The sequence below is a fragment of the Pezoporus flaviventris genome, unplaced genomic scaffold (genome assembly GCF_033815535.1).
Source record: "Pezoporus flaviventris isolate CSIRO_AGI_PZ_B2104156 unplaced genomic scaffold, CSIRO_AGI_Pfla_v1 ptg000001l, whole genome shotgun sequence".
Classification (NCBI taxonomy): domain Eukaryota; kingdom Metazoa; phylum Chordata; class Aves; order Psittaciformes; family Psittacidae; genus Pezoporus; species Pezoporus flaviventris.
Genome location: NW_026892549.1, coordinates 756055 through 896763, shown reverse-complemented (window position 1 = coordinate 896763; position 140709 = coordinate 756055). Strand labels below are relative to the sequence as shown.

The window sequence follows — 140709 nt, the reverse complement described above, 5'->3', positions numbered from 1 at the left end:
CACTGACCTTGGTGTCTACAGAGCTGTTTGTATCACATACTATCACTCCTCTCTGGCTGTAGTTGCTGTTGTGCAGTTCGGAGGGGGTTTTGCCTCTTCATGTCACAGAGGTGTTACCCCCCCCCCACTGCTGATGGGCTTGGCCTTGGCCAACAGTGGCTCCATCTTGGAGCCGGCTGGCATTGGCTTTATCAGACACTGGAAGCTTTTAGCAACTTGTCCTACAAGCCACTCTTGTATCCCCCCTGCTACCAAAACTTTGCTACACAAATCCAATGCATATATACTATATTTATATAACTATGGCAACATTAGTAGTGTTATCCATCAGAGTGACTCTTGTTACTGGTGAAGCCATTAGAAACCGCTTTTCCTTTCCAGGTAATTGCATGCTTTGTTGCTTGAATGCACTGCGGTGAGTCTGAGGAAAGCTTAAATAGCTTGAAGAAGCCTGGCTCATCTTGATCTGTCCTTTGTGTCTGTGCTTGAGGAATGGTGTAACGTTCCATGAGTGGAGGAATGCACAGATATAAGGGCAGGGGAGAGACAGCATAAAATACTCCTCTGTCTCTTCCCATTTGCCTTTGAAAAGAGATTAGGGGAGTAGGGCATGTGCTGCAAGATGGAGAGAAATGGAGCATCATGGCTGGCTTGGAGATAGAGGTTGGAATGGTCAGAGAGCTATTATCATCTATTGCTGGCCAGTGCCACTAATTTTCCAGCACCAGCTAGAGATGATTGCTTACTACAACCCCATAGCATGTCTGTTGCCTGCAGATCTCGACGTTATTCCACCTGCATGCTCTCTGAGGCTTGTTCTTTCTAAGTGTAATAGTAGGCTTCCAGGGCTGCATGTTCAAGTTGTCTAATCCATGCTAAGTTGCAACAGTAAATCTTAATGTTGAGCCAACTCCTGGGACATCCAGTCTTGGAGAAAAACCTGCTGTTTGAGTTAATAATTGTCTCCAGACCATCTCTTTAGACTGTCAAGCTCAAGATGCTGGAACACTTTTTATGGTCTGATAGTCAGGTGAGTTCTGATTTGGTTTGAGTTTTTGTCTGAGTTCTTGTCTGAGTTTTTGGTGACTACAGCATCTCTTCTGTCCTTAATACAGATCAGAAAACATGAGTCTTCCTCCAGCTGCTGGAGGAAGAATAGTAAGCAGGAATCATAGTGGTTGCTTACTCTTGCGGCAGCTTAAGCTTTAAATGGAATTGGGTGATCATGAGCTATGGCAATAATGTCATTAATGAACCTGATCTATTTGAAAAATAAATTCAGAATTGGACCAAAATAGGAACCTTTTCCCAAGCTGCAAAACTTGTGTAGCTTGGGAATTTGTCTGCAGCATCCCTGAACTTGTCTAGGCTTTTTTTTTTTTTTTTTAATTTAGTTTTCTAAACTTCCTAAAAGTTTAGTCAAAATTTGTGTGTTCAGGTATCCAGTGTCATCCATAGCAACCTGCATATCCTTCATGTCACCTCCCAGCAGTGATGAGAGTCATTCCCTGGGACTCTGGGAATGACTTTCTGGGAGAATGACAAACTGCCATCTGGGGGATAGATCACTGCACATTTCTCCATTTACATACCTTGTTCTAGCTGTAGTGCAAGGTGGAGAATTGTGTGACAGGGTTAAAGTGGAGATGGCAGTGGGTCACTCTCCTTAGCAATGTTAATGTTAACAATGTTAATGTTAACAAACAATGCTCATTTTTGTATATGTAGATGAACACTATCATGGCCTGCTATGCGAGTCTTCTGTTATAGCAGGGGTACAGAGGAAACTTGTGAGTTCAAGAAACTCTCAGCTCAACTCTCTCGTTTTTCCTGTTGCTTTTCTTGTATGAGAGCAGCTTTTTTGTCAGCCCTCCCAGCTTATCCCTGGACACTGCTGTTGCTGGTCTTGGTTCATGCTAACCAGCTTTCTTGGAATGCCATCTCCAAGCTGCCTTGTACTTTCTTTTCAGTTAAGATGTTTCTGCTCCCTTGGGGATGCCTTGCATACTGTTGCATGGATAGCTGGAACATTCCAGTGAGCCAGCTTTTCTCCCAGTGGCTGCTCCTCCCACTGAAGATAGGGTGAATGGTGCATGAGGATGGCTTATTGCTACTGTGAGGACATCTCTGCTGCCTGAAAACCAGCTGCTGACCTGCCTCTGAGTTTGTTAAGGAGCAGTGCCCCTTACTTTGGCTTTCCTTCCTGCATAGGTTTATGAAGTGCCGTGGTCCAGGGGCTGCTTTGCAAGTAGCTGAGCCATCCTTTAGGGAAACCTCAAGGAGAAGGAAGGGTTGGGGAACTGGTATAGACTGAATGTGCAGAAACAGCCCTGTGTCCTTGCTTGGACCTCCAGGAAAACAGGTGATGTGGACGTGGGGGAGCCACTGTAGTCACCAGCTCACATGGACGTGAGTGAGCTCAGGACATATCTGCCACACATCTGTGCATCACCTCATCACTTTCTAGAAGATTTCTGAGCAATGATAACTTAAAAAAACCTGCAAAACTGCATCAAAATAAAGACAACATACATTATACTAAAGGTGTCTTTATGTGAGCCCTTTTTTGGGGAAATTGTGAAACCACATGAGCACTGATTACTTTGCTTGCTACTTCATTGTGAGAAAGGCTCTGTTGATAAAACACTTTGAATCATCCTTTGGTGATATGGCTGTACAGCTCTGCCTCTAAAAGGGGCTCTGCGAAGTTTGGGTTTCCCTGTGGAAGTCCTCGTTTCTGCAAGGAGACACTGTGCAGCAGTTGAAGCAGGGGAGGGCTGACAGCCTGGAAACAGCAGCCCAGCTTCCTGGGTGGTGGGCTTGAGGATGGGAGGGGGAAATGCTGTTTCCAGTGAAGTTGCAGAAGAGGTCTGAAACTCAGGCACCACCTGCATGAGGTGTTCCTGCTCACCTACTCACTGTGAACATGAGGTGTTCATAGGGATCTGCAGTGATACAGGGGTAATGGATGTGGCTCATCTGCCACCAAACAGTCGCTGCTATGCCTTCCTTGGTGATCACCAGAGAAAAGTACTGCTCAGTGCTTGGAACAGCTGCAGGTGTCCCCTGGTTAAACACATCCTTCTCTCTTCTGGAGTTCTTGAGCCACTAAATCCAGATGTAAGTGGCAAGCTAGTAAGCTTGCTCCTGGGAAATTTGGATTTACCTACTGTCTCAAAGACTTGTAGCTGGCTGTGACAGCTGTGGTGTGGATGTGTATTACCAGCTCTCCCTGCCTTTTACAAATAGGATGGTGATGTTCTGCATCTTGTCTTTTATTCTTGACTCAGTGTGCTTGGGTCACATTTCCATGTCTCTCTCCCCTCCCACTCCTGGGAGCTGAGATACAACTCTGCATAACTCTCTGCTTTTTCGTTAATGCAGAGGTCATAATTAAAGCACAGGTTTCTGATTAAAGCCCACTCAACTGCTATGAAGTAGCTATTAACAGATGCAGAGGATATGCTTCATTATGTTGATATCCCAAGGTGATTTGCACAGGTATCTTATCTAAGGTGACTTCTATTCCTGCTGAGGAAGTAATTAATTACCTTTGGGATTAATATTTGCAGAGGGTGGAAGCTGGGCAGAGTGAGAAGATAAATTTGTGAGATGATATTTTATCTGGACTCTGTGGTCCTGCCTGCATCCCTGCATGGGCTGTGCCCGCAGATCTCCTGGGCTGTTTGTGTTCTCCCAGAAGAGCTGTGCTACCTTGACCTGCTTCTGAGCACAGGCGTTTTGTGCTGGTGAACCTTCAGGCCTGCCAGTCCTGCACGTTTTCCCAAAGCGCGAGCAGGGAGGAAGGTGAAGAGGTCGAGAAAGAGGAAGGATGCCGTGGTCAGAGCGCTGTGAGCTGGCAATGCTGCGAGTGGCCAGCGGGCGACACTGCCGCTCTGTGCTCAGCGCTGCAAGGCGGCTGCTTGGCTGCATCTTCCCAGCTTCTCTTTCCATCCAGAAGGAAGGCTCTCTGCTCACCTGTGTGGCTAACCGTAGCTTCTTAGCTCAGCGTTTCATGCTTCCTCCCCCCAGATACACCGTGACGGTAATTTTAGACTGAAACAGGAATCTGTGCCAAGAGATAAGGAGGTAGAAATAGGAATGGGGAGGGTGGAGACATGAGGAGGTAGAAATAGGAATGGGGAGGATGGAGACAGAAATCTTATGGTGGCTTGTCACCTATAACAGAACTGAATTTGTGTTGTTGCTCTTTCCAAACCCTGTATATATCCTGGGAGAATTTGTTGTATCAGCAGCTAGGTGATTTGGCCAGGTGATCCTGGGAATCTAGGGTGAAAACAGGAATTCTTAGCAATTTTACTTGCTGCTTTCAGTTGTTGAGCTTTAAGTCAGGAACTTGGATGGAGTTGCCTCAGATGCAGTAGAAGCAGAAAGCAAAGTGCTGGCAGCATCTTGGAGGGTGTGAGCTTATGGCACTGTCTGACCCATCTGGATTGCTACAGCTATGGAAATTGGAGGAGGATTTGATGGAAACAGAGACTGAGTCTGACAGAATGTTCTGTAGATGTGGCTGAGCAGGTTGGTCAATCTTGATTGCTTTTGAAGAGCAGGTGAGAAGGGGACCTCTTTTTTTCAGAGCAATCTGTCAGTCCCATGGGATTTTTTTGAGGATCAAGGATATAATCCAAAGGCATGGTGGCTGTAATCAAGGTGGCATTTCTGGTGCCCAAAGGTGTTTCAGGAGCCCAAAGGAACTTGGAAACAAAAGCCTGAAGGAGCTCAGGGCAACCATCCTCATTCTGATTTCTCTGTTAAGTATCTACCTGTTTCCAAAAGAAAATTATTCCTTTGGTTTTACTCCGTTTTCACTTCTTTTGCCGTCTTGCTCACTGACAGCCTGTTTGGCCTATGGTGGATCACAGACAATGATATTAAGACTTGGGGATACCATTTGTGTTTGTGTTATGCTACATATTGAAGACTCTTGGGGCTTAGGGCCCACAGGGATGAGAAACCTCAGCCACAGACATTGGCTGTTGCTTCTCTGTGTCCTGACTTAAAAGCAGTGTGAATTCAGCCCATAGGCAGGTACTCTTTCCTGGCTTTGTTTCTTTCCTAGGCATTTGACTGTAATATAGCCTGACAGTTATAAGCAATGGGTACCATGTTTTAAGGAACATATCCCAGTGTGATTTCCAGCTTCTGTGAAAAGCAAATGTCTTGGCCTTGATGTACTGTATGGTCAGCTGCCTTCATCCTTATGCACAATAAAGGGCACAAGAGGCCATTGCCTTCCTGAGCTTCTTCATGCCTCCATGCTGCATCCTATGGAGATTCCCAACAGCACTTCAGAAACAAGAGCGAGTGATGCAGGTGAGTCACCTTCATGGGGCAGATACACCTGTCCTGGGACAATTTTCTAGGTGTTTCCCTAGAAAGAAAGGAGCTTTAGTGATGAGGTTTATTGCTAGCTTTGCAGCTCAGAGCACTGGACAATGAGAGAATCAGCCAGAGCTGCGGTATGATGTCAGCACCACTTCAAGCTACAAGTCACCATGTGTTTAACATATTGTCCTAGCTTCCACCTGCTGCTCATCTCACCTTGATGCTCAGCAGCTTCACTTGGGCTCACAGAGCATTGCGGAGCTCTTCCAGCTGCCATGAAAGAAGTGAGCAGGCAACACCTCTCCATTTCCCAGCTATAGAGAAATGATTCCTTAAAGGATGCTACGAAATTATACGCAGTAGCATGAGACTGCATTTACAGTAGCTCAGGGGCAGAGAGACCAGCCAGCTTGAAACCAGCCCCAGTGTTCTGGAAACGGGCAGTTGCCATCGGTAACATATCCCTCCTCAGAGAATTTGGTCCTTAGCGGATGTCTTTGTAGGCATGGAGTGTGGTGGAGTTGTGGATATGCCTCAGGTGCCCTTGTTAGATGCCTGGATGCATTTTGAAAATGGCTGCTTAGAAAATGTCTAATTGCTATTCCACATATTCCAAACTTTTTTTTTTCCTCTCTTGACAAGGCTTTGGCATGCCTTGGATTGCTAAATATACTTTCCTCTTGCAAATTCTTGGCAGGAATCTGTGTAAGGAATCACGCCAAGCAGTCTCTTCAAATGTTAACAAGCTCATCGGTGTGGCTTTCCCAGTGCACGGTTTGTGCTCTCTCTTTTTTTTTTCCATCTCCCTTCCCAAAAACCTGAACCTTTCTCCTTTTTGCACACTGTTGCTCTGAGCATATGAACTATGGAAGCTCTGCAAGAAACGTTTTTTCTAACCAGAGCTGAAAAAAGTGCCTCTTTGGTGTTCATCAGTTTGGTGTCACTGCCCTGCTCAGCCTCCTGGGGCTCCTGTTGAGTTGGAAGCATGGATTTTGGGGTGCTTCTGGAAAACCTAATTTATTTCTTCTTCTCCCTTGCCCTGCCTTGCTTTTTTCCTCTGTTTTTAGCAAGTTCGACTACATCCTTTCACTGCATTAGTAGATTTGATGTCTCTCTTTCAGTAGTCTATTAGCTAGTGAATGAGGCTGTTGTGCTCCCCTTTTGTTTCTCCCCAGTGCTTGTACCAGTGTAGAACCGGTCCTGGGGCTGGTTCCTACAGCCAGGCAGGGAAAAGCAGAGCTGCAGATTAGAAATTTAGGCCTTGGCTGCTTCTCTCCCTTTGCCCCAGGCAAAGGGCAGTGCTACTCTAGCATCTGAAACTGCCAAGGCAAAGTAAGCCAGGAGAAGCCAGCGCAGCATGGCTGAAACCCCAGTGTCTCCCTAAAGGAAACATTCTCCCAGGACTCTGGCATCCATTGATATGTCAGGCTACAAACCACCCTTGAGCTTCACTAGAGACAATCTTGCATAAGCATTTGGAGAGCCAGCTTTCCCAACCTTCCCTTGACCTTTACTCACCTCTTGTTTCTTCTCTTGTCCTTTCACTCACCTCCTGGCCCAGAGGGTGAGCAGTCACTATGGGAAAGTGCCCAAGTATCCTGGAACATAGCCAGGGGAAGAGCCCCTTGCCCCTGTGGCAGCAGAGGAAGAGCTTGCCTGGGTTTCTTGTTTCTGTGCAATTCCTCACCCAATATTGCTAGATTACACCACCTGAGGCTTTGGCCTGCCCTTTTCAACTGTGAATTCTGTAAAAGGTTTCCTGGGCTTTGCCTCCAACATGCTCTCCTGGCCTCCCATCATGTGATGGACACACTTTGGGAGTAAGTGTTTGTCTTTCAGTTGGGATATAGTTTCCCTCCCTGTGCTCAGTCCTATTTGCTTTTCATGGAAAGAGCTCAGCAGGAGATGTAGGGAAGCTGTTGCAGAGAAAGTTAAGCTGTGGGGCCACAGAGCCGAGCCTGCATTTATCACATTAAAGGGATAAGCAAGAGGGCTGGAAAGCCGAGAGCAGGCCTTGGCACAGAAGAGGCCATAGTTGAGACAACTGGAAGGGTAGTCCAGGCCAAGTGATGACTCCCCACTTTTCCACTAAGGTGCTTCTTGTTCACACTCTCTCTGCTCAGACTTGTGACTTTGGCCCACTCCTATCAAATGGGCCCAGTAACCTGGAAAGCAGAGAACTGCTTCTGCTGGACCTGGTAGCTCTCATGTTAATAATAACTTCTTTGTGCCATTTTATTCACCAAACCGGAGCGTTTTCAGCCGTGAATCAGTGGGCTTTTCCTAAGGGACTTCCATCCACACCAGGGAAGATTTATTTATAACTTGTGACTTTGATTTCAGGAATTTGCTCTGTGACCCCTCTCCATTTCTTTGATTAAATCTCATATTGCAAGAGGAACATTTTATCCTGAAGCCCTTGCCCACCCTGAGACAAATGTCCTGCAAGTTGATGCTTTGCTCTTCCCTTCAGGCAATTCTGGAACTGCACCAGTTCTTAAAGTGTAGAGAGACGACCCAATTCCTCCAAATAAATATGATCTCCCACCTGTGAGTCCAAATTGATTGCTTGAAGATATGATGTTGGTCTCTATTAGTCATGTCTGTTTCCATTTAAGCTGTTGAGTTTGAAACTTTGTACTGTAATAGATTGAATTTCAGATTAAAAGGCAAATATGTAAAGAGAACATTTAAAAAAAACCTTAAATGCAGAGTAAACCGAAGTCATGCAAGGTAAGAAGGGGAACAGATAAATTATCTAGGCATTAGCCAACTTATTTTTAACCTAAGTCAGCTGAAGGCGTATTCTTTGTGCATGAAGAATAAGAAAGAAATACATGCAACTTCCTCTAGCAAGCAGAGGTGTTTATGCTGAAGTAGGTCCATCTCTGACAAAAATGTGAAAGTCCTTATGGTTCGGTCCTCAGTTGTAGGCTATGCTGGTAGCTATCAAAATGAAGAGGGAAACAGTCAAAGGAAAAGATAGATGATGATAAACAATCAAACAGCTACAGAAGCCTGAAGAAACTTGTTTATGATCTGAGTCCATCAGCAGCCTGGCAGTTGCCAAGAGCTTCGGTTTGGGTTATTACTGAATCAGTGCATAGCAGCTTAAGACAGTGATGGGTTTTTGCAACATGGATCTTAAACACTGATAAGTCATTTCTCATTGCTGACCTGGAGAATCCAAGGCATTAGACACAGTGGTAGAGCTGCCAGTTACGTTACTTCTTTTGTTTCCAAAGGGTGGAGGTCAGTGATCAGAGTGGTTGATGTGGGGATCAGGCTACTTCATCTGGCTGATGTACCGTCTTCCCCTTTCCCAATATTTCCCTTTTTTTTTGGTGTGTTCTCACCTTACAGGCACCCTCCTGGATGGTGTGAGGTCCCTGAGGCATGGAGTATCTCATGTTTTGCCCATCTGTGGAGATCTAAGCACAGAGAACCATGCACGCTGGCTTTTACCTCTGTTGTTCATCTCTAGGATGGAGATCACCCAAGCCTTTGAGAATATATTCCCTGCCATCACTGCAGGAAGATGGTACTTTTGTCAAAGGGAGAACTTGCCATCACTTGCAGAAAAAAGGGTTGCATGGAAATGAGAGAGACTCTGGCTTGTAGTCTTGCTCTAAATCAGCTGCATTTTTAACATTCAGAAGCCAACAAAAGATGAAAGACTCCTGGTCAACCTCTCTAGTCCCCTGGAAAAAAAGTACAAAGACTTGATAAATATTTTGCATTAATAAATTCCATTTGTCTTATAAAATAAAGTTTGCCAACTACCAAGGCAGGGAAAATATTTTACATAACTTTGAGTGCGACGTCTAAAAGGTTGCTATGAGCCTGGTTTGAACAACTCTTTCCGCAACCCAGAATGTGAAGGAATGCTAAGCTTCACTCAGGCTAGAACCAAGCTTACTGTATGTGTCTGTGTGGTGGAATGACACTGGCTGGACATCAGGTGCCCACCGAAGCTGCTCTATCACTCCCCTCCTTAACTGGAGAGGCAGAGAGAAAACAAAATGAAAAGCTCATGGGTTTAGATAAGGACAGGGAGAGATCACTCAGCAATTAACCGTCACAGGCAAAACAGACTCAACTTGGGGAAATTAGTTTAATTTATTACCAATCCAATCAGAGTAGGTTAATGAGAAATAAAACTAAACCTTGAAGACATCTTCCCTCCACCCCTCCCTCCTTCCCAGGCTTGTTTTTATTCCCAAATTCTCTACTGTGGCACAGGAGGATGGGGAATGCGGGTTGTGGTCAGTTCGTCACAGACATTTCTGCTGCTCCTTCCTCCTCAGGGGATGACTCCTCACACTCTTCCCCTGCGCCAGTGAGGGGTCTCTTCCATGGGAGACAGTTTTCCACAGACTTCTCCAGCATGAGTCCTTCCCACAGGCTGCAGTTCTTCATGAAGTGCTCCATTATGGATCCCCCATGGGGTCACAGCTCCTACCAGGAGCCTGATCCACGGGGTCACAGCCTCCTTTGGGCATCCCCCTCTTCCAGTGTGAGGTTTTCCATGGGCTTGCAAGGGCACAGCCTGCCTCACCATGGTTGACATGGGCTGCAGGAGAATCTGATCTGGCACCTGGAGCTCCTCCTGCCCTCCTTCTTCATTCACCTCATATATATAGAGCTGTTTCTATCACATATTATCACTCCTCTCGCTGGCTGCGATTGCTGTTGCATGGAGTTCCCTCTTCCCTCCCATTTCTTAACTATATTATCCCAGAGGCGCTAACCCCATGGGTTCAGCCTGGACCAGTAGTGAGTCCCTCTTGGAGCTGGCTGGCACTGGCTGTCAGACATGGGGGAAGCTTCTGGCAGCTTCTCACGGAAGCCACTCCTGTAGCCCCCTCCTACCAAAACTTTGCCACACAAACCCAATGCAGTCCACGTGCTTTTCTGCTGGCTGGTTTGTTTTATGGCAGTGGAACTGCCAGGCTGGCTGCTGTCTGGTGAATGGAGTCCAAGCAGGTGAGAGGTAGGCTATGGAAAAGAGATGAAGACACAAAAGTGTCCTGAAGCTGGTTTTAAACCCAAAACAATGTCCCTCACTGTGCTGTGGGAACATTGCTATATAAGGCAGGAAAAGTACAGCTGTCTACTATTATTGTTTTGTTATTAATTTTTAAGGGTGATGGTGATTAACCACTGGAGTAGATTCCCTAGGGATGTTTCTTGGTCTGGACTACTGACACTTTCTGATTCTCATGGCAGGAACTCAGCACTGTCTGTTCCTGCTAACCCTGACAGGGTCTATGTGATGGTTTGCAACATTCTGCTCTGTTTTCATGTCACACTGCGGAGCGGCTGTGATCAGCAGCAGTGCCTAGGGGAGCTGCGGAAGGGTTTTCTTGCCACTTGCAACCCTCACCCCAATCTTGGTTAGCACTTCCCAGCATACAGAAATATGAATTGTTATGGGTGGTGAAGGGGGAGACACCCAAGCCTGAAATGAGCAGGGTGCAGCTGAGGTCTGCCTTCAAATGACAGTGCCATGACCACTCAGGATTTGGCACTTGGAGCACTCCAAGCCAAGCATGCTCTTTTGGCTACAAGGATGCACATCATTACAGCTGACCACCCTCCCTCTACCCTTCCTGTCAGACCTCTGCCAGTCTTCAAGGTTATCAGGTTGGCTTGCAGGATCTGGGGTTATTTCATCAGTTTAAGCCCATCTCCTGGTCACCTCTTGAAGATGAGCTGGCTACAGCTTTCTATACGCACACACTTCTCCTTGAGCCTCCTTTGCCCTGGGCCATCCGCTACCAGCAAACGTTTTGGAGAGTGCTCTCTGTCAGTGCCAAGGCCAGGCAATGCTGTGAGTAAAAACACACAGAAAATGAGGGATACAGCAACTCTGGTGCATAAGCACGTTCTGGAGCTTGGCTCCTACAAGCACTGAAGTCCCTCAGCCCTGCTGCCCAGGATATGCATGTCAGGAAGAGTAACATGGGAAATGGCTGTTCCCTCTTGGGAAAGCATCTGAAACAGTTGGCTAAGGATTTATCCTGAATTGGGGTGAAAAATTATTTGTGAATCCCAAACAGTGTCTCTCGCAGAGCTGTGGGAATGTTGCTATAAAAGGCACTAAAGGCTCAGCTGTCTATGATTATTGTTTTGTTGTTAATTTTTAACAATGAGGGTAATTACCCATTGGAACAGATCTCACCCCTTCCCCTCCCCCCCCGGGTTGTTTCTTGGTCTCCAGTATTTAAACTATGAGGTTCTCTGGGCAGAGACGTGTCTAGGGCAAAGTGTACGTACAGCACCGAGAACCGCAGCGCCTTCAGCCATGGCTTGTGCAAACCTCCTTTCAGTTGCGCTGCAGCAGCCTGGGAGGAGGCATGTGGGCAGACGCGCTGTCTCAGCAGAGGGGTGTCAGCTCCCGCTGCGGTGGCAATCAGTCTTAGGAAAACTCAGAGACCTGGGTAGCCCTAAGTACCTGAAGTCTTTCTCAATGTCACCAGATTGGTGTTTTACAGCACAATGTCTTCAGTCAGGCTATTTATAGCCAGCCCCTAGCTCAGAACAATTAGTATTTGTTTTAACAGGGATTGAGACTCTTAGGAAAGAGTTTCAACAGCTAAAGGATCAGCCCTTGGTCACCAAGGGTGGGTTTTTTGTTGGTTTTGTTGTGATTTTTATTCCCTCCCCCTCTCCTTCTCAATAGACTGTGCAAGTGCCTTCTCTTTTAGGAATTGGCTCTGGAGCAAATGGAGACCAGCCACTAAATTATATCTCTGGGCAGAAAAGCAATGCCAAGCCAGCCTGTTGATTTTGTAATGTAGGACACAGCCCCCCTTGCCCTGCGTGCAGTCATGCACAGATTCCTTGGCATCTAATTAATAATTTGCAGTTAAGCAGCGGCTACTTCCTTGCATCATTTCAACACGGTTGCCAAGTGGAAAATTGAAAAGCAAGAGAGAGCCAAAGAAACGACGACAACAACAAAAACAACAACAAAGGTTTAAAGTTCTAGGAAATTTCACTATGTGAGGTCAAAATTCCTTGCACATTCAGAGGCTAGGCTGTTGGCTGGCAGGTGCTTGTAGTTAACATGGCAAAGCCCTTTCTTTATAAAGCTCTGTTCTCCCAAAGCACCTACTGTTTGACTGGAGATTCTCAGCCCTAAAAGTGCATGTGTGTTTGGGGAGGGGGAGGACATGGGGAGAATGCAGGGCTAGGGCAGGTTGAAGAGAAATCAAATGACAGCTTTTCTGGTGTTTGTGAAGGTGACAAATGGTTTGGGGCATGGGGACAGGCAACGAAGGATGTTGAAGCTGAGCTCCCAGGACAGTACCAGGAGGACAGGTTGATTCAGAGAGGGGATTTGCGAAGTAGAGGATACTCAAGAGTGAATTTACAGCCAAGGGAGACCTGGTCCTAACTTTTCTGGATCTTAAGGAACATATCTCACAGTAAGCCTCTCCTCCCAGTCTGCTGGTCAGCAGTTGGACTGTGTTTGGTCTGTCCATGGCACAAAACACCTTTCTTCTGGGTGGAGGGGTTTTTTTAGGAGGACCCTGTAAGAAAACAGTAACAGTAATAACAGTAATGTCTCATGAGTTAGGTTTTCCACTTTTCCATGCTGCTAGCCCTGGGGAAGAACTGGGGCATGCAATAGTATCCTGAATAGTCCTAGTGCTAGGTTTCAGGACTGCAAGAGCAGGCACAGCAAGAAGTACAACAGCTATCAACAATTGGAGTGAGCACTTGGGGATTTTATGCATCTTCATGCTAGAGGTTGTCAGAGACATGAGGAAAAGTGGCCCAAGGGAAGGCTGGTATTCAGAGCATCTGAGGAGCTGGTTTTGCTTTGCCTGCTTTTCTCTGTCTTCTCTCTCTGCGCGGGAAGGCACATGTTTCTAACTCTTCCCATTTACAGTCACAGTAGTCTTCATGAGTTTGGCAGCTTCAGGATCTGCGTGGCTGGAGACTAGCCAGCCTGTCTGTGGGAGGAGGCATAAAAGATCAGTGGTCTCAAGATCTATGAGGAAAGGGTGAAGGATCGGAAGAAAGAAAGGATTTTTGAAAGCATTTTTTTTAAATACACAGATGTTGCTGTAAGGTGAAAGGGTCTCATCAGACCTCTGTATCCATTGCGGATCTCGCAAGTAATGGTTAAAACTGCAGCAGGAGAGATACAGGTTAGGTGTTGGTTGGACAACATCTAGTCAAGTAGATCTGGTTGGGCTTACTTTGAGTTGGGGTTGGAGCAGAGACCTCTGGAGCTCCTTTCCAGGTGAAAATTTACACAATTCTGCAATAGGAACAACTTCCCTTCTGTAAGGATGGCCACAGTGATGAAGTGAGGTGGTAGTAACGTCATCTCTGGAAGTTACAATTTGGAGATTAGGCAAACACTTGTCAGAAGTGTCTCAGGAAGAGCTGATACTGGAGGAGTGAAAGCAAACTGTCCTCCTCATGTCCCCTCTGACTTTGGCTTTATAAAACAGCAGGTCCTACTTTTCAAGCACTGACATCCAAGGGCATTGGGCTATTCATCCTCTGTTCCTGCTTGGAGGAGCTTGAGGTTTACAGATGAGAAAAGATGGGGGAACCCATCAGGCTGAACAGTTTCATCAAGAAAAATGCTGTTCCCCCATGTTTGCCCTCCTGGACTGAGGGGTTTCTAGAGAGGGAAGGAACTAATGGTGTTGATGACTCGTGGCCTGTTTCTAAAAGACCCAATAACACCAGGTTGAATCACTGAGCAAACATGGGCAGAGCTGCAAACAATACCCAGAAGTCTTGGCCTCTTTCCTCTGCTCCCATTTCATGATTTTATTATTAAATCTAAACATGGAGCTTGCAGTTCTTTCCAGGGAGGTATGTTTAACAGCACAAATGTATCATCAGCCAGATCTCTTCCTCTTTGCCCTGAGCCTTTGTACATGAAGTGATGATGGGGTGCGCTTGTAACTTCTTGCAGCTTCTTGCTTCTGTGGGATTCCCGTGGGCTGAGTGTGACTGAATGGCTGCAGTCCTGTGGATGAGAAATGCCTCACACCCTGCTGGCACTGAAAAAGGATTACTGCTCTCCTGCTTAATGCGTTTGTTTAATGCCCGTTCCACGATGCTGTTTCTCAGGCTGTTTTCCTTGCAGGATATGTCTCTGTGTGTGCAAGTGGCTGAGAGACATTAGCTTAATGACTTGTTCGTGTTTGAGTTAGGCCTGGCCCCATCTCAGATTGCTGCCTTTTCCCTCACCTTTCTCTCGTATGGAGACTTTTAATTCTCTGCAGCACAAACTGCACTGTCATGCACATCCCAGGGGTTGGATGCAGACAGTGTCTCTTACTAGTCCCCAGCCAAAGAAACCCTGCTATCACACATAATTACCTCCTTGACTCATCACGACTTTTATTGCCCCCCCCCCTTTTTTTTGTTTTGTTTTATAAGTTTGATTTGTTTTTCCAAAGCTATTGTTTCCAGCCCTGTATTCCCAGTGGCTCAGGAGGACTGCAGTGTATTCATGCAGGAATTACTGGGGCAGGCTCTGTGGTCTGTTTTGTGCAAGACTTCAGACTGAGTGATGGTTTTGGTGTCTTCTGGCTGGTTTCTGAGCTGATGGATTAGGCAGAGGGAGAGAAATATCTGGCCAGCAAGCTGCATTGTTCAGGACCCAAGTGCTGAAGCAGAGTTCTCTCCCAGTAGAGGTCATCAGTTCATTCTGAAGAACTGATTGCCTTGGTCATCTCAACTAGTCCACAGCAGTTGGCTGAACAGTGGCTCAGGTAAGATGAAGGGAATGCTGATCATCCAGTATCCTGAACAGTCCTAGTGCTAGTTTTCAGGACTGCAAGAGCAGGTCTCTTAAGGAAGTATTCACCCACTGTTCTTAATTGGCAGTGATGGGGAAGCCATCACAGCTGGTGCATGGCGCCAATGGGCAATTTCTTCTACCAAGTTTATTTCTCTGCTGAATTTGGCCAATTCTGCTGCTATACCGTGACTGCATTATGCTGCAGTCTGTCAGGCTGAAAAGTCCCCATCTATCTGTTTTCTTCTCCATGTGCATACTCATTGCCTCAACCAAGTCACCCCCGAGTTGTGTCATTGATGGGCTGAATGGCTCATGTCACACTTTCAGATTTGAAGATACGTCTCTGAATTTGTTGTCCCCATCCATCTTTTGTTCTCAGTCATTTTCATTCCCATATGCTTCAGCCACAGCTCCAAAACTCAGCTCAACAAACTTGTCTGCAGAGGGCACTGGTAAAAGACAGGCTTCTCTTTCTCCATTCCTGTTTGATCTGAAGCTTCGGGCAGGAAGCTCAGTTGGCCAACTTCTCCTCTAGGCAAAATGAAGGAAGTTTCCAGAGCCACCGGTGTGGAACTGTCTGCACTGATCAGACCTGCACAACAACATTCATGGGAAGAAATACAGGCAGATCTGGGTATCTTGTGAGCTTGCTGATAGGCACAATCATAGTCGACTACTTCTTTTGTAGGGGTGCTGTGCATTTTGGATAGCAAGAAGCCAGTTTATCTTCATCTTCATATCTGCCTGCAGAAGTGACAATATCCTTTCCAGCTCCTCCTTCCTCACTCTCCTGCCCATAGTTAAGGTCCTTGAGGTCACCACCTGCAGTTCACAGTCGGGAGAGACCTGTACTTGCTGCTTTGAAGGGTGAAGGGAACTGAGGGAAAAAGGGATGTTTGGGTGAATCATGGTGGAAGACTTTCTTCAAGGATTTCTGTTTGGGTAGTATGTGTGTGCCATGAATCCATCTGTTTCAGACAAGATGGTTTGAGATCCTGTCTGGAGCAACAGGAAAGTAAGTGACAAGTTCATATCTTTCATTGCTTCTCCTTCACCAATTTGCACTTCTATAGTAGATTTGGCAAGGCATCAGCTTCAGACTTGGGGCAAGAAAGAACAATTTGAATTAATTTACCTTATCCCTGTTTTAAAAATTCCAAGACCTATCAGTTAATTGTCATGCTAGAAAGCACTGTGACATTTCTCTTCTTGCTGAATACATTGTTCCGATTAAAAAGTGTCACTCACGATGTTTTTTTGATGTAGATAGATATGACTCAAATACATTCCTTTCATTGATGCAATTAATGAGCAGAAGGGGTGGGGAAATTGTTAAGCTGTTGAATACTACAAATTAAGGCCTTCAAGAACAACAAATCCCTGTCTATAATGAAAAGAGCAAAGATGTGTCAATCTCATTTAGTTACCTGGTTATAGGGTGCAGGTTCCTTTACTGGCAGTTTCCGAAAGAGTGTGACAGTGTAAGAATATAAGAATACCACATCCAGTCGCTCCTATTGAACCAAACGTGTATGAACTATCTCATTGGATGTGCTTCTAATTTTCTTACAGAAGTTGTTTTTCTACTATGAAAACCAGTCCTTTTTGTGAAATGGAGCATTTCAACAGGGCATGTCTCGCTGAGGAATTTTTCCCTACGTTTTTCATGGGAAACTGACCAAATAACCCCAACTCTGAGGTTATTTTCTTTTAAAACAAATTTATGGGCCTTTGCTGGAAGCCTTGGAGGTTTTATTTCTTCATCCTAAACCTGAGAAACATGTGAAAAAGAGGTCGAGGATAATGACATTTTTTAGTAGGGAAAAGGAACAACATTTTAACAACCTTTCTTTTTGACCAGCTTGTTCATTAAACCACTGTTAGAAGCCTTAAAGAGGAAGAAAGCCTCCATGCTTAGGTGGCACCAGAGCCAGCTGCCTGGAATGTGCTTCTCAAACAGCCTGGTGGCAGCGCCACAACCTTGCCAGTCCAAGCTGGCCAGCCCAAGTCATTTAGTTGCCAGATCCTGTGACCCAAGCCTTGGAGTTTGGGCCCTCACAGAGGTGAGAAACTCCCAGTTGCACATGAGCTCCATTTTTTCTTCACCTCCAAGGGAAAGAGAGTGAGGATGGCCATCCTGGGAGATGGGCAGGAAAGCCATCAGGAATGCATGGAGCAGGGACTGGGCTATGGTCCTCATCTGCTCTGTGCGTCTTCCTCCTAGAGAAGGCATTGGAGATTGTCGCCATGCCCACTTCTTAAGGCTTGTTTTTTGTTAAGAATATGGACCTGTGTTTGCTCTCTCTGGCTTTGCTTGCAAGCTCTCCCTGACCCCTGGACCAAATACTTCTGCAAGGAAAAATCCAGAAAAATCCCATGACAAAGTACTCTTAAGTCTTTCCCATTTTAGATCTTGAGGACAAAACTCCATTTGCGACTGTGGCCATCTTTAAATAATTAGAATTGTGTCCAAAGGTGGATTTATCCCTTCATTTATTGGACAAAACAGCCTGATCTGCCTTTCAGGATTTCAAGTAAAGCTTCACCAGTGTTGGATGTGGCTGTCTGAGTCAGCACCATGCTTGGTCTCACTGCTGCCATGACATTTTGGGGTTATCAGCAAAGAAGTGAGAACATTGCGCTGTACAGTGGTAATTCCTGCTCTCACAAACACCGCAGGACAGGTCACCCTGCTGCTGCTGGTTTTCTCCACCAGGCTCAGAGGGATGGAAAGGGTAAATGGGGTGCCCCGGCTGCAGTGAGCCAGGGATGGAGGCCAGCTGTCCCATGCTCAGGCCTCCAGGGCTTTAACCTCCAGACCACAGTGCTCAGCTCCTTCTGAAAAAGGACAAAGCTGTTCAACAAAACTGTGGTACTGAGAGGCTTGCGGGCTGAAATGAGTCCAAAAGACATATTAACAGGCATGAGAGGCCTGTGATGAAATAGCTAAGGTATTAATGCAGCCAGAGGCTGGTAATGAATACAAGAAATGCCCACGTTTACCCAAGACGTCCCAAAGGTCTCTTGGCCAGAACATTGTGATCCTTAAAGGAATCTTAAGAAAGTTAAACCACAGGGTTAGGGCTTCAGGAACAAAATCTGGGCTAGGGTGGTCTCTCAGCTGTTCTGACCTCTTGGCTGATGGGACGCTATATGGGAGCTTTGTGCTTTTAAAGAGCATGGATATTGTGTTATCCTCTGGGGCTTGTCACCCAGAGCCCTGTAGGATGAGGGTGCCCTCCTGCCCTTATGGATGGCATGAGTCTCCCACTGTGCCCTGTAGCTGTGATGTGATTAATCAAGCTTAATTCTCATTTTTCAGATGAGGCTCTGTCACCTGGTAGCAGGGGAAATCTTGAATACTCAGGTATTAATTGGTGAGGTACAAAATGCTTTTCTGGTACTTTGCTGTCTCTCTCCATCTCTCAGCTGCTGGAGGAATCCTATGAGGTGCAGAGCATGGGCCAGTGCAGGCTAACCTGCTGTCATTACAATTTGACTTTTGCTTCTCCTTATTGGCTTGTCCCATTACTTCTTTAATGCATGGAGGGCCCAGAAATGGTCCATTGGTGCTGAGCAGAGCTGGGCTGCAAGGAGAACATGGGAGCTGGAGGCAGATGAGATCAGACAGTTGGGCAGCTGAGCATTCCTGGTGCTGGATATGATGCGAACACCAGGATGACAAGGAAACCAAAGCAGGTTTGATGGATCTTCCTCTAAAGTTAATTCCAGACCAGTGCCCACCTGACCTGGTTTTTGAAGGGGCTGAACTCATCTTTTAGCAGTCATTAACTGCAATCAGGCACCTTTTTGTCCCATACAAGGGAGACCGTCCCACCACTGGTGTGGGCAGGTCCTCCCTGTCCCCAAGGCTGTACCCACACTGCTTAACCCATGTCTGGGTTTCCTTTAGCCTCTGTTCCTGAGATTTTTTTCTTCTTTTGTGTGTACTTTTTCCCATTCAGGATGCCCCAATTAGGAAGGGCTGGTGCATGGAGGTCATGTTGTAGGATACTTGGCCCCTTGGTGGGAAAACACCACAGTGCTGTCGTTATTTGTGCACCTGATGTGACAGCCCTTACAGCCATTCTTTGCTTTGACCATTTACAAGGCCTGATTTTACTCCAAAACAAGCTTCCTTGAAATAAAATAGTCATTTTCCAGTCTTCCTGTAGAAGCCAAAAGTATTTCAAGTTGGACTGGACCAGCCTAAACACAGGGTGGGGAGGGAGTCGGTTGGTTGGGGACATTTTAATAATGAAAAGAAGAATGTGAAAGGAAGGATTAAGCATGGTGTTTTATGTGTATTTATTGAGTCAATTTATAAGGTGCCTTTTGCAAAATATCTTGAGCACTGCATGAAAAACCACAAAGCAAAATATTTGAAAAATTTGGACATGAAGCCAGTTGTCCCAGCATACAGCCAGGCAGCGGAGGAGAACCTGGCACCAGGAGCAGCTCTCTCCTCACCAGCCACCAGCAAAAGGAGGTCTATGCTATGCCTGTAGAGCAAGGTGAGCTGTCAAGGGGAGAATCTATTCCTTGTGGACCAGCCAGCCACTCACTGGTGGGTTTCTATGGGCAGCCTGGAGGATGGACCGGCACATCAGATCTCCTTCAAGTGGAGAGTCCTGGAATGAAGGGCCTCATCAGAGATAGGGTGACTCTGGCTGATCTGAGAAGCCCGAAGGTGACCCACTGAAAGCCCAGGTGGGGGCTGCCCAGATGGGGAGCATACTGGAGGGTACAACCACCATTTCTCTTGTACTGCACAGTCCCCAGCACTGCTGCCCCTGGACTGGTTTCAGGGGTAGGCTAACCAGCAGCCCATTACAGTAATACCACCTGGCCGTGGCAAGAGCACAGATGTTCGTGGCACAGTGTCTGTTATGGGATTTTCTTGCTTGCAGTTGAAGGTCAGCACGAGTGTTGACTCTGGCATGCTGCCATGCTGACGGCCTGTTCCCATGAGATGTCCAGAGCTTCCCCCTCCTGCTGCAGGGCTCTGCCCAGCTCTGCCCAGAGCCTGCCAAGTGCCACCCCAGGGTGACTGCCTCCCCAAAGCCTTTGGGAAGTACCAGGGACACCTATGCAGTGAGAGGCACTATAAAAAAGCAGTTAATGGGTGCTTTGAAGTCACAGATGAGCTCTTGAATGGTGGACTGCTTTTGGATAGGCACATGAAAAATATTCTGCTGAGGATTCAGATGAATTAAAAGGAAGGTAAAGACCTCAGGAGAAAATTGTAGCACCTCTACTATGCACCCTCCTCAATCGTTTTTAGGGGTGGCAGGGAACTGAAAATGGGTACAGCAGAAAAATGACCATGCTGATTGCTTTGAGCCATACAAGATACATTTTTTAGCATCTGCAGAGCAGTTAATTTCCTGATGCAGTATTTTTCCTGAAAATACTATAATAAAAATGAAAGAACACTGTGCCCAGGGGACAGTGATTAATCTGCTGTACACAAGGACATTTCTTCAAGGGAGGAAGCATACCTACAACAGGTGGTTTCATTGCAGGAAATACTGCTCACCAAAATCCCCAACTAAGCATGTTTTAAGAGATAACTTTGTCTTACAAATCTAACTTGTGCAGTATCTGCTGTGGCTCAGGCTGGGGAAGATAAGTGAGATCAGCAAAACATAGTGAGTGGGGTGGGCTTCATCACTTCCTTCCCTACGCTCAACCACTTGCTTCTCTTTCAGTGAGAGGGAGAGTAAAATACTTAAAAAAATCCCAAGAAAACCAGCTCATAAAACTATATCTGTTGGCAGTGAGGCCCAAGGTAGAACTTCAGCCTGGTATTAGCTCTTGCTTTTGTCAACTGGCTGGAGCTCAATCCACAAAATAGCCCTTTGGCTAGTTGGGACAACTACTACAAATACTGAGGCTTTAGGCACTCTGTTTGGAAAGGGGTTTTGGATAGGTGTCTCTTGAGAGTGGGCCAGGGTCTTTCAGGTTGGCTTCTTAGTGGGATGAAGCCGTGGTGAAGAATCAGAGGTGCTTTAAATGTGATCCATTTTACTGATGTATGATCTGCTTGTCTACCTGTCCCAGTCTTGCAAAAGGTGATAAGAGTTATGAAGCCCAAACCTTCCACTAGGATCCTGAATGAGAAGCATATTCCAGTGCACCCACGTCTTGGTGTGAGAAAGGCAGCATCACCCGGCTGTCTGTCATGTGGTTTTCAGGTATTATTTGGATCCTGTCCTTACCTTAAGGACTTTACCAGGTAGGAGCAGAACTGATTTACACCCCAGTATTTTTCAGAAGTATGTGTGTGCCCCAAGCAGAGAGGTACTTATGTGGAAGATGTTAGAATGAGGACTGATGCTTGGCACTGCTGCAAAGCATTGCCAGAGGAGCTGGTTTGCATGCAGGAGCATTTGACCTTGAACTTTCTCCTGCAGTTCAAGCCAACAGCCTCTACCCCCTAGGCCTGAAAAATGTTCCTCCCCTTTGTTTTAAAAATACATTTGTTATGTCTAATGTTTCTGGCCAGAGCAATGGTACAGACTTTACCCGCAGAGCTATGCGGGTCAGGGGTGGTGGGTGATATGATTTGTGAGTGGCTTTAGCTAGCCTTAGTCCCCAGTCCCGTTACACCAGCAAAGCGGTTCTTTTCTGGGGACAGTTCATTGCTGTCCCAGAGGATGTTGGCTTTATTGTCCCAGTGTGAAGCACAGTCCTGTTAAACTTTCTGGGCTCACACTAGATTGTGGCAGCCACAATTTAGCTGTGACATCCATGCTGCCAGATCAAGAGTGGGTTTGAAAGCAGATACCCAAAGCTCTGACCTGCTCATGTTTGAAGGACCTGCCAAAGGGCTCAGGCGCTAGGGGTCTGCTCAGGACTGGAACAGTGTTTCTGATCACCCAGAACACACGAACTAAGTCTTGGATCTCAGCTACAGAGCTCTGGGCCTTACATGAGGCATGTGTTCGTGTGCGACTAATGTGGCTATCAAATGAGTCCCATTCTGGGGAGTAGATTCAGGTAGAGTAGTCGTGTCTCCTCTGATCCATGCATTATGTACAGAATGGGGCATGGACAGAGCAATGATGGAGCAGGTTTGTCTGCCTGTGCTCTCAGAGGTGGGCACAGAGGTTACAGCCAGACTGCCTGATCCTCAGCCAGAGCATCTCAGCACCCAGGCCCAGCTGCAGACTGGCTTTCCTCAGGATCATGCACACAGCCTCCTCCACCCTGGCTGCTGGGTTTTGCAGGGGACGGCAGAGGCCACTGCCATGCTGCCAGGTGCCTGGGGAGAGCCATGGAATGCAACAATGCCCCCCAAATCAGACACAGGGGAAGTCCAGCTGCCTGTAAACACCCCATCCCATCAGCTTACCAGCCAAGCTGCACTATCCTGCCTGCCTTGGGTAATTGGAACGACTCCAGTGGAGGGTTTGGCAGGCTGATGTCTCACAGCTCTTCCCAGTCAGCCCAATGTGGTGAACTGGTGTACTGAGCTCCGCATACTGCTCAGTGTGCTTTTGCCCTTCTTTGAGTAATGTCTGTGTTTATTGGCAAAATGGCAATGTGCATGTGGTGACACCCTTTGTCCTCATGTGAGAGGTTACTGTCATGCTGGAGTGGAAGCATCTACTTGCTTTTGAGGGGGAAAAGTGAGTGTAGAGGGCAATGGTGGTGATTTGCAAGCAGCAGTGTTGGGTATAGGAAGCCACATTGTTGGGTCCTGTCTCTGCTACACCAGGGTGGGTTTTCCAGTGCATTACTACCAGTGGGGGATCTGTGCAGTGCCATAAGAAAGACTCTACCTCTTTGGAAGGATATCACAATGTCATGTGGATCACGCTGAGTTTGCTGTCAAACCTCTCCAGGTGCTTGTCGTTACCGCTGGTTTTTTTGATGTGAATAGTTTGTCTAGAGAAGCTGATGTTTTCTCACAGACCATGATTTAAGCCTCGTGGGAGCTCATGTGCAGGCTGTTGGTGGTGTGTGTATACAGGAATCCTGGCTGGCTCTCATGCAGCTCCCTGCCCTGACCTGTCCCATGAAATTAAGAGAAGCAGAAACTATTTCCTAGGAGATCTTTTGTGTTTATGCTGTGCTTGGTTGAGCTGGCCCACAAAAGCCACTGGGCTCAGGGTTGTTTCTGCAAGTGGCTAAGTGTCTGGATGTTGTGGTTTAACTCTAGCCAACAAGTAAGTACCATGCAGCCGCTTGCTCACTCCCTTCCCACTCGGTGGGACAGGGAGGAGAATCGGAAAGAATGTAAAACCCGTGGGCTGAGATAAGAATAGTTTAACACTTTTAATTAAGTAATAATAATAAAAATAATAACAGCAACACTAATGAAAAGGGACAAAACAGAGAGAGAAATAAGCCCCCAAAAAACAAGTGATGCACAATTCCTCACCACCTGCTGACTAATGCCCAGCCTGACCCCAAGCAGAGACCTGTGCCTCCTGGCCAGCTGCCCCCCAGTTTATATACTGAACATGAAATTCTTTGGTAGGTAGGGCATATCCCTTTGGCTAGTTTGGGTTAGATGTCCTGTCTCTATTCCCTCCCAGCTTCTTGTGCCCCTCCTCACTGGCAGAGCATGGGAAACTGAAAAGTCCTTGACTTTGGATAAGTGCTACTTAGCAACAACTAAAACATCGGTGAGTTATTATTCTCATACTAAATCCCAAACCACAGCACGGTACCAGCTACTAAGAAGAAAATGAACTCTATGCCAGATGAAACCAGGACACTGGAGGAATTTGAAAGCTGGACGTTTTCTCATAGCACCAGCTGTGCCCCCATCTCCTCTCCATGGGACAGAGCAGTTCTGCTTGGACAGAAGGATGGCAGTAACCTCTGGACATCCACCTCTTTTTCTTCCAGGCATGTTAATACAGTGCTAGAAAGCAGTGTTAATCTCCTTCAGGAAGACAGACACTCAAATCTTGATAATCTGAGCTAGAAAAAGCTTGTTTCATTGAGGCATTGGGCAATTCAGAGAGGCACATGTAACCAGAGGAAGATGTTTTTTCCTTTTTTTTTAACTCCCACTCCATCCCTTCCTGTACGCATTGCAATTTCTAGCTGTGCCATGCCTTAAGTTCAGCTTTTCCTACTCCTTCCCCTTGCATTTCCCAGCGCATGAGCTCTGCAGAAAAGAAGCAGTGGACTGGAGAAGAACTGACTTCAGCCCTGGTGCTCCGAGTATGCGGCTGTGCTCGCCGAGCTTCTGGCACCCGGCAGAGGGCAAGCAAGAGAGCTGCGAGAGCCGCCCTGTCCTGCCACCCCTCCTATGCTCCTCAGCTCAGCCCAGCGAGGCAAACCCAGCAGACTGCTCAGGAAAGATAGTTAGGACTGCTCTGGGCTCCCAGCAGACAGGGTTACATTATCCAGCCCCTTTTTCCCCTCTTCACCTGGCTGCATCTTGCCATTTCTCCTGGCCAGTAGCACCATATTTTATCTTTTGCTACAGTGGTACCCGAATTGGTACTGGCATGATCTTATATTCAAAGTTTTTAACAATTTTTCAGCCTCACTAAAGTGGCTAGATACTTTTTGTATGTTTTTTTGTTTTCTGTGTCTGTCTCCTGCTGTTTTGGAAGACATCTTCCTCTTCTTTTGATCCACTTTGGATCACAAGCCCTGGGGTCTTGAAAGCTGATTACCTGAAAAAGTAACCAGCTGTTTCCCCAGCCTGACAGCTACAAGCAAGGAGCAGTTCTCCCAGGGTGTGCACAGGCATTGCTCAAAGTGTGCCTGTTTCTCCTTTACAGCTGTAGTGCATCCATACATTCACACTGTTACTTGTTACTGTTTTAGCTGGCAGTCCCATGTGCTGCAGGACAAAACTGACCGGATCAAAACTGACATTTTTTTCTCTGGGGATGTGCACTGTTCACCCTTAGACCTGGATGAGGTTTAACAAGCAAATTAAAATTAAAAACCCCAAAACAAACAAGTTTGAAACAAAGCAGATATTTCTTCTTTTTTTTGGGGGGGAGTGCTCTCTCTTTGTTCTCAGGACAAATTAGTGTGTGCTCATCATCAAAATGCCTTAAAGTGTGGTTCACCTCTCAAAAGGCACTGTGGAAAACAAGCACCAGTTATTGTGTATTTGCTTCCTTCAAAGGGTCAGGATTGGGCTGTTCCTCGTTGCAGGCCGGGAGGGTTAAAAATGCTGTAGGACATCAAGTACTCATTTGCCTTTGAATGCCTGTAGTGCACAGAGCTGGTTCTCTGAGGCTTTTCTGGAAAATCCCAGCAATGAAGGTAAGTAGGCTTTACTCCAGCTCACAGGTAAAAAAGTGAGTAGCTGGTTTATTGCTCAAGATAAGGCTTGTGTTTGCTCCCTATACTCCCCTGCAGCCACAGCAGCAGTGCCTGCGGGACAGAGTGATTGATCCATGGGAAAGGTAGATGCTGAAGGAGAAGTATGGATCCAGTATGGGGCAAGAAAGTGGATTAGCAGGTTCTGGCTACGGGGATATCCCAAAAGCCAGGGTGTTGCATAAGGTTTGGGGATGTAGAGTTGGACTCTTTGTTTTAGAGCTGGTGGATGAGGGAGGAGAACCTGCATTCAAGTAAACAGCTTTTTTTGGTGGGATGGATTTCATCTGGAATCTAAGAGAGACAATAAACAGGAAGTCCCACAGTGACATTTTTATAGAACTGCTTTGCAGAGTGGGGCTGCACTTAATATACAAATTTAGTTTATTTGAGAGGGAGCGTCCTTGTCTTTAATGTCTGCTTGCTTTCAAAGCAACATGATAAGAGCTTGGCTCCTATAGCTCTGACATCCAGGCAAACCCATGATCTGGATCCCTCCTGTTATCTCCCTAAAGGCCCTCTGCTCTTTCACTGGGCTATGCTGCTGCTCATGCTGTGAAGGGTTAATTAGCAAGCTGTATTCTGCAGCAGAGATGACTTCATTTTAACGTTGAAGTAGCTTTGTACATTAGGCCAGTAAAATATTCTTGGAAATAGACAAAGAGCTATAAACCTAAAATCATGCTGTACTGCTGAGTGAGACACCAGAATCTTTAATAAAAGGTCTGGTTAATAACTAGCATGTGATTGCAAGTGATGAGGAGGGGCTGCGGGCTGGAGAGGGCAATAGTTTATTGCGGTATTTGACTTTCAGAAGTGAGGGTCCATAAGGAATGGAACAGGTCTCTTCTTGAGGGGCACCATGGAAGGGGAAGGACCAACAAGGACTAGTTGATGGGAGAGATAAAAAGAAAGTAAGTTCACAGGGAGAGTGATTTAGCCCAGAGAGGCTGTGGGATCTCCATCCTTGGAGTTATTAAAAACTAGACCAGAACAGACCCTGAGAAACCCCTTCCAGCTCTGAAGGGGACCTCTGGAAGCCTCTAGACAAACCCTCTGCTTTGCACAGCATTTGTTTGCTTGTGGGGGGGGGGCTCCAGAAGGTACAGTTTTGTGAAGTCATCAGGGGACCTTTTATTGAGGTGGAAGGAATAAACAGCCTTGGGCAGTGGTGGCCCATCTCTGTTACTGTTGTCATGCATTTTCTTTGGCAGGGTGTCCATGCCAGCAAGGAAGGGGAGAGCTTGTTAGTCTAGCTCCTTCTGTGTAACAAGAATCAGTTGAGGATCCAGAGGGGGGACAGTGATTCTTGGGCAGAAGGTCGCGGAAGAGGTCCTGCTTGTGGGCTGTGTGTCACTGCTTGTGTTCACAGGCTGGTAGGGATAAACATACTGAAGAAATGGAAAGACTGGCTTAGCTGCTGTGGAAGTGTCCTCAAGAGGAACCCACCTGCCTGGCTGTCTCAGCAGGGCTGCAACACAGCAGGAGGGCTCATTGTGTTGCCATGGAGTGAGATCAGCCAGATCACCCCCTCCCACACCTGCCTTGACAGGTAGCATGCATTAAAGCATATGATTAAATACTCTGAATTGAGGCCCTGTGGTTTTCTGCTCGTTTCTTAGTTAAGTACCATTATCAGTTGAATGGCTGTGATGTTTACCAGAGATGTTCATCTGTAACTGCTAGCAGAAAAAGACACTTACATGGGGTTGATTCCTCAGTCCTTCTCCTGTGCTGTTGCTGAGGAAGACAAGGGGTTTTGGCTGGAGGCAGAAAGGCAGAATCGATGTTGCCCCAAGATGCCCTAAGAGTAGTCTCTGCCTTTACTACTGAGCAGGGACAGAGCTTGCCAGGGGAGCTGTGGGATGAGGACCTGTATCTGCAAGATGCTCTGTCCCCCCAGCTCTTGGATCTGCCTCTGCCTTAGCCACATCTCCAGACATGAGTCAGAGCCAAGAGAGGTGCAGACACAGGACCAGGGAAACAAGACTGGGGAAATTCTTGTTTTAGGAGTTGGTAGGAGGTCAATGGCAGCACAGCCTGCATGCTCACTAGTCCTGGGGTAGCTCTTGTTCCTCAGCAGCCAGGAGATTGCAGGGGCATGGGGTTTCCTTTGTGTTAAAGGTTAAATATCAGCACACCTTCAAATACTTCTTTTTCCCTAGGATAACTCTGTGCTTTGGGTTAAAATCTGAATGGTTTGCCTCTTCTGTAGCCAACACAAGACTGTTGCCTGTATTTTTTTCCAGTACTTGTTTTATTTGTCCCAGGAGACGAATAAAGTTACTTCCCTGAGGAGGCTTTGACACAGGCAGCTAGAAACCAGCAGCTGGAGTCTTTTTTTTGTATGTAGTCACACCACACTTTCCTTTCCTTCGTCCTGTTCCATTGAAGCATTTTCTGTGGGCTCGTGTAAGCAATCCCTGCTCCTCCTGGGGCTGCAGCCCCTTTTCACTCCATCTCTGCATGCAATGTTGTTACTCAAAGCAGCATCCCAGCGTGGTGCCTAGGAAAGAGCTGTTTTCTCTCCTGAGTAGGTTCTCTAAAGCTGTTATTACATTTCCAACAGCAAATACAAAGCAAGTGGAAATGTTGGCTGATGCTGCTAATAAAATTCTTCAGCATCTGTGTGAGCTTTGAAATGCTTTCATCCCACTGCCCTGCTCAAGGGGTACCAGGCACTGAGGGAAAACCTGTCAGTGTGAATGTCAGAGGGATCTTTGGCTTCTCATATTTGCCAGGGGATCCTGCCCGTTTCTTATTCCCACTGTGTCGCAGGGCTGGGAGGCTGTTCCAGCCCTCTCCCAGGAGCTGGACCCTCTAGCATCTGGACTCACTGAAACAAAGGGATTTGAATCAAACTTCTATCTGGGGATCTAAATCCTGATGGAAACCAAACTGCACACTGGAGGACTCAGTAGGTGCAAGTGTTGTGGTGGCTCTTATGCCCAGGCCTGTGAGTCTGTGGGAGAACTACCAGTGAACGAAATTCAGGGTTGAGGGGCCTGGAGAGGGAAGGACTCTGAGGCCAAAGGAGCAGGTCCTAAGGTAAGAAGCTAGGGCTGCTAGCCACCAAACCCAGAGAGTATTAATCCTGTTCCCTACAGGTTAGGGCTGGGATTTTGTGATGTCTGAAAAAGTGCTGAAGTTTTTGGGTCTTTGCAAAGAGGTCACCCTCTGCTCGTATCCTAAGGACTGCAACTGAGAACCTAATACAGAAGCAGTGGGTAGTACCAGGTCCTTCAGCCACCCAAGGCCCACTTCAAACAGAGATTTGTTTAAAGTAGGAGTATCTCTGCAAAGACATGATGCTACTTTGGACTGAGATAAGGGCTTTTCCTTCTCTTCCCTCAGCCACATCTCCGTCTTTGCCAGGTCCTCTTCCAACAAGCAATTAATCCTTGTAGCTGCTGAATTCAAGAACAATGTCCACACAAACCCTCTCTGCTCTTGTTTCATCTTCCCCATAAGCCAAGTCACTGTGCCTGACCAGCCTAGGTCAATATTTAACCCTTTTTGCATCACCTTCTCCTGGTCAGCTGCTTGGTTTCAAACTGCCATTGAACACCTGAGACTAGTGAAGGCATCTTTGAGGGATGCTTAGGGATGAGCAAGGAGTCTGGCTACCAGTATATCCAAATCCACAATCCTCTGCTATGTATGGCAACTGCAGACCAGACAAACTCATGGCACCCTGCCTCCCTCCCCTGCACCCTTACGGGAGAGCAGCAGTGCCTGGGAGACAGAGTACAGGTATGAAAATCACTGCTGATTTATGCCTTCTGGCTAATGGGTGGTTTTAGCTCTCCTGACCTCTAATCAGTGCTGTAGAAACCTAAACAAACTAGCCTAGACCACTCCAAAGCATTTGTAATTACTGGATCTGGCTCACAGATAGTGTGTTCAGGGCTGTTCTAAAACCATCTCAGATAGGGTAAATGTAAAGAGAGCAGCCTATAATTGACCTCATGCTGACATCTGACCTCCGGCCAGCCTGGTGCACCTGGGGAAAGCAATTCGAGGATGGAGAGGGGGGCCTGGGCCATCAGGTAGGTTCAGATATACATCTGAGTGTGACCTCTGGAGCAGCAGAGCTAAGGTGTGGATCAGAGCCACAGGAGCCCGCAGGGTACCCACACTCCTCGCACCAGAGACAACCAAGGTCCAGAGAGCAAATGCTGAGGGAAGCATGAAAAATGCTGGATGAGTTTTGGTGTGAAGGGAAGACAAGAGGTTGAGGTGCAACCACGGGTCACCACCAGGAGTGAAGACTGGAGGGCAGAGACAGACAGAGAGCGTGCTGGAGAGACCTGCAGCAACCCAGGTGCAGCTCTATCCCTGTCTTGTGTGGCTGCAGGGGGAGGAATGAGCCCACTCATTCCTCCAAGTGAGAAAACATGATCTTCACTTCAGTTGAGAACCATCCTTGCTTCCATGTTCACCCACTTCTGCTTATCAAGCCTGGTGGGTAAGCAAAAGGAAGAAGAGGTGATGCTGGGAACTTATTTCTGGGCCATTCTTTTATTTCCTTGAAAGCTTGCCATTTTCAGTGTGATTGCCTTGGAGAGCAACCAGGACTAGGAGCAGGGTGGATCAAGTGGGGCTTGTAGTGCCTCCCTCCTCCCTGCAGTGCTCACCTCACCCCCAATACCCTGATTCAGTGGGCAAAGCTGCTGAACTAGGGTGTTTGAAGGCAGGTTAAGTTTCACCCTCCCTGCTTCTGTGGCTGGTTGGCAAGGCAGCATGAGGCTGAAGTGTCAGGGACTTTATGGCCCTAGGGAACATGCAGGGAGGGACAGGGAGCCATGTCCCAAAATGACAGCCTAGGGAAAGGGAGCTGGGCTCATGGGATTTCCCTCCTAGAGTGTGCAAGGTGGAGATCTGACCCCCAAAACTCTGGCAGCATGATTGCTGCTGAGGGGAAAAACGTGCCAGCTGACAAAGGCAGGGCATCACCTGAGACCATGAATGCACACATGTTTCCATAGTTGGCATCTCCATAATTGGATTTTATGGCTACTTTATTCCTTTTGAAGGGGAGCTGAGGTCCCCTGTGGAGAGGATAGGGACTGGGGCAGAGCTCCTTCTGCCATAACCACCAATGGACCCTGACCTTAGGCATGTCCCCTGTCACTCCCTGGGGAGGGATGGAGTGCAGGAGGGCAGACCCCTTGCTGCCCTGCCCTCTTTCACTTTAAGTCAGTGGCAAACCCTTACTCATGGCCAATATCTGCAGAATCTCCAGCAAGAAAACAAGATCCTGACCACCAAACACCCATGAGTCCCAGCACACATCCTCGCAGCCTTTCTCTCAGCCTTCCCCTCCTCATCACCTGCCCCTCACCATGCCAGCTGTGGGACACGGCTTTCTGCAGCACTCGCCATAAAGCACTTTGTATTGGTCTATTGAAAATGAGAGTTCTTAAAAGTAATAAAACTGTTTTATTTTTCTTTCTTCTTTCCTCTTTTTTCTTTTTTTTTTTTTCCTTTCTCCCCCCCCTATTACCCACCAACCTGAAAATGAGGGGGCAAATAACTGCAGGAGAGCACATTGTTTTCTTCCCCCTACATACCCAGAGCTGTAAAATACTTCTTAATCATTGGGAGCAAGAGGATCTCTGTGCCGGGCCTCCACTTTTTGTTTGCGAGTTTATTTTTCCTAATTCATTCTTGACAAAGACAGAGCCATAAAAGAATTGACCAGCACGTCTGTGGGAAAAAACTGCCCTGAAAAGGGCTTGAGGAATACTGTAGCATTTCCAAACAATTCCAAGGCTAAAGCCTCTGTGAGATGCAGCTTCAGCTATAACTTGCCTTTCTAGGAACAAGCCTACATCTGTTTGGCAATGCCATATTTTGTAGGGTAAAATAAACCCTTGAGAACAAACAGGCCAGCTTATCCAGAGGGGTAAATGCCTGGGAACAGAGCTCACTTGTTAATCCTAAAACTGTCAGCAAAGACCCACTGGAGAAATTATAGCTGGCTATGGGCACTCAAGCTGTTTTCCCTCTGCCTCCCCGCCTCCCCCCATCCCACAACAGCTGTAAAATCTACTTTATTGTTCTGTTTGTGTCGGAGAGCAGCACAGAGAGGTCTCCTGGCCGAGGGCTGCAGCAGCAGGGGCAGGGGAACATCTGATCCATTGTATCTGCCACAGCGTTATTGCTTCGGTGGCAGACAAAGAAAATGACAGCGATAAAAGAAAGAGCACAGCCCAAGCACCTACTAAAGAGGCATATGTACAGGAAATCCTGGCTCATTCCCACATCTGAGCTGCGTACAGTTTCTTTCCCTCCAGGATCATTATGTTTAATGTCCTCCTGCAATTCAGGCAGCTGAGCTGATGGAGCCCCTTCCCTCCCCCTCCTCTCTCCCTTCTCTCATCAGATTTCCAGCTCTCCCTGTGGAAAAATGATTTGTGCACAGGCAGCCTACACAACGGTGCTTATAAGGAATTTGCCCCTGCCAGGAGTTATTAATGGCACCCCAGTAAATGCTCCCAGCAAAACGGGCCGCTGCAAGCATCAAGTGCGTGTTGAAAAATCAGGTTTAAATTGTCCCTCAGGGAATGACCTATTGGCCACCTAAAAAATGCAGGATTGGTTAGCTGTATAATTAAGTTCAGGCCATCTCTTGTGCTTACACATGCAGAAACCCAGATGTCAGCTTGGTACGAGTCGAAGTGTTGGGCTGCTTTTAAAGCACCAGGGGAAGACAGACCATGGGGGCATAACATTTGCCACGGGAAGAAAACCTACTTTGAATAGTTGGAATATTTAACTGACTGAAACAGATAATTAACCAAACCCTATTACGCCTCCAAATATAGATTCATTAGTCATATGAAAATACCTCATTGGAACCAAATGTGAGTCATTAGTGAAGTCAACGGCAGATCATAGAAAAGGTACCGAGAGCCTCCTTCCTCCATCTCTGAGAAGTCGTGAGTGTGCAGGGAAAATAATTCACTCCATTTTCTATTGAACATCTGCTGGCAAATCTGTTTTAAAGGAAGGCTTTTAAGGGGCTGCTTGTGTGCTGTGCTTCCCGTTTTCCCACTTTGTGATTTGTGGGAGTAATGAGTGCAAAGTCTGTGCTGAGTTTTTTTTCTGTGTTTTTTTTTTGTTGCTGTTATCTTCTTGAAGAGACTTCTTTAAGTCACTCAGGATAAAATCCAGGTTCTGTAATACAGAAAGGATTCTGTAACATGGTGAAATAAAAATATCTTTGTAATTTGCTTCTAATTTCAGCAAAACGCTTTTGTTGGCTTGGAGTTTCGGAGTCCCCCACGCTCAGAGTGATGAGTGCTGTATGCAGTGATGAGTGCTGCTGCCATAGGGACCCCAAAACTAACTGGATTCCTCCAGAGGTGAAACAAGGATGGTTAAAATCACTGCCTAGCTTGAGCGAGGTGCAAACAATCAATGGTATGTTTTAAAAAGGAAAATGAATGGGCAGCTCTTCCACAATGAGGTATCTGCAGCATGATGGGCAGCCAGAGAAAGGGACCACGCTTGGTTAAACTCTTGTAAAACCCAAGTTACTGGGACAGCATGCTTGGTCCCAGGATGTAGCACAGGCATTTCATGGGATGTAGCACGGGCATTTCATGGGGTGTACAGAATGCTGCAGACCACCATCCCACCCTGTGCTTGTTGAGCCCACAAACAAACATCTTGTATAACTCTATGGCCATGAGTAATCCTGTGCTGAAAGTTATGGCACAGAAGTCATCAACAGCAGCATTTTGTTCTTTTCATAGTTTGAAAAAAAAAACAAAACCAAACCAACACAGAATGACAGCAGCAAGTGAGCAAGAGTTAACTTTAAATGTCCCAAAACTGACATTCTGGAGGCTGAGGGAACTGCCTCAGTGCTTGGCTTTAACCATTCAACCCCACAATACTGAGTTTCCCAGCTTCAGTAGCTCGGCTGCATTCCCTTGGATTTGCTGTTAATGTTTTTTATTCGTGAAATAAAGTCACCTCTATGTGATACCCCTTGTATTTAAAATCCTCTGTGTAGCCTGTGACAACTGAGCAGCAAGGAGAGATGAGGTCTGAAATGGGTATATAATACCAAAATCCCAGTTGTACCCAGGGTTTCAGGCACCCTCGTGGGGCATTGCTGTAGGGAGACACTGAGCCTGCTCTAAGATGGGCTTGGTCTGAGGGTGCAAATGCCCTGTGAGGAGCCAGGCTAGAGATGCAGGCAGGCCTTTGGAACCCTGTGTCTTCAAAGGGGCTCACCTGACATCAGGATCCGGCTCCCATGGAGGCAGGGTGACTCCCAGGCCCAGCATGCGGTGGCGGGCTGGATGGCAGGACTTTCCCTGAGCCCAGGTTTTACCCCCCCCATCTCCACGGTGGGACGTGGCCTGAAACATGGCTGCTTGTGGCTCTCCTGGGGTAACGGGGTGAGCGTGGGCCCCCACCTGCGCCCCAGACCAGATCTCGGGTCTCTCTGGGGGTGAGGAGAGCACCCAATTCCCCCCATCATTGGATGACCCTGTGGGGAAGGACCGCAACCCTCTTGTGAGGTAGGATCTCCATCCCTCCCTGTACTAGGTGTTTCTGCCCCCACTTTCACACCCCCGTTTCCTCTTTGGGACATCCCCCAACCTCCTGCGCAGCAGCCCCCGACCCCCTCTGGGTCTGATCCCCTCTCCGCTTTGGGGTGGCCCCCCTCTTCCAACCGGGGCAGCCCCGACCCCCTCGGGGGAGGTGTGGTGGTGGGGGGCGGGAGCGGGGGCGGCTCTAGGACCCGGCGGCGCCGAGGCGCGCCCGGCCCCGCTCCGCTCCGCTCCTCTCCTCTCCGCACCGCGCTGATCCGTGCCGTGCTGCGCCGCCCCGCTCGTCTCCGCTCCTTTGCGCGCCGTGCCGCGCCGCCGGGGGGCCGAGCCGCGTGTCCACCTGCCGGCCCCGCCGCCCGTCAGTCCCGCCATGGCGCTCGGCGGGGTCGGTCGCGGCGGCGCGGCGCGGGCCGCCTGGCCGCGGCTGCTGGTAACGGCGGCGGCGGCGGCGCTGGCGCTGGCGGGGCCGGCGCTGCCCGAGGTGCTGTTCCGCTGCCCGCCCTGCACGGCGGAGCGCCTGGCCGCCTGCCCCCCGGCCGCCCGCCCGCCCTGCCCCGAGCTGGTGCGGGAGCCGGGCTGCGGCTGCTGCCCGGTGTGCGCCCGCCTGGAGGCCGAGGCGTGCGGCGTCTACACTCCGCGCTGCGCCGCCGGCTTGCGCTGCTACCCCGACCCCGGCGCCGAGCTGCCCCTGCAAGCCCTGGTGCAGGGGCAGGGCACCTGCGCCCGTCGCCGCGACACGGCCGAGTACGGCGCCAGCGCCGAGCGCCCCGCAGGTGAGCAGCGCCCGGTTCCGCGCACCCCGCGGACCCTACCGCAGACCCTGGAGAGCCGCGCACCGAGGACGCGGCACCGGGCGCACTGAGTGCTAGGGACCGGCGACCTGATGCTGGGGATAGGGCACTGCGCGCCGCGCTCCGGGCGGGGGTACCGGAGACCGAGCGCCGGGTACAGTGCGTTGTGAACTGCGCACCGGGCTTGTGCGCTGGGTGCAACGCACCCGGGACCCAGTGCCGCGGGGCACCGGCACCTCTACGGAATCCTAAAGGGTGGTCTGAAGGGTGTGCTCCCAGGGCAGAGGGACCCCTCGGGAGGGTAGGGAAGGGGGATCCCTGCGGGAGAGGGGAGAGTCAGGGGAGGGACCAAAGGGGCAGGAATGAAAAAGGCGATGGAGGGGCGAAAGAGCGTGAGTGCGTCCTTGGGGGAGAGGGGAAAATGTTCTTTGGGGGGAAGGGGGGGGTACATCTACCCCTGGGGTTAGAGAGGTTGCCTGGCACGGGGCAGGAATCACAGGGGTGGGGTGTAACAGGAGAAATGCAGGGACTTCCCCGGGGCGAGGGGCAGGTTGGAGTCTTCTAGAGAAGAAAACCCTTGTGAGCAGATAAGGGTGAAGTTCGGGGAGATGCAGTTGAGGGGAGTGGGAGCCCTTAGCGAGCAGAGGGAGGTGGAGGTTCAGATTTGGGGTTGGAGGCGTAAAATCACTCCTGAGGGTGGTGGACCCCCAAACATACGGGGAGCAGCAGTGTGGGAGGACCATGTGCTGCTTGGTGGGAAGGGGGTGGTTGAGGCACTGCGGGGTTTTGCTCTGTGGGGAGCCCGTTCCCTGTGGGTGCCTTCCCAGCAGAGCCCACCTCGGAGCTGCCGTGTCCACTGCCAGAGCCCGTGAGGGGTCCCGGTCCCCTCTGTTCCCCCCGATCCAGGTACCGGGTGCCGGAAGAAGAGGAGCATCCCCCGAGGGCATAGCCCCGAGGACGGGGACGTCAACAGGCTCCTGACCTGTTGCTGCAATGTGTGTGGGAGGGAGCGCTCTTGGGGATGCCGATACAGCAGAGCTTGGGTTTTATTAATGCTTCCTCTCCCTTGCGATCGGCCGCAAGCTCTTTCCCTTTCCGTGGAATGCTGAAAATTGCAGAATCAGGTCTGGGAGTAGAAACCAGCACTTTCTCCTTTGAAATCACCCCTCCTTGACTTCTGCCTCCTTGCTGGCTTTGCTCCCTGGCTAAGACTGGGGCTCTGACCCTTCTTTGCATAACTAGTTCAGCAGCACAGCTTCGAATTCCCTCCCTTCTCTTGTGTTGAGGCTTTATTGAAAAGCACTCTGAACCGGGCTGTACCTCCTGGCTTCGCTCCCCAGGAGAATGGGAGCATAGCCAGGTACCTGCGCACGCTGCTGTGAGTACCTGTGCACCCTGGTCTGGGGACCTGTGCACCCTGCTCTGCTTGAAGGGGAGAGATGGAGAGAGGGGAGTGAAGAAAAACCACCAGCAGGGAAAACATCGCACTTTGCAAGATGCTGCTTCCATGCACTCAGGCTGCGAATGCTGCAGTCCCTGCTCCTGTTCCCCCTCCTTTGCCCGGCTGCGAAGGGCTGTGGAGAGTTGGGAGTCTGGAGAACAAGTTGATGTGAAATCTTGCTTGACTACAGAATATGAGTGTCAAGGGAGTGAATTTTACCCTCTAGAAGAAGCCAAGGGCATGTAGATGTAAGGAATCTGGCACTGACTTCCAAACTTACGCTTTTACAAGAAGTTGGGGTGGGGGGAGAGAGCATTGCTGTGATGGGTTGAGAGGTGACTTTCTGAGTTAATGATACTTTTTTTTTTTGATTTTATGGACTTTATTTCAGAATTACATTACCTGACTGGATATTTTGCTTGATTTTATTGTCTTTATTCTGTTACAGTGGGTGTGATTTATTTAACCATATCTCTATGTGTAATACATGCACACATAAATAGCACAGTTTAAGAACACTTTAATGTATGCGGTGTTCTGTAATGTTCATAGGGGGCTAATAATAAAAATACTGGCACATCCTTAACCAGCATGATGTGAAACATGCAGCTGGAATATTCAGAGTTCAGCATGTCTTGGCAAAGAATCTTGGACATCCAGAAAAGGGTTTGCTCTCCAGATGACAAAACTTTTAGCAGGTTGTTGTAGCCATTAGAAAAAAAAATCAACCCCAAAAACAAACCCCAAAACCAATACAACCAAACCCCCAACAAAACCAAAACCTAGTCTGCTAGCTTCACGTGATACTATTCTGTTCGGACTCGTGCTTCCATCTGCAGCATGCCTACAAAGCATATACTAGGGAGAGTTTGCTTTTTGTTTAAAGCAGTGACAGGGAAAGGACTCTGACATCCAGAAGAGCAGGGATTGGAATTTGCTTTCAAATGCTGATGTCGGGCCAGTTTCAAGAGTGCCCCAAGAGCAGGTTTTTGCCTGCAAAAGGCAGGTGTTGAGGCTCTTTTTTTTTTTCTTTTTTTTTCCCCCATTTTTTTTTAATGTGCTTAAAGGTATTTGCCTTATTTCCCCTTTCCAGCTTGAAAAGGCTCCTTTGGCTGGTTCAGGACTGGAATGCAGAGCCTTCACTATTCCTAAATTAAGAGGTTGGCAAGTTTTTTGTCCCTGATGAGAGGCAGAAGGATTGCCCAAACGAAACAAGGAATAAAACTCTGCAAATTCTCCTGCTGTGGCTCCAGCATTGTTTAGTCTTCCACTTAGGTCTGTAAAGCCAATTCTGAAATGGTTGTAGGCGTGAAGTAACATAAACCACCGTGTAGCTAGGAAGCAGGGGATGTTGCTCATTGCACAAGAGGCTTTGGGTATTTTGAAGATGTTGGGAATGCTGGAACTAAACAGCAGCAGTCTGTGGAAATCGGGCTGAGAACTTGTACCCCTCTGGGGAGATGAGTACTTGAACTCCCACCAAGGGTGGGAGCAAGATGGAGGCTCAGCACCTCCAGGGATCAGGGCCTCTAAATTAGTTTTGATGCCACTGGACCACACTTTTTAACAGTTTATTTCAGGTCATCACTTCACAAACTTTACGTACCCTAATGGCTGACTGGAACTGCCTGAACTGGCGACAGAGGGTTGTTATTGTGTGCGCGAAGTTCGCAGAGTTCATGCCAGTCTCGAATGTGTTTATTCTTTCAGCACCTCAGAGAAATCGGCATGCTGTTTTGCAGATGGAGTAAATGATGTGCCTGAAGTCCACCAGGACACAGGAAGCAGAGTAAGGACTGTCTGTACATCATATTAGCAGTCTGTTTCTTGACATATAATGTCCCAGTTGCTGATAGCCACTTTCTCCCCAAGCAGAGTCAGGGTGGCTCAGGTCTGAATGGGTTCTGGAGACACAACATGCTTTGGAAAGTGTTTCAGGTACCATTGGGGTCTCTCAGCCTCTCGAATCTCAGAGGGTGGGGATGCTGCCTTCTGCTTTAGCCATCATGAACTGGAATTGGGGGCTTGCATGGTCTTGTCCAGCTCTTGTCCTTTTTCCTTCCTTCTGATGTGTTTAGATGTCACCTTGTGTCAGAGTAGGCTGGTTCAGAGCTAATGCTGCAGAAAGCCAGCCTCAGGAAACAAATGCGTGGTGTTCTGGCAGATCAATGCCCTGAACTGGCAAGGTGCAGCAGGGTGCCAGTACTGCTCCACGACAGGAACTTGTGCTAGGAGATGGATCAGGGCAGACCTTCGCGATCTCAGCAGTGTCCAAAATTGTCTTGCCCAAGTTATGAGAATAGCTGAAAATCATCCGTTTCCTTCTAATGGAGACAAGGTCCTAGGAATAAAATCTGTTCCACAGAAAAAAGGGTTCTTGAGCCACTGTTCAAAACTGACCAGTTAAGGGAATTATCTTTTTCCCTTTGGCAGTGTAGTTCAGTTGGGTTTGTAGTATTGTTTTATTTTGTTGTCAAGATATTTGTACTAATTCCGAGGGATCTGCCTCAGAACCCACTGCTGGCTATTGAGTCCTGCTTTGGAATCTCAGTTCTTTATTAAAACAAATGTGGATTTTTTTTTAGTTCATGACAGTGCAAAGTAACCTTTCCAAATGGAAAGAGCTGTGCAAAGAATGCAGCCTCAGGCAAACTTGAACCTGCAGGACTGGGGTTGCCTCATTCACCTGGTCAGGGCCTCCACTTTGAACTCCCATGATACAAAACCAGCGTCAAAATAGTTAACTGTTAAAAACGCAGCTTGTTTTAGCATCCAGCTAAAATCCTTATTTGGGTAGCCCCAAATGCCACACATCCTTCCTTATGGGTCAAATGTCAAAACCTCCATTTCCCCTTGGCAGGCAGCTGCTAAAAGACAGTTTAATGTATTGCTCCAAAACACAGAAGACTCCGAGGCTGGAGGTAGCATAATATAAGTGGAATTTTAACAGCAACTTGAAAACCTCGCCAGTAATGCTATGAGTGCATTTTTCATGTCCACTGAATTGCCAGGAAGACTTCTGCTTTTCTCTTGCTTTTATAAGGAAATGAAGCATTCATCACAATCTGCATGTATCTGTCCTTCTGCCCCCACAACTTCTGACCCTGTTAGTCAGATTGGCCAGGTCTAACACAGCAATGAACATCCTGGAGGCACTTGCTCAGAAGTGGGCGAGAGGTAGAGGAGAGCCAGGCTGTGAGTGTCTCCCTCGTCCCGTGCTAGATGCCTTTTGAGGCAGAAGCAAGAGCAGGAGGGAGGTTAGTTCCAAGTGCTGCAACCAGGTGTTCAGGCTGGCTTAAGCAAGCTTGGACATTATTAGACACCAGAGAAGCCAACTGTAAGAACCAAATTCACAGGAGTGTGTTAATACCTATCTCCAGAGCCACTAGAGCAGCTCTGCCCAGGATAAAACAAAAGTCTGCAAAGCTGCTTGCCTTGGAAAAAATATTAAAAGTGAAATGCAGTTACTAATAGCTCTAAGGATAATACATGAATGAAGAAAACCCACACAGCTCATCTGTCCTCACTGCTTCTGGGGCTTTGCTGGTAGGTGGACCAGGTCTCCAAGCTCCTTTGTGGCGGCTGTGTCTGGTTAAGAGGTAACCTGTTGGGCCCTGTACTGACTGTCATCTTTAAGACAATAAATAACATCCTGTGGAGCAGCTTCTTGAAAATAATGCTACCCCCTGCCTCAGTCCCACTAGACTTTGCTGTGTTGGGGTTGGTGGTTGTGTGAAAATGGTGGTTTGGAGGGAGGAGGAAGCCTGGGAAGATTTCAAGGCTGTGGCCCAAAGGAGGAACGTGTTTTCATGCTGTCCTTTGGCAAATGATCTGTTTCCTTCTTGCCCTTTGCAGTTGTTTCCTTTCCTCTGTGTTTCAGGCTCATACTCGCTGAGCATGGTGTTTGTCAAGGGAACAGCAAGAAGCTCCATCTGTGAGAAAGTCCATGTCATTTGTTTTATCCACATCCAGGAATTGAGCTGGGATAAACAATTTGGAAGGCAAAACAGTGAAAACTGGAATGCAAGAGGTGTGTTTGTGTTTGGCTCTCTTCTAGACCTGGCTACAGTATTAGCTGGGACTAATTTATCAGCCTGATAGGCAGCTGTCACTGCTGTCTACAAACAGCTGGATTTGTGAAGGCAGGGTTTCATCCCAGTGACCAGTAGCACTCCTGTACCTGCTCTGCCTGGTCACGTGTTCCACACTAAGGAGCAAGGAGGAACAGCAGTTTGTCCGGTGGATTTCTTGTGTTTCTGCTGGATTGGGGAATTCCAGCTTTTTGAGCTTGGCCACATCTGCCTTCCCTCCTGGGTCTGTAATTCCTTCGGGAAAGAACTTTTGCTCTAGGCAGACAGAGTAAGAGGAAGGCCAATGTAAAATGTAAATGTACTTTTCAAGCCTTTATGGTAATGACAGGAGGGCGAAGCTTGGTGGTGTACTGAGTTTCCAGGTGAAAGAATTCCTGCTTTCTTTCCCTGAATCAGAGTGAAATATGAATCTTCAATCCGGTGGCTGCTTAGTAGATCCGTTCTGTATCAGAGGGATGCAAAGCCATTGCCTTTGCATGTGCTTCCACTACTGCTTCTGCACATCTTCACCTTTGGCTCTTCCTTGGGGCGATGCTGCCTGAATCAGTGTGTATGTGTCCAGTTTTGAGGGTGTCCTGTAGCAGCAACACATTGGGCTTTGCTTTCCCACTTGTCCTTACTGACTGCATCTGCCTGAAGAGGCAGGTTTGTCCTCAGTGGAAGAGTGAGGCTTTACCTGATGGCATTAGCCTTGTGAAGGAAGCTGTGTTAGTGCTCGATGTCTGCCTTGGGGAGGCAGTTGTGTTACCTGTTCCTTTGCTCTGTGCCATGCAGCAGGATGCTGCTTGATGGGTGTTGAGTGTGCTGTGTGATTTGGAGGCTAACCATGGTACATGCTCCTGAAATGGACTTGGGAGAGAAGGAAAATACCCTTCTGGGGGTCCTAATGTGTTCTGCAGATTATTCTTGGTTGCCTTTCATCCCTGCTGAGCTGATCTCGTGACAGTCATGCCCCACTCCCTCCCTGTCCTGGTGCTCCATCCTCATGCTCCATCATACAACTCTCGGTCTTTGGAACCGGGATGAACAACGACAGGGAGTTAGGTCAACAAAATCTTCACTTTTCTGTAAGGATGAGTTTTCTGCCAGTTTAAAAGATTGCAAATCCAGTCTTACTGTTATTTCCATAAAGACAAACTACCTTCAGCAGACTGACTGAAACATCTTTGCCTGCTTTTAGCAGTCACTGCCAGCAAGCTGGGAGGTGTTTCTCATTCACAAACTGGCCAAGCATGACCTCATTAAACGTGCAAGTTGACATCTTATTACAAGTGAACATGATGTGGTGGCTATACTAGGCAAAGGCTTAAGAGAAAGGGGTTAGTACACAGTTATTGGAACTTTGCAGCAGCCCAGCATTTGACAGCTTGTTGTAACTGCATTATTGATTGTCTTCTGTTCAGTGTTTTGCCCACATGTAATTTAGCTAGGTACCAGTGGGAATATAAAGTCTCTTGCTGCATCAGCTTATGGTAGGAATAAATTGCTTTAGAACGGAAAGGGTCAGTAATCATGTGCCTTTCTTATGGACTGGAATACTGGGAAACATCAGGTCACTTTTATAAGCCTTAAACTATCCTTTGACATTGCAGCTTTTATTCTGAAGAATGCTGCACTGTGCCTCTTGGCTGGTAAGGGAGCAAGTTCACTGCCTGGTGCTCTCTGTAGTCAAAGATCCCATTAATTCTGCCGGCCGTGAGGAACGATTTCTTGGTATTTCATTGTGGACTGTAATTGAGAGTGACACAAAGCACTGGTGGGAATTGGACTGTGTTGAAATCCCTGCTTTCTCTTACAGTTTTCTGCAGATAAACCAGCTCAGGTGGGATGAGGGGATTTCTAATGCTCTGCCCTTGAAATTAATAAAACTTCCAACACCCTAGTTGCTGGAGGCAATTTTAGAGAGGTGGTTTTGTGACTCCTTGCAGCTTGTTCTTGTAGCCAGGTGATGCAGGGTGCCTACAGCAGTGACATGCTGTTGCAGTCACTTGCATGGCATCCTCTTTGGGAGAGTCCTGTAGTCCTATAATGTTGGGAAAAATTCAGAAAGCTTTGCCCAGTATTTTTGCTCGAGACCACAGTTAGATTTCCCCGTAAGATCTTGTTTTTCATACTTAAGCCAGGGTAGCCTTTTCTCAGCTCTTCTGGTTAGTTGTAGGATGCCCAGTCCATGCTAATGGACTTCTCTTGGTTTGGTGAGGAGATTGTCTGATAACCTTCCCACATTTTCCTCTTGCTGGTTTAGAAAAGGGTGAGCACCTGGTGTCCATGTCTCATGTCTGCGGGGACTGGTGAGTGCAGTGAGCTGTTGAAGGTGTTTTTGTGGTTTTGGGTGTCCTCCAAGACCTTTTTTGATACCTCCAAAGATCAGGTGTGTGTCCCTCAGTGTGACCTATGTCCTGCAGGATAGGGAGCACCCTGTATTTTAGAAGTCCCAAATTCTGCTCTTGAGAGGAGCAGGACAGATCCTGATCAGCCCCAGTGAAGGCAGAAGAGCAGAAGCAGTGAAACCAGCCAGGATCTGCCCTCTTTTTTCATGGGGAAAATTCCTTGGGGGTCATTTTCTGTTTGGATCCAGGAGGTTTTGTGTGCGGTGCTTGGCGTGCCATTGGGCTGCAAGCTGAGCCACAGGCAGACACAGGGTTTGCAACCAGCACGATGTCAGCCCTCCAGCACAGCCCATGTGGAAATGCTCGTCTCCTGTTGCTTTCAGCGGGCGAGCGGCTCGCCTCCATCTGGTGCTGTTTCATCTGGCACTTCAAAAGCAATGAAATGCTCTCCCCAGAAATGGGGAGAGGAATTCAGGTTTAGCAAAGAGGAATGGCATGAGGAGGAGAAGTAGGAGGGTGGCCAGTGGAGAGCTCCATCCTCCTGTGCCATTGGAGCCTGGAGCTGGTGCTGGGGCACTGTCCCATAGCTCCAGCCAGGTTGTGTAGTTGCAGAGGCTGTAAATAATGTAAGGTGGGTGGTGCAAGGGCTCCACGTGGTGCCTGGTTTGTGTCCGCTGGGTCTTGGCCCCTGGGAGAGTTTGGAGTGGAGGTTGTAGGTTTGGAGTGGTTGGCCACCATGGTGTTTTTGTTTGCAGTGAGGTTAACCCAACAGTCCTGGAACTTCCCGTGGCTGTTTTTCATTACTCGTGTCTCACCCTGGAGTGCCTGTGCTGAAGACAAATTCTAGTTCTATTGATGAATTATGTCTTACTTCTTGGGCACACTTCTCAGGGGTGCTGACCCTCCACACCATAGCATTTCTAGGTTTGCAGTTGAACCAGCATGAGGAAAATGCCAGGTGGTAACACTGTAACAAGACTTACCACTGCTTTCTGGAGGCTGGAAGAACTTCTCCATGCTCCAGAAAGGTATCTCACAGTTCAGCTGATCAAGGACAGCATTCTTGTGCTGGAACCTTCTCTCTCTCTGCACTACTGGGCTCCAACAGCCATTCTTTTTCTAGCATAATACCCACACTAACCAAGGGCCGTAAGTTTGATATGATCCCAGATGTGACCTTCCTTTCTTCTGAACATCACATGAATCCAGATTGAGAGAATTGCAGGGAAATCACTGCTGCACCATCTTCATCTGACTGTGGTGTGAATGGACAGGAACATCATTTGCCATGATGGAAACTGGGATGAGGAGGCCTAAAGCAGTGGCTGCCCATGGTAGGGGACCTCTTCCTTTGGCCATGATGAACAGTGAGTGCTGCCTCCACACCTTGTGCAGAAGTGGTTTTGTGAGGATTTTGTTTAGACTGTTAGAAATCTGTGTTGTGACGGACAGTCCATTATACATGACATTTGGGGCAGGTCTGGATTTCTAGTGGTGGTCAGGGAATATTGCCATTCCTGGGACTGGGACAGCACCAGAGGTACTATTTAGAGGCTAACCCTGTAATCCATCCTGAATTTAAAGAGCAATCCAGAACTGGGAGAGAAAAAAGAGACTGTGTCAAAATGGTGCCTTCTTACACAACAGGTCAGATCCCTGGGTATTCTGAGTCATTTTGTTGTTGTTGATTTTAGTGACTAAAATAAGTTTATTCTGTGATTTTTTTTCATTGCCAGGCCCCGCAGACCCTGTCACCTCCAGCTTGCAGTGAGTGAGACAGATTCCATTAATTTCTGTGCATTACTGAGGGATTTCAGTTGATGAGATTCTTGCCTGGAATTTCTCTGTGGAGGAGCCCAGCTTCCCATTGCCTGCAGATAGGACCTGAAAAGCTCAGCCTCCTTGTAAACCCAGCTGGGTAGTGGGAATACAACCTCTGATGTCTCTAGGGTAGATTCTTTATCCTGCTCTTCTCAGGGCTCCTGGCACTGAGAGCATGGTCAAGGCTGGGCAGGTGGAAACACTTGGTCCTCAGAGCTTTGAATAATGCTAAAATACCTGATTTGGGTTGACTTTGGAGGTCTAGGAAGGTCTAGACCTCTCTGCACATGACTGGGGCATGCTTGGTCTGGGGGCACTGGGAGGAATTTGGCATGGAGCCCTCTGAGTCAACTGTCTTGTTTAGTAAAACTTGGGCTGTGGGAGTCGGTGTGAGGAAATAACAATATCCACTTTGGTTTCTGCAGGCTCTGTCCCAGGGGGCTGGTTGGGTGTTGCAGGAGGCCACAGGAATCCTGCTCATGACCACAGCCAGATTAATGGCCATTTTGGCAGCTTTTCAGGAGTGAGGAATTTGGCCACTTTCACAATAATGGCTAGAAATTCCACATGAATTAATTAGTTTTATTACAGGGCATGTCCTTCCTGCTCCTCCAGGGCTGCCTGAAACACTGAACTCATTATATGAAGAAATAAAAATAGTACTAAAAATAAGAACTGGTATCCCAAGTCGTTGTAAGGAAACATGCAGAGTGTACCGACAGCCTCCACCAGATATGCTTCCCAAGATGTGGCTTGTGGCCAGATGAGATCTAAACCTAAGTTTTAGATCAATTGCAGCCACTAAAACACCCCAGCCTGCTCCATGAGGGTGTCTTCTCAGCCTCTTGGCCCTTGATCAGCTTAAGCTGTTTATCTTGGCTTCTTAATGACCCCCACAGTTTCAACTTGATGCAGTTTAGGTCTGACACTTGGATGTTGCACGGCAGAGGCTGCGCACCTTTAGCCTTTTCTCCCCAAGGGACGGGTTTTCATAGCACCATTTCTGCTTTGCAAGGATGTTGCTTCTACGGCAGTGAGTGCTTGGAAATGCCCTTGGGAAAGGGTGCTGTGCATTTGAGTTTTGATCAAGGGTATGCCATAAAAATGACAACATGGGACTTCGGAAAGGTCTGCTCGAGAGCAGTCAGAATAACATTAGATTGAGTAAATATTTTGGGAGCCCAAAGCTGATAACTTTCCCTTACTTACTTTGTGGGGAGTCAGCCTGTAGAAACTTAACCGCCTCTCACGTGGCTTTTGAACAAAGGTTGTCCATGGACAAAGTGTGCTTTTATTTTAATCCCTCTTTAGAAGCGCTAATGTCTTGAGATTTGACTGATGTTAAGGGCAAGTGTGCAAAATGCACTCTGTTTGCTGGTCATTCCAGTGTTTGCTTTATGAATACTGCTTCACATACTTGTGTTTGGACAGGGGCTTCTCCTTTTGAGTCTAACCCCTCGTTCGTGCTCAACCCTACTGTTGTGAACCAGGGCTTAACGTGTTTGCTTTCTTTCCCTTGTTTTGGATGAAGTGAGTCCAACACTGCAAAGCTGGTAAGGGAGGTGGTGAAGTTACTGCAGGTCTCACTGCACCAATCAGTTGCTCAGCCCTCTTGAGAATTGTGACCCATCCTTCAGGGACTGAGGCCAGCTGAGCCGACAAAGGGCTGAAATGCAAGATTTGCAGTATTAACAAAATGTGACTGGCAAAAAAAGAGTAAAAAACGGTAATGCAGACATAGATTCTTCTAATCTCAGACAGTTGCAAAGCTTCCATCTTTCTAGTAATGTTTGTTATTGATTTCAGCCATTGCTTTCCCCATTTTTTTTTTTTTTGTTTATTCTTTTTATCAGGCTGGTTTCAAGGATTTGTTACCTTAACCCCTGGCCATTAGGCTAGTCCTGTACACGCCGAAACTGACCTTTGCAGGTTCAGACTACGCTTAAGGCACTTGGGCAGTGCAGATATCATCAGGCAGCGACCATCCTGGACAAAGGTCCCTCAAGCCTGTAATCCGCCCTTAGGTGGTAGCCAGCTGGGAATTAATGAAAATACGGGGTGAGCCTTGTGAGGTGGACACAGTGCTATGGAAACCCATCAGGCTACCGACACCACTGGGACCATGGCTTCAGGGATTCCCAATGCATAGCCCAATCTGCTGGCTGCTCACAGTGGTACTGTCTTTGTTGGGTGAGCTGCCCTCCTGACTTCTAGCAGTGGGGCTTCAGGTGCTGGGGGAGGCAAGAAAACCCTCAGCCAAGTGCATCACTGCGGTGTCTTGAGGCTTTGGGGTAGGAGTTTCTCCACATACGAGAGCAATTTGGGCTTGCTCCTGTGAATCCTGTTTGCTACCTGTTCCCATTTCCTGCCACCTGTATATCCAGGAGCAACAGCCAAGGTCTGAAGGAAGGTCTCATCACTGGCACCGTGCCCAGTGGAAGCACAACCCTGCCCAGATCTGTTTTTTCTCTAAGTTACGTGCTAGGAGAGTTGGGCCTCCATGTTGTGGTTATCAGCAGTGTCTTGTTCCCTGGAGCTGATGTGACCAGCAGAGCTGAAATGTCTCAGCTGACCTAAAAAGCTGCTTGCAATTAAAATGAAGCAGCCCCTATAAATATTTAACTGAGTCCATCTTTCTTTTTTCTCCCCCTAGTTTTCTCTTTTATTTTTCTCTGCCTGTGCATTCTGCATATCCCCTCCATGGCATCCCATGATGAAGCAGTGTTTTTGGCAGTTAAATTACACATCTTGCTTGTCTCCTGTCATCATTACCCATGTTCGAGACTGACACTGAGCTTGGTGTTGAGCATGTGAATGCTCCTGTGGGAATGTTTACAGCCCGCTGTGTGCTGCCTACTGCCATATAAACTATATCCTGAGAAACTGCAGAATCTCCAGTAAGCTTTTGCAGCCCTTGAAGCAGTGGACTCCCATCAGTTTTACAAAACATTTTTACTGGGGGAAGTTCCCAAATTTTGCCCAAGATGGAGGTGTGAATGGGTGGGACTTGAAGCTGTGTGGCAGAAAGCTCTGCAATGCAAGACTGCAATCGGTGCGGTAACACAATGAAGAAGGTACCTCTGTGAGCAGCTGCAGACTGGGCTGTGCTTTGGAAATCCCTGGAATCATGCGCTGAGCGGTGTCAGCAGCGTGACCTGAGCTGAGCTGTCTGCCTGAAGCTGGTACCTGGGGTGTGTTGTGCAAGGTGTGCAGTCTGCCCTGTACCGGAGTAACCCCGAGCTGAGCTGCTCTCTTCTCTCTCCAGCTGTGTAGGTGCAGGTGCAATGCCTACAGGGCATGTAGCCACAGCCTGGCAGGGACCGGGACACTGCAGATTAGATACTGTCCCTGTGACGGAGCTGGGGGTGCTAGCTGCGTTGCAGGAGCAATGCCGTGAGGTAGGGTTGCTCATCCTCACAGCTCAATGTGGAGCAAATGCGATTTCTCCATCATGATGGTGGTGAATGGCTGCTTTTCAGAGCTGGAGATGTGGTGCTGGTTCTCCTCCACTCTAAACCTGGCTTCATGCAGTGCAGGGGCTGGTGCAGTGCATGCTGCCATCCTGTCCTGGCATGCATGTCACAGAGAGAGTGGGGCAATGCTGTTTTCAGCATATGAGTCAGACCCTGAGCAGCCTTAGGCCAGGGCTGCAGGTTTGTCCTTTGTCCAGCTAGACACATGCAGCCAAGGCACAGAGTGGGTGAGACTGAACATCCCCAAAAACTCTGCAGCTCCCCAAGGAGCTGGCACAGGGACCTTCAGTGGGTATGTTGCAATGCTGCCTGGAGGGCTTTCTGTCCAGGGGCTTTCCTGCAGACAGACGTAGCCGGGAAGCAGGAATATCAAGTGACTAAACGTCACAGTTACATCCTGCCATCTGAAAAGAAATACCTATTTTCTGTTGGCTGTGAAAATTAACTTCCTTTTTCTCCTCCCTGAGCAGGCAAGCTGGCTCCTGGTGGCTGTGCCCTTGTGGCGGATGCACAGGACTGTCCAGGTCAGGCTGAAAGGAAAACTCCTACTGGCGGATTTTCACTGTTGGGTTCCTTTCTAAAGAAAATGTGCAGGGCTTTTCCTGGCCCTTGTGAAGGCCAAGATGCAGGTCTGTAGCTGGAATGGGGTAAGACTGGCCTCATTTGGGACTTCTTCTGCGCTTTGAGCATCCCCTGTGCTGCCATCTGAGCTACATGGGGTGGGGACTGGTATCCGGCTTTTTGTTATTCATGTAATTAATCTCATCCCTCCCCAGTTGTGGTTGCTGCTCTGAGGCACAAACTGGCCGTGGGCACCTGTGTTTGGCCTTTGCTGCACTATAAAAGCCAGACCTGGCAGTCCAGGAAACTGAGGCAGGTACTGCTGGGTGTATTGTTCTTGGGGATTGCCTTTGGTTCTGGAAGACTCGGTGATGGGATTGTATCTCAGGAGAGCAAGTTTCTTAGCCTGAGCAGCTTGCTAGTTGCTCCAGTGATGAATACTACAGAACCATGATGGTTCCACGTCGCCTAGTTTGAACATGCCAGGGTGAAGAAAACACTGAAAAGGCTCCAGTGCAAAACCCACTGGGATTTTTTTGAGTTTATTTTACAACAGCAGAAGTCTGGACTTTTGTGGGATGAGAGCCCACCTGGTAAGGAATGGTCCAGCAGCTGCTGCACCCAGGAACTTGGTGCTGATTTGCAAAAGGCTTTTAGGGGCCCTCGGGGATCTCCTTGGTGCTGAGAAGAAAATACACAGCATTGTACCCAGCTCCTCTTACCTTCCTCCTTTGCTGCTTTTTTTATTCTCTAGAGCCCTGTACGTTTTCCCAGTTACGGTTGGGGTTTTTTTGGTCAGCAAGTTTATTTTTTTCCTGCTATAAAGTGCTGCGCTCTCTCTCTTCCTGTTGTTTCCTATTGCCAGGTTTCTGCTGGCTTCACCTCTCCCCGTGCTTGTTCCCAGGTTTACTTTGCATATTGTCAGCAGGGTGCTGGGAGGCTCATTTTGACCTGTCTGGCTCAGTGAGGACCTGTTGAAACCTGCCAGTGCTTCAGAGAGGAGCTGTCAGGGGCTATCCTGCAAGGGTGGGAGGGTCAGGCACAGAGCTCTGCGCGAGCACGTCTGGGAACTCTGGAGGTGACACAGGCTGGGTTTGGAGCACAATGGAGCCCGCATGTTGGTTCCTGCTTGGGACTGATCCTTTTGGTTTGGCTGCCAGACTATTAAATAAAAAGAAAAAAAAAAAAAAAGAGCAGAGTCTAAGGTTTTATTGAGGTAACTTTGAAATGTTGGTGTCTGTCCTTTAGAGCACAAAGGGGCTTCAAAACAAGTTTGCAAAGATGTTGAGGCAGACTAGCAGCTAAAAATTTTGCCATTTGAGCATTTTTAAAGAAAGCAAAGACAATGAATAGCCAGACTCTCAAAAGAGGCTGATGGAGCATGCCGCCAGTTCACACAGTGACCCAAGATGTGCAAAAGTAGCCTCAGACTCTTCCTTTGCCCAAAACATGAGCAGTAGCTGGAGAAGCCCCAGGATCTCTGGCTCAGTGGCTGTGGAATAGTTTAGTCCCAAATGGTGGTTTGTGTCTTCATTGCTCATACAATTCTTGCTGAAATTGAGCCATAAATGTACTCCCTCGGTGGAGCTGCTGCTACACAGGGTTCCTTCCACCCAACCGGCCCCAGTACTGACCATGATCTTCCATTTCTTTTCCTTCTAAAATGACCAAAAAGAGACTTTGGGTTTGACCATAAGCAGATCTTTTTGACTTGGTTGCTGTTATTGCTGTGATTAAACCCAAACAAAACCAAAACCCATAACATTTTCTGCATGACTGGTTTTATTTCCTTTTTTCCAGGTCAAGAGCCAAACCATAAAGCCCAAAACAGACCCCAGGTGTTTGCACTGTCCTGGTCTTCATGCTGACATTCTGTTGCTTTATAAAAGAATTTGGAGTACTTTGGGGTGCTCCTACTCAGTTTCCTCAAGAGCATTTGCCGAGAGCTGCTTTTCTCTGTCGCAGCTGTACTGAGAGGTTTTAGTCATGGCACCCTTCCTCCGAGATGGGGCAAGGAGAGGCCATCAAGAAGCTATGGAAGGAATCAGAGTGATTGTGAACCCAAGTGGCCTTTGGAGGAAAGCCCTACAGTGAAGTTTTCCTGGGGATGTCATTGATACTCCAGATGGGTTAAATGTCTACATCTATAGCTACCCCTTTTCCCACCTCCTGCAAAACATCTATAGCTACCCCTTTTCCCCCCTCCTGCAAACTGAACAGGGTTTTCCTGGAAGCCCATCCCAAAGCTGGGGCTGATGGCTTGCTGTCATGTAGAGCAGTGCAAGTCCAGCACCTGGACTGCACTTGGACCAGTGCCTGTCCAGTTTCCAGAGGAGGGCGGGGGACAGCTCTTCAAGGAAAGATTTCCCAGGTTTCAGTGAATCGAGTGACCATCAGAGCACGCAGGCTGAGACATATGCAGACCTTCGTCTGTTAGCTCTTTCTTTCCAGTTACCTGTGGTGCTGTCTGTCTCCTCAGCATGCTAATTCCTCTCTGCTTTGCATCACCCGTAATTCAAACCAGTGCAAATTGCTTTCCTTCTCTGCTGATACCCGTTTTCTGACTTAGCATTTCTGCTGCCATTGAATTTTGGCCTTCACCCTTTGGGGGCTGACACCCACAGAACCCAGCTGAGAATGGGGCCCTTTGTGCCGGAGCTGTTTGCAGAAGCAGGGGAGCTTTGCCTTCCCTGCTGCGAGCCTTTTTGGCTGGTGAACGTGTGCTCTTTTCTGCTGGGGAGGGATTTAGGGGTGAGGGGGAGGTGAGAGGGTTCCTTGTGCTGGAAGAAAAATGATGAATGACTCTCTTGTGCTTCTGAACAAAACCAGGAAATCGGGGGGGGGGGGAGAGCAAAAAAGGAGGAAATGAGAAACAGTAAAGAGGCCTCCCCCGCCTTCATATAAGCAATCACTCCACAGCATCTGGAGCCCAGTAAAAGGGCCATTCCCAGGAGACCATGCACTCACCAGCCACACAGATCTCCTTTATTGCAAACTCCCGGGGCTTGCACCTCCATTTCCCCTGTGTGGGCTCAGGGGACAGCACTGCACCCAAAACCGGCCTAACCAGGGCAAACCAAAGCTCTGTTTCCATGGCTGTCGGCACCGGAGATGCGTGTGTCCGGCTCGGCTGGCAGGCTGTGGTCTGGACCTGGCCCGAGGATATGGTTGTGTTGCTGTGGAACCAGCCAGAGCAGCCGACACGATGTTTGTGCTGGCACGCTGCCTTGCCGCGGCAGTGCTGACGGTACCTTGCCGGCCTCACATTACAGCAGCGCAGATGATACAATACTCTGTCTGCGTGAAATCTGCTGGAGTGGAGTCACCCCTCCTGCCATCTCCCCAAAAATTGTTTTGGATGCTTTCTATGCTGCAGGGAGGAGAGTGGAGTGGGTTACTGGCCATCATGGTTTGGGTGTGGTTTTAACCACCCTCAGGATGGAGGTAGCATCTGGAGAACCTCTGGCATAAGATAGTTAGTTAAAATTATGTGGGAATATATAACTGGTGGGGCTGGAGGTGATGGCACCTCAGCAGGAGCATGGCTGATGAGGTCTCCATGGGGAGAGTGGTCCAGCAAAGCTCTGCTGTGCCTTGTTCTGACACAGCCACATCCACCTCCATCCCTGCATGGCATTCAGAGCACGCTGCAGTTTGATGGCTCAGTTTGAAGAAGCTCCTTTGCTGTTTGTTAAAAAAACGTATCTGGTAGGGACTTTGACAGGCCAAAATATTCCCCACTGTAACCTCACTGGTTTAGGAATGGGGACCCTATTTAGGAATAGAGGGGAGTGCCTCTCACCCATTTCCAGCTGGAGATGATCATAGCTGAAGCAGGTGAGCATTTTCATCATCCCTGCCAAAACACGGGCTACTAATTTGGTCGTAGCTCTTGTCCCTCTGTTGTCTCCATCAAGTCTCACCTGACTTTAAATGTTAGGTGGGAGGGGGATTGGTTGGTTGTTTCTCCTTCCCAGGCTGAGAGAACCTCTTCTTCCCCTGGGTGTAAGTCTCTTAGTGTGGTTTATGCAACTGTTGTCCTCCAGTCTGAGGACAGTGGGAGTTTCTGACATGGCATTTGGGTCTTGCTTGGGCGTGTTCAGGGTTCTGTAAGAGAATTGTTACTAGCAGTAGTTATGAAGATACTGTAGACCCTGTGTGCTGATGGGTGTCTTTATTTCTTATATCCAGAGATTGTTTTCAGCTAAGCTTTAGCGCAGTGCTTGCTCACCTGCTTTTGTGACCCCATTTTCATTCTTACAAATCTGGAGGATCAAGTGCGTGTCTGAAAAATACATTTGCTCTCTTGTGTGAGCACGGGAAGAGGGCTTTCTCCTTTGAAAAGGTCAATCTCAATCACAGCCTTGGATATTTGCAGCTGCTTTTGAAATCCCCTCTTATCATCTTGTTAGCAGAAAGGGATCCTCATCTTATTTCAAAAATGCTGTGTCTTCAATGTGTACCTCTGCTTGGCGTATTCTCAAAGGAGCTTCCTCTCAAGGGGCTGTGGAAAGGTGTGTCTGGGCTTGTGGAAGGGGTTGTGGGTGCTCATGGAAACACACAAGTTGCAGAAGAGTCTCAGACACCCCCTATTGCAGGGAGAGAGAGCGAATAGTTAGGTTGCAATGCGGTGGCTTCAGGTTTTCCCTAACTAGATAATGGTGGGTTAGGCAGGGATGTAGGGATTTGGGCTGTTTGTCTGGGCAGCCCCCAAGTAATTTGGTTGGGCTTGGGAGGAAAAGCAATATTGCTCTTAAGTTTAGAGCAGCTCCTGGGTGCTCAGTCTGTAGAGGGGTTTGCTGAGAGGAACAGTATTGTAAAAAGCTTCAGCTCTTCTGCCCACAACCCACAGGGTAGCGGCTTCCTGAACTTGGTCTGTATCTCTGTTTGTGTCCTTGGCCCTGGGTGCTCAAGAAAGTGTTGGAAAGCCAGGTAGTAACTCCACTCTTTCCACTGCCTGTGTGAATCCCGAGGTCAGCTTCAGAGTGACCCCTGAATTGCACAAGCTTGGGAGCAGTGATCAGAAAAGGTACTCTTAAGCTGTGTCTGCAAGGTCTGAGCTGTGCTGCTGTGAGCTCCCTAGCTGGAGCATAGTGGTGCGTATGGCAGGTGGCAAGGCTAAGTGCTAAGTTTTGTGTTTCATTTGGTCAGGAACTGGGCTGGGAGCTGAGTATTTTTTTTTTTACAGCAGTTATGTTAAAATAGATGGGGAAAATTTAGGTCATTGTCCCTGGGCCAGGGATGGGGCTGTGCTGAGTCAGCACCTGTTGCTGCTGCTGTATCAGATCCTGCACCGTAGTGTCAATATTTGGGGAAGCCCCAGAGCATGGCAGCCTCCTCCCCGGGCTGCCCCTGTGTAAGGGACACTTTGTGCTCTCATTAGCACAGACCAGCAGCCTTTGAGCTTGATCAGTTGACTTTCTCTGGAAGTCACTTGATTTGGAACCCTGTGTTGGTTGGCTGGGTGACTGCTGTATTTTGGTCCTGAACCTGTCAAATTAGCTAGGTCTACTCAATGGTAGAGAAATCTTTGGGCTCATCTTCCTTGGGAAAACTTCCTGAGGGAAGTCTGCCTCCTATGTGGTTTCCATAACGCCACGCTGAGGTGTCTGTGCGTCCTGATGTCTTACTAATTTGCCAGTAATGATTTTTTTTTTGAGTTATTTTTAATAGACGCATTGTGCAACTAATGGGCTTTTTATTGGTGGTAAACAAGCCGAGCTAGGCAGGAATGCTGCTGAGGCTGGACTGGCAGGCTTGCTGCTCAGTGCTGTAAAAATAACTTGTTCACTTTTTCCTTTTAAAAAACAAAAGAGAGAACCTGTGGCTCTCTTGCAGCCAGACCTTATTGCTCTCACCAGCCTCCCCTGTGGAAGCAATGGCAGAACAGCTGAGATGCATGCTCTGCACCTTGTGTCCTGTGCCCTCTGCGTTGGTTTAAGGTGCTGTAATCTCTGGTGGGGAGGTAATGGCTTTGCCTACTGTAACTGAATTATGCAGGGCCCAATTCTGCCCTGGCACAAAGAGGTGCTTCTTGCCAGGGTATGGCTAGGATGCTGTGGGCTGAAAGCATGGAGCTGCTGGCTCTTGGTGGGGGTTGTGAAAACCCCCTTGTCTCTTACCATGTTTCTTGCTTGATAACCTGAAAACTGGCTGTGGACACAGCATTTCAAACCCCTCCTGGAACTGGAATGATGTTGTATTGGAAGCCCATACAGTCAGGGGAAACAGGTACTGCTGCAGAGTGTGTAGCCGTTGCCTTGAGTGGCTGGTGATGCTCTGTGGGTGAGACCTGGCCTTTCACTATGGCACTGTGGTTGGGGCACTGGAGCTCACTCCAAGCTCAGAGCTGCCTTGCAGTGTGTGTGCCTCCACCATCTAGGCTAACCTCTAGAGAAAAGTATCAGACTTCGTGGCCAAGAAGAGAGTGCTGACCTATTTTGGACACTTATTTATATTCAGGTTGCTTTTCTCTGTCTCTGTGAAGAAGCTGTTGTGACTTCAGTACTTTTAAAAAGTCGTGTCCGTCCGTCCCCCGTCGTCACCCCCGCTTTTGTTTTTAACAGGATATAATCTAAGGCTAATACCTGCAATTTCCAGTAGTCAGAGTAAATGTCTTATCTTTTCTTTTAGTTTTCTTGCAGAAAGAACACATGTATAGAGCAAAGCCAACTCTCTAATACAGCTAAGCCTTTAGTTGCATTGTGTCTCAATTTTTACAGGTTCTCTTTTTAGTTATTGCTGATATGCAAAGTTTGCAGGCCAAAATGGAAAAAAAAGTTGATAATGTCACTGCTGTCTCTGATCATGATCCACCACAAAAAGTCATCTAATGTAGGATCACAACAAATTATGGAAAGCAGTTTGGTTTAGTTTCTGGTTGTATTTTCTTTTTAAATACAGTTTCCTTCTATCATTTACTGGCGGTATCACTTCACTGAAATCTTGATCTTCTCCTGAAATGTCTTGCTGGTAAAATCGTTTTTAGGGGTTTTGTCTTGTTTTGGCAGCTAGCTGTTCTCTAGCTTTATATACTGCAGTTCAAAGTTAATTTCTGATGTTTTTAAAATTGAAACTGTAGTGTCTGGAAAAAAGTTGATTTATTGGAAAAAGCATAAAATTCTAACAGCTTGGTCTGTGCAGCCATATGCGTGCATGCCACTTAACCAGCAAGAAAACATGTTAGATACTTAACCAGCAAGAAAAACAAAAGGCAGATGCTGCGGATATCACCCATATGAATGAGTGATGGTTGGTTTAGTCCATTGTATTTCATGATTTTTCATACTTCAGGAGCTTTTGGTGTGTGTATCTGTTTTCTTATCTTTTTTTTTTTTTTTTTGTCTTTAAGACCTGACAGAGTAAGGGTGAAAAAACTGGGAATTGCTTGATTTATGGAAATTGCAACCCCTTTGGCTTCACTACCCAAGCTTGCAAATTCACTGAACATACCCGCCGTATGCTTAACTAGTTGTGCTTTCTGTGAGGGCATCTATGTGAATGTTATATCCAGCTCCCAAAAGGTCACTGGGAGCCTTTCCGTACTTGTGTTTGGTTGCTCAGACTTAGACATGGAGAGACCAGACTAAGACCCCTGCAATGCAAAATACATATTTTTTTTTTATATTTTACATGTGTATAAATGGTTTCAATGGACACCATTTCTCTGCTTTCAGTAGAAAGTTCTAGGTGACACATCACCCTAACAAAGAACATAGCTTAAGGAAATGATGGGCTCCAGAAGAGATGGCTTTTTTTTTTGTCTCCTGAGTACCATCCCTAGGCTGCTGCAGATGAGCAATACTGTTGGCATCTCCTTATCAAACCTGCTGGGGTGCATTCACATCAGCCAGAAAACCAGGAGTTTGACAGACCCATTTGGGATCTGCTGAATTAGGCATGATGGAAGGCTGCTGGGTCTGGATGCCCAGGGACTGTCAGGAATTAATGATGTGTATATAGTTTGGATCAGTTTTATCTATAGAAGGTTTAATGCAGTATACTTATTCAGAATTTAAATGCTCCTTGTTCAAAGTAAGCAGAATTCTCCCTGCAAATAAGAAGGCAAACTCAAAGGAGGGATGCTCTGTATTGTGTTGGCATGTTTAACACTGTTTAGCTACTTTACTGTGAAAGCAAATTCAGATTAAGCTTCCCCTGTGTAAACAAGCCAGTTGGGGGATTCTGTTGTGTGAATTGATGCAGTGAAGCAGAATTTTTAAAGGACATCCATCCTGAGCACAGGGAATGTCCCTGGAGCTGGCAATAACTGCCCCTGGCTGGTAGTGTTGGCAGAGCTGGGGATGGAGAACAGTTTAGGGAAGGCATTACATGCTCCATTTTAGTGCTTAATCCTCATATATCCTATACATATCACTCTGGAGCCACAGTTTTCCTGTGCTGGAAGCTCATGAAGAGGATATTTTAATTTTCTCTAAGCCCTCAAAATTAAGTCCCTTGTACTTTGGCTGAGTTGTGTTCGTAGTGCACGTGTGTGTTGGCTCCACATCTTACACACCAGAATGTCAACAGAGTAAATTCTTTATAAAGTCACCAAGGAAAACTTCTGGTATGCTGGATAGTCAATTTCTTGGAGAGGTTTGGATCTCAACCTGAGGCTTGGGTGTTCTTTCTCTGTATTGTTGCCACCATACTTGTCTCTAAGTAGGAAGACTCTGATTAAACTACAGTGCACCTTTGTTAATTGCAAGTATGGTAGGTCCCTTAAGTTTCACATGGGTTTTTATTTTTCATGTATTGAGTAATCATTCTCCTACATCCAGAGGGTTGAGGAAAGAGCAGTGCATGGCAATTGCTGGAAATGCATGTCAAAATTCCCCATGGAAGACTGTCTAATTAGATTTAATGAGCTGGCTGGTGAGCATGCACGTGCGTGTGTGCTTTCACCACCTCTCTAGCTAACAGGATCAGAAGTGCTCATGTGTGTCCAAGATAAACTGGATGAGTACGTGGGAGAGATGTTTCTGCACTTGCACAGTACAGGTTTGAAGCAGACTTCTACCTGTGTTTCTCGTGTCTATGCTGTAATAAGAGACTTCCATTGGGGGGGTGTGGGGTGTGTGTGAAGCATTTGATAATGCTGGTGGTAAACTGGAAGTGAGGTTTGCTGTGGTTTCATTTTCTCAGGTAAAGAGGGATCAAGCTGAGTATCTTTGGCAGTTGATACCCCATCTTCTGTAATGTACTCCCAAGAGCTGTTGGTGCAAGGGGTAGCAGAGCTACAGTAGGTCGCAGGACATGTGCCACCAAGCTACCGGGGAAGGCTTTAATTTCACTGGAGACAAACGGTCAGTGAGACTGGGATTTCAGTGGGTGAGATGGTTTAACAAACATCAGGTTTGCACCTTGCTGTGTCTTGGGTTTGCTCCATGGGCTGGTTTCCCATCCCTCTGCTGCTGGAGACAGCCCTGAGCTGGCTATGTGTGATTTGGCTTGTTTGGAGGGGTCACAGCCATGGGTCAGTTCTCTGTTTCCAGGAAGGACCAGTCAGGGTAGAGAGCCATGCTGAGAGGGTGACCATTCTAATGAGGGGTTTCTCCTTGTGTTTTTTCTTTTTGTTTTATTAATTAACCTTTGTTTTCTGTCACGAAAGCTGTCCCGAGGCATGACTTAGTGAGGCAAACATGCCCGGACAAAGGGAGCATTAAGCCTGCACAGAGGGAGGGGAGAGGGTTACACCTCTAATTACTTTATGTGCATGTAATATTTTTTTCCCCTCTGGTGACTGATGGGTCTTGAAAGGACTTGCTGGGATTGGTGCGTGATTCACTGGGGCAGAGCGTGTTCTGGGCTGAGGCTGCGGGCTGTCTGGGCCCTGGATGCCAAGGGCAGGCAATGCCTTGGTGTTGGTGTTGCTCATGCCTGAGTCAGCGCTTGTGCAGCACGGCTGCTGGGGGTCAGACCGTGGGTTTTGCTGCTTGTGCCCCAGCTGAGCTGGACAGGAGGGTGGAGAGGCTGGGCTATGCCATGTGAGCACTGTCTTGAGTGGGGTGGGAGCATGTGGAGCAGCGTTTCCTGGTAGCAGTGTGGGTGCTCAGAGCCATCCTGAGCTGATATGAAGCACCAAGCTGCAAAATTGCTTTTGCCAACCGAGGGGCTAGAGAAGGAGGCAGTCCTGAACCCTTTTCATGCATCCCTACCCCCAAATAGGGACACAAGTAGGGAAAAAAAGTATGGTGTTCTTCCACCCTCCCAAAGAGCAGCAGCCTCCAAAACACCCAACCTGCCATCCTGTCCTTTTCTCTGGTCTTCATGCCTGGTCCTGGAGCTCATGATAGACATCTAGTCTCTCCTGAACAAAACAGGACCTGGATTTGGCTGGGATGGGAGTTAGGACTCATTAAGTTCATGTGGGAAACAAAAAGAAGGAGGAAGGGGAACTGGGGTGGAGATGTAAAATGGTGAATAAGCAGTGTGGGACTGGTCTTCATGGAAAAGGAAGAGAAGCTGAGGCTGTCTGGGAGAGGGGAGGAGGAACTTGCGGATTGGCCTCCAGTCTTGGCCTTGAAGCTGTTGGATTATGAGGGTTTGGCAGAGGTGGGGATCTGGTTTTAGGCAAACAGCATAAAATATGATGTGGGATTCAAGGAAGGAGCTCCAAAGCCTGTGGGCTTGGCTTCTAAAGATCCCACTGGAGGGAATGCATTTTAGCCTGATTTCTATAAAGGTTTTCCCTTTTCCACTATTTTTTTTTTGATCAGTTGACCAGCTCCCTGCAGGAGGGATGGCGCACAGGTCTGACCAATGATTTCCTTCCTGAAAATGTGGGAATCACTGGCCAGGTACAAGAGGAAAGGCTCTGCTAGTGCAAGCTTGGAGAGGAAAGGCTGTAGTGCGAGTTCAGCTACCATGTTAGACATCAGGGCATCTATGAGGGTGCTTGTGACCAAGATGCACTCATGGTAGCACTGCTTCTAAGATGGCTGGCTCTCCCTTTGGGAAGCAATGTACTTTTCGCATCAAAATCATAGAATTGACCCTTCTCCAAAGAAGGGTCATGGAAAAGACCCTTAAAACCATTGAGTTCAATCATAAATCTAGCACTGCCAGGTCCACCACTAACCCATGTCCCTAAGCACCAAGCAGGGTACACATCTAAATAGCTCCAGGGATGGTGACTCAGCTGCTTCCCTGTTCAGCCTGTTCCGATGCTTGATAATCCTTTTGGCAAAGTAAGGTTTTGTAATATCCAGTCTAAATGTTCCCTGGCACAACTTGAGCCCATTTCTTATTGTCTTACGGCTTGTTTCCTGGGAGAAGAGACCAACACCCACCTCTCTGCAACCTTTCAGGTAGTTGTACAGAGTGATAAGGTCTCTCCTCAATTCAGGGATGGCCTCTTCCCCCTTCTGCCCCCCAGTTCCCTATTCTGACCAGGTGAACTTTGGACACTCTCTCCTCTCCTCTTGCAGACTGCTGCCTTTAAAGAAGGGTCATTTGGCTGTTGCTGGGAGGATCCTGTCAGCCCCAGGGGTTTGGGGTGGCTGTTGATTTTGCAGGGTATGGACACTCTCCTGTGCATCTGTTGGTCCTGGCAGGAGGCAGGATACAGAGCAGAAATGGGCCTTTGATCTAAGTCAGTTCGGGTGCTTTTAGGGTTGTATGGTAGCACAGTGGGACCAGTATCTATTGCAGGCAATGTGGCTAGAAGAGATTCTTGTAGGGTTTGATTTTTCACATGGAAAAAGCTTAACCCTGCAATGGCAGCTGAGAAATGCAGGGAAGGGGGGCCCTTACTTGTGTTAGGTGGTTCCAGGTTTGCATGCTATAGCTTGAGATATGGGGCTTCCCAACTTCTGGACATGGCACTCAATAACTTAAGTAAATCTTACTGTTTTTATCCTGCTTTTCCAGCCTTCTTGTCTTCATTTCACCTGCTTCATCTTTCCTGCTGGGATGTGATCCCACGCTTTCAGAAGTCGCTGGTTTAGAGAAAATATTTGTTAGCAGATCTTCCTCCTCCCCATGAATAACTCTTATATTGTTTTCATTAATTAAAAATTATCTCTAGCAAAAGGGAATGAGCATCTTTGCCATTATGAGCAAGTTTCTCGACCAGCCAGGGAAATCTGTCTCTAGTGTTGCCTGTTTGGTTGATTTTCCCATCTATTCTCTGCTGATGTAGGCTGTAAGATGGAACTGATCTTCTGGCACAGTTACAAGCAATAAAAACCAAAAAGGCAAAAACCAAACATCAACAGAAACTAAACAAAACCCAACAACCAACCAAAATCCAACCAAACTCCCCCCCGCAAAGTCAATAAACCACTTAACTGTCTGAGGGTTATTTCATTAAGTGGAGCTGAGGGACTGCAGCAAACTACCTCTTTTGCAGGAATCCCGTTTGGCTTGAAAGGAATTATTCATGCAGTTATGCAATCCATATTGAATTTTCAATTTGTCACAGTTTTCTCCTGCCCCCTCCCTTTTGTCCACCAGCCCGGCTAGGCTTCTGCTGAGTCTCTTCATTGACTGGCATGCTTTAGAAAGAGTCCTAATGTATAGGTACCGTCCTTATCTGGCAACTCTGTGCTCTGAGAACTCTGCTTGGAGCAAGTGACAGCAGTGCAGAGTGTGGGTCTAGAGCCTCTCCCAGTTTAAGGTTACTCCTGCTGGGAGAGAAAGCCATCATTTTTCATCGCAAATTCTTTTCTGAGAGGCTGCGGTTGCCTGGTGTCTTGGCTTCCCTGCCTGCATCGCTGTAGGAAAGCCGCTAGCATTTCCAAGTGGTTCACGTTCCTTGCAGGAAGAAAACTCAGAAGCAGATGACTGTGATACTCTGCAGCCATAACCTAAATGTGGTCCCAGTGCAAAGGTAGTGGGAAAAACTCAGGAGCCTTCACTTCAGTGATTTGGCTTAGACGGATGGTGGCTAAGCTCTGTCTTTTATTTTGTTCAGACAATTTCAGAAGCAGGATGGAGGTGTTCACTGCTTATCCTGATGTAGGAGAGCACTGAGATGCTGCTGGCACCTGTTAAATCTCAAATAGAAGCCTACCTGTGCTATGCATCTGTGGTGGGTTGACCCTGGCCGCATGGCAGGTGCCCACCAAAGCTGCTCTGTACTTCCCCTCAACTAGACAGTGGGAGAGAAGTATAACAAGTGATTTGTGGGTTGAGATAAGGACAGGGAGAGCTCATTCACCAGTTACCATCAGGTAAAACCTGACGGGGAAATTAGCTTATTACCAGTCAAAGCAGACCAGGATAATGAGACAATAAAACCCAAATATTAAAACCACCTTCCCTTCATCCTTCCCTTCTTCCTAGGATTAACTTTACTCCTGATTTTATTTACCTCTTCCAGCAGAGCAGGGGGATTGGAATGGGGGTTCATCAGGTCCATCTTGGAGCTGGCTGGCATTTGCGGGATTGTACGTTGGAAGCTTCTATCAGCATCTCACAGAAGCCACCTTTGTTGCCTATCACTATGAAAACTTTGCCATGCAAACCCAGTATAGCATCAGTTTAAAGTCACAGTTTGGCACAAATTATTACTTCATTAGTTCTATGTAAAAATAATCCTCCACTTGCAGGGAACCTTTGTGGGGATTGAATCTGTGTAGGCAACAAGCATCAGCATCTTGCAGGACAGAGGTTTCTCCTGTTGGTGGATGCAGGGTCATTGAGCACAAGCCTGCTCTTCCTCCACTCCAGCTGTGAAACAAAACGGCTTAGCCTGAATCACCCCAGACACTTGAGTTTGTTACGAACCAACTAAGGGGGAAGTGAGAGGCTGAATGTGCTGAGACTCCTGGGAGCACTGCATGTGGGGAGGTTGCTGTGGCTCAGCTGGTGGCCCAGGAGGCTGCTCTGAGGGGGATGTGAGTGCCCTGTGCTGCCCCAAATGCACTTGCACCCATGCTGCTGTCAGGGGGATCTTGTGCATGCTGATGGGATGGCAGGGAAGGTTCCTCCTGTGCCTTTGCTATCACCACAGAGCCCAGTGTTTGCAGAATACCTGCAGCAGGAATATGGGGATAGGGTTGTCCTGAGAAGATGGTGAGTGTGGCTCCTGATCACCTTTACTCCCTTGTGTTTCCCCCACATCCCCAGGCGACTGGGCTTCTGAGCTGTGGGGTGGCCCCATGTTGAAGAAGCCGTGCAATGGACGATGCCTGGGCAGCACCAACACACTTGATTCACAGTGGTAATCCAAATGTCTGTGGGATGTGGGCTAGAGCTGAACTGCTGTGAGATGGTGTAATGTGGGTTTGTTTTGTTTTTCATTTTGCTCCTTCAATATTTTATAAGGACTAGTGGAGAGGACTACAGATAACAAAGCTAGCTGTTAGCATTCACAAAAGCATTTTCTTTTGACTCCCTAAAAGCTTCACCAAGTAATACGAATTCACTTGCTTTTCTCATTTCCAGGGTGTTCATGCTTTGGCGATGCACCAAAATGGTGGAATGGGAATATCTAAGGGAGGGTGTCCATCTCCTGGGACTGTGGTCAGGAGTCAGAAGAACTGCTTACAGAAATATAAACCAGAGCAGAACAAAGCCAGTCAACCCTTCTCTGAGGACCACTTTTGCTGCTCTTCCCTGATGTAGCACAAGCCTTGAGCCTGACACCCCCATCTCTCCCTGAGCTGATTTCTCTTACTAATTTCTCTTGCTGCAACAAGTGTTAAAAGCCCAGCTGCTAAGCAGCAGGTCTGGGCTACGTTTCAACCCCCTGGCCTCCCCTTCCCAGGGGCTATCAACGTGCCTGTGCTGGCATCCTTTGTGCTGTGTCCTCCATCCTGACACAGCTTTTTTCCTTTCTCTCCTCCCCCTCTCTCATTTCTGAAGGGTTCAGGCTGGGGCTGTGACGTGTGGTGGGGTTTTTAGGGCTATGTCAGCTTTGACAATGTTCCTTGAAAACCATCCCAACCTGAGGAGAGCAGGAGAGTTGTGAGAATATTTGAATTGCTGACGAGTTCAATGGCGTCTTTGGTGATACAGCACACGGGCAAATACTACTTATTGCAGACACTGGGTCCTGGAAGTCTCACCCCTGCGGAAGGTGCCCTGAATTTCTCATATGCAGTGTGGCCAGCCCAGCTGGCAGGGTCGCTCTCTATTTTATTTGGGTCATAAAGTTGCTTTAAGTGAATTAAAACTTAATTCTTCCTGCTTGATTTGAATCGTAGAATAGTTAGGGTTGGAAAGGACCTTAAGATCATCTAGTTCCAACCCCCCTGCCATGGGCAGGGACACCTCACACTAGACAGGGTTGCCCAAGACTCTGTCCAGCCTGGCCTTGGACACCGCCAGGGATGGGATGTTCACAACTTCCTTGAGCAGCCCATTCCAGTGCCTCACCACCCTCACAGTGAAGAACTTCTTCCTTATATCTAACCTAAATCTCCCCAGTTTAAGTTTTAACCCATTATCCCTTGTCGTATCACTACAGTACCTGATGAAGAAAGAGTCCCTCCTCAGCATCCCTGTAGGCCCCCTTGATCCAGCCCTGTCCCTGGGTTTTGTCTGCATGGGATGTGCTGGAGTCACGGAGACATGAGAGCACGTCCAGGGCTGGATGGTGTTTGCAGTTAGACATCCCATTCCTGTGAGTGGGGCTGCCTGTCTCTGCCCTTTCCTTGGGGTGCTGCCCCACTGGCATTGTGCATGGAGGGACCACATCTTGGCGCAGCAGCTGTGGGCAGGCGGTGAGCAAGCCTTGCCTGCAGGCTTTGCAAGGTGAGCAACAGGCTTTCTGCTTCCCTGTGGGCTGCTCCATAACATGTCTGTCCCTGTTTATTCATGCCACTGCCTGAGCCCTAGGGATGGGGAGGGTGGGCGGGATTCCCTGTGCTGCTCTAGGACCTGACGCTGAAGTTCTCAGCGTCTCCGCTTAGTGCAGGCGAGTGCATGCATGTGTTTTGCGAGGCTGGGTTCACTCTGCCCGTTCTTTGTCTCTCCCCACCCCTTAAAATTCCCAAATCTTACATTTTTGATCCCTGTCAAGCACATGCATGCTGTGTGCAACAGGAGCATCTGATTACAGTCACAGCACAGATATTTTCCCCCTTAATATCTCGGTGCTGTGCCATGCTGTATTAACTCTGCTGGGAAGGCATCTGGGTGATAAAGTGCAAACATGGTCCTTGTTTAGCTCTTCTACTCAATAAAGACTCCTCTTTCTTGTTTCAAAGCAATGTACTGGCTGTCCCATTTTAAGCCTGGCTTTCTTCCAAATAAGCCTTGTGTGTGGGCACGTGTGGATTATCTTTGTCTCTATGGCTACCCTGAAAACTTTTGAACCAGAAAATTCACTGGAGGGATTGAGCTCTAAGATACTGGTTTCCTATAGCTTTTATGAAAATAGTTGCTGGGTGGTGGGACTGTACCTTGTTCACCTCTCCTGGTGGGTTGTAGCAGAAATTCAGCCAGTATTAGACATCAGAGAACATACAACCAACTCTCAGTCAGCTTCAGGAAAGAGCTACATTTAAAAAAACCCTCGAACTTAAAAATCAGGTTTTGTTAGTTCTATCACTCAAGTGTATTAATATTAATTAGGTCATTTTACTAATTATCTGTTCATCTGTATGTAAGGGGCAATTGATAGCTTGCTGATGGGTCCCAGCTGGAAACTAGAGCATGAGAAACAGACCTTCAGAATCACGTGTGGGCAAGAGGGGGTTGATTATCACTTCCAAGAGCTCTTATTTGCTAGGGTTTTAAATAATTTTGGCAATTCCTAAGGTTTCATGTGGGATGGAGAAGTGCTCTTGCTGATGAGGGTTAAACACGTGCTTTTTAAGAGAGAATTAGTGCATGTAAGCTGTTCATTGATGTGTGCTTGCTAAGAGCTGCTGTCAAAATTTTGAGAAGATAACAAGTAACAGCAATTACAAATATCATCATCATCATTATTATGTTTTGGCTTTTTTCAGGCACCTCCCCAGTTGGGGATTTAAAGATGTTTCTAATTAGTCAGTGTTTCTGGCTGTGGGAGATGACTTGCTGACATTCCCATTGCGTGGATGTCTGTCTTCTTGGTCTCTCTGGAGCTTATCCTGGGGCATCATCTCTGCTCCTATCATGAAGGTCACACATTCTGCGGTGAGTGTGAGAAGCTAAAGAAGGAGACTGGAAGAAAAGCCTTGTGGACCACCTTGTGTTAATCACATTTCTTGTGGGTGTTAGGCCTCGTGGAGAGGAGATGTTCATTACAGACTCATTGGCTTGTCTTGCACCATTAGTTGAGTGTGCCAAGTCCTTTACCTGCCTTGTCCAGCTGCAGTGGCATGCAGCTACTGCCTGGCACCAGGAATTTTTCCAGCCTCATCTTGACAGGGTGTACTTCCATGCTAGGCTGCACTTTGGGGAGGGTAATGCTTGGGAAGGAAAGATTTGGTAGCAAGTAAGGGTATAGTTTCTTGTCAGCCTTTCTAGACTATGGGGAGTCAGATCCTATGGGTGCTTTTTTTCAGCATGTTTCTAAACATAAGTAGTGGTACTCGCTGTGTTTCAATCATTTGATTGTGTTCCCAATGTAATAACCTTTGAAGCCATTTATTATTCATTTTGTGAAAATTGGCAGAGATGAGACTCTTGTAAGACTATGAATTTGATGTCAGAGTACCACATGGAAAACATTCATCTGTGGCAGTCCCCTGGACAGCTGGCCTCCTCGGTCCTGTTCCCTGGAGGACCCACCAGTTCATTGTCATTTTGGGCAGAAGAGATGCTGAAAATGGCTTCATTTTCCTCTAACCCAAGAATAATGGTAGGAATGAAATTTAAGGTATTTGTTCCTTTCTGGTTTGTCAGACTTTTTCCTTTCCTGAGACCTGCTGCTGCCTGCGTCCACCCATGCTGATGGCAAGCTAATGTCTGTCAGGCCTTCCTGATTCCTTCCTCAGCATCCTGAGCCCAGTTCCCTTTCTCCAAGTGTTTCTTGATTATGCAGCACAGAACAACCCTCAAGTTCAAACTAAGCTCGTACAGAAATTGCTGTAGTCCCTAGAGGTTCATCCAGGTGGGACTCATGATTATGGAATGGGTTTGAACTAGTACATATTTGGCATCAGAGCAGAAGGAAGGACATGGTCACAAATTACTGTGTCTCTCAGAAGAGACACAGTGAAGGCTTGGTCCAAGATGTAGAAATATGGTGGGGAAACAAAGAGAAAAGGGAAGAGTGTCCTCCCCTGTAAGTGACCAAACAGCTGTCTTGGGAAGAAATTCATTTGCCTCAGGAAGAAATTACTCTAGATGGGAACTGGTTAGTGCAGGTCTACTTCAGTAAAAGGTTGCATCATGCAGCCTTTTTTTTTTCCCTCCCCTTAGGCCATGTGGGGATTTCCAGGCTGATCCTGTTCATGCTATTTTCCTTGGGTGCTTGAGATACCTGTAATAGGTGCTTGTGAACAGCTGTGGTGGAACAGCAGAGAGCTAGCCTAGCTCATTATGGAAAAATGGGTTCAGAGCAACTAAGATGATTTGGGACCACTAATCAGTGGAAGGTAAGGGTTGGGTTTTTTCTTTTCATTGCAGCAGCATACTGAAGGCATAATGAGATCTGGTGAGATAGGTAAATGGCTGCTGTATTCATGAAAGCAATGAAATAAGATTCTCCACTGCCCTTGGCAAGGGTCCTCTGCCCTGCTGTGTTGCTTCAGCGAGGGGTTGTCATCTTCCAGTCATTAGTCATTCTCTTGTTATTTCATTTTGTAGAAGAGATTATAACCAGCTGAGGAGATAGGGCAACGTGAGAGACCAGGCTGCTGTCTTATACTGCTCTATTGTTCCTTTGTCTCTGCTTTGTCCTACTTCCAAACCCATGGCCATCCAGATCATACAATGGAAAGTAGGCAAGAGCATTCTTTATGGTGGGAGGAGCAGTCAGTCTGGACTTGCACAAGTCAAGTTACCTAACCCTGGAGTTGCGCTATCCACTGTGGAAAAAGCAAGAGCTACGACTGTCTCCCAACTCTGCTGCAGATGCCTGCGTGATCTTGAGCAGATGGCCCTCCGTTGCTCCAGCTTGCCTGTCTGCTGTATGTAAGCACTGTGATGGTGCAGTGTTGATTTTGGAGAACTTGCAAACCTTGATGCACCCAAGGAGGATGAAGGCTCTGGGCTGGAGGACTTTCTCCGTAATATGTCTGGTTACTGCAGCCTTTGAGTCAGCTAGGCCCCAGGAGGTCCAGCAGGAGCAGGTGGATTTGAGGGAGCTCAGCTTCAGGGCTTGAACCTGAAGATCCACATTAGCTAATCCAGTCATGAAGCAATGAGATTAGGGGTGCTCATCTCTTCACTTAAAGTCTGGCTGTTTTGCTTTGATGAAGAAGATTATCTCTAAATAAGTTTGTTCAGCAGATTGTGAGATGGGCCTATATTGTCCTGAAGAGACCTCAGGTCAACATGTTCATCTTAAGTGATAGCAATAGCATGCGATGAAGCGGCTCAGGTGTAGAATTAGATTTATCACATCTAGAAGTCAGAATCTGACCTTTTCTCCTGGGGTCTTCCAGTTCTTTTGGGATCAAACCTTGGTCCCTCAAGCTGTTCACTGACTGGGAGCAACTTTTTCCCCATGAGTAAGTAGCTCGTTACTGCTTGACTTTTCTCAAGGCAAGTTGGAGACTTTTCTCAAGGGCAAGTTACCTCTTACATGCCTAGGCTCATGTGTGTTTTGGCACATACATCTCTTTGATATGAAAAACAACTGGACTGAAAAAATGCAAATAACTTCTGCAAAATTGCTGATTCTTATTTTATGGGAGGTAAAAAGAAGATAAATCCAAATTTTTCCTAATAGTCCCAAGTTTGAGGATTTCCAGCTTGTGCCGCACTCAGTAATCACAGGGCCTGGTACCAAGCAAGAATAGGAGCTTTCCAGCAGGTAACAAGGTGATACAGTTAGGTGGATTGTGTTTGGTGCAGTGGGGAAAGAGCTACATTTCTCCTGCACCCTGTTGCGTGGTTTGGGGTGGGAGCCATGTCAGAGTGAGCATCCAGAGACAGCTGTCTCTCCTGCGGTTTCTGCATGGGGTCAGGTTTGCTTATCCTGCATAGCCTGAGATAAAACACAAGTCAGATGCACAGCTCAGGTGTTGTCTCAGTTTGGGCAGCTGCAATGCATGAGTTTTTTTGTGAAGGGGCAATCTTCAGAGTAAAGTAGGTGAGGTAATTGCCACAGTCCTTTTCCCCTCAGATTTCACTAAACAGCTCCAGCCTTTACAGGGCTGAAGAGAAAGCAAGCTGCCTTTTTTTTTTTTCTCCCACTTTTCACTTCAACCTGTACGTGCAGGGATAATAATGTGAAAAATAAGGTGGAATTATTTATATGGCACTAAAAGCACAGTCATTATCAGAGCAAGGGACTTGTACCCAAGTATCTATCCAATGTGGCTATATGGCTGTCCTTGCCGTAGTTACAAGGACTTCCTTCCATCTGCTGGCTTAAAGCTAACAGTCATTCTGTCAAGGATGGGATTTTTATTACCTCTTTTTTACAGATTTTTACTGCTGGATGGAGTGATAAAATTACTTCCTCAAGGTCTCTTGAGGGGGAAGCAGGGTAAGATGGCTTGAATACAATTTTCTTGAATCCCAGTTCATGAACTTGGCTCTGAGACTGTTTATGGGACCTTCCTGGTGTCAGGATTTACTTCCCTGAGGTCGGCTATATTGCACCAGTGTAAACTGCCTTAAGCAGATTATGGCCAGGACCACATTAGCTGTTTTTAAGGGCTTTACTGTGAAACACAGTGTACAGAAATTGGAGTGGGAGCACGAACAAAGACAGTACTGAAAGCAAAGCTCTTTGGCCTCACAGTCAGTAACGGAATGGGCACTAGGACTTTCTTAGTCTACCAGAATCTATTTTTGTCTTAGTTTAATTCATCCTTTCTTATTTGCATTCCCCCTTTTTTTGGATAACATTGGTTTTGATGAAGAAACATGCTAGAGCCTGTGACTTCCGTGACGAGTCCATTCACAGTTTCTTACACTGAGAAAACAGTCCTGACTCCATCTCAAGCAGGCCACAGATGAGGACACAAGCAGAAAAAAGTTGAATGATCTTCAGTGAAGGGTTTTAGTGGTGGTGTTTTTGTGTGGTGGTTTGTTTTCTTTAGTAGTATCCTCAGAAAGGAGGAGGGTCTAGGTGGCTGTGATCAGAAGTCAAGGGCCCCAGTGTTGGTCACCCCACAAGCACTAGCATGTAGACTATGCAGGCAAGTGTTGTTGCCCTAGCTGTGGTAGTCTAAGGACATCAGGAAGGCAGGCTTTGTGGGGAAGGGTAACTTTTCTTATTAGATTGCTAGCCAAACTTTCAGGTACAGATGTTGAAGTCTGGAACAGAGATGGCAATCTTCAAAGCTACATTCAGTTTGAGAGCAAATACTCCAAGCTTAATGAGGAAGGTTAATCACGTAGATTGTTGGAGAGAAAGATAATTCATACCTGTATATGAAAGGGCTGTTAGCAAAAAAAAAAAAAAAGAAGTGAAATGAAGGAAATTTCTGTGGGAGAGAAAAAAAACAACCACCAAACATCTGCTGAACATGGGATTAGCTGGGGGGTGGCAGGACAGAACTACAGCAGACAGTAAAGCCAATCTCCCTGTTGAGACCAGGATTTCTAGTATCTAGTAGAGTTATGAATGCTTGTTTCCAAGCTTGCCTTTTGAGGGTCTCTTTCAAGGACCACAGCTGAGAGGTCACAGGCTGACCAAATAAAGGAATGGTGCCCTTCCATGGCATCAGTAGCTGAGTTGTGGGTTTGCATTGCAGAGGATGCTGTGCATGCTCAAAATTTCCGACTCCTCAAGGGGAGACTGGGGAAATTAATGGGGGTTGAAATCCCCTCAGTCTCCACCCACTATTTGTCTGCTATAGGAGAAGAGGCTATGTGGACCTGTGGTCTGAGCTGGTATAGTTGTTCCTGTGATGGGCTGGTTGTTTTGAGAGACATCCTGGTCATAGGGCCACTTGAAGGTATTCGCAAAATAACTTAGAAGGCTGCAGTTCATCAACGTACCATGGGAAATAGGTACGGATAGATAGATAAACAGGTAGGTAGATAGAGCTGCAGACTGTGAAATAAGGAGTGGCAGGAGGTGTGTGGATAGATCTGTCTGTAATGTTGTTAGAAAGGTAATATTATCAAAATAATATTGCTGTGGGAGCTTAGGAATGTATCTTAATATCTAGGAATACACACCGGCAACTACATTTTATTAATAAGGTAAAACATAGATATTCCTGGATGTGCTAGCCCAGATTTTTTCATTAAATAGTAACAGCACCAGCAAATGGAGGTGCTATTTTAGGTTTTGTTTTGGTAACTAGTGTTGATGTTACAGGAGGGCCTTGTTGTACAGAGGAATCTTGGACTTAGTGCTCATAAAATGGATTCCTTTTAAATTAAATGGAAGCCTAAACAAAAGTACATCTGGAACTAGGATACTCGTCTTTGAAAGGTCAAACTTTGAAAAATTAAGAAACCTGGTGGGTGAAGTCATCTGGGCAGAGAAATGTGAAAACTTGAATGCAGAGGATGCAGAGCCTGTATGTAATTCAGTGGTGCAGAAATTATCTGGACCAGGAATCCCAAGCAAAAGAGGAAAACGCAGCAGGAAAGGGCTCCTTCCTGAAGCTCATGAATAGCCACCTTAAAAAGGATAGTTGGAATTAAATAGAGAGTCTGCAAGTAATGGAAAAAAAGACTAATAGGCAAAAAAGCAATGTCTTAGAGGTCAGGAGGGGTAGGGATAAAATGAGAATTGCCAAAAGTCAAGCTGCGTTATGCCTGGCAAAGGAAATTAAAACAAATAGCAACAGGTTTCTCAGCTATATAAATAAAAAGAGACTTGAAGCCGCTGCGCAGTGAAGACCAACTGGAGATTAAAGATGATCTAGGTATGGCTCCAGTATTAACCGAACTTTGCTTCAGTGTTCAGTACAGTTGGAGGGGATGAAGACATGGAAACATTGAAAACTGAGGGGAAAACTGAAAAGTCATATAATTAAATTGATTGAAATTAGTCAGAGAACAGAGGCCAGGAACACTGGCCCCAGTTCCTGAAGGGACCAGGACAAAACGAGCTGACCGAAAAGAAAAGAGAAACCAAACAATCCAACACTCAAAGATTTTTAGGTCCTGGTGGCAAATAGGAGACAGGGACCTAGTATTTCAGATTGCCAAAGGTGGGGGAGTGATTCAGACAAATACAGACCCATTAATTCAGTCTCAGCTGTGGATGACACTGGTAGATCTGGAGGACAGAGTAATAAAAGACTGAAGTCCTTATTAAAGTAATAAAGGTGAATGCCAAGCAGATAAAGTAAAGGTGGATCGTGGTGCGTTGACTGCTGTAGCTCTTATCTGAGCTGATGTTGTTGTCTGATGCACTGCACTTTTCTGAAAAATGAGTTGTCTGTGTCGTCTCCCACGGAGCAGTAGATACAAACGCATGTGAGAAGATACTCCTTAAAATAGTGGCAAGGCGAGTCAGTTTGCCTGATCATTCCCTCGGTGGTGAGGGAGTGGCAGAGGCTTGTGTGGGGATGATGGGATTTGTGTGCAGAGGCCCCCCCCCCCCTGGAATAAGTGAGGTGTGCCTGGCTATAGGTTGGCAGTGATGGCTGTGGTAGAAACTGTAGGTGTGAAGGTGTTGAATACTTGTGATTGCACTGAGTTATGTTTATTGTCATGGATAGAGAAAGCTTAGGAAAACTCTTTAGGATAAGTGATGTGGAGGAGTGACAGGGTCAGGAATGGAATAAAACTGAACAGCACAGAGTGCTGGGACAGGCAGTGAAAGACCAGGCTGGAAAGACATAAATGGGACTTTTGCTAGCAAAATCTGTCAGTGGACAGGTAAGACCTGTATGTTTTAATTGATCCCAGGATGAGGGTAGACTGTAACTTGTCCTGCTTTGCACCCACAGTCACCCTATGTCCAGGGAGAAGTGTCCCATGGGAAGGGAAGCATTAACCCCTCTGAAAACAGCTGGCAAGCCCTGGGCTGCAGTTGTGAACTTGAACAAATGGCTGTGGGCAGGTGCAGGGACGAGCTCCAGGGCAGTGGGAGCATGTGCCATGGGGAAGGCTTGGCAGGGGAGGACTTGGCTGCTCCTGTGAGGTACAGAAGGGAAACAAAGACAGGGAGGGGAAAAAGTGCCGTAAGCTAGAGAAGGGTGCTGGCATGAGTACAGCATACCATAACTTGGTCCTAATAATATCCTGTCTAGAAAACACAGCATCTTCTGCTGGCTGGAGCACTGTCCTTCTAGGATGTCTTCTTCAGGTGGAACCTGGAGGGCAGGGCAGTTGCTTTTCTGCTGCTGTGGAAGGTGGTGTGATGTGGCTGATGGCAAGTCCCATGTTCAGTGGCTCAAGAGGCCCTTGCACTAATGCTAGGGAGTTTTTTTTTCTGGTTTTTTGTTTGTTTGTTTTTATTTTTTTTTTTAATTTAAACAAGAATTTAAAAATCTTTTTAGTTCTGCTTATAGTTCCAGCAGGTTTTGTCAGTGAACAGGGAAATAGAGAGCTAACCTTCACAGAATCATAGAATGGTCTGGGTTGGAAGGGACCTTAAAGTTCATCTAGTTCTAACCCCCCTGCCCGAGGGATTGAAACACTAGGTTAGGTTGCTTCTGTCATCATCAGGCTCTGGTTTGTTCCACTCCACTGCATCTTACCCTAAAGCCCCCTTGCCTAGGGGAAGATGAAGGCCACATGTCATACTCGTGTTCCTTTGGCTTGGCAAAGGGAAGTTTTGTCATGGGAGAATTGTTATTAGAGATCAATATTTTTTCACCAAATTAAAAATAAAACTGTGCTGAGAATTTGGGGTCTGGTTCAAAGTGCAATTAGATCTAGGCTAAAGCAGTGCTCTTGTTTCACAGTAAGTTACCGTGCTGAATTTTCAAAGGGAATGAAGAATGTAGAGATTTCTTGCTGTCTTTGTTCATCCTGTTTTCTAGGTGTAGGACCCCAGTCTGCCTGTCTGTTGATTTGGTTTGGCTTTTGGTTTTGTTTGTTTGTTTGTTTGTTTAATAGTTTTTATTTTTAATTGTAGCAAACCGAGCAGCATGACATACTCTGACCTAAAGCAAGTTTCCAGCTATTTATTTACTGAGATTTTATTGCTCAGCATTTCAGGGTAACAGAAGTGTCCTATTTGTTTGTTTTCTTTAGGCTGTAGATTTTGCCCTGCAGTCAAGCCAAATTACACCAGGTTGGAGGAGGGAGGTGGGAGGGGGAGAGGAGTAGGAGGGGAGGGGACAGAAATGAGGAAATCTGTACTTTGTGACCTTAAACTTTCAATAAAAGGGGATTTAGGGAATGGAGAAATGGCAAGTGTTCAGAAAGTTAATATTTGCAATGGGGAAATGGGGGAAGACTTTAAAACAAAGCCCTTGTTTTAGAGCTATGTAACTAAAACAACTACTAGATAATGTGGTAAACTTAGGAAGCTCTCGATAGAGAGCTGGTTGTTCCAGAGGAGGTATCAGGTACATTGAGGCCAACTGCCCCAGCAGAAACAGGGAAAAGGATAGCTGGCATCTCTGATACTTTAATTGCAAATGAAACAAAAGCTGGCAGGAGAGAAATTGAGACGCATCACATGCCTTTAAGTTCTCCAGAAGGCTCTTCCCCAGCTTGCAGTGGTCCTTTGTAGATTGCTGTAGAGTGACTTATTCCTGTGACTCAGTGAGAGCTGGATTTTAGGCATTTGCTTCTCCCCACCTCTGAGCTCCCCCAGCACATCCGTGCTGCCTTTGGGGCAACGGAGCAAGATGCACTTCAGACTATTTACGGCTCATTCTACAGTTTCAATCTGGGAACATCCCAGGGAGGCTGATGGCTGTTTCAGGGCCAAATATTCATCAGCCTTCTGCCATTTTCCAGTTAATTTGCCTGGATGACTTCTCTGATGACTTTTCACATTTTCCACCACCTGATGCTCTATTAAGAGGTTGTTCCTTTGTCCATCTCCGGAGCTGTTCTGTTGTATCAACGCTGCCTCATTTCCTGTCTGATTTAAGGATTTATGCTAACCTCATCAGTCGTGGCAACTGACAAGGCTGCTTTTGTAAGAAATCATCATCTGGAGACTTATGCCCCATGCTTACTAGCTCTGCAGTAGCAGATCTGATCTGAGCACTGCCTTGTTCTTTGGAAGTATTGGGTTGAGGGCTCAGTCCAAGGGCAGTTGAGGGCGTCAGGCCTTCTAGGTGCGTCCATCTCTGGTGCTCCCAGGTTCATTTTTCACAGCTTTAAGGCCAGAAATACAGTGTTCCATCCTCAAGCCTGACTTTGGTCACCTTCAGACAACAGATTTTTCCTGTGTGAACTGCTGTTTTGACTAGAGTGTTACAAACCCCTATCAGTTTTGCTTTTAAAATTCCTCGTAACAGGAGATGCTATCAACGCTTTTGTAAACTGTTCCAGTAGCTAATTATTTGGATTATCTGTGTTTGCCTCCTCCAGTAAGTAGTCTTCATCTCAGTAACAGTTGGGTACTTAAAATTCCTTTTTGGCCTTCATATACTTAACTGTAGATGGTCAGATTTTTCCCAGTTGCACTTTTTCTTTTCTAGTATCTATCTGACCCATTTATCCTGCCTTCTTCTGTGACTCTCCATTACATCTGTATTTTAGGAATGAGTAAGAAGCTTCTGGGGAATTTTCTCTAAAGGTTTTATTCACTTCTGCTTTTCATTATTGATTAGCAGTTTCCATTCTCCCCTTATGCTTCCTTAGTAATACATATTTCTGCTGCCCCATCAATTTGCATAGTATTCTGCAGACCTCAAAAGAGACAGAGGCCAGCCCCACGAATTCCTAGTCTTTCCATGCATCTCACATGCTTCTCTGGGGGCACTGGGAGCAAAGATAATATAGCTTTGATGGGGGAGCCCAAATACTGGAGGTGCTGGGTACATTTTACTCCTTTGGAGCTCCCTGGGAGTAGGAAACCTTCCTACCCCTCTTCCAGAGAGAGGGGGGGAGGTACGCCCTGGTGATCATGCAGAGATTGTGGAAGTACTCTCATAATTTGCTTGGGGTGTATAGAGGTGGCCCATACAGTGTGATATGCAGTCTGGTCTGTGTGTGGAAACAGCAGTTGCTCTTAAAGCCCAGCTGATCATTGGTTCTCTGTGTGTTGGGCTGTTGCACGATGAGACCTCTAACAAATTTTGCAGGGCTTGCCCAGCCTGCTGTATGGGTTGGTCTTCCCCTGGGTGGAGGCCCCAGCCTGCCTCCAGTGAAGCTGGACCTGCTGTCTTGGCTTCTGTAACCGATCCTGTCTTTGAATGCTCTCTCCCTGCAGAATTTGCATTACCATTCCTGTGAGGTGTTAAATGCCACCAGTAACTTCGCAGCTGCCTACAAACCCTTCCCTCCAGGGCTACCCGTTTCCTGCTCCTCCAGGAATGCTTTCTATGTGATGTAGGAGGGAGTTGTAGTGAAATGAAGTCTACAAGTCAGCTGTTGCAGCTTGAGGGATGTCGCTGGTCTGGAAGAACTTATCACGAACAGGTCTGTGGCTGTGTAGGGATAGGGACCAGCTGAGTGAAGCCGGTAGAAATGAGAGTAGCCCAAAGTTTTCCTTACCCTGGTATTTAATAGGAAGAATCAAATGCAAATATGATGATTGCAAGCACATGTGGCTGTGGCTGTCCATCTTGAGGCCTGTTCAGTGAAAACTGGGTTTATCTGTTTGCCAAGAGCAACACGCTTTTCCCTTTAACCCTCAGTGAGCCTTCCAGCTTTAGCTCTGCTGACACCGTCATGGTTTATTTAGCTAGGCAAAGTATGGTAGGGCTGAGGGAGGAGTAGTGTGAGAGAGACCACAGCTGGGCTTTATGAAAGGCAAGGATGGGGCAAGGGAGAAAACAATTAGGAAAAAGCAAGTTTTGGTGCAGAGTTTTAGAGTTGGACTTATCGGGTAAATAGCCAGTTAATCAATGGCAGATTGTCTGTTGGATGTCCTTGTAATTACTTCAGCCTGTGCCGGACACTGATATCCTTGAAATATGAAAAATCCCATTAGAAGGTGCTTTCATTGGGACTCAGCCAACATGCTTCACAGGCTTTTGAGGAAGAGCAGCTTGTGACAAGAGTGAGTGCTGAAGGACTGGGGCCATCAGGGGAGCACTGGAGGGGTCTTTCCCCATGTGGGGGCACCCTGTGCAGCTTGTCAGGAGCTTGCAGCGGATCCCTTCCTTTGGGGTGGTGTCCTGGCTCTCCAATTAGACAGGCAGCAGTAAGAACTGCTGCTGCTGCTGTTTTCCATGTGCTTTGGCTTTGTTCCTGTGCCCTCAGCTTGTGCCAAGGCCTTCTGTATTTGTGAAAAGGCTGGGCATTTTTCTTTCTCTTTAAAGAAGAGGTGTCCTGGCTCCCAGTTGCTCGCAAGGGCTGTGGTTGATTTTGGAGGCATGTGTGGCACACAGCAGGTGCACACTGCTTTCCAAACATCACCCCCTGATTAGGGGGTCTTCAAAACCTTTCTCAACAGAGCATGAAGACCTGCACTTTGGTGTTCAGGTCTTTCTACTTACTTGCTTCTGTGGGCTGAGATGGAGAGCTATGAAACTGCAAATAGGGGGAAGAACAAGAAGGTTGCTGTTTTTTTTTTTTCAGTTTTGGTTAGCATCCCATGCAGAGATCAAGCAGCACATCTGGGGGAGCAGGGCACAGGATTAAATCATGAAAGTCATTGCTGTAGGAAGTTGGAAATGTCCTTTTTAAAAATGGCTTCTAAAAGGCAGTATAGGCATTCATAGAGGGATGGCTAGCTATCAAATATGAAGATCCATGTATAGCCTCTGGCTTGAAAAGTCCTTACACCATTGATTTCCAGCAGCAGAGGAAAAGATCAGTCCTTATACTCCTCACAACATCTGCTGCAGACCACAGCTGTAGCTGCTTGTGGATCACAGAGATCTCAGCCTGGTGCTGGAGGAGCATGCTGGTGCCTTGGCAGGGAGACATGAAGAAGAGTCATGTGCTGGGGCCTCAAACAAGCTGTGTGCAGCTGGTTGGGTTTGCCCTGCGCCTCCCTTGGCCTCTGTGTGGGTGAACCTCTGTGTCATGGTCAGCTTGTGTTTTGGGCTCGTGACTGGTTTCTGCATGAGGAACTGCCACAGCCCACTCCCTCTCTCACTGGTGAGCATCACTGCAGGTGCCCTCCGCTGTCCACTTTACATGGCTCTCAGCTGAAGGGGGTTAACATGCATTGCATGTAAGCCATACTCAGTTCATGGGGCATGTGGGCCTTGAGCAGAGGACACGTGGTGAGGGGCTCTGGTTGCAGGTTTTGCTTTTCATGTACTGCAGTATCTAAATTCTCTGCCTTCCCCAACTTTGGAAGATGGGGTGTCCTTTTGAGGGTACAATGAGTTGGTCTTCCTGTGGGTAGAGCCCAGGCTAGGTTCAGTTAGAAAGCCAAAAGGGGCAGTTTTTTGATAGGAAAGATGTCTCTGCTTTGTGCATATGAGCCTTGCTGGAGGAAGGGAAGGGACAGGAAGAGGTTTAGGAATTATAATTGCTTACTGCCTTCCTCCCAAGGAATCCAGAAGAACTTCTCTTATTAAGGATGGGACTGTTTTCCTCTCCAGTGAAGCAAGAGTGTCTGAGTAACCCTCAAACCCCCAGCAACACCCACTTACAGTTTGGGATAGGAAGTGCAAAACTTAATTACAATTTGACCCTCTTTTACTTCACTATTAAGATGTTTCATCTCCTGGGCTTGAAGTCTTGTTGGACCAGGACAAGAAGGACCAGGGGAGCTCGTTTGGCTGCTGCTTTTTGCTTGCTTCATGGGTGGCTTTTGTGTTTAGACATCTGAGAAAAGATACCAGGGAGTGGGGATAAAAGACGGTTGGACTCAGGACTGCAGCATGAAATTGAACTGGAACACAGTATTAAGAAAGTTGACAGCACTTTGAATATCTTACTCTCATAGGAAGGGGGACAGGCAGGACATCGATGCCTGCTTCCATCTGAATTGTTGAAAGCCAGAGTTTACAAGGTGTGACACTGGCTGAACAGGACTCCCTTGTGGGTGGGGGGCAGGAGAACAAGTAGCTGATGGTCAGGGCAGCCCATCTGGGAAGATGTGCATTCTTCACCCCCACCAGTCCTGACAGGCATGAAAAGGAAGTGGTGTAACTGAGGAGCTTGCTTCTGACTGTCTTAAACAGATTGTGGGGATTGCTGCATCACAGCCATGATATGTGTGTGTGATGAGGCATCACTTCTCATCTAGCCATTTGAAGCTGTAGTAGTCCTGGTTTCAGCAGGTTGTCCTGCTTTTAGCAGGTATAAAGCTCCTGAGCTACACATGTGGGTTGTATTCTGTGTTAGCATCAATAAGCACAATGCATCTGCTGTGCGTTTGGTGCTCACTGAAAACTAGGCTGCCCACTGAGAGATCCCAGCCTCAGACTGCATTAAGAGAAATGCTATTTAGGGCAGTATTTTAAAGCCAAGCTATGGAGATTCTGCTGGTACCTGCCCAGGCCAGATCATGGCTGAAAACTGTGGAAAGGTGCTTGGCACAGGTCCCTGGGAGGATACTGCAGCCCAGCATCTCCTTCCTGCAGGAGGGACCAGTCCTGTTGTTCTCTCAGTGGCTGGGAAGCACTTGGGGTGGCTTAGTGGGAAAACAGCCAACTTTGCAGCCAATATTCCTCTCTGTTCCCAGCTACTGCATGCCTGGCTTCCCTTTTAATAGGGAAACACAAGCATTTTCTAGTGTAGGATCTGGCTGAGGGGCTTTCAGGTAACATCTCCTCTGTTTGGGGGCATGGAGGACCTCTGCCCTTCCTGGAAGGGATTTCAAGCACCCCATGCATTGGATACAGGCTTCCTGAGCTGGGTTCTTCTGTTGCTCAGGCCACCTGCAAGGATGTGCCAGGGGAGGCTTGCAGTGTGATTGTGAGCAGTTGCTGGCAGTAGCGCAGCCTGTGCTGGGTGGATGAAGGGGGACGTGGGGGCTGTGTTTTGATTCTGCTTTTCCTGTTTGTTGTAACTTGGCAGAGGCAACGTTTCAGAGACTGCAGGGGCAGCAAGATCCTTTTTCTTTTCTTTCTCTTCTCCCTGGCATGTACTGCAACACCTTCCGCCAGTAATCCTGATTATTTTTTTTTTTTTCAAGGGGGGACAGAGGGAGAGTGGGAGGGGAGGACTGGTGTGTTGAGACTTTGCAGCTATGGAACACATAAACCAGAATATGTAGGATGGGGTTCATTGTCTAGAGGAGAGACTTTCCTAAAAGCAGCTCTCAGCATGTGAGCAACTGTCACAGAGGGTTTTGTTCCTGCTTCGGGTGGGATTTCAGTGGAAAAAATTAAAAACGGAAGAAGGAGAAAAAAAAATCCCCAGATCCAAAATGCACAAAGCCCATCTCCCCAGGGCCTGTTCAGAAAATGGAGATAAAGCAGCAATAAATTCAAGTGCTCGATTAAGCCAGATGTACGTGCTTTAAAGCAGTAACAGATGTGGCAGCAGTGGCTCTAATGAAGTGGGGTTTTATGGACCTAGTTCGATGGAGGCGGGTGCATGTGCCCATTGCTTCCTGGCTGGGAAATGGCACAGCAGTGCTTTTGTTCTGGGGTCTGATGAAAGCCCTTGGCGGGTATGTGGGTGCTCAGCACTGATGTTTTCCACTGTCTCCTGGGCTCCTGCCCCTTGCCCCTGGGATGGCTGCAGTTACAATGCACATTTCAGTTTAGGTCGTCTGCCTGAGAGCAGTGAGGGTGGGTTAATTATAGCCCTCCAGGGAAATTATCTAATGACAGCCTCCCACCTCAGTGCTCCTGGAGGGAGGTTGTGGTGGCCCCCTTGCTAACTTCCCCAGTCCCTATGCCTGGGGAGTTACATGCCCTTAAATGACTGCCACATTTTGGTTTGCAAATTTGGGGGTTCAGAAATGCATCAGAAAGCTTCAAGATGCTCTTGGCTGTAGAAAGATGGATGAAGGCCAGGTAAAACCTGTTATTCACATGCTGTACTCCACCTGCAATGTACAGTGTGAATGTTACTTGGGGCAGAGCAGCTGTTTGGGTTTTGGCTGGGGAGGCTCACCTTGGCCAGGCTTAGACCATGTGCAGAGCTAGTTTGGAGAAAGACTTAAACATCAGTATGCCATAAGCCAGCTGAAGCTGTCCAGTGTTTCGGAGTGAACTCCATGAGAATACTGATGCTTCTTGAAGCCAGAGAATTTCCTCATGTTTTTTTTGCAGAAGCTCAATGTTTTAACTGTTTGGCTTGTTACCACAGGCAGGGGTGGTTTGCTCTAACCTGAGGACCACCCCACCACCACATACCAACAGCTGCCCAATGAAAGGGCTCTTTGCTATAAGGCTGGTATCTTCTAAGCCTTTAGGTGGTAGCTGGGTCCCCCCAGGAAAGGAGTGCTCTGTAGACCAGGTGTGCAGCAAACACACCAGTGCCCTGGTGGAGCCGAGTGTGCTGGCTGTATCTGTTTTTAATGCTTTCTGGACCTGTTTGAGTGGAAAGCTGACTGTTGCACATCTGAGCTTCCTTTTCAGTGGTTCAGCTGGCTTATCACATCTGTCTCCATGATTCTGTTTTGTGGTGGTCTATTTTTGAAGCTTTGCAATGCCTCCCCTCCTCCTTGGGAATGCAGCCGACTGATGTTCCCTTTTCTTCCTTCCTCCACCACAGTTTTACAACTCTCTCTTCCTGCCTTTTGCTCTGCATACTCCTGAGCTTGGGCGACTTCATGGGTGGCCCAGAATACAAAGTCATTTGCAAACAAAGTGCAATGCAGCCCCTGTTTCTATCAAGACAAGAGACTAAAGCAATGACAGCAGAGTGAAGCCTCAGGCTGCCTTGCACTGCTTCCCTCCCACCTGTGTGGGAGGAAACTTCCCCTTGTGAAGGCCAAGTGACATTGATCTGACCATGCTTGTAGGCTCTAGAGGTTGGAAGTCACTGAAAGATCATAAAGGTAACTTGCATTACTTGCACATGCATGACCATTGTATGCCACAAATGGTTAGTACAGGTCAGCTCATCTGCAGTAAATTGCTGCCTTCTGGTATCCTGTCCATGAGTCTGAGCCCTTCGTGGCATTTACTGCACATGTACGCATGTCATTCAGCAGTGGGAAAAATCCACAAGTCTTAATTTTGGCAAAACTCCTGTTTATTTCAGTAGTAATGTTGTATCACTAAAGACTTCATGCCTAGAGAGTGGCAGCTGCCTTATTTCAGTAAATGCACATTGTAAAATAAATAGTGAACATGCATAATAAATACACATGTGAGACCTGGTTCAGTCCCTCCTCATGGGGTACTGTAACATGAGGGTTCAAATTCAGCTCTGTCGCTACCTGTGAGAAGGATAAAACAAGGGTTAAAGAAATCCGCCACTGAGTGAAATACTGCTCCAAGAACAGATGAACAAAGTGTTTTGACATAACCTGAAACAATTGCAATGTTGTTTAGCTTCAGCATCAAATGAGGGAAAAACCCCATAATCTATGAAGAGAAACTTGGGGCTTAAATGAAGTATATGGCAACTTGGTAATAGCCCCCATGAGGAGGGGAGGATAATGTCTGTGAGTGCTGGAGGCAGCTGGGAGATCTGGTGGGCAGAAGGGACTCACAACTAAATTACAATAGATACTGTCTCTTTCCAGCTACAGTTCAGTGCTCTGGTTTTTTTTTGGAGGCACTTTGGCTTTATCCGTGGAGATGCAGGTTCCTGGGGAAAAAGCAGCTGCACTTGTTCGCTTTAAGGGCTGGTGCTTGGCTAAGGGGATGCATGGGGACAGTGGGTCCAGCAGATCTTGGTGTGACATTGGTGGTAACTGCCATTTAGCTCTGGCAGGGTTTCTGAGGAGAAGGTAGAAAGGAATTACTGTCATAATAATGAGTTTTGAGAAAGGCAGACTTTGAGGGAATGCACATTTGGATGGGTGGAGAGGGTAGCCCTGGACTGAGCCACTGGCTGGAAAATCGACTGTGGAAAAGTGAGATGTTATTTAGAAACTAGTAATACAAATGCCTGAATTTCATTCCATTTGCATGCAATAGTCATAATAACTGGAGAGGCCAATGTGGCCGAGAAGGGAGTGGAGCAATACCAGAGATAGGCGAGGGACAGCTCTCACAGGCAAGGTGTGGTACTGCTCTGACCTTTTGGTGGTTTTAAGTACTTTTTTCTTTACTTGTAATACATTTCTTTTTTTTTTTCTTGATCTTGAAGCTTTTCCACCTTTGTGATGGGCAGAAGGTCAGGCTTCTGGCCACTCTGCATGCAGCCTTCCCAGAAGGTAGTACTCAGCATAAGAACTCTGATGTAGGCTCCTCTCATCATGTCCTGTCCAGAGCTGCTTCTCCACCAGCCGTTGATTTTGATGAGGTTTATGAACTGGTACCAAAAGGCACAGTTGGGCTTCCAGAGCTAGAGGACATCATTCTGGTGAGCTAAGCCATCCTTGAAGGGGCTATATCAGGCAGAGGGCATTGTCAGAAACAACCCCTGGACTATGTCCCTTAGCTTCATGTGTGATAGAGACCACAAAATTTCCCTCAGCCACCTCTCCTTGGAGCAAGGTGTATTTGGCTAAAGCACCCTATCTAAGAGACACACTGTGTGGGTTTGAAGATCCTAATGAACAGACGTGCGCACTTTCTCCAGTAGCACATCTTTCCTTGGTGCCGGTTCAAATTGGTTTTTGACAGTTTGTCTCCGGCTAACTTGGTATTTGCTTGTCACTGCCTGCATATAGGTGGTAATCTTAAAATAGGAGGAGAGTCCAAACAGGTTCTGTATAGTATTATACTTTTTTTCAAAAATGTGCAAGGGAAGAGGAAATGTTTAATGTGAATTCAGAGAAGAGTTTCTTGTTTGTGAGTGTGTGTCCGTCAGACCATCAGTCCTTCATCAGACCTTTCTGGTGGGCTTCAGAGCACCATACCTGGCAACCAGCCTTATTAGGGTTCACAGCTCCTGTAACTCTGCCAGCCTCCAGCTCTCCTGCAGCAAAGAGTGGTGCAGCATCCCAATGCCAAACAGAGATCATCGAGATAATGATTAACATGCAGGCACCCTCATGGAGGCTGCAGTAAAGAAAGCTCTTCTGTGCTTGCATAGTAGGGACTGTAGGATGCAGAAGCCCCAGATGGGTTTGGACTCAGGGTCAGAGATGAGCCTGTGTTTCCCAAAACAAGCTGATGACATAAAGGTAATTCAAATACAGCAGTAGAACCTGTAGGAAATGAACGAGGTGGTTTTGTGATCTGGTTTCATGCTGGAAATTTGTAGGAACCAAGGATTTAGGAGCTGAGGTTATACTTGAAGTCAGTGCAGGCTTTTTGGTGTGTCTGGGGTACTGAAGACCACATGGCTGCATGTGAATTGCTGGGAAGAAGAGCAGAGACTTGGCCTGGTAATGTTAATGGCTTGTTCCATCCAGGCGGAAGCCCCTAATGACAGAGCAGTAGCTACCCTGGGGGTTTTACAGACAGGGTCAAGGTCAAATTGGGAAGCTGCAGTGCAATTAATTTAAGCTTGGAAGTGTTTTCAAGTTAATTCATTTGGCTTTGCTGGGAAGATTGCAGCTTTGCAAAGAGCTAATTAGAGAAGTGTGTTGAAAGGGCTGAGATACAGGTCACTAACAAGGGGGAATGCTTTTATGGTGGCAGGGAGCTCAGAGAGCCTGACTCAGCAAAACCTTCCACACATGTTGAGGTCTTTCCCCTGAGCAACCTGTCTTCATGCATGCTGAAGTTAAGCATGTGTGCAAAACCACTGTCATCAAACACAAGATGACCCTCTTGCTCCTCGGCTTTTATGTGACTCCAGAGAGTCTCTGCTGCAGCCTCTGCACAGAAGTCTCTGCCTTGGGATGCTCAGCAGCCCCATGCCTGGGGAAAGAATTTTAATGGGTGAAAGAAAAGCAGGATTGCAAGTGGAAGTTGGGTAACTGAGGGGACTTGAAGCGTTCTCCTGCATTTTTGAGGGACCAGAACAGCATTTTCCCTTATCACTCTTGGCATGTAGCGAACAGCTGGCACAGAAGGGAACAGGATGTTGCTAACAACACTTGTGGGCTCAGTGTTGGCAGGAGGAGGGCTGGAGCAGACCTTTCCCAGCAGTGGATTGTGCTCTGCTGGGTCCACACAGAGTGGGCTGGAGATGTGCTACACGTCCCATCAGTCAAATCGTTTGGAAAGCAAGCTAACAAAACAAACCTTGCTATTTTATCTCTCTTCAGCTTGCCTGCACATTTCCATGAAATGGTGGAAACTTGCTATTTTTGAGAATTGTGTTCCTGTTTGAGATGTAGTTGGCATTTGCTGACGTGTTTGTAGATATGTTGGGAGGTGGAAGGGGAGGAGGGCTAATAGGGAGAAAGGCAGTCATGCAAACACATGCACATGCAGAAACACATAGACGCAGGCTGTGTTATTGCACAAGTCCTGTATCCTTGGGAAACCAGTCTACAAACATGATTAAAAAAAAAAAGCAAACAACTTGACTGAGGAATAGCCCAGGAAAAGGGACACCCCAGTCCTTCCCTTAGTTGATATCAGCTCCATTTCAGTGTCACTTCTGTGCTTGTTCTAGGGTGCCAGAGGAGTTTGTGTGTTATTGGGCACAGGTGCATTATAGGGCACTGTGCAGTGGGTCAGAGTTTTTTTTCTCTGGCTCTGGACCTGTGTGAATGGAGCAGGGAAAGTTGCTCTCTTCAGCCACCGGCAATGGGCAGAGAAGAGTACAGCAGGCTGCTGAAAGCCGTGCTGCCCTGAGTCAATGTCCCTGGCACTTTGGAGGAGCATAAACTATTTCCTGCAGGATGCCTGAGCCAAAGGAAGGCACTGGGTGCCCCTTGGATCACCCCTCGGTGCCAGCTGCTCAGGGCAGGGAGAGGAACTTGCTAAGCAACCCCTGTCCAGAACATGCCGTTCCCTCCCCAGTCCTGCCCTCCCTGCTGGTAGAGATGGGCTGAAAAGATCTCATGGTAAAAATAAAAGGTGTTTGCAGAGCCCCAGTGCTCTCAGCCCCAGGGGCTCTCAGAGTGCTTTGTGGACAGCTTATCACAGAGGTAAAACATGCTCTTGGAGACTGATTCAGGATTTTCTGGCTGTGGTGTGCAGTTGCCTCGCTGTTACTGAGCAAGTTGGCTCAGTAACCCTGGGGAGTGCAGGCAGGCAGAGGATCCTGGGAATCTGGCCTCAGAGCTCCTTGGCAGATGGAGATGCTCCAAGCTGATCTCCATCTGTCTCATGGAAGCCCATGACTGAGGGATCTGGGAAACCAGCCCTCCCCAAAGCTGGGTGGCATGGGCACCCATGGGCTGCCTGGGAATGCTGGCTGTGTCCTCTGCAAGCAAATCTAGTGCTTAAACATCCATGTCTCCTGTCCAGAAATGGATGTGGCTAAGCAGAACAGGTTGCTGGCTGGGGAGGGAGACCTGGAGGAGGTATGAGGGGGTCCTTGTAGTTGAGTCCAGAAAGGGATCATGCATGACTCCTCCCCAGTAAAGCCTGTCAGTGGCTATTAAACCCAGTCTAGATGCAGCCTTTGGCTCCTGAACTGCTGATTGCCAGGATGAGAGCTGAGGAGAGACTGCTCTGTGATTATGTCCTTTCTTCAGCTCCTTCCCTGAGCATCCAGTTGGCAGCTGTCAGAGATCTTGCTCTGGGCAGGGGTGCTGCTTCTCTGCTCTACATCCGTTCTGCATCCCTTCTCTGTCCATTTCCCCTCTCTTACATGGCCCATTGCTTGTGCTCCCTCTGTGGCATTTCACAGTTTTTTTGTGTGTGAAGAGTGAAACTTGAGAGGCTGCTTTGGTTTCATTTGCCTCTGGAGAGCTGCAGCTAGCCTAGCTTGATTATACTTGGGGCCAGACCATGTACCATGTGCCCACGTTCCTCCTCTGCTGCCAGCTGATAGCTGATGGATGCTGAGTTCTGTAGCTCAGCACTTTGCAGTTTGGCAGAGGTGATCCCTTTTTGGGACAGGATGGGCCAGAGGGCTTGGGGTGGGGGAACCTTTGTTCTTGGCAGCTCCTGCTGTGAGGAAATGGCAATGCCAGTGTAATCATGCTGGCAAACGTTTTCTGAGGTATCCGAGCTCCAGGTCAACAACACCCACACTAAAGCTATTGCATAGGAACCTTTGCCCAGGGCTCTCCTAAAAATGCTTTGCAATCTGATAAGGCAGAGGTCACCAGGGCTGCAGTTAGGGTTTGTGTGCTCCTTCCCAACCTTCCTGCAAGTACTTCTCTGGCCATGGCTGTTGTGCATGTTAAAGGTCAGGTTTAAAGGCCTTGTCTTTGCTCTCAGGGTGTGAAGAACAAGTGGTGGGTTCCTGGCAGCCCAAGATGGGCAGTTCTGCTCCTTAAAATGAAAAGTGGCAAGCAAAACCCAGAATGGGCTCTTAAATTATCCTGAAACGGTAGAACTTATGGCTGCAAGAAGCTAGAAGTGTTGGAGGGAATAAAAACACAAACAAAACTAGATGAGACAAACAACACTGCTCAGGGTGAAGAATCACTCTTTTGATGCTGTATTTGCAGCTCCAAGTGTGTTTACTCCTGTGCATGGTGCAGTGTCAGGGCAGGCTTCTGGGTTCACTCATCAATTCCCTGCGTGGCTTTGGGAATTTTTCCATGCCTTTGTTTTTTACCATGTGCAACCCAGGATGAACACCTCTCCAGGGTAATTAATGAACCGTGAAGCATTTTGATGTCTTCACAGGGAAAATGCTGGCCAGTGGAGGGTGTGATGGCTGTGGGAAAGAGATATAAGCCTTCATCCAGCCCAGGGCACAGCCAGGATCTGGGGCTAGCAGGACTTCAGGCAGTGTGTTCAAGGCCACTTAAGTGAAACTTTCTGTGGGTCTGGGACAGTAGTCAGCACTGAAATGCTACCCTAACACCGCGGTAGCTAAGCAAATGCATGTGAAACCCTCTGGGCAAGCTGTTGTTGAAGGAAAGCAAGTGCAGAGAGAGAGAGCAGTGCAGGAGAGGGTGGCTGAGGTCCTTGGCATAGTGTGTGCTCCCTGTGATATAGGCTGGCCCTCTTGTGCTAAGTGAGTGCTACTGACTCAATCCCAACCTACAGCCCGGATATGCTTTGGGGCTCTTCAAAGGGATAAAGATGTATTTTTAACTACAGGCAGCTGCCTTTTTTTGTGTGGTGCTTTTTTCTTCATGTAGCTCTAGAAGTGGCAGGTTGTTTTTAAGCCCCTCTGTTTCTTGCTGTCTCAACAGAGGTTCCTAGAGGTCTCAAAGCAAATTCCCCAGATTTCAGCACTGGAAATTGGTAGCCGCTGTTGAAAATGTTGGCGAGACTGTGCAGCTCCCTACAGACATCAGTTGATGGCCATTTGAATACATTTTCACCTTAGCCAAGTCCTTGCCCTGTTAAAACCAATGGGAATTTTCCTTGAAGAAGCCCATAAAGAAATCATTTTCTTAGCATGAAGAGAGCTGTTTCATGGGCTTCACATCAGCATTCAGGAGAACTTCAGCTATCTGCTTTGATTCCTGCCACACTTGTCCCACCCTTCACAAATCTCTCTACCTTTTGATCCAGAATAGCACAGGAGATGTTTTCCACATGCCATAGTAAAATGGAAGAACTATAAAACATAATTAATTTGGAGTTTGGCACCAGTCCATTCACAAATATATTTAGTGTGAATTGAAATTGGTCAGCGAAAGGGCGTTTGCCAGGTTGACAAAAAGATTAGTGTTGTGTATCTGAGGCAATTGTATACCTGCCCATCCCATGCCAGTAGGGTTTGGTGGGTGGCTTAGTTGGTTCATGGACAGTCATAAGCAAGTATGCACAGCTCTGCTTTTGGGCAGTGTTAACAAGAATTATCTGGCTGAAAAAGGTGTTGTTTGGCTTGTGGCATGCTCTGTTCTCCTGACCTTGAGCCTTGATGTATCTGCTCTTGTCATCGCTACCCAGCCCAGTTGCTCTTTGAAATGTGGTTCATCATACCTGATGCTCAGCCTCCTCCTGTGAGCGCAGCTTGTCTGTGAACGAGATGCCAGTGCTTTGCACGTGAGGCCAGCCCCTCCTGTCCCATCTCCCTTTCCCAGTGATTGAGTCATCCCTGTAAGCCCCAGGTCAAGAGAGCTCCTAAGAGCAGTGCTGGATTTGGGAGAGGGAAGAGCTGTGATGGGGCTCTGGCACTAGCCCCAGGTGGATCAGTCCAGACTGGCAACAGGATGAAGGTATGGTGCATCGCAGTTGGCTTGGCCTTGGAGAAGAGAGCTTTCGGTCCATAGCAGCTAGATGTTCCCGGCCTCTGCTCCAGGCTTGCTCCTATTATGGTGCCTGGGGAGCCAAGACCAATCTTTCTGATCCCTGGGTGTGTTCATGCACACTCTGCTCCCATCAGTGGTTTTCTTTGGGCTGATATTTGTTAGCATTGGAAAGTGGGAAAAATGAGTGAAAATATTATCAGAAGCAGGTTTTGTGAATGAATCAGCCAAAAAGAGGCTTACCAGCGTGCCTTCATTTACTAGCTCAGTGCTTGTTTGGGCAGATGTCTATATATTTTAGTTGGAGGCAGGAAGGAGAGAGAATCGATGGGAGAAGGCACCACTTCCAGTTTGCTGCTTTTCTGTCTGGTTGTACCATTGGTTTTCTGAATGAAGAAGGGGACTGTAATGTGTCTGAGATGCTGCCCTGCTGCTGCGCTTGTTGGTCTGCTGTTGTTGACAGCTTGGTGGGACACTGAGGAGAGAAGCACAAAAGATGTCAGGCTAAAACCCTTCCAAGCAGTTCACTGAGAATCAGAGCCTGGCCAGCCTTGCCCGTCTTTTACATGGTGCTTTTTCATTTGATCCTGTCTGAAGGGCGGCGTCATGGCCTTCACTCTTCTCACTATGTGTTTCTAATTAACAGGGAGACTGGTGTATAAACAGAAGATTCCTGCTCAAAATATTCCTTGTCCGGCTCCTAGGATGACGGCCAGACAGCAATTGCCAGGTGGAAGCCCAGACTTTGAGCTCGCCCATCTTGGCTATCAGACCTGGTCCCAGTTCTCATCTGGAAGCAGTATTGAGGAAATTCGTGGACTTTGCCAGATTGGTTTTGCCCTGTGTTTGCTTTTTCAGTTGCTACCTAAGCAGCTATAAACCTGCAGACCAAACACATTTAGTATTTCTGGGAAGTGGGACTATCCGGGTATTAGGAGATCTGAGGCCAGTATGGTGAGGAAGTTCAAAAGGGTATTGGACACATCCATTGAGGGATGAGTTTGTTGGTAGCTTTTAAGTCCTGTGGGTCAGATGAAGTCTCCAGCCATGAAGGTGCTTTTCCTGCTGGTCCGCAGCACACTGGTCCTTCTGACGGGTGTCCCTTAGCAGCTGCTGCTGATCTCTTGTGGCTGGCATGCTGGGCTGGGGTGGCTCTTCGATCCAGCCGTTCTCTAGCCATCGGTTTGCAGGCAGCTGCACATTTGCTCAGTGAGTGCAGACAAAACTCTTCTTGCAGTTCCTCCTGTGTAAGCCTGGGGTTGTAACATCTGAAAAGAGCTTGGAAAGCTGTGGCAGAAATCAAACACTCGTTATTAACGGTTTTTCACTCTTTGTCATGACAGTAGAGCTATGGCCTGACAAAACTTCACAACGCAGCTTCTGAAAAAAGGAAATGTTAAAAACCTATAAATGTTCTGTGTGCTTGGGCTTCCAAGAAGCAGGTGAGAGAAGTAAATTAGGCATTGTGATACGAGCAAAAATATTGCTTGCCCTCCGTTGTGCACAGTTTGATGTGATCTCTTTATTTCTATATTAAGTGCCTGATTTCTGGAGTGCTGGAAAGCTGAAACTGGAGGTGCTGGAGAAAATGCTGATGTTGAGAGGCTAAGCATTAGAGTTCCTTCTTGGTATACGCTAAAAGACACTTCATGTTTGTCACCACTGTAGGACCAGAATGGCCTGGTCTGTCACTGATGTGGGCCCTGTGGAGCTCCTATATACAGAGATATATGCAAAGATGTACTAAGCCTGGGTTATTGTGGCGAAAGGTGATGTGCAGGGGTTGAATCCTAATTTGGCCTGGAAAGGACCACTAGAAGTCTTGGTCCAAGCCCCTGCTTAAATCAGAGCCAGCTTAATGTTAGATCCAGCTACAGTGTTAGATGTGCTTGCTCAGCCACATAAGACTGGGGACTAAGGAGGGGTTAGCTGTCACCTTCTGGGCTCCCTGGAGCAAGTCGGAGGAATTGAGATCTGTCCTCAATGCCACTGCAAAGGCCAGAGGGACCGATGTCTGCAGCATCCTGACCGCTGCGGCCTACTTTGGCAGGGATCACTCTCAGAAACAGCAGCCAGTGAACCTGGAAAAGGCACAAAGGAGAGAGTAGGGGAGGTTAAAAAAAGTCCAGTGTTTTATCCTCAGGTTTCTGTTAACTGGCTTTGAAATGGCTGAATTAGCTGGGGTTCTTGCAGCTTGCAGTGGTGGCAGAGTTGGGCCCAGGCCATGTGGAGCAGTTCCATAGTCAGCAGGAGTGGCCAAATGCAGAAGTAGGTAGAAGCTAAATGAGTAATGTGCTGTATGACAAACAATGTGAAAGACGATACAGCAAGGATGATCACTGAAATTGCAGGATCTCTGAGGGAAATTGGGGTGGCCATAAAACAGAGGAAAGGTATTTTTGAAAGCAGGACTAAGAATTTATTTTAGCACATTAATATGGAGTAAGTATTCCTGGAGATACTCTGGGGGTTGATAGATGGACTCAAGGTATTGTTACTAATCACTGTGGTTTTAAGTTTTGGAGCCGAAGTACACTTGGCATGCTCAGCCCAACTGGATTTGTGATGGGAAAATTACATTCTCTGGGAAGTAATTTGCAAGGTCAAAGAAAAACTAGAAAGAACTTCTCCAGCAGCGATTTCCCCTGTTCCCTAAACTGTCTTTTAGTGTGGTAATAACTCCAGAATGAAAGGATCTATTCTCACCTTCCAGATGAAAGGGCTAATGCAATTTAAAATTTTTGCATGCAAAAAATTTTATGGCTTGGTAACCAGTCACACATGAAAGTGATCCAGGACGGGAGGAACTCGTGAGAGAATGCCTAGCTGAGCTTGACCCTTTCGTTGTCTGCCTTCTTTACCGCAGATAATGGCGATGACCGGTCTGAGAGCATCCTTGCTGAGAACCATGTGGATGGCACTACAGGGATCCTGAGTGGAGCTGGTGGGAGGAAGCCCATGAAGACGGGCATGAAGGAGCTGGCAGTTATGAGGGAGAAGGTGAATGAGCAGCAGCGGCAGATGGGCAAAATCGGCAAGCCTCATCACAACCACGAGGACTCCAAGAAGTCACGGCTGTCGACGGGCAGGGTGAGAGGGCAAGGGATATGGGGAGCTAACAGAGGCTGCTGTGGACTCACTGAGAAATGCTGAAGGCAAAGGCTCAGTGGCATCTGGAACACAGTGTCTTGAAAAGAAAAAAATAGGGAGGGAAATTAAAAAAAAAGGGGGGGGGAGAGGGAGAGAGAAAAAAAGAAAAGGCAAACGTTTGTTTTGCCCTAAAGCTGAGCCCAAGCATACCATCTCATGAACTTTGATGTGCTGGCAGGGAGGCTTTATTTTCATTGTATCTTCACCTCCTAACAGCAGAGCCAGGGAAAAGGGGGTCCTGCTGGCTCGACACATACCTCCTCAGGGGTGTGAGCATGCCCTTTGCCCATGGACTGGCTTTCTCATACCCTTTTCCTGCAAGCGAGTGCTAGGGATAGCCCAAAGGGATTTGGGAATAGGTGTTCGTGGTCTGACTGCTGTAGGGCAGCCATAGTCTGGGTTGAGGGGGCCCAGAGCCCCTGAGGATGGTCTGTGGGGCTGTCACATAGCAGGGAGAGTGCCCAGAGTCCTCCCTGTCCCCTTCTTCCCCGTCTCGTTGCCCTCCAGTCGTTGGCCGTGGTTTCCCTCTAGTGGGCAGCTTGGTCAAGGCAACTAGAAGGGATGGGAAGCCATCCCAAAAGGTCCGTAATACGTGTTTGTGTGAACATACAGGGTGTTTCTACAGAAAGGGGCTTTAAAAGAGCCCTCATCCCTCCAAGAAACAGGTAAAGCAGAGATTCAAAACAAGCTGTAGGCACTGTCAACTGGGAGAGCTCCCACACTGCTGCTCCTTTGGAACAAAAAAAACCCCACCAAAACCCAAACCCAACAAACCAACCCCAGCAACTGCAAAAGTAGAGAGGTGTGGACTCACTCCAGCTCGCATCAGGCATTATTCAACTAGATTGCCTTGGCTGGGAGCTGTGGCTTGGGGCTGCTATGGAGCAAGAGGGATGCCTCCAGAGGCTGGCTTTGCTGGGTGCTCTAACTCCCAGGGCTTCCCCTCCACTTTGAGTGGCACTTCTGAGCCAAAACTGCTTCCCAGGTGCAGGATGCTCATGGAAATACTCCTGGTCTGTCTGGATTAGTCCTGCTTCACATACCCTTTTCACTAGTGGGACCCATGGGAGTGTCTCTGAGGCTTCTCCTCCTCCAGGGCCTGTGAACTGGTGTCATGCTGGCTCTTGGCCACTTGAGGCAGGTGGGAGAGATGAGCACGTCTTCCTGTGTGGATCTCCACATACTGGCATGTGTGGACATGCAACACTGATGTTGGGTGGCTGCAGGTGAAGTCTGCAGCATGACCCAGTTGCAAACCTGTGTCATGAGCAGGTGCACATAGGTGTTCGTCCCTACTGGTGTTTCTGTTGTCCAAACTGTTGACATTGAGTAGTCCCATTGCCTTGATTTTTGTCTTGTTGTGTCTGGGCTCTTTTCAGACCCGTTGTCAGCAGGAGCTGGATCAGGTCCTTGAGCGCATCTCCACTATGCGGCTGCCGGATGAGCGAGGTCCCCTGGAGCACCTCTACTCTCTCCACATCCCCAACTGTGACAAGCATGGCTTGTACAATCTCAAACAGGTAACTGGAAAGAGCTGGCGTCCCAGGGCTGGCTGCACTCCTGGCAGCAGCCCTCAGCTCATCATGCATGTCCACCATGTGCAGCCACAGAGCACGTGCTTGGGCCTGGGCTGATGTTGTACAAATATCACGTTCAGCATGGACAGGTTTAGTAACACCCAGGTGCACCTGCAGCCATGGGCTAGCATGTGAAAGTGTGAGACCCACATCTACATGTGGCTGCAAACAGACCAGAGATGGAGAATCTGTCTAGTTCAGAGCCCCTTCTTTCCCACAAGAGCTGCTTATATGTCCAGGTCTATTTTCATGTGTTTTGAAACAGCTCTTGGCCTGGCTGGGCCCTGCTACAGAATAAAAGCATGGAGGGGCTGATGCTGGCCAGTCTTACAGACAAAGCAGAAGGCACTTTCTCCTGAGGTCAGGAAGGTTTCTAGTGCACTTTCCTGGTTTTCTTCCACAAATCAAGGCTGGTCCCACAGCTCCAGGAGGGATTCCTTCCAGGTGAGATGTGGGTTAGGGTGCAGCATGCTTCTGAAAGTATTTATGGGACCCAACAGGACTCAGATGACTTAATGTGTGTCTGAATTCTGACTTCTTGGCTTTACTAATGTAAAATCAGCAGGTGTCAGCAGCTGAGGCATGGGGGAAAAAAATGCCAGGAAAAATCTCTTGGGCAGCTAAACAGCAGCTTGTCCAGGGTTGACTAGCAGCCACATGTGAATAGTACATGGATAAGAGCACCCTTTATAGCTATGTGTAACTGAGCCTTTGGAGGGGACCCCAGGAAACCTGATTCATGGCTAAGCCTTTTTCTTAGGGCTACTTTTACCACTTGATCAGGAGCATTAAAAAAAAAGGGCATTAAAAAAGTAGATTGTTCTGAGATTATCTCCCTTTGTCCCCTCTCTCTTCCTTGTCCTGCCTGGCCCCTTACACTCTACCTCCCCCTGAAGAGCCCCATGGGCTGGCTGGATCCCCCAGCATGAGCACACTTGAACGGAGTAGATGGAGAAAAGCTGGCAAATTCCTTGTTAAGGAGATGAGCCGTGTCTGGGGAATGAGCCTGGGCAATACAGCAAAGCACTGAGTACTACAAAAGAAAAGTCTTTGCTGCTCCTTGTGCCTGGGAAGCCAGTCAGCCTGTGCTGACAGACTGGTCACTGCTGCAGAGAAAGAGAGGGGACAAAATTTGCTTTCTCTTCTTCCCCCCTTGTTAAGAGCAAACAGGGCAAATATAAAATGATACCCATTTCCCTCCATCTGCGTTTCCAGTGCTCAGCATCAGCTCCTTTTCATTTGCTGGAAAGTGGATGCCAACAAAAGCATTCCCAGTTGCTCCCACCTCCTGTGGGCCAGTACTTGGGTGGAGGGTGCCTGGATGCACTTTCCTGCTGGGGAGGCTTTTTCCTCCTTTCTTTTTGTGATTTTTATTCCCATGAACAAAATTGCATTTTTGACTTCAGTCCAGCTGCAGAAAAGGGCTTGAATTCAGCTTCACAGAGTGCACATGGAGGCCAGTCTGCTGGAGTAACCTCTGTGTCTTCCACTACACCCTATTCAGAAATGTATCTGCTGGGGATGCAGAGATGAGCATCAGGTTCAAAGTGCCTGCAGCCCTTCCAGGTCAAGAGGTGGATATTAGATTGCCATTAGGGCAAGAAACTTGTCTCTAACCAGGCTGTGTGTAAGGCAGAATCAAGGTCCAGGTGCACCACGGTCCCCACCTCTGGTCTGTGACAGCACGAAACCCTGTTTGGAAACTTATTTGCATCTGGTTTTGGGGGCCTTGCTCTCATGTTCGTTTGTTTAGCCCAATTTGCAGGTAAGAAGCAGCTTACACAGCTCATGTGCCAGTCTGTCTCATCCCTCTTCCCTCAGGAATGTTTGACTCTATGGATGATTTTATCTTCAGTTGACAGAGCGTGGTGCATCTTGAGGATAGTTGTCTTGCGGTTCATGAAAATTGACTCCTTGGTCCCTGGCACCCTGGGGGCAGAGGTCCAGCCCTCAGCCTGGACTGCTGGTGCAGCACAGACCTTGGTGTGTCTCAAGTGCAGCATCCATGACTCTTGCCTAAATCCAAAGTAGTGCCAAATGGCTGGAGAAACCCCAGCTCTGCCTGTGCTAAGGCTTTGGGCTGGGGGTGGTGGTGGTGGTGTGTGTGTCATTGTTTTATCCTCCTATTTCCTCCTCTGACGCCTGCCCTGTCCCTCTCCATGCAGTGCAAGATGTCGGTGAATGGGCAGCGTGGCGAGTGCTGGTGCGTGGACCCCATCCATGGGAAGGTGATCCAGGGCGCACCCACCATCCGTGGGGACCCTGAGTGCCACCTCTTCTACACAGCTCATGAGCAGGAGGACCGGGGAGCACATGCCCTGCGAAGCCAGTAGACAGACGTGATCCTGCTTGCTGGAGGCGGCTCACTGTGGCCCCAGTGCTGGATTTTACATGGGTTTCAGCATGTCTCTTTAGGCTCTGGAAGAGACTGGGGTTGGGTCCTGCGTGCTGCTCTCCTTCCCCTGCTGCCCGGCTCCTGGGGAGGGGAGAGAGAACGGGAGGGGAAGGGCGGTGGGGGGGTTGCAAGGAGAAGGGACTGCTTTCCTATAGTCTTTCACCCAATGTAAGCCAGAGAATCGGTCTTTTTTGCTCCTCGCCCTGCGGCCCTGCCATCCCTGCTGCTTTGCGGCATCCTCCTGCACCCTTCAGCACAGAATGCTGTGTGCTCCCTGACACTTCCCAGGGGACAAAACCCTTTGCCGTAGGTGGGAGTGGGACAAAGCAAAACAAAAAAAGTTAAAACCCCACCTTTCCCCTTCTTTCCCTCCCTTCCCCAAGACCAAAGACTGTAAATACTGTGTGGCCTGCCTCTTGCATCCTACTGGTCCCCTGTGCCCCAGCCTGGCCATTGGTCATGGCATGGGATGCAGTGTGGGAGGGAGGGAAGAAGGAAAGCCCCTGTCTTCCCAGCTGGAACATGCTGGCACAGTCAGGATGCATCCCTCAAGAAGGCATCAGTGAGGGAAAGGGCTAAATATGAGACAGCTCCTTCTGCCTCCTAAGGCATCCCTGGGTGTTTCCTTCCTGGTGCTGGGGCACAGTCAGCCCCAGGTTTGGGATGACAGGGCCTTTGGGTGATGGTGAAGCTAAACACTTGGTTTTCCAGGGGATCTGAAGGGCTATTGCCGAGTATTTCTTTGAATCAGCTTATGCTGAGGGAGCTAAAGTGAACTTGCTGGGGCTGGCTGGAAGGATGCCTGTGTAGATTTAGGATAACAAACCAGGGAGTGTCTCTGTCTGTCTCTTTCTCTCTTATTCATTCTTTCTTTCTTTCTAGATAGGAAAAACCCATCTAAAACCTGCACTCCCAAGCAGCTGCCCTTGTCCCTCCATTTTTGCTTGGGACTGGAGTGAGCATCTGCTATTCAGCACACACTTTATCTTTTTTTTTTTGTAAGTAAATTACAGTATGTATCGTGCTTTGTAAAGGTCCTGACACACATGCACCCCCTCTGCCCACATACACGTTTGAGTAGATTAAATCCAAGCGATTCAAGCGCTCAGAGAGGTTTTGTGCTGGACATGCCGTTCTGAGAAGAGATGTCTCTGCTGTTACTTCACCTGTTGATTTCTTCCTGTACAGAGCACACAGACACTGAGAATAAATAACTTCCCTGTCGCCTAAGCAAGGAGATTTGTTTTCTACCTTTTGTTTTTCCACTCCTTCCTTTTTAATATGGATACTGTTTGCAGAGCAGTCACAAAAATCATCTCCTTACAGTAGAAGTCTCAGGCTTCCCCTAAATGAAATCAAAGCTGGGGGCAGGGTGGAGGATAAAGCATCTCCCAATTTTTGGCAAATGCTTCTGAGTAGCAAATAGACTCCAGATCCCAGGTCCATCATAGGGTTAGGTTCAGTTAGGGTGGAGGAAGGGGATTCCTTGGTGACTGTGGGTGCTGGTGGGGAACACCCTGTGCCTGCATGGTGGGTGCCAGGCAGCAAATCTACCTGACCATGACCTTCAGGGATGGGACCATCCCCTGGTGACTGCCAGCATGCCTTGGAAACACCAAACTGTGCTAAAGAAACACCACATCAGGGTTCCCACTGCTGATACTCCCTCATCTGGGGACTTTGGTCTGGAGAAAGAAAACAAAAAGCCCACAGGCTCTGGAAGAAGGGGATTTGTTGCTTTCCCCCTTTTGGCCCCATATTTCAGATCCTAAGTGCAAAGGGTGCAGCAGTGTCTGCAAATTAAGCCCCTTGCAACTTCCCAGGGCTTTGGATGTGGTAGTGGAAGAGACGGGGAAGGGGACCCCTTTGGAAAGTCAGGGATGTGGGGGTGCACATGAGAATGTGAATGAGAGGGAGCAAGAGGGAAAACAAACCACATCACCATGCAAAGCCAAGTAACTGTAAAAATGATGCTGTTTTCTGTTAACAGCCGAGGGTGTTCTGCTTATTCATGTAAACCTTGCACACGCTGGCTCTCATCTACAGTTTGTACTTTTTGTTTTGTTTAGGAACCAGGAAGTTTTCTTTTGTGTTGTTTTTCGGTTTTGTTTTTTTTTTTTTTTCTCTTTTGGAAAAGCTGAGCTGCATAAAGTTGGAATAAACTAAATGGGATGCCAGAAAACTGTCATCTTCCCCCCTCCCCACTCCCCTCTGCTCATAGGAAATGTTTCCTTGCCTAATGCATCACACACAAATTTGGGCCTGTTCAGCTTTTGTCCAGGGGTTTTGTAAACACTGGGCCTGACAAGCAGCAATGGGAGTTGGGCCTTTCATCATCACTGGTCCCAGTTGTACGAGCAGCGAGGAACTGGTGTGACTTGTTGGCTGGCCTGTTATGTTCCTGCTCCACATGTGGTATCTTCTGAGCCTGCAAAATGCAACTGTGCCCTTAAGTCAACATCTGGCCAGCATATGTGTGGAGACCATCTTTCCCGCTGACAGCAGCTAGATTTGGTGGCAAAGGATGGCTGTGTCCCACTTTGCTGGGTGGAGAGGATGGCAGTGTGAATGCCCCATCCAGTGTGATGCCTGTGGAGCTTCCTGAGCTGGAGAGAGGCTGTGTGAGAGCAGGAACTTCCTGCTTCTTGAGCAGTGTAGCAGCTTTGCGAGGAAGGGTCCCTCCTACCCAGCGCAGGGACAATGGAGACCTTTGCCAATTCCTGGGCAAAGGCTATAAGGGTAAGGGTGCTCTGCTTTTTCTATCTTCCCAGCCATGGTACCTCAGGGTCTTCTTGAGTTGTTCATGCTGTTTATTAGGTGGCAGATGGGCCTGCTCTCCATGAATCATCCAGGTTCCTTTAGGTCTCTTGCTACAGTTTTGGTCTCCACTGCCCCCTGTGCAAATAGCTCCTTGGCTGAGTTAGATGATGCATGGAGAAATCCTTCAAGGACTCTGACCTTTGCTTGTGCAAGGAGGGCAAAATTTGAGCTGGCTGAAGAGTCAGCTTTAGTGTTTCTGTGTGAAGCCTTTCCCCAGCACGGGCTGCTGGGAAGGTGTGGGAAGGCCTGGGCTGCTCCACTCACAGGGCTGTGGAGACAGGCCTCTTGAGGAGCCTGCACCTTCTCCCCAGGTGAGAAGTGCTGCCAAAGGGAGCATCACAGCACAACTCAGTGCTTGGGGCGCCGCTGGGAGGCAGATAATAACAATAATAATAATAGAAAAAAAAACATGCTGCATTCAATTAAAGTTGCAGCATTGAGGGAGAGGCCCCATGTGGCTCTGACAGCCAACATCCAGGTGTCTGTGGTTTCCCTTTGTCCTCCCCAAAGGAAGGCAAAACCGCTAGGCTGCTTCCCCATCTGTTTCCTCCTATCCCATGCGAGAATGCTGGGCAGGACTGATGTGTGCTGAGGGGCTGGGCAGTGGCAGGGAGCCCCAGGAACACGTATGGGGACAGAAGGCAGCCAGTGCATGGGGCTGCAAGGACAGACATAGGATGGGGGGTGGGATGTAAGCAGGAGAACATGAGAAAAGGAGCAAAATTAGCAATTAATATTGTCTTTTGTGCCCCTGGGGGGAGCTGAAGGTGGCTCAGGGGATGCCAAGTAGCACTGTGGGGCACAAGGGTGCTCCAAGCCAGGTGCTGTTTTTGGGAGGGCTTGGGGGGGCAGAAGTTCCACGTACTGGGGGCACACTCTTGGTCAAGTGCTGGAGGAGAACAGGAGCCCTCAGCCCAGTAAAGGGAGCTTGCAGCTTGCCGGGCACCTTGCAGAGGGGCAGAAGCAGCAACAAGGCAAGAGGTGCAAAGAGCTCCTGTTTAGGTTTCCCCAGGGTTGCAATGTGGCCTTAAAGGCTGCATGTGTGTGTGCATGGGTTTGATGTGTGTCACGGCCCAGATCCTGGCTCTGGGGTTTCCTCTGGGCCATCTTTGTGCCTCCTGAGGTCTGGGTAATCAGACACGTAGTCAGGCACTGAGGCTTACCCAGCTGCACATAGGGTACTAGCTGAAACCCCAGCATCTCTGGTGTACACACACAAAACTACATACACTGGCAAACTACAGTTTTAGTAGAGCATAAAAATTATGCAGTAGTATAATACAGTAATATTTACTATAAAGAATTAGTGTAAGACTGTATGACTATCTATGTACAGCTATAGCTATCTATAGCCATATCTGTATCCATATAGATAGCGGTAGTTTGAGGGTAGGAGTATAATTTACTAGCCAGCTAGCTGAAGGCGGGGGAGAAAAGCGTTAACTTTTTGGGTGGAAAGCCCATTTCCAGTGCCTGTGTGGCTGAAAGCAACAGCAGAGCCTCGCTGCCCAGCGCCGCCTGGTGCCGCTGCCGTGCCGTGCGGCTCCCGCGCAGAGGGGTGCCTGAGGCAGCGGGTCCAGCCTAGCGGCGCGGCACGGGGGTGCACCGGGGTTCGGACCCCCCCCGCCTCTGTCGCTTGGGGCAGCATGTTTGGCCCCAGCTGTGCTATGGGGAGAGGAGGGAGTGAGTGGCTGTGCCAGCCCTGGGTGGTGCAAATAGGATGGGGGATACTTGTTGGCACAGTGAGGGCCAACGGGGAAGATTTTGCCTCCTGCCCTGCCCCGGGCACATGGGGTGATGCTGGCAGCCGGGTGGGTGGAAGGGATGGGGGCACAGGAGGAGGGAGATGAGGGGGTGAATGGGAAGATGAAGGGTGATGGCTACATGGGCACAGGGAGGGGCAGATCCAGCACTGGGGAGGACACAGGGTAGAGCAAAGGGCCACCAAGGTCTACCACGAGGTCTCTGAGGACCTGGCTGGGCTGGGCTGCCCCATGGATGGCACAGGAATGCTCCAGGACACTGTGGTAAATACTTCAGCTGCCCAGAGGTCTGAGGCTCAAACATCACATCCAGTCCCAAACTGTAGGACTGTTTGGGCAAGCATCTGGGGGCTTAGTCGCATCCCTCTCCCACATAAGCCATCTGAGTGCAGTGCTGTGCCCTGCTGTCATACCCATGCAAAGGTTATTTCTAAAAAAAATTGGACGGCTCTGCTTAAGTGTGTTGTAAACTCAAACTTCAGTTTTACCACTGACTATGCACACTGCTCTGGTATTGAAAGCGCTCCTAAACCATTCCCCCAGGCTCTGTACCTCCCCTGGCACCCCCATGGAGCTGGCTGAGTCCCCAGGGGCACAGGGCCAGGGGATGCTTGGGGACGTAGCCCCTCGCTAGCAGGCTCCAGCACACAGATGCTCCAGGAGGGTCAGGCACAAGCTAACTGAATGCATAACTTTATTAAATAAATGCTTTGTCATGAGAAAAGACAAAGATCAAAGAGTAACATAAATTATAAGTTGAATAAATAGTATACAGCAATCTTCACTTTTTAATAAAATGTGAGATTTTTTAAAGTACAAAATGCTAAACAGAGCATTAAGCTCTTCTTCCATTGTCAGTTTTTCACAAACTGCTTTTTTTTTTTTTCTTTCCCCACCAGTAAGATTATGAGTATTTCTTGTTTACTGGAAAAAAAAACCACCCAAAACAACAAAAACAAAACGAAACAAAACAACAGAGCTACCGTATGTATGTAAAGCTATAAAAAGCTACCGTAAAATGTGTAGTGAGTATTGCTAAAGATAAAAACCAGGCAGGAAACTCGGAATCTGGTGTGTTTTAACAACTGTGTTACAACGGTGGGTAACGTGCGTGGTGATGCCTGTCCCCATTGGCAGTGGTGTGGGGCTGGCGGGGCTGGAGAGGGGGGCACAGTAGGCAGGGATCCTAGCCATGGCCAGGACAGCGGTCTGGAAGCAAAGTGAACTGTCGATCATTAAATATACAATGCTCCATTTGGGAAAAAAAACTAAAATCAGTAACAACCAAAAAAAAAACAAAAAACAAACCACCACCAAAAAACACCCAACAGCAAAAAAGAGTTTTCATGGGGAAGGTGGAGAAAAAGAGAAGGGGGGAGAGCAGAGAAATAGTGCAAAATGCTCTTGTACTAGTGGTTTTTGAGGTCCACTGCAGTACAGACAAGGGGTAGCCCAGCTGCTGAGCGCCGCTCCCCAGGGAGATGTGGGAGAAGGGCTTTCCTGACCCCTGTGCCATCCTTGTTCTTTCCTCAGCTCGCATACCGAGTACCAGTGCAGGCTCAGTGAAAAGACTGTGGCTGGAGCCCCCTGAGCCTCACACCTCTCCCTTATGCACCAATCGCCAGCATCTCCTCACGTGCCTCACCCCCTCCTACCCATCCTCCCCAGCTCCCACATCTCCCCCTTTTGCTTTTCTCACCCTAAATGCAAAGGGGGGCTGCTGGGTGCTGAGAACGGCAGCACGTTGTCATTGCCATCCCTCCTGAAGCTGTTCTTGCCTCCACCCCGACCCAGGCTCCAACCCTGGTCCTAAATATTAGTGCAGCCTGCAAACAGCCTCATCTGGCCAGGGTTCACCTAGAGACTGGGCAGTTGGGGGCTCACCTGGTGCCCTGTCCCAGGAGCCAAGGTCATTTGGGGGGCCAAAGGTGGTTTGGGCAGCCCCCTCCTGCATCCTCCTCCCCCAGGTTGGTGGGGACAGGACAGGCAGTGCTGTCCCAGCAATGGATGTGCAGCGGGGAGGGAGGCTGGGATGGATTTTGATCTGCCAGGCCATGGCTGAGACTTGCTTTGTAGGGAGAGGTCAGGGAGGCACCCTGAATGCCCCTCCCAGTGTCACTGTGGTGGCCACATCATGAGACCACACCAGGCCACGTGAGCTGAGCCTCACCTTGCAGAAGCTCCCATCCCGCCCCGGCAGCACATCTCCTTTCTCTGCAGCCAAAGGCTTTCAAGTTTTGGGAAATTAAACAATGAAACAAACAAACAAAAAAGCAAGAGAGAAGGAGGGAAGGGTCCTGGGGAAGGTGGTACTGGCCTATAACAGGAGGTTTTGCAGAGGAATCAGTGAGAAGAGATGGGAACAGCATCGATGATGGCAACCTGTGGCCCTTGGGGTTAGCATGAGCTCCTCATCATCTGCTGTCATCACTAAATTCTTCACCCCATCTTCACTGCACCATTAACCCACCACCCTGGTCAAACCAACTCTGCTTCATCAGCCCTGCAGAGCCCAGAGGGGTTCCTCCCTTGGCCCCAGCACCTGCCACTCTCCCCCTCCAGCAACACAGGATCATCCTGCTCTGGCAGTTTCTTTTGAGGGCAGCAGATCTTCATTGGGTGGAACCCTCCCTTCTTTTCAGCAAGGGAAGATGCCTCACCCCCAGCTCCAAACATGCCTCACTGGGTCTCCACTGAAGTCCACTGGCAAACTTGCCCCCGCTGCAACTCCAAATGAAGTAACTGTGGGACATCCAGTCCTTCCCTTGACTGGGGCAAGTGTCTTGGTGGGGTGCCTGCAAGGTGCTCCAGAGAATGATGCCATGCCATGGGAGGTTATGAGGGCACCTCACTGGTGACGGAGAGGAGCCTCCACCAGACCCCCTTGTCACTAAATCCCCCTTGTCCCATCCCTGCTGGCAGGGACGCAGTGGTGCTTTGGACTCCTTGTCCTCTATGCCCAAGCCTGGGATGCTCAAAGGGGCTTTGGGGTGCAGAAACCTTCCCCCTGAGATCAGCTGTGTCCTTTAGCCAGTGCCAGCTGCCAGCTCCAGCCATGGCAGTGGGATGTGGTCCACATTGGGTGTGTATTTGCCCACTGGGACCGCAGCAGCCAGACACCATGGTTTGCTTTCCTTTCCTTCCTTTGCTGCAACAGCTTCCCAGCAGCAACATCGCAGAGACCTTTGTCATGGGGAAGCAAAAGGCAAGAGTCCTGAAATTGAACGTAAAAATGAAAAACAAAGTCAGGAAGGCAGCCGAGGCCTGCGCCAGCATGCCTGAGGCAGTGGGTCTCCATAGTGCGGTGGCTGCTGTCACTCAACAAGGACTGGGGTCCCCATGTTTAAGGCAAGGGCCTGTTGCAGTATCTTACTGCAGGGTGGTGGGAGTCAGCTGTGGCAACATGAGTGAAAGGATGGAGACCAGCATTTTCCTACCCATGGGGAAGGCTATAAACCAGCCTTAACAAAAATCCAATGCAAAAGAAAATGTAGGTTTGGTTTTCCCCTTCCCTGGAGCAAACCACTTTTTTGGCTGTGGAAAAAAAAAAAATAAAAAAGAAATCTCCATACTTGGTCTTCCTCATGCCAGCGAAGGGTAGTGAAGAGTTTTGGCCCCAATTCCCCTGTCCTCATGTACAGATGCTTCAGCCTGGACAGTGATGGAGTATCTGCGGGGTCAGCTTGGATGCAGCCCTTGGCATTGGTGTGACCCTGATCCCACAGGCACTGATGCTCCTCTGTAACTCTGCTCCCATGCTTAGTCCAGCAGGTTATTATTCTTTGGGAGGGGCAGCATCTTTCTGCCTGCTTAAGAGTGAAGCCCTCCAAATTGCAGGTTTCAAGGCAAAGTTTTGCAAGGAGGAAAAGCCATGTCTGTGCGCACACATGCTTGCACACATGCACGCAGGAAACAAGTGCTTCCACACCTGGATGGACAATAGAGTACTGCTTATCCAAAAAGATTTCTGACCTCCCATCCGAGAGGAACTGGATGGAGAAAGGTATCTTTCCTTTTTGGATGATTTCAAAGCTCACCAATATTCTTGCAGGGGTATTCGTGCCATTGCAGGAGCTGTGTTTCCCTCCCCGACTCATCTCCAGACAAAACCCCAGCAGTCCCATGCCTCCTCCCGATGCATTGAAATCTGCCTTGATCTGGGGCAGTCATTTGAGATGGAAACCAAATAGAGTCAAGTGAATCCCAGTGATGTGGGGAGGAGACTCTGGAGGACTGCAGCAAGGAGAGAGGATGCTGGCGGCCACCAGGTTTTCTCTTGAGACCCTTTAGACAAAAAATATCTCCTCCTCCTCCCCCCCCCCCCAAATAAAATCAACCTGCTTGAAAGCCATACTGGAAAATCACCAACTCAGAGAGCTTCCTACAAGTGGAAGCCTCTGCTCAAGCAGCAGGGAGGTGCAAGCAGCACTGGGAGAGGCACGGGTCAGTGCAGGATGGAGTGGAGTGGCCGCAACTGGTTTGTCTCTGGCTCTGTCCTTTCCTTGCTGAGTCCTTGTCGTCAAGAGGCTGCTGCAGATTCCGAGTCCTCAGTTTTGTCAGGGTTTGTTTTTCTCCTTTTCTCTTTTCTTTTCTAGTTTTCTCTTCCTTTCTTTTCTCTTATTTTTTCTTTTCTTTTTTCTCTTTTCTCCTTTCTTTGCCTTTTCTCTTCCTTTCTTTTCTCTTTTTTCCTTTCTTTTCTTTCTTCCTTTTTTCTTTTCTTTTTGCTTTTCCTTTGTTTACTTCTTTCCTTCTCTTCCTCTTTTTTTTTTTCCTTTTCCTTCCTTTCTCCTTTTTCTTTTCCTGTCTTTTTTTCTTCTTACATGAGATGAAAGGAATCGGAGTCCCGGGGCGCGGGGAGGTGTGGAGGGGAGGGTGGAAGGGAGCCTGGGTAGGTAGTGATGGGGTGGAGGGAGGGGATGCGACTTCACTCCACGTTGCTGCTGTCGAACGCGTGGCACTGCAGGTCTCCGCTCAGGTAGTCAGTCCCTGGCAGCTTCATGCCGTATTTGTCCACACACCAACACAACCCACGCTTCCGGCCACGGGAGGGCTTGCACTGCAGAGACAACCAAAGGCAGAGATTAGGAGCTGGCCACCAGACACTGTGGCTCCCTTGCACTCAAGACCAGGATCACCCCTGCAGTTTGCCCCTTTCACCTCAGCAATGCAATCCCCTGGGTAGGACCTAGCTCCTGCTCTCTGCTTTCAGCACATCTCCATCCGCGCTGCTAATTCTGACTTTTCCTCCTCCCTAAGAAGTTCCTTCAGGATGCTCACTTCAGGCCAAATGGCACATGAAGCCATCAGCAAGGCCACCCACCACTAAACATGTCTCCCCACCAGCCCAGCAGAGGAAAACCTCCATACTTTCCACTCAGGGCAGCAGCAGAAAAAAGCCTCCCTGAGTGGGGAGCGTCTCTCCACGGGGCTCTTACCTGCTTCCTCTTATAGAAGCCCTTTCGGTCACAGTTAGGGAGGTGGACGGCACGGGGGACCATCCGCTGGCTGCTCTTCAGCTCCTGCAGGGATGCCTCCATGTGCCTGCGGCAAGGACCCTGCCAGCAGGGAGAAGATGGAGTGTGAGAAGGGGAGAACCTCACAACAAGCCTCCAGCTGCAAATGCCCCCAGGTCCCCTGTACCCACACTGGCACCTGCTCCCCAGGGGACAAAGCCTTCCCACAGCCCCCTGCCCACAGGAGCCCCATGGAGGGAAGGTGAAGGCACCCACCAGCTCAAACTCCTGCCGGAGCTCAGGGATGACGACGCGAGGATGCGCCGTGTTCTCTGCCATGCCCACAAACTTAGCCAGGGTCAGCTTCTTACGGCGGTCCTTCTTTAGGGCCTCAGCCTTGAGCTCGGAGAGGCGCCCATGCTTGGGCCGGTAGGCCTTGGGTGGGTAAGTCTCCTCTGTCATCTCTGACGTGGTCGGCTCCTCATGCTCTCGGGACTCCCGTTCTGGAAGAGAAGGGGTACCAAACTGTCAGGTCTCCGTCATCTGACTGGGGCTTGCCTTGGCATAGAGAGCCTCCTGCCCAACCCCAGAGGACATCTTTGCACCAGGCAGGATAGGAACAAGAGACCAAATAAATCCCTTTCCCAACTGCTGCCTACAGCCCTGGCTTTATCCCACTGTGTGGGACTTGGCATGGCTTTTGTGTGATCCCCAAGCTCATGGTAGGAAGGTATCTGAGGGCATAGAAGAGTTGGGAGTCTAGGATAGGCTCCTATATATAAGACCACCATCGTCTGCAGTGTGTCAGCATAAAAAGACTGGTGGAAGGTTTCTCTCACACCCAGTAAGGACTAGATGAGACACAAAATGTGGCAGAGAAGCCCCCCTCTAGCCATGGTGAGAGGATTAAGTGACAAATTCACACTCCACCCTGCCTTGAGATGGAAGAGCAAAAGCCAGGGATGCTCGAAGATGCAACAACTCCAAAGTTAAGGTCAATCACACAGCAAAGATACTGTTCAGCTGGGCAGACCTTCAGCAGCGATGCCGAAGTTTGGCTGACAAGTGCTGGGATCTCCTGGGAATTCCACTTGCAGCCCCATGCTGACAGGACTGAACCAGCCCTTGTCTGCTGGCATGCACTAAGCAGCCAGCAAAGCCTGGGGTGACAGCAAAGCTGCCTGACTGCAGCTGCCACCAATGGTACTGACAGCACGTTTAGGCTCTGTGCATGGCAGTTGCCTTCCTATAGATCCCTCGGATCGCCCCAGTGTGACCTGTGCTGACGTGATGCAGGCAGGGGCACTGTGTGGTTATATATAGAAGCAAGCTGGTGACAGTCTAAACTTAGATGACTTGTGACATTTAGTATAGCCACCAGAGTGAAAAAGGGTTATTTCTGGACTAAATTGGAATAGAGTTTAAGGCTCTTGAGGCTCCTGCTCTCCCAGCCCCTGGTTCCCAGGAACCCTGCACTAACACTAGGCTTGTGCTAGGTCTGGCAGGTGAGCACAGGGAAACCCACAGCAGCAGAAGGAAAAGCACAGAGTCACTGAAATCCCTCCCTGCAAGGTGTCTACCACGACCCAATGCCAGTGAACCTGGCTCATTCCCTCCTGCAACCTTGCGGTGAAGTGAGCAGGGAACCGCTTTTGCCCCTCCTACCAACATCACTGTTGGGACAAAAGAAAAAGGCTCAGGATGAGAATAAAGACAGATAACCTCCCACCCTAACAAGGCAAACAGGAGTCTCCCTGCAGACCAGCTGCTCCCCGGAGCCCAGATGCCGCCCAAAGGGAAGGCAGATGCCTCTGCCTCCCCGGGCTGCGCTGGGGATGCCCGGTGATGGGGGACAGACAGGCGCGCTGCTCAGCGGCAGATGGCAGCACTGGCCCGTTACACACATCGCAACGGGGTCTTGGAGGTGGCCCAGGGGACAGGCTGGTCACTGGGTCCCCAAGCCTGCCACGGCTCCCCGTCTCTTCTTCGTCCTTGCCAAGGTCAACCTGCCCTTTCCCAGCAGAACCCGGAAGTTTTCAACGGCCACTTATTTGTTAAAGCATCACTTTTGTCTTCTCTTTCCACAAGAACAGGGCTGGATCAGCATCTCAGACTCAGCACCCTCCTAACTGCCCACACCACTTAAATGGCCCCATGCACCATCCCCAGGACTCACACATCTCTCCAGGACAGGGTCCTCTTGCCATTTTGCCCCACGATGTGCATATGCCTGGGGTTTCTCTCTTGCTGCAGGACTCAAAGGCCCTACAGCTCAGGGCTCCTCTATTATAATGGGATGACAGACAAGGGATAGGGAACAGATTGTTGTAACTGGGAATGATCTTGTTTTCCAGGAAATGTCACTGTACAAGGTGCAGCAGAAGTGAATGCTTTGCTTAAAAGAAGTTACGGCATCCAAGGTCTGAAAAGAGACCGGAGACAGCCGCAGTGACTAAGCCCTTCCCCGGCAACGAAGCATGCTGTGATCTGTCCCGGGAATCCCCTCTGGCACACATTGCCAGAGCCACAGAAGGCAGAGCCAGGGCATCTCCTGACCATAATTAAGGGAAGGATTCACACCGGGGCAGGCAACCCTGCAATCACATAAGAGGGACACAGCTCATTACCTCTGCAATAACAAACACGAAAGGCACAGCTACCTAGGCAAACCTAAATTAACAAACAAGGCAGTGAGGGTCAGTCAGAAAAACAGCACAGGGTGTCCAGTCCCCAGGTCTTGAGGTGCAATGGGTGTTTGCAGCAGCTCAGCCTGCTCACATGGTAAGCAGCTTCAGCCTCTGCAAACACCTTATTTCCCCTCTTCCGGCAAGCTGCCGCAGAGCAAGCTGGGGTCTAATGTGGAGCCCTTTCAGCAAGGGGAGATGGGAAGGAGCCACAGGAGCCCAGCGCTCTGCAGAGGGAGCTGAGGGCTAGCATACATGGAAAGCTGCCTAGCTCCTAGCTCGAGTTCAGTGTGGGACCAAAAAGGCACCTGGAAGAGACCCTCTTCATCCTCCCCGGCACCCACAGGTCAAGCAGGAACACAGCAAGGGATGTGGTAGGACTCCTCCATCTGCTACTCAGCAGTGGTGTCTAGTTCAGGTGTTTAATTCCGAGTGAGAACCCCATGGATGCCTTGGAGGGATCCTTTTCATCCACCCTCTGATGATTTTTACAGCCTAATTTCCTTCAGCAACAAGGCTGAAGCACTCCCTGCTCACACACCTATGTATTCCCTAATTTGATACTAACAAGCCAATTTTGATAAATTGAAGGGCAGAGGTCTCTTGACACAGAAGCTTCTGACAAGCTCCGGGCAGCTGGTGAGGGACCTTGTGGATGCCAACACGAGAGAGAAAGGCAGAGCCAGGGCGGACAGGAGGCAAAGGGGGGCACTGCAGGGTGCAGTCCGCCCCTTTGCCTCCCGGCTGGATCATCTGCATCAGCCAGCAGCCAGGACCAGACATGCTTGTCAGCATCTCCAGAGCCCCTACACTCATCCTCACCCTCCAGCTTGCTCATTAACCTCCATCTGCTGCGCTGGCTGGCTCGTGGCAGGCAGCATTGGCACCACTGCACCTCTGCTCCTGAGGAGATGCCAGCAGCAGCAACTCCCAGTTTCCCCAAAAGAGCCCTAATTGTGCCTGTCTGCGACTGAGGAAGGAGGTTGGGATTCCTCCTCCCCTGCTGTCAGCATCTGGCCCTCTGCACAGACCTTTTCTGCCTGCTCCCACCCACCTTGCCAAACCAGCAACTGGGTTTTAGGCAGGCGGTTCTTTGCAGAAGCAGAGCATGCTGCATGTCTCTATTTCAGCTATGGGCACAAGGCACTGGCAGGAAGGCCCTGCGCACTGTGTTCCCAGCATGGGGACACTGGGAAGCAGGAGGTGGCTTTCACACCTCCATTCCTTCTCAGGTGAAGTCCCAGGCTCACTGGCCACACAGAAGAATGACATTGCTGGCCAAGACAAGGATGCTTGGTTACTCTGGAGATGAGACTTGGGCTGTAGCCATCTGAAGAGGATGTTGACTGTACAGCCAAAGCAGGAGACTAAACTCAACTCAAAGCCAGCCTGTGGCCTTTTGTCTGATCTGATGCTGCGGTGCCCATGGAGGACCCAGGGAAAAAGGGGTGAGCATCTGCATATGGTCCTGGCACAGGCTAGGCCAGAAGGACTGTGGTGTGGATGTCCAAATCCATGCAGGCTCCCATGAGCCCTGAGAGACAGAAAATACTCATAGCAGAGCGTGGACTGTCCTCTGTCTCAGGCTGAGGGCACCGTCCCTCTCCCCACTTCGGACTGGCCAAAGGTTGCTTTCTAGCAGGAACCATTTCCAACCCATTCACTCTGCCTCCACAGAAAGGATGCAGCGTAGCAAAATACCAGGCACAGTTCTGGAAAGCTGCAAACTGCTTCTGTCTGGCTGCTGACCTCAACAGATACCACCCAGAGCAGCCCGGGCACTTTCCTGCATCTGGGCCAAAACCCAGCCCGGGTGCTTCCATGCTTCAGATGTGTTGGAGATGTGCGAGTTCCCCACAGGGCAGAGGTGTGTGTTCACACGTGGGTGTGGGGCATGTGGGAACACTGCCTCCCTGCCTGCTGACTTTACAGAGCAGAGCAGAAAGCTTTATCCAAATGGCTGGAATTTCTGTAACATGTTTTCATTGGTTTCTGGCAGAAAGGTAGGAAAAGTATCTTATTGACTGCGGCTGGTAATGATCCATGCTTGTTACTTCCACAGCCCACTGCTAGAGAACTTGCTGTCCTGTTCAACCCCCTCCAAAAAAGCCACATACACCTTAAGAAAAACAAGCACGACCATAGCACAACCTTGCTGAACAGCCCTCTTGATTATTATCATGATTATTACTATTTACAATGTAAGCACTAACATAACACACCACTTGAGCAGAAAGCTGTTGGAGAAAGACTTAACGGGGATCTCAATTAAACCTCTAGCATAGGAATGACAAACGTCACTGGTGGAGACCTTGAGAAGTTTCCCTGTCCTTCCTCCATCCCCAAACTCAGCCATCTCTGTTCAGAAGTCCTCACTGCAAGATGGAAATCAAGGCTTACACTATCCAGGGCTGAAACATCGCTGGTTAGAGAGCAGTCTCCCACTGAACAGCACAGTGCACAATGTCTCCGCTGTCCAATGGAGGAGGATTTACCCCCAGCATTAAGTGCTACCTCCCAGTATGCCCATGAAGGGCATATCCCCAGCTACAGGACTTCACGAGTGATGCCACCACCCCACTTTTCCAGGGGGCTCTTTGTAAATTTGAGCCTTGGTGGCAGCTGTCTTTGGATGATCCTAGTTTCCATCCCATTGCTGCTTACAGCACGGTGGTTTCCAAATCTGGATGTGTGATCTCTGACATTTTGGCTTTCTTTTTGGAGGGAGGGAAAACATTTTGGGATAACACACCTAGGCAGCCGGTACTGGTGATGAACAAAAGAAGAAACTTAGGGGAGAGGCAGAGAGAGGGGAGGGATTTTTTCCTGCAGTTCCCATTGATCAGGACCCCAAAGTGCTAATCAGAGCCAGATCTGGACACTCCCTCTGAGCTTCACCCATAACAACAGCTCTCCAGCACAAACAGCCGCAGACTCCTATCTACAGTGGCTCCATTATCTGCCCAGCCCCATGCTGGCTGCTTGTGTCTTCTTGCTGGACTTTACACACACACGCAGGCAGAGGCAGTAGGTGGTGAAATCAATGTTTTTCTTCTTCCCTGTACTTGCCAGAGGGGCAGGATCCTCCCATTTCTCCTTCCTCTCCCATCATTTATGATACTGCTTCTTCCTGGGCAATGTAAAGCAGCTTCCTGGGATCCCTGTGGCTGGGAGAAGAGGAATGTTGGTGCTGTCCCTGAAATCAGCATTTTATTGCAAATCACGTAAGAGGTGTACCTATTTTTCTTCAGTCTCAGTCTTATACAGAAGTCTGTGCTCAGGACCCTGGCTGGTAAAAGCCCTGCTCATGCATTTCACCCAGCTGCCCTCCCCAGTTGTCCCCACTCCAGAGGAGAGGGTGTACCAGACCTACATCAAAACCTCATGGGATGGGCAGGCAAGTTTTTCTCCAGCCTTGGACCTGTGCTCATGACAGGAAAATAAAGATCCCTCCCTCCTTATCAGCGCACAGGGTCAGCCCCTGTGTTTGCATGCTCAGAATGCAGGCAGGGCAGGGATGTGGAGAGAGGAGGGTCATCTCATCTTGCGCCCTTTGGCAGCTGGAGAGCACAACTGAGAAAAAGCATTCCTGAGCTCCCTGGAGGCCACAGGGATCAGCCCAGAAGGGAGCTTTCACTGCCCTAATGAGAAACAGCTCATTTACAGTCCCATTGCAGACACAACCCTAGCACAGCAGTGAATGACCCGCAGCCCTGTGCACAGCCCTGCAGGGTGGGTAGTGGAAGCCGGCTCAGGTGCTGTGCCGGGGGCGGGGGTCCCTGAGCCCAGATCACCGCCCTGGTGAGGTCAGGCAGTGATCTCAGGCGCCCGCCCAACCCAAGGCTGTCTGGCACCCATCAGAGGAGGAGCAGCCAGGGCTGGGGGATGCAGGCTCTGGCTGGTCCCCCGCTAGCCCAGGGTGTTGGCTGCTGCAGAGCCAGCTGCTTTGTGCCTTGGACTTTCGACGAACTTTTGTGCTTTGGTGGGGACTCGGCAGCAGACCGGCATGGCTCATCTAGCAGGGACTGGCAAGGGAGCACAGTGGTGATGCTCGTAGGCGGTGAGAGACTGGGAGGAGACACCACACGCTAAGAAGGATAGGAAAACAGCAGCCCTGCTTGGACTGCCACCCCACATCCCACAAGTCCCAGCAATGTGCAACAGGCATTTATGACTGATCTGGGTTAAATAACACCCATCTACTAATACAGAAGTGTCTGGGCTTTGCTCGATGGCTAAATTCCATGTCTAACTCATTGCAGAGATGCTGCACCCTCCAGATTGTGACCAGCTCCATCATTAGGCTTGGGAGTGCTGATTTTAGGGTGGAACAACATGTCTCTGGAGGCTGCAGTCTCTCCTCCTGTGCCTCCAATGGTCACTCTTAGGCTTCCAAAGATCTGAAGTTAAAAAAGATAAATTCTACAACCTCTTTAGTACTGGTCCCCTTGCAGTCTGTTACGTAGCTCTTACAGGCAAAAGTGACAAAACTATTTTACAGGCATAGGGGTGGTGGTAAGAAAACCCAGACCCTGTGTTCTTTGCTGGGAATTAAGTGTCCCAACAAATGCCAAAGGTGGCAAATCACCTTTGTGATTTGCAGAGCATAGAAGGAAGTCTTTAGCAGTCAAAGCATCATGAAGCGCCCACGAAAACACCAACTATACCCCACCATGCCCAGTCCCCTGCAAGATATACGATCAGAGTCCAAAACCAGTCCATGTCCCAAAAGCCATACAAGCTTTTGGAAGAGAGTTCTGGGGAATTCCAGTACCTTATATCCCTGTGACAGCATGCTGCAAGTTGCTGGGACCTCACTCTCTTGTCCCACAGAGACACCTTTTAGGAGAAGAATATGGAGCAGTGGGACCAGGCTCAGAAAAGAGGAGAAAAAGCTGCCAGAGGGCTGGAAGGACTCAACCCTGGGTTAAGACTTATCTCCATTTTCTTAATCCAAGAGACAGAAGGATGCTTGGGAAAAGCTCAGGAACACCTTACAAGCAAGCCTCAGAGAACAGGGACAGATAGCAGAGGGATGTGCTACACTGTTGTACTGTGTCCTTTTTTTGAAGTTATTGTTTGGGCTTTGCTGAACTCTCCTGGAAGACCAGCTCTTTCTCAGGAGAGTAATGTCTCCTCAGCAGAAACCTGTGGATGCAGATTCTGCTGCATCAGCCAGGGCTCACCTGCAGAGCGTGAATATCAGGTGCTTGGGCTGCCCCCAGGTTCACAAAGGATTCATGGGAAAGGGAGATCATCATCCTGATGACCTCGGTGTCCTCATACAGAGCTGGATGGGGGAGAAATACAGCTCAGCATGTGGGAAAGGAGCTCTCAAGGGAATCAGCTCATGTTTTGGTCTGCTCTGGAAGTGCAGAGCCTATCTGCAGGAATGGATCTCTTGGGTCAGCACCACTTCTCCGCAGTACCAGCAAGTGCCATGGAGGTGGGAGATGTACAGCTATGGGAACTGGAAGTGTAAAGAAGGATCTGTGTTGCTGTGTGCCAAACGATGCTTTCCTGAGTTGGCCTTTCTTGCTGCAGTCACAAAATAAAACTCCCTGGGAGCAACTCTCCAGTGCAAGGAGAAAAGCAGGTTTAGAAATGGGGAGCTCCATAATGTACAGGAGCTCCCTATACATTGTTAGATGTTAGTTTGACAAACTCTAAGCATCCTTGCTGTGCTGGAAGAGCTGAGCATGGGCACCAGCTGGTGGGCTCGGCTGCTTCTGATCTGGCATGTACAAGAAAGGACAACATCGAGAGGTGTTGTCTCTGATCCATCTCTTTCTCTCCAGAGAGCTCCCAAATCTGCTATGATCAATTCTCAGCAAAGGCTATAGCAAAGGGAGTTTGCAATGCATATACATGACACACCAAGACCAGGTAAGGGTCTGAGTCAACAGGCTGCATGGCCAGAGACCTTGGGCTCTCACTGACAACCATTTCTATGCAAGAGAGAACCCAAAATGTCTAATCAGTAAAAGAGTTGGGAAACTTTCCAGAGCTTTTCCCTCTGGTAAGAACATGAACAAACATCCATCCATTTCAATTAAATGAATGCTGATCATGCAAAATTGCAGGCACTGTTTTTCTAGATAGCTGCTGGTATTAGCCTGACATTTCCTGAACAAAGTTATCTTCCAGTGAACTGAACTGCCAAGTGGAGGGGAAGGAAGTATTTCAGGATTAGATTTACATCAAGAAGCTCCAGTTGCTGATGCACTGATGATAGGAAGATAAAACATATTTCCTTCACATCATCTGGAGACTGCAGATGTTCCCCATTCCATATGCTGAAACTGCAGAAGAAGCTGAGAGCTAAATTGAAGAATGACCGAGAGAAATCTAAATAAATCATCTTTCAATATCATAGTGACCAAGACATATTCTTCCTTCCTGCAAGGATGAAATCATTCATCTTTCTTAGTCTTGCATCTTTTCCAACAAATTCACCCTAGTGGCGTATTCCACTGGTTGTTATAAAGGAGGCAAAAACCCCGCCAGGCTGTCAAGGAATTAAGAACAGAAAAGAACAAAAAAAGAAAACTCAGGAAAGAAGACCACATGGCAGTTTCTGCCCAACTGACAGTAAAGGTAAGGAAAATCTGGAGTAACTCTTAACAGCATCACTGAATTGTTTACCAGTAGTTTCTCCATGGGGCTTACCTATGTCATAAAAAGGAAACCCTACTTAGAAAACACACACGCTTTCGAATCTTCTGAATAGAAACAAAAGAGTGTAAAGTGCTCATCTGGCCATCAGAGATCACTTGAAAAAAATCTTGCTGTGTCCTTAGGAAAGAAGGAGGTGTGATGGGTTGGACAAGAACTCCAATAGCATCCATCAACTATAATTATTATATGAGAAAGAAGAGGACATGGGGACTTCTTTGGATGCAGGCAGCTGTACAGAAGTGATGGAGGAAATGTCACCAGGGAAAAGATTAGGTAGCTTTGCCCTCTTGAACTATTGGGGTTCTGTCTCTAAAACTCAGCTGAAGGTTGGTGTCAATATACACAAGCTGTCAAGAAACCTGGACTTGAAAGCAGGATGCTGCCAGGATGCTGATGCTACTCTGATCACTGAAACTCAAATCTGACAAATCATTGTAGAGCCAGGTGCTTAGAAGACCTTAGAAGCATAACCAAGAAGACTGTTGCTGGTGGCTATTAAAACCTGGAATATGACTGTGGATATTGTAGCAATACCATGAACACTGTGCAACTGACGGGAAGACTGCATTAAAGGAGATGATCCTGAGAAGAGGATGTACTGTGAAAGCAGCCACTACAGTTTATGCTGAGCTCTCTGGCCTGCTTACGGATGAGGGTGGCTTTTGCCTTTTGGTCAGGGTTTTGAACCTGATTTAGTTTAGTATTAAGCAGAAGCTTTTAACAACTGACTTACTGGAACTGAATCCAGGAGATGCTGCTCTCATTGGAGGCTGGTAAGTCTCCACCAAAAGACCCATCCCCACTTATGTTATATACAGCAGCCAGTAACTTGAAGATCCAAGAAAGCCAAACCTTTTGCTTGCCCCGAAGAGAGGTGAAGGCACATCAGATGGAGTCTGCAGATGCATCTGTATCAGGTGCAGGGTGAGAACTGGTGGAACACCACAAATATTTCACGTGTGCAGCTGTGATTGCAACCTCCAGCCTAACATGGATTAATTTCTAGGCCCTCAGCCTGACTTTCACAGCTCTGCCTTAAACTAGATGGAAAAGATGTGTGAGATCACCTATTGCTCAACTTTGTGTCAGCACCAGATGACACAATGTCACATGTACAGTCCAACCTGACTTTTACAAGTTCCGAGCCATGAGATTTCCACCTCTGCCCTCAGGACTCCTTTCTACTTTCTTAATGGCTCCTTCTCTCAGAAAGCCTTCACCTGGAGTAGACTTGCTCATTATTTAATCTCTCAATCCACCTAAGCACAAAAACGTAGCAGAAGTTTGATGTTCACACTCTGACAATTCTGATAAGCAGTAACTTGCCCAAGCTTGATCCTGGCAGATGACTCTTGTCTCTCCTAACCATTTCCCTCCTTACACTAGATCACTGCATACCAATAAACCAATTCCCTTTGGTCCAACACAATGCAAAGATGCTTTTCAATATTAAAAATATGTGTCCTTTGATGGAGCAAAGGGTACAGACCTCCAGTCTGTGGTGTGAAATTCCAAGAAAGACAACTGATCCCCCCTTTGCCAGAGGGTTATCAAGTCCAAAGCCTTTTTGGAATGATAAAATCCCTGTTGCACTCCTTAGTTCTTCCAGCAACTTCGAGCCACTTCTACTATTACAAAACCAAATAACTGAACACTGAAATGGTTATGAAATGATGCAGTAAAATTTCACCCATTTCTGCTATTTCTTTAGGAAAGCAGAAGCCACAAGTCAAAGCAAAATGGCTGTATGCCACTGTGTATTTAGACATTATTAAGACATAACTATGGCTGTGGCAGCACCATAACTGACTGCTGGACAGGTATAAAAACTATGCAGCCCCTCCCTAACAAAACTTCTTTCCTTTTCCAGTATCTGTTTTAGATTAAAAAATGAGAGGCAGGTTCTATAAGCCAGTTGTTCCCTGGCTTAATTAATTACTAGATTTTTTTCATTAGTCCAGTGCATAACATCTGATCTCTTAATCATGAATAATAAACAGGTCTGTTGATTTAATTGTCTTTGGAGGTTGAAACCTATCTGAATCTGGAAAAAGAAAATATTTCTACTGGTTTTCTACAAAAGGAATTATGACTATTGGCCAACTTTGCACCCAAAGTTACCTTTAAGACACATTCCCTCTCTTGGTTAGCTAAAGGATCATTTCCTGAAGTATCTCTCAGGGTTACCTTCTTGCTTTGAATAGCAACCAGACCAGTTATCTCTATCAACATAACAATTATCTCCATCAGTCAGCCAGCTGTGTCCACCCAACAAGCAAACAAACCAACAGCCCTCAAGGCAGACAGCTGCTAAGAGCTTTCCAATCCTACCTAACCCAACATAATCTTCTGCTTTGGCCTTGCAGACCTTCAAGGACTGAGGTGGCTGGCTCCCATGGAGGAGGTTAGCTGCCCCAAAAATTTGTGATGCTTTGGTGCTCAGCATCTTGCAAGATCAAGCCCTCCCAGGCTAATAGGGAATGATGTGCCAGTTGGTGGTGGTGGGTATTGACACCTCCTTCCCAAATTCTGCATGAAAGAGGCAGTACCACTGGGGTGGAGGCACTGGGAAAAAATTGTGAGAATATCTGAGGGTTCTACAGAATGAGGGTAATAGTGAGAGCAAGGCTTTATGCATACAACACATGAAATGCCCACTGACTGCACAGGGTTTAGCCTGTTGACCGGATCTCTCTCCCCCCGGCAACGTTTGGACCTTCCTGTAGGCATTGCTCAGTGCAGGTATGGTCTCCTAGCCAAAAGCTGGTATCTAAAAGACGTGGATTGCTGGACAGTTAGCACACTTGTCCTGGAAAGATCATAAACAGACAGGAGACCCATCAAAACATGTTGAGAAACGGCTTCCTTGAGTTCCTTGAGAGAAAATTTGCCCACATCAAACATCCCAAATTTCTGCAAACACAGTATGATGGCTCCTGCTGGGATTAACTGCAAGCAGCGGATTGACACTGAGGGGTTCCCTCAGATCGCTAGCATCAAAGAGCCACCTCAAAACCAACATCTTGCTGAGAGTTGCCTTGGCTACACAGCTGAGGTAGTAGAGCATGTCTTGTGGGGGTTGAGTGGCTAGAGGATGGGGATGTCACTCCTTCATCACCAGATGTGATGTGAGCCTTCCAGGAAGGGCCGAGGCATCAAGCACAACCCATGCCCAGCGATCTCAAACAGGCAGGCCCCAGGCCCAGGAGTTATGGAACAGCTTCTACCCCACTCTGTGCCCCACAGGAGACCCAGTGTGGAGGCTCTTGCTATATGGACCCAGTAGGTCCAGGTTTTAGGGGATGCCAGAATGTGGGCACAAAATATCCCTCCTCCTCCTCACCAGCAGAGCTTCCTCATATTTCAGCTATACCCGTCCTGAGGATAAACAGATAGTATCTATCTTTCTGCCTGTAAAAAAATCTCCTTACAAATGACTAGATGATTACTATGCTGGCTGCCAGTGAGTTCACACAAGCCAAACTCTGGATCATCTTTGACTTGTGCATGCACCATGTCTTCAGGTCCTGTTGCTTCCTCCTCCTCAGTGCTGGAGGTTATTTCTCCTTCCCTCAGCCTGCCACATCTTAGCAGCTTTGCTATCTTTCCCCAATTAAGTTCTTCTTCTCACTTTCCCAAAGGCCAGTTGTTGCTGCCTGAGCAAAGAGAAGGTTGAAGGGTCCCAGCTCCTTCAGTGCCCCTAGCATGATCTCCACTGATGCCACCAGCCACCACTGCCTTCTCCACATATCCTGCAGCCCTGGCATGGGGCAGGAGGTGGATTGGCTGCCCTCTGCAAACTGCAACCTCTCTGCATCTTCACTGGGATATCTCTCAAGGTATTTAACTAATGTAGACTTGCTCTATCCCAAAAAACACAAGCCACTTCCAAGCACAGGGGGTGAGTTCAGATCCACACAGCTGTCTGGGAGGAATATCTTGCATCTATCTCCTTCCTTGCTTCCTGTTGTTTGATATGCTCACCTGCTGCATCTCATTTCTCAGCCCTCGGTGGGTGAATAGGGTAGGCTGGTCTGCATGCCAACATCTAATCTTGATGTCAAAATACCAATGTGCCACTCATAAGCAGAACCACTGCACCTAAGAGAGGTTTGTGTGTGCTGCCTGGAAACCATTCTGCCCGAGAGACAAAAATGCTCCATGTATGTATCTGCACACATTAAACCATTGTGCAAGCATGTGTGGGTGTGTCAACACAGTACATGCATATGTATGTTCACAGGCATATGTTTCCTGTGCATGTTAATCCTGCTGTTCTGCAGCCCACATCGAGGGCAGGTGTGTTCCAGCCAAATTCTCCGTTTATGTCTGACCTTAAATCAGCGCTACTAAGTGCTTGGTAAAAAAATAGCCAGGATTTGCTGTGTTGTGGGCCCTTTTATCTCCCCTGTAACTGAACAGAGGTGAAATGAGCTGCAGCTGTTCTTAGCAGCTCACCTGCTGAGCAGAGGAGGGGGTGGAGGTTCCTGCCCCCTTCCTAGAGTGCTCCCAGGCTTTCCAGTTTAGGTGAAGAGCACAGAGAACCATCCCCACTGTAAAAACTCCCACAGCTACTCTCACATCCGTGATGTCTTTCAGCCCAGCATGAGTAAAACTTCCAGCGGACGTTAGGAGGAAGCAGAGGACCACACTCTGTGCAAGGCAGTGCCAGCTCGCTTCTTCTTCTCTTCTTCCTCCCTGTCTGCCCTGACACATGTGGGCCAAACTACACAACAAAAGAAACCGGGGGCTGTCTTGAAGCTGGCACAAAACATACCCGAGCTCTCCTACTCCCTTCTTCTGGGCCTGAGGAGACACCTCTGCCCGCAATCATGCAAACACTTCAGTCGCACACAACTCTGGTCACACACTGACATGCCACAGCCGCAACGAACATCTGGGCACAGGATGCTGGTGCTTAAATACCGACAGGAGGAGGCACACAGCCACCTCTCAGGTTTGCGGGGGCTCCCATTTAAGGCCAGCCCCAGTTCTCCCCTGCAGCAGTACAGGCTCTGGAGGGGCTCCCTTCATTCACCTGGAGCGGGTCCAGGCTGACAGCGCTGCGCGGGAGGTGGGGACCAGATCTATCATGCATGCACACATGCACAGAGCCATGTCTTTTCTCCGGTGAACTCCGCTGGCACCCGGCAGGAATTTCATTTGGATCGACTACTTAATATTCTCCCTCCTTCCTTAGAAACCAGGCTGCAGAAAAATCTTTCCAGCCAAGGCCCCTCCTTTCCTGTTTGAACCACCCCATCCCTCCCTCCCCCGTACACACACCGCAGAAACCCGGCTCTTGCTGGCACCTGATGGATTTAATTTTTTTTTTTAATATATTGTTATTGTTGTTGAAACTTCAGATCAAAAGAAAAATGGAGATTTTCCTGTTTTGGATCTGAAGCTTTGCAGGCCTGTTGCTACTAGCTTTTGCCTTGACAGCTCGGGAGCTGCTTCACACAAAGGACCTGCCGCTTGCACCAGCCGGGTCCCTCCCCGAGCAACACATGGCTGCAAGACGGTGCATCCCAAGCGCCCCGCTCCCATGACCCCTGCCCTAACCTTCACCCTCACCCTGGACCCCAGATCTCAGCTGCCCACCTGCCTTGCCACATCCCCACTGCTCACTCCTGAAGCCCTGCATCCCTGAATGGGGAGCAGAAGAGCACAGGAAGGAAAAATGGGGGGGGGGGGAAGGGGGGGAAATAAGTTGGGAAGGGATAAAGGACTTCACTGAACACGAGCCGCAGGAAACTTGGGCTTGGTAGCGTTCCTACTCCGCCTACTTCCATCTGACGCAGCAAAGACGATTTTCTTAGGGCTAATTCTGCAACCCCCCTCCTTTCCCCTCCTGGTTATCGTTGGCTCACAGTTTCGTGCGGAAACTTGCCAAGTCTTGCTCGCTTTCTAGAAAGAGAGCAGGAATGAGAGAGGAGAAGGAAATATTTGACAACCTTTGTTTTTCCACAAGCCTTTTTAAGGGTAGCAGGCTCCAATCTGTGCCCTCCGCTCCCCAGCTCCCGGCCTGACCTTGCTGTCTCAGCAGGAGGAAGTCTGGCAGGAGCATGGGGCAGAAAAATGGAAAGACATGGTGTATTTCAAAGGAAACCTAAACAAAACAGAGAAAACCCAGAATCCTGCAGCCTGTGCCATAAATGAAGCTCATTCATGTTGTTTTACCAGGAACATTCAATTACGGCCGTAATATTTGGCTTTCGGTAAAGGACAGTTGTGCCAAGAAGGATTACAGGGACTGTCCTGTCAGTACCTACACACTGGTCTACTTAAAATGAGCCTTACCAAAGCCCTCTAATCCCACTCTTTCTTTCATTTCCGACCTCTCAGCAAACCATGAACATATTCTGCTCAGTAGGTCCAGCATTTGTCAGTACAGCTGTGCACAGCTTAAAGATGAGGAAACTGAGGCATGGTACCTGGGAGCATCTTGTCCTCAGGCAAGACATCTGGTCTACAGAAGAGCCAAGCCCAGCCTCCCAGGCTTGGGCTCTTGTAATACCGCTGGTTGCTTCTCCACCTCAACTACAAAGAGGAAAGCATCTGTGATTTTGAACTCGGCCAGCGCCAAGAGCAGAAATAGACAGAAATGCAGTTTGATCTAGTCCTCGCTACTGTCACATAGTTTATTTTGCAGAGTGCTGATTCTTTCTCAGCGGTTCACAGCTCAGGGCCAATTTTGGTCATTGATAGATGGGAGGGCCAGGCCAGCTTCCCCAGCGCATGGTCCCTGCACTGCTGGCCAAACTGGCAGAGGCCAGAGAGTTCAAGTCAAACTTAATTTCTTTCCTTGCCCCGTTGCTTAGGAACACGCCTATGAAAATATACTTTGTTCTCACACGCTACCAGTAGAATGCCAGGAGTTTTTTTCCTCTCCCATCCTCAGGAATTCCTAATTTATTTTTTGTTTCTTTTTTGCAATCTCACAAATCTCAAGAGGAGCCTGCTGGTCTCCCACAGCTCCTTGCAGCAGCCTTTTGGATCCAGGCTCATCTCTCAGCTTCGAACAAAACCTGTCAAAAAGAGCCCCCTGCAGTGCTCAGGGAGTCCAAACTGGAAGCGCAGGTAGTGCTGGGGGGTGGTTTTGCAACCAACCTGCAACCTCTTTCCTATCCCTCTCCTTGTTCATTCAACAGGTGCTCCCCATCCCAACAAAACCAAACCCTGTAATACTACAAGGTTTTCACACAAAACACCTGTTAAAGGACTAGTTTCCTTGGGGAGAGCAAAGCAGGTGGAACCAAGTTAGATTCCTGCTGGTAACCAAGCACCACAGCTTTTTCAGATGCCTTTGTTTTGTCTGCATGGGTCACCTGTGTCATGGGCAGAAAGACAGCCCTTGTGTCCTCGGTGCTGCTGGGCTTCAGCTGCACAGCTTTGCCTTCCCGAGCACAGCGCCTGCCCCTGGCTGCGCGCACACTCGCAGAGTAAATAAACACCAGCGATGATGCGCTCCCGGATACTTCATATAGCTCTGCTGCCAGCGAGTTATTGCCCAGCTTCTCGGGCTCCACGGCAAGAACTCAGCTCCTGGCTTTGCCCTGCGTGGGTCCCCTTCCAACCCTCATCCCTTCCAGCTCCCCTTCAGAAAACTAAGCTCAGCTTTGCTGTTTCTGTATGGCTTCAAGGGAGTTTGGACATTTGTTGTCATTTGAGGGAGAGGGGAATTTATACACACAGAAGTTGGTTTTGCTCTGAAGGATGGAGCGTAGCAACACAACCACTGCCTGCAAGCAGCTAAGGGAAAAATAATAAAACCATCAAGATTTATTAGGTGCTAGGAAGGAGGAACGGATTCCCATTGCGCGGGTATGAGCAGAAGCTTGCTAACATGCAAAAATGAGTTTTTCATGTAACAAAAAAAAGTGGGGGGCTCGTTTCTGGCTTTTTTTGTTTTTTTGTTTTTTTTTTGGCAAGTGGTTCCCTGGTCCCCTGAACATGCAGAAACCCTCCCTGCCTCCTCTTCACCGTGTGGCAGAAATACAAATGTATTTGAAGGAGTAAAGGGAAAGCGTCCTTGCACAAGCTGCAGGATCCAGAAATGGGAGTTAAACGAGTGCCAAAGAGGAGGAGTGCTTACTTTCGTGCTTTTGTCACGTGCAAGGTGCAAATATTTCAGAAGCTTGGCTTTGCACTGGCACTACCACACCAGCCTTCGTGCTTGCTTTTAACCTGTTCTGATTATTAGCGACACTATCATTATTTTTTGCAATCGCAGATCCCCTGCTCCCAATGCACCTGCTCTCTTCACCTCCCTGGGCTAAAACCCACTGCCCAGCAAAGGCGTCCAGCAGTGGTCAGGCAGGAGGAGAGGGCTGCAGTGATGGTGAGGGGAAAGTGGGAGTTTGAGCAATGAACCCTGGGGTGCTTGAGGACTTCAGGGGTGGGGCAGGTGGTTGCAAGAAGGTGCCCTGCCCTCCCTTGTATGTCAACCTGCAGAGGTCAATTTGGGCCCCACAGCAAGGTGGAAGATACAGTAAGAGAAAGGGGTCAGGGAGAGGATGAGGATGGGGATGCAGGAAAAATGTAAAGGATGCAACTGGGGAATGACTGGGATGCAGCTGTGACTAAGAGGGTGCACCTGGGAGGTGGCGGAAGAAAAGCTTTCCACTGGGGATAGGGCAACCCAGAGGTCATGATTTAAGGGGGGGGGGTGGTTTGGGGGGAGGCTGTGAGATGATGCAACAGGAGGTTCAACAAGGGCATGGATGCAAAGAAGGATGGGAAAGCAGTGGGGGGCATGGAAGAACAGCAAAGGGGGTGCAAGAGCAGCTGGAAAAGATGCAAAAGCAAATGGGAGGGGTGGAAGATCAGCCGGAAAGATGGAAAAAGAAGGTTGAAAAGCAATATGGAGAGGACAGAGCAGACAAGGGAAGTGGTGGTGGTGGAGAAGGAGCCAGAAAAGATGGAAAAGAACCATCGGGCTTGGAAAAGCTGCTGGTGGAAGGGGTGGGGAAGGAATGGGGAAATAGTTGGAAAGATGGAAAAGCAGCTGGGGTCTGTATATGTGTGTATATGAGAGAGACAAAAAAAAAAAAACAGGCAGAAAGATGTAAAAGTAGCCAGAAAGATGTAAAAGCAGCTAGTGGTGGTGGAGGGGCATGGAAGAGCAGCCGGGAAGGCAGAAAAGCACACGGCGGGCGAGGGGGGATGGAAGAGCAGCTGGGGAAGAGTGGGAATGGAAAAGCGGGTGGAAAGACGGGAAAGTAGCCGGGAAGGCGAAAAAGCAAGCGGGTGCATGGAAGAGCACCTGGGAAGATGGAAAAGCAGCCGGAAGAACAGGAAGGCGGGCGGGGGGAGGGGGCGCAGGGAAGAGCAGTCAGTGGGAGGGAGTAGAAAAGCCAGCGGAAAGATGGAAAGGGAGCCGGAAAGGCGGAAAAGCAAGCGGAGGGGACGGAAGAACACCCAGGAAGAGAGGAAAATGCAGCCGGGAGACGGTGATGGGGTGGAAAAAGCAGGCGGGCAGAACGGAAAAGAACCCGGGAAAGATGAGGGAGGGCGAGGCGGGCGTCACTCACCGGCCTTGGCTTGCTCGCGGTAGCTCTTCTCGCTGAGGCAGACGGCGGTGCCGTGGAGCAGGGCGTGCAGCGGCTTCTCTTCGCCCTGCCGCGGGAGGCAGCGGAGCCCGCGGGCGCAGCGCTCGGTGTAGACGCCGCAGGGCTGGCCGGCGGGCAGGGCGCAGGTGAGGCAGCAGCCGCAGCCGGGCTCCTTCACCAGCTCGCAGCCCAGCGGCGGCGGCGGGCACAGCGACAGCGCCTTGCCGTCGCAGGGCTCGCACTGCACGAAGGAGCCCAGGCACCGCGAGAGCCCCGGGCAGGCGCCCAGCAGCACCAGGAGCCGCAGCAGCATCGCGGCGGGGATGCTGCGGGACGGGGTGCGGGGGGTGCCGCGGGGGGGGGGGGGGGGGCGGGCTGCGCTGGCTTCCCGCTTGCCCCTTCTGGGGCAAAAAAGAGAAACAAAAATAAAAATTCAAGAAGGGCGGAAAGTGCAGCCCCTGCGTGCAGGCGCCCCGCTCTGGGGTTTATTCTCGGGGTGCTAGACCCTCCTGCTTTGCTTTTGGCGTTGGGGGGGGGGGGGGGCTCTAGGTTTGCTTTTTGTCTTTTTGTCCGTTTTCTCCTTCTTTCTGCTTTTTCTCGCCTCGGAAGGGGGAATTCGCACAGCAATCTGCGGGAGCGCAAAAAGAAGAGGGGAAGGAAGGAGGGGGGGAAAGGGAGCAAAGCCTGCAGGGGTTGCACAGCCTACAGGTTGCAGGGGGAGGCGGAGGGGAGCAGGGGGGTTTGGGGAGGTGGGACGGCGGTTTCACACACTCACGCGCACACACACACTCTTCCCAAAGGGCTGGGAGGAGGCAGGGTGGGAAGGGAGCAAAGTTCCTTGAAAACCAGTGTCCTGCTATTAATGCATCAAAGCAGTCAAGAGGGGTAGAAAAAACGAAACCCAACACGCAGCAGAGGGAACAGGGGATGCAAAGCTCCCCTTCCCTCTCTCTTCTTCTGCAGGAAGAGAAACAGTCCCTCCCGACGCAGCGAGGTGCTGGGAAGCCTGGTACGAAGCAAAGTTGTGTTTCGATCGGCTCTGTTCAACCCTCCCGCTTTCCTCTTCCAGGATTTGCAAAGGCAAAATAAAGCCGGAAAGAAAAAAAGAAAAAAAAACTAGAAAAGGCAAAAATATTAAAAATATAAAAAAGAAAAGTTTCTGCAAAGTTGGAGTGTTTTGTTGCAAAGTCTGCAGAGGAGCGGTAAAAAACAGGGGGAAGGGGAAAAAAAAAAAGGAAAAAAAGGAAAAAAAAAGTCCACTTTGTAGATCTCCCAACACTTTTCCCCTGGAGAAGTTTCTAAAGAGACTGAATACTGCAGAACAGGCTGTCTTTTAAATAGACTGCCCCTGGCTGCCTGCCAGCCCCTCGCTGCAATTTGAGATCCCAATGACACCTCAGCTTGACTAGGTGCCAGCAGAGAGGGCCCTATCAGTGCGCACTCGAGCCGGTGGGGGTGGGGAGCGCCGCTCCTGACTTCTGGGCTTCAAACCCCGGGCACTGATCAAGGATAATATTATGAGGAGAGACAAGGGGAGGAGGAGGAGGGGGAAGGGAAAGGCGAGGATGGGGAGGGGAAGAGAGGAGGGGGGAGAAGTTCAGATCTTCACGGTTTAAGCAAAGGAGAAAAGGAGAAAAGTGGTTGCAATTGGGTTGCACAGCAGCCTGGGCTGTGGGGAGTCAGGGAGGGAGAGGTCAGGGCTCTGCATTTAGGGGTGAGTTAGCAGGGCCTGATCCTGCCTCAGCTGTACGCTGTGCTGGTGGGGCAGGGATCCCCAACTGCTGCCTGGGGGGCTGGGGGCCATCGGAGCGGGGATCGGGCTCACCCACCTACCCCTCAGCTCCCAAGGTGAGTACAGGAGGGAGATGGCTGGATGCGCGCCAAGGAGCCGCTCTCACCCCCCCTGGCCTGGGAAGGAGCCTTTGTGTGTGCGCAGGGTGCCCAGCTCGCCTCTCCTGCCCTTCTGCCCGGTGTAAAACCGCAGTGAGGCTCTGCCCGGTGCCAGGGTGCGCCCATGATACTCCCAAACAGCAAGGGTTAACCCCGCCGGACAGTGAGCAGGAGGGAGGGCTGGGCTGCTTGTAAGAACTCTTAGATTCCTCTTTGGAAAAGTTCGCTGTTGCTTAGGGCATGCCAGAAAACAAGGGGAATTTTGCCATGTGAAGTCCATTTTGCACGTTTTAGCTCATTCTTCTTCTGCCTCTTGCCCTGCACAAAGTGGGGAGGGAGATGGGAAGAAAAGAAAAAGCGCTTTGCAGTGCTCATCCTCTGTTCTGGGCAGCTTGGGGCTGTTGTCTTTTGTTCCACCGCTGCATACCTAAGGGTTACAGAGCTCAGGGCCGTGGTCCTTCGCACTTGCCTCCCTTCATGCTCATGCATTGCTAGGAGCGGGGAAGCTGGAAGCGTGGGGTGTGCGGCCCGCCCCGGCAGCTGTGCAGCGGGTGTTACACCTGGAGCAGGAGGATGAGTTGAGTCCGCCGGCAGAATGGCAGAGCCAAGGGCTACGGGCTCACTCAGGAGCGCAAGCACAGGGTTATCGACCAGGACAGTGGGAAATTAAAAGCGATCGGACAGTTCCTGGTGAGGTTTACGTGCGATTCAAGTCTTCCCCCCTCCCCCGCCCCCCCCCCCCCATGTGCACACACTCCTCCAAAGCCTCATATTCCACAGGTTTCTTTTTAGATCAGTCATCTGTGCAGCTGCATTGCATGGATTTTGCCACTAGAATGCACCCTTATCTATGGTAAGAGAAGAGATGGTTGCTTAAAAGCGTTAACTCCTTCTTCTCCAAAATTTTCACTCTTAAGGCTTTTTTTTGCACCTCTGAAGTGTTCCTTGTTTACTGCCTTCCTACCCCGTGTGGACTGTGTAGTAAAGATCAGCTCTCTCCTGTTCTTCCCTCCTACCCTTGAAAGAACCCCGAAAGTTGCATTTCTAAGCCTTTTATTTTTTCTTTCTACCAAGAGGGTTTGCAGAGGTTTTATTTAATACTACCTTAATTTCTGGTTAGAGCACAGTTAACTGGAAAAATAAATAAATAAAAAAGCATGCTTAAGGTAAGAAAAGCAATCCCTTAAGACTTTGTCTAGAAGCGATTTAAAATGGTTTCTTCAGTTGACATGACTTTCGCAGCATATTAAGTACATGCATCTGCCACCGGTCTGAATGGGTGCTTTGCAAAAAGCAGCACTGGGCAGAGAGCGAGCACTGTTCACCTGGAGATCTGGAAGCACTTTGTGAAAGGTCTTAGGGTAGGAGGGAATTTGCTCTCCTCATTCTGTTTTGTACCCGTTAAGAAACAGTGTGCCCTGTATATTAACACCTGCTATGGAGACAGTGAGAGTCTCTGGAGGGCTGGAGGAGAGGTTTCACTCCCACTCCAACCTGCGAGACACAAAATGGTGAGGCGTGTAGAGAACTGCCTCCATTGAGCCCAGCTGCAAGCCCTGGCACAGGAAGCTTGGGCACGGCTGCATTGCCGTGGGGCAGAGATCCTGCAATGTATCCCTGGGGAAGCTGCTCTAATTAGGGCTGTCCAGGAACTTTCTCTTGGGCTTTCAGAGCAGTCAGAAATCCAGGAGGTGTGAAGTTGTCCTGTGGCCACCCTGATTTCACTCCTGTGCTGTGCCGTGAAGACATTCATCTACGAAAACACACCTGGAAACCAAGTCATATCGTCAATCAGAAGATGACAAGTTTTTAGCTATGAGATGTGCCCTGGTGGCAGGTTTTCTCCCGCATGATGAAACTGGTCTCAGCTATGGGGATCATGGGGCTACCACCTGTATTGATCCACTGAGCCCAGCAGTTGGGATGGAGCTGCAGATGACCTCCTGGTGCATGCTGTTCCTGCTCTTCACAAGGGCTGTCTTTTTGGCGTCCTATGCTGACGCCAAAAAATACCCTCTACCCTGGGAAAGTAAGACAGCAACAGGGCAGTGTGCAGTGTATGGCTGGTCGTGAGCTGTCGGAGAGCCTGCAGCTAACAAAGATCACATTTCTCCTGGCTTGTGCTCTTCCAAGGCAGATCACAATCATGTTTTGTGTTTGTAAGACATACTTTCTTATTCTGGGGGAGTAAAGAGAGAGTGTTCAGAGGAAACCAAGGTTTCTGTTAGCATCTTCTAATATACTTCATTGCCATAGGCTTCATGTGTTACATATGGCTGTGTTGCAAAAAGAGAATTAATTATTTGGACAGCAGTTAACTGTTCTTTACATCTCAGATACGTCACACTTCATTACCATACTCTCTGTAATGTGCAAAAGCACTGACTTTTAAGGGTAAGATAAAGAGGATGGAACATACACTTTAATCAGTTTGGACTAATCTGTGTGTTTTGGAGGCACTTAGAACATCAAACAAGTCCAGGCAATCTAGAAAGATTACAAGCTGAATCACAGATATAAGCGTGAGATTTTTTTTTTCTCCCTCCAAAACCACTGTCCAGTTTGTGTAGATCTGAAACTCATTAGCAAAATAATGCTTATACAGGAGAATAAGTAGGTTGTGAAATCAGGTGCCTGAAGCATCGTCATGAAAATGAGCCAATATTTCATCCTTGGAGGGAAAAATGACAAGTGCCAGAAGTGGAACTGATGGGGCAAGTCTGAGACAGAAGTGCAGAAAGGAAAGATGAGCAACAGCCCATGGTGCAGATATCAACACAGTGTTTCACTTTGTGTAGAGACTGGGTTGAGTGTCAGAAGTAGAACGTGATTTCTTCCCAAGATATTTGTCTTTCCCTTGGAATATGCCTTCTTACTTGCGGTGATAACCGGAGCAAATGTTTGCAGCTTCACACTGGGAGCCCCTTTCCAGCAGGAGAGAGCAGCCCGTCATGCATCATTGGGTGTAGTAGAGCTAGCGAGGGCTAGGTGGCATACTGGATACGTTGGAGAGTCACCTCCAAGGACTTCCTTCCACATCCAGCAAGGGCTAGGCTGAATGAAGTTATCTCTTTGCGAGCAGCTTGCCGTGTCATTAAAAAAACAAAGCAACCGATGCTTCCAGTGAAGACAGCATCAATGTTTTGCTTTCTAACATGCCTCATGGGGGTATCAATTTTAAACCGCATGTAGAAATGGAGTCTCCCCCCACCAGATCAGAGCCTGGGTGTTCTGCAGGGCTGTGTTGGCTCTGTTTCATGTTATCAAGGTTTGGCTGCCAAGATTTCCAGTGGTGACTGGTGCCTATGGTGTCTTCATCTCCCCATGCCTCACCTGAGTTAGCTTGTGAGGTGAGGGGATTTGGCAAGTGAAGGACATCAGATCCTGAGCATTGGGATGTCCTTGGAGCCTTTCACAAGGACTGAAGCATAAAGGAGGTACTGGGTGTTTAAATGGTAGAGGCAGAAGTGGCTCAGGAGGCAAATTCCTCTTGACTGAGCACAGTGCAAAATGAGTTTCTTCTGCTAATGGGGAAGACAGATGTTTCGTCATAAGCAGACAACATAGGTTCCCCTTTGCACCTTCCCAGCTGGAGCGGAGAGCAGAGGTCATTGTATTGCTGGTGGCTCTGAAAGGACTGGAGAGCAGTCCCCAAGCATGAGGCAAGTGGCAGTCTCCCTACTAGAACACATGCGTGGGCCAACAAGAAGTGGGTGCTGTAACTCTCCCACCATCCAGCCATGAGTGCTGCAGGCGTGGGCTTGTGTATGGGGTCATGTTTCCCTGGGGCATCAAGAAAGTGCTTTCTGGTTCTGGTGAGAGGCTGGCACTCTTCCAGAGATGCTGGATGACTGTAGATGGATTGCAAAAGCACCTTCAGTTTCCCTTATATGTGCAATAGGGCTGATGAAGCTTCTGTATCTTGGAGGGGACTGGGTAGGTTTGCAGGGCTGTCTTTGAAAGCAGTTGGAGATCTTGCCAAGGTGCTCTGCAAGCTGGAAATATTCCTGTTATTTGCTCCCTTTTCACTTCCACCTTCCCCCGCTTCATGCTGCCCACAGTAGGGCTTTTTTTGTTATTAATTGTTTCAGATTCAGACAGTGCCTCTCCTTTGGCCTCAGGCAGATGCACTAGCTGAATCACTAAAGCACTTTAACACACATCTGCTGAGGCAGCAAAACCCAGTATCTCTTTCTTTTTTTCTCTCTCTGCCTTCCAGTATCACAGTCAAAAGGTGACTGAGACACAAATTAGATCTGGAATTGGCTAAAAAGGGAAAGTGCTCCCAGCTGAAGTGCAGAAAACACCTGCATCTAATAAAAACAGATGAGAAACATCATCAATAACCAGAAGACAAAATGGTGTAAATAAAAGGAAGAGTATAAATTCATATGGTCTCTCAGAAACTTGAACAGATGCTCTAGTCTGCTGTCTTCTGGAGGTATTGTCTGGTTGTTTACCTTGTAGCGCAATAAAATTCAGGGGGTTGTAGATGAAGGAGCTTTAGAAACCTTGTTGTGCAGATGGATGTCATGGTGATTGGTGACCCAGGAATACAACAGATTGTTGCTATGGCTGGAGAGGGGCATCTCCTAGAACAAGCGTTGTCCTCAGAAGGACGCTCCTTTCCGCCTTTGTAAGGTTTTGCAGGTTCTGCTGTGAGCATTGGGATAATTATTTAGGGTAGAAGATATGCTTGGAGTTGACTGGGAATCCAGATGTCCCTTACAGGGTGTGCTAGGCGTGATGTGGGATGCCCTTTGCCTCTGTGATCACGTACCTGCTGCCTGGCCCCATTAACAAAGAGTAAGTAGTGTTTTCCTTAGAGGAGATAACTCCTGACTGTGACCATCACCTCCTTCTAAGCCTGCTGTGCACGTTCATTCCTAAACTTTTGCATAGCGCCTGAGGAGTTGGCATGAAAATAACCTCTTGGGTAGTGCTGATTTTATTTTTTCTTTTTTCATCTTTCAACCACTCTGGATTCCCTCCTGCTCTGTGTGTGAGCCAAGATGGATTTGGGCTTTTCATCTTCTTTTGCATTGCTGTGTGTCTAGAAATGTTCTTGTCTGAATCAATATCACCACTAGGAATGTGTCAAAACCCCTCCCCAAAGGATAGGGGGGTATAATTTTTTTGAGAGCCCCATAGGTGAGTGTCTGGCTGCGTGGTTGACTGGAATGGGTATGGGTGGTTTGAAGGCTTTCTAGAGATGAGAAGATGTGACCTCTGCAGCCTGACTCTGAAGAGCGCTCAGAAACCAGGCTGTCCCTTCTGCTAAGGTACTGCAGAAATTCTCAGAGACGTCCAAACTACTGTGGAATCTGGGGAAGGGAAGAACTGACTGTTCCCATTTATAGCCCTTTTGACTAGGGAAAACTCTCTTTTCTCCTTCCTTTGACTATCACACCTCCAGTTCCTGCAGTTTTCTGCTGGTGGGATACCTGTGTACAGCCTCCTTCATTAAATACCCACAATGAGTAGTAGAGCAGTCATGATTCAAAGGACCATTAAGCTTCTCACCAGTCTAATCCAGGCTGCAGCTTAGACCCTCAGCTTCCCCATTGTGGAAGGAAAATATCCTGTCTCCATCCCATCCCAGAAACATGCATAGAGCCTCATCCCTGAAGGTCTGCAGAGTGCTGTAAGGTCAAGAATGCGTGTAACATTTTGGGGTCCTGCTGAGACACTGGGGACCATGGGTTCTGTGATGGAGACGCAGGCTCATGCAAGACTGGGTGGAGACAGACCCAAACCAGAGGGGCCCTCAAACATTGCTTGAATACATCCTCCTCTTAGCCACCAGTAACTGGCCTGGATGTGGGCTCATGATTATATCCCTGAAGTAATTCCCTGGACTTCCCCTTACCCCTACTCTATAATTATTCATAGTTATTGTCTAACGGCTGTCCTGCCACTTGTTTTCTTTCTGGCTTTCTTCTTCTTCCGAGTAATGAAAACACATCAATGGCCTTTCTCCAAGAACAGTTATTAAAGCAATCACCCCTGCCTATCCCCCCTCCCCTCATTTAAAGCGTATCAAGCTCCATTGGATTTGTGGCCAGAGTTTGCATCAAATTACTGGTTTTGGGTTGCCAAAAAAAGCACAATCAGAAAGTTTGGAGGGGAGGGGGGAAGAAGAAGAGAGAGAAAGTTATAATCTTCCCAAATCACTATTAATTTACATTTACAATAATTACACTTTTCCAGATGGTTACACTGCTGACAAGCAGGAGGATCAGATCTTGCAGGAGAACCTATGTGTGCATTTTTACCTTTGCTTTTCCTCTAGAATGTGTCCTTTGTGACTTGTTCTGACTCACAGCTGCTATTAGGCTACCTCTGTCCCCAGTGGGATGAAGGGGACAATATGCATATGCAGGGAGGGCGGTTGGCTTCACCCCCCTTGTTGGCAGAGCTTGCTCCCACAAATGGGTCCTAGCTTTATCTTTCCAATTTTCCACCTCCTCTGAGGCTGAATTTCAATGCCATGCTTCATTAAACCAATCCCCTGACAGTTCAAAGCTTGGAAGCATGGCAGAGGTGGGGTGCAGGACTGGGGTTGGCTGTCTAAAGCTGTTACTCAAGGCAAGGAAGAATTAAGGGATGTCATCTCCTGGCTACAGGCTGAGCTGTGTCTCATTCAGATATCCCGGGAACATGCGCTTGTGTAGATGGGTCTAGTGGATAAGCATGGCGATTTGGAGCAGCCCCTGTGAGTCAGACCATTCCCAGAGGGGTGTAGGAATTAGGGAAGAGAGCAAAGATGTCTAAAGGCACCTGGCTGTCTTCCAACCAGCCCGTTCTTCTGATGCCTCTTTCTGAGGCCACCGTTCTCCCCAGTCTTCCACAGTGCTGAGATCCCCAACAAGTCTCTCCCTTGCACCACAGACCAGGTTATTATCTCCTCTTGTCATCTGCGCTTGATATTTCCTTCTTGAAACTCCCTTTCCTATCCTAAGCCAGAGGTATGGGGACCCAAATACTCATCAGAAACAAAACCTCAAAAGGCAGTAAAATAACACGTTTTGTCATTTGACCCAGTTATCTGCATTTTCAAAGCTGTCTCACTTCAGACCCATCAAAAACTTTGGATCCCACATATTCTCACCTGTAATGTGATACGTTTTATGCTTTATGCCAAATGCCCTCTCTAAACTGTGTATCACACAGACCACTCAGTGAAGAGCAGAAACACCCACTCGTGGGGAAACATTCTTATACAAACCTTACACAACATTCTTATTCATCTCCAGCCTGTGAATCCTGATCCCCAAGGGTAAGCTAAAATAATACTGACTCTTGAACTAAAATTCATAACTATCCTGGCTGTGACAGGATATCCTGGCTGTCTCAACAAGAGATACTCGTTTTATGGCATATTACAGCTTCCCTTACAATTTACCTGTCCCCATAGAGGCAGTAACTACCTATCTGTCCATCCAGGACCGAGGGCCTTCCCCTTTTCTATCATCTCCCTCTGCTTTCCAGTTGCCGGGTTCCTTAACATAGGTATAGTCATCACAGAAGAGAGCCATGGGTGTTGTTTATAAGCCAGGGATGGATCTCTCTGGCATTCTTGACAAATGGCTTGCAGCGGTGGTCTCCCTTGTTGTCCTGCTTGTGCAGTAGTAGCAGAAGTACATAAAGCAAGAGCTGCAAGGCCCTGCTATCAGTCTTCTACCCTAGCTACCTCACCCCATTTGGTGAGGGGAGGCATTTTCACCCTGTGAAAAATACGTCTTTTCCCTTTCAATTTATTTTATTTAGGAAGCATCCTGACTTCCACTTCTGCCCTGCCAGCCCTCCCAGCAGATTGGAGCACCTCTCACAGATGACCCGGCAAAAGTTCTTGCCACCATCGGATGAACAGCCCTGGGACACACTGGTCTGTAGGGTTGAGAATGGCCCATAAAACCGATAATTGTTTCACTCAGTAATAAAAGGAATAATAAAAAAGTGGTATTAAAGCATAGGCATAAAAAAGGTAGTTGAAATAAGATCAGGTGAAATCCAGGAGATGGTGAGGGAAAACAGTCTGTGCCCAGTACAGAAACAGTGAGGCATTAAACATGCAACTGTCTCTTGGGCTCCCAGACTCAGAACACACATCAAAGGCCTGAACTTGGTCCAAACCATAATTTCTTTTTTTTCTTCCTTCCCTCCCTTTTTTTTTTTTTTTTTATTTTGGAGGGGGGAATCTCAACAGCCTTATATAAACCAAGTTTCACAACCTGGGGCAGGTGCATAGCTTTCTCTGTACTCCTCCTATTTTCCTTTCACAGGAGAAAAAAAAAAGGTGAGACAGAAAGGCAGACCAACTTGTGCCTTGCAGTGGTGTTAACTCCTAGCAAAAGTTGTTGGGAGATTGGAGCACACAGTCTCTCGGCAGGAGCCAGCAGCCTTATGGGTCTGTGCTGGGAAACAGTTACGATGCTTGTGCTTTTGCAGCCTAGGGAAAGGAAATGTAGTGACTCAACATGCTTATGCCAGTGGGTGTCATCTTCGTGTTGAGATGCATGTAATGGCATCAGGAATTAATTCAGTATTCCCCTTGCGCATAAGGCTGACAGGAACTAACTCAGACCAGAGGCATGCTCTGGCACACATGACGTCATGACTTTGAAGGCACTTCTCACAATGGTCTCGGGAAACCGCCAGCCAACTGTGTGCTTGGCAAGAGGAGGGAACAGGACAAGGAAGCCAAGCCCTCCTACAGAAGGAAATTCTAGGAGAGCTTCTCCATAGATGTGGGTCTCACGTTCCGCTGCGATCCATGGACCTTTGGTCACCAGCCCTCTGTGTTGGAGCAAGTCTGAGGTAAATGATGCATTAAAACGTTGGGCTTCCTCTAGGGCAGTTAATTTTTACATTTCAGGTGGGAGCGTGGGATTAAACCGATGGGCAACAGAGGGTTAAGTGCTTCAGAGAAATGTGTACCAACTTGACAGGGTAGACTTAATAGACATAGTGCCATAAAGAGCGGGCAATTTACAAGAGAGTTAGGAAGAGGAGCAGGGATTCTCTTGAGCAGCATAAGAAAGCATAAGAAGCCCTTTCTTGGTGTTGAAATGTCACATTAGGAAGCAGCACCGTAAACAAGCGTCCTGGCACTGATGCCAGCTCTGCTGACATTCATATACCAGAGTGATAGATTCTTCCTCAGGATAAGAACTTCATCTGTGAACAAAAGCTTGTGCACAAATTTAGGCCAAAAAAAAAAAAAAATCATGTCTCCCACTTGCCTTCATTTTTATGGCCCATTTGCACTCTTTTTTTCCGGAGTTTTCAGCAGCCTCTTCAATCTTCCTGCAGAAATCCCTCAGGACAGCCTGATCCAATATAAACTTCAGTGTAGCAGCTTTCCCAGGTGACTGGCTTCTGTAGCTATTCTCTGCAGTCTAGCTCTGCCTGAAACCACTAGTTGTTGCCAGATCCTTGATGCTTTTCTGAGGTCTCCGAGTCTGTGAATTGCATGTTGCCCGATTTCCCATCTATTCCTTGAAGACCTTCTTCTTGTCATCTGAAAATATCATCTTTTCAAAAAGAAGGAAAAGTTTTCAGACCTTGTACTTTATGTCCACTGAAACCTTCCTAAATTTGAGCGTATTTCAAGTGCAGTGGTGCAAGATGTTGGAGAGGTCACAGTGTGAGTCCTGTAAGATCTTCATCTCGTCCTATCACCATCTCATGTTCAACTTTGAGTTGAGTCTTCCAAATCAGTGTAGTAGCCTGTACAGCCTAACTAGCTACACTTGCAGACTCCGTACTGCCACTCTTTACACATAAAAAGTTGGTTGTCTGGTTGAAGGTAGTTGTTAAGCTTTTTCATGGTTAAAGATAGGTGTGGGGCATCTGAGATATTCCCAGACGTCTTACCAGTTTTGGTAAATGTTGAGAAATCCTGTCCTTTCTGGTGTCACTTGCCTGAGTGGTGACTGCTCCAGTGCTCACAGGGCCTGGCTCGCCTTTGGTCCTTCCACCAAAACAGCCTGGCTTTTGTGCCTTGGACTCTGCTGCTTTTCCAGAAGGCTCCGGAGCCCTTTGGCTGAGAGCCACTCAGCTTCCAGGACCAGGCAGGGGCAGATGGCTGCAGTCACCCTGGTACAGCTGCAGCCTGCACGGGATGTCTTAGGCTCAGTCATGCCTGCATCCGTTCCAGCTGGTGAATGAGCCAGAAAGGCTGCTCTTTTAGCTGAAAGGGTAGATGGAGAGTAGCCTTAGACAAAGTTTGGACTCGGGACTTCTATTCCTGGAGCTTTAACTGTTTTAATTGAGCATGATGTGTGTGGCTGCTAAGTTACCATCCCTACTCCTTTTCCCCTGTACCATAACCAGTTTCCATAAGCATTGTGAGGCCAGATATGAAAAAAGAAAGAGAAAAAAAAACAAACAAAAAATCCCCACCACTGCCCAGGGAAAAGATTAGTTAAGTGACTACATTTCCTGTACATCAAATGGCTGAAGACATACAGGTTTTCCAGTTTCCAGGGCACCGTAAAATGAAACACAATAGGAAGGGAGAATGAGATTAATGGGAAAAACGTCACGGTCAGCTCTCAGCTCGAGCAGTTGCACCAAAAGTGATGGGACTGTGCCAGTGGAGGTATGAGCAGGATTTGGCCTTGAATCTGTGAAATGAGGACCTTACCAGAGTACCAGATTACACAGCCTAGTTCTCTGAAACAAATCCTGCTAAAGTAGAAAGGATTTGTTAGGAGGCTACAAGGTCAGGATAGGAAGATTATTGGTTTAGCAGCCTTCTGCTGTGTTGGGGACCCCAGGCAATGGCAAGCACAGCTCTGCCCAGTGTTTTACATCTTTTGCTTTGTCATTTGAAAGCTTGTAAAAAGGAAAGTGAGACATTCTCTTTTCTTTCTTTTCAGTATTTGCACAGTTGGTGTATTTCTTACTCAGTGCTTTTTTTTTCTCTCCCTCAGAAAACAAGTGCTTCAATGCCCTTATTTTCTAAATAAACTGAACATGCCCACACAAGTGCACCCACGAATATTAGCAGCCCAGAACGCATGACCACAACAACGAAGCATTTTGTAGCACAGTCTTCATGAATATCCTGTTCAGACCAGCTGACCCCTTGTTCATAAACAGCTCTATAGTTTCTGCTAACCAGCAGCCCTCTGGTAATGATCCATTCTGTTCAGCCCCATACCCTTTGGTGACCTCCCAATAAAAGACCCACTATCACTACGCAACTTGGCCACAATTCATCAGTGTAGCTCAGGGCTTGCAAATTACTTTCACCCTTGCCAGCCGTTACTTTTGAGTGACCCTACAATAACATCAAGATCCACTGCTGGTAAAATAGTGAGTTGGTGTTTTTTTTTTTTTCTGAATACCTCAAAACAGCTCGCTAAAGAGTTTTTCTTTCTTTTTTTTTTTTTTTTTTGCCATTTCAGGAATTAAACCTTATGGCTAGAACTTTGAGTAACATGAGCGCAACGAAATAGTAATTTGGGGGAAAAGGCAGAGATCACTTTTAATAGGTTAATTATTCAATCAAGAAAAAGAAGGAACACCCAATGTCATCCTGGAGGATCCAAATCCTGTGGCATGGCACAGATCACATCTCTGGGATTTCATTCTCTGCCTTCCACTTAGGAGGAGGATGTCACCCATCTTAAGCCTGGGCATGTCTCTTGTCTCTGTGATACCTATCCTAAGGCTTAGAAGATGCTACGACAGCTGTGACAAGGAGTGTTCTACCAGTTACATAGCACAGTCACATGCTGGTGCTTGAGCCTCTGTTACCTTTAACTTCCCTGTGCAAGTCCAGTCTCCCCCTTTCTTGGTGGATTTACTGGTGGCTAAGATTGCGTCTTAGTCACCTTTTCCTATAGCACGTACTTAATTTCCAGCTCTCTCTTTTATCTGTTGTCAGTTTTCATGAAAACTGTACAAATGTTACATTTTGGAGGAGCCAACAGTGCTGTCAGATTGGGTTGGAATGGACCAGTGGGTTGAAAAGCTATTGCAAAGTCATGGAGACACAGAAATGCCCATACTTATAAGCATAAATATGACTGAGCACTGTTCACTTTGTGGTGTCTGGTGTCACAGCATTTTGATGCCATTGTCACTGTGTCCTTAGTAAGCCTCTGCCAAATTCACAGTCTGGAATTTGTCCTGTTTCACCTTGTTTTATCACCTGGGGTTGAAATGAATTTTGAAACCAGAGGGAAGCACAAGGAGCTGGCACACAGTGGGGTCCTGGCTCTGATCTCTCCAGAGCCACTGACTCACTCTGTGATGTTCAGCAAGGCTGTTGACCTGCCTGTGCTTTGTGCTACACAGCTGGAAAATGGAGTAAAAAAGAAAAAAAAGCAATGGGAACATCACTGAAAAGAGGAGATGCAAAGAATTTCTGGATAAACAAATCACCCAAGCCCATCCACTCCAGCCACCCCCCTCCTCCTCTCTTCACCTTATAGTTCAAGCAAGAAGGAGTTTAAAGTGGAAAGTCTGAGGCTGTGTTTTCTTACATGTTTTGGATCCTCCTTTAACTGTGAAAATGTTCAAAGTGAAAACTTGGCCTGGCAACAGTTTCTGAATGACCTTGCTTTGGCTGTGAAATCCACTGCAGCTATGCAGGAGCAGATTTTTATAGTCTTCTCTGGTAGAGAAACAAAAAGGTTTATTATTTTTTTATTAGTATTGTTGTTATTATTATTATAAAGGAAACTTTATACAGACTGTGTGTTATGCTTTCTCCTAGTGTTCAAGGTCAAATCTGCAGTTCTTGTCTCACTTTTCCCCACTCACTTTATATAACCCCAAAAAACCCTGCTCTCTCACTGCAGATGCTCCACAGCAGCAGAGAGGAAGGACAGAAGTGCAAGAAGACAGTGTAACATTGCTGCCATTGCAGCCATACACAGTAAAGTCTCACGTCTAGGCAATGTGATCTTGTAGTTTAAAGTTGCTAATTACAATTGCTTAATGGAAGTGTGACAAATGCTGCCTCCTAATTGAAAGGAGTAGTGATTCACAGGAAGCCTAACATATCCAGGACTCCCAGATACAAGTTCCTTATGCTACAAGCCATGATGCTGGAGATAAACACCTCCAGTGTATTAACTTCAAGCCATAACTTAAAAATGGCTGAAGACACCACTGGTGAAGATTTGATAACAACTGCTCTCCAGTTTGGTAGTGAGTGCAGGATCAGAAGCTGTGTCTGAACTTCTAGACCTCAGCTGGAGCTAACTTGATGGTCCTCAAGCACCCTCTGCTAAACACTGCAATAGATTGCTGCAGGCCATTTTTGCCAGGGCACTATATGCAGCACCAACCATGTACTGATTGAGAAAAAACATTTATGTTTGCTGAAAAGGCTTCACTCTATGTGGCAGTGGTTCTTTACATGTGCAGCCAATACACACCACACCTCGACAAGACCCACAAGTGCACACAGCACAGGAGATTAGGATATATGTGCCTGCACACTCTTATGAAGTTGAGCCTTAGGTGACAACTAATTCTGAATGACGTGTTAAAAAAAGCCACAGATCTGCAGTAAGGGCTAATCCTAACCTGAAAAAATGCTTCTCTTTCTATCCTTGTCTGACCCTTGGGAAAGAAAGCCTAGTCTTTGACATTGACTTTACCCATGGCCTTAGGCAAGTCTTAGTCTCAACTTCTTAGCTTTATACACTGGGCATAATAAACATTTTGTTTTAGTTGGCTGGCTCTTGGCTGTGTTTCCTAGGCTTGGTCTGGGGAATAGCATGTCCCAGGGCTGTTCCCAGTAAGGATTGTGGAGGTGGCTACCACAGCATGGAGGAGGGAAGCGAATTTGGTTATGAGCCAAGCTTAGCCAAGTTGTGCTAGGCAGACTGCAAAGTATAGTGCCTGATCTCTTAGTTGCAAAGTATATATGGCCTGCATTTCCAGAATTGTAAATGAGACATCACATCATCAGGGTCAAGAGAGTAACACACTGAGGAAAGGGAGACAGGCCAAGAATATATTACA

The 140709-nt window shown here is 48.2% G+C and overlaps 2 protein-coding genes and 3 long non-coding RNA genes across 5 annotated transcripts; 3 read left to right on the top strand and 2 right to left on the bottom strand.

Moving 5' to 3' along the window:
- The first annotated feature begins 34360 nt into the window (after window positions 1-34360).
- IGFBP2 (insulin like growth factor binding protein 2) lies at window positions 34361-97105 on the top strand. Its single transcript, XM_061458636.1, has 4 exons — window positions 34361-34778; window positions 91620-91843; window positions 93283-93423; window positions 95646-97105. The coding sequence occupies exons 1-4, from the start codon at window positions 34376-34378 to the stop codon at window positions 95811-95813; spliced, it is 936 nt and encodes a 311-aa protein (XP_061314620.1). The 5' UTR covers window positions 34361-34375; the 3' UTR covers window positions 95814-97105.
- An 8046-nt stretch (window positions 97106-105151) lies between these two features.
- IGFBP5 (insulin like growth factor binding protein 5) lies at window positions 105152-125797 on the bottom strand. Its single transcript, XM_061458440.1, has 4 exons — window positions 124810-125797; window positions 106188-106414; window positions 105894-106013; window positions 105152-105514 (listed from the first exon to the last, which is right to left on the bottom strand). The coding sequence occupies exons 1-4, from the start codon at window positions 125138-125140 to the stop codon at window positions 105383-105385; spliced, it is 810 nt and encodes a 269-aa protein (XP_061314424.1). The 5' UTR covers window positions 125141-125797; the 3' UTR covers window positions 105152-105382.
- Window positions 110747-112679, bottom strand: LOC133271613 (uncharacterized). The gene is made up of 2 exons (XR_009744272.1): window positions 111661-112679; window positions 110747-110966 (listed from the first exon to the last, which is right to left on the bottom strand). It is a non-coding gene; the product is annotated as an uncharacterized LOC133271613 (long non-coding RNA).
- LOC133271972 (uncharacterized) lies at window positions 124834-125943 on the top strand. Its single transcript, XR_009744322.1, has 2 exons — window positions 124834-124973; window positions 125791-125943. It is a non-coding gene; the product is annotated as an uncharacterized LOC133271972 (long non-coding RNA).
- Window positions 125944-131108: 5165 nt separating this feature from the next.
- On the top strand, window positions 131109-140418 carry LOC133271747 (uncharacterized). The gene is made up of 2 exons (XR_009744257.1): window positions 131109-131158; window positions 138135-140418. It is a non-coding gene; the product is annotated as an uncharacterized LOC133271747 (long non-coding RNA).
- Window positions 140419-140709: the final 291 nt, after the last annotated feature.

Excerpts from the sequence above, each read along its gene's own strand:
- IGFBP2 (XM_061458636.1), top strand. The coding sequence starts at position 34,376 with ATGGCGCTCGGCGGGGTCGGTCGCGGCGGCGCGGCGCGGGCCGCCTGG. Across the intron at positions 91,844-93,282 it reads CACGGCTGTCGACGGGCAGG|ACCCGTTGTCAGCAGGAGCT; the intron begins GTGAGAGGGCAA and ends GGCTCTTTTCAG. Across the intron at positions 93,424-95,645 it reads GCTTGTACAATCTCAAACAG|TGCAAGATGTCGGTGAATGG; the intron begins GTAACTGGAAAG and ends CTCTCCATGCAG.
- IGFBP5 (XM_061458440.1), bottom strand. The coding sequence starts at position 125,140 with ATGCTGCTGCGGCTCCTGGTGCTGCTGGGCGCCTGCCCGGGGCTCTCG. Across the intron at positions 106,415-124,809 it reads CCGCGAGCAAGCCAAGGCCG|AACGGGAGTCCCGAGAGCAT; the intron begins GTGAGTGACGCC and ends CTTCTCTTCCAG. Across the intron at positions 106,014-106,187 it reads TCCGGCAGGAGTTTGAGCTG|GGTCCTTGCCGCAGGCACAT; the intron begins GTGGGTGCCTTC and ends CCCTGCTGGCAG.